This window comes from Lygodium microphyllum, chromosome 23, assembly GCF_053477565.2.
Source record: "Lygodium microphyllum isolate KBCC chromosome 23, Lygodium_microphyllum_v1.1.10, whole genome shotgun sequence".
In the NCBI taxonomy this organism is placed as follows: Eukaryota; Viridiplantae; Streptophyta; class Polypodiopsida; order Schizaeales; family Lygodiaceae; genus Lygodium; species Lygodium microphyllum.
Genome location: NC_141157.1, coordinates 69,727,921 through 69,866,137, shown reverse-complemented (window position 1 = coordinate 69,866,137; position 138,217 = coordinate 69,727,921). Strand labels below are relative to the sequence as shown.

Below are 138,217 nucleotides of genomic sequence, written 5' to 3'. Positions count from 1 at the left end.
TCCTATGGTTTTGGACCAAGAGGAACAGTTAAAGGGACAGTATGCTTCTAAGTCGGAGGCGTTGACAGGTCAAGCCTCTCAGAAGAAGGGGAAGGACCAAAAGAAGAAGAAGGGGGATAACAAGTCCAAGAAGGATAAGGACAAGGATAAGGACAAAGACTCCACATGTCATATTTGTGGAAAGACTGGCCATTGGAAGAAGGATTGCCCTGACAAAGACACGAAGGACACCAAGAAGAAGGACACCAAGGATTCTGGAGCGGTGATTGCACCCTCATCAGTTGCATTTCTTCATCTAGCTGTCATTGAGGACGCATTCACCGAATGCTTCTGATGCTGCGATGACGGCTTCCCAAGCTCGAGAGTGGATTGTTGATAGTGGTGCCTCACGGCACATGACTCCTTCATCAGATGGTGTTCCCCAGCTGCGACCCTCGCGTGGGCAGATTCTCATTGGAGATAGCTCTTCAGTTTCTGTTGCAGGTCGGGGTAAGATGCAGTTGATTCCGGATGGACGAGGTGGTACCCATACCTCAGAGGTTTTGCATGTACCAGGATTAGGGTAACATCTCCTTTCAGTTCATAAGATTTGCTCCATTGGTCTTATGGTGGAGTTTGACAGTTCTACGGTGCGAGTCCTTGATCGTGGATCGAGGAAGGTTCTCTCATCCGGATATAAGGAGAAAGGCATTTACAAACTGAAGTCTTGCACCGCCCTCTCTACTCTTCTTCTTACCTCACAGTCACAGTCACAGTCAGAATTATGGCATGCTCGGTTTGGTCACCTGAACTATGACTATCTTCGGAGGGCGTCACGTGGACAGCTTGTTCGAGGGTTGCTGGATATAGTGGTGAGCCAGCAGCCATGTGTCTCCTGCATTCGGGGGAAGCCGCATAGGGATGCCATTCCCCACACAGCTTCGCGGCGGTCTACTTCACCGATGGAGCTAGTATCTACGGATCTATGTGGCCCTATGAGGAATGAGTCCCTGCGTGGGAGCTCGTACTTCATGCTGATCGTGGATGACTATAGCAGGATGACATGGGCCTACTTTTTGGCACTAAAGTCAGAAGCTTTCTTGCACTTCAAGGATTGGCTTCTCTTTGAGGAGAACATGATCAGGCCGGAAGTTGAAGACGTTGCGATCCGACAAGGGAGGTGAATTTGTGTCTAATGAGTTTGCTCGGTTTTGTGCAGATAGAGGAATTCACCAGGAGTTTGCCAATACCAATACTCCTCAAGAAAATGGTATTTTTGAACGGAAGAACCGCAGTGTGATCGAGATGGCGCACACCATGATGGAGCACCGACAGACCCCTCAGGTTCTGTGGGCCGAGGCTGTGGCTACTACAGTCCACATCCTTAATCGATCCCCTACTTCGGCCGTGGAAGGGATGACTCCCTTTGAGGCTTATTTTGGGACAAAGCCAGATGTTTCTTACTTTCGAGTCTTTGGGTGTGATGCCTATGTTCACATTTCCAAGGCTCACCGTGATAAATTTGAAGCGTCTTCTCGAAAAGAGGTATTTGTTGGCTACAGCTCCCAGTTCCAAGGCTACCGACTGTAAGATCCCGTCAAGCGGGATGTGTCCACTAGCCGTGATGTGCGGTTTGTGGAGGTTTCGGCTACTTTAACGGGTGAGGAGCATCCGGTTCTTGGAGATCCAGGGGAGAGTTGGGCTCCTTCTACAGTTCCACTGGAGCCCGTGCCTTTTGATTATGATTCTGTTTCTGACACAGAGTCTACTGTTCCACCGGACAGCTCTGAGGAGTTACCACCGGTGGATATTCCAGAGTCTTCTGCTGATGGAGAACAACGAGGGGAGGTTCGGTCTCCTCCTCGCTGGGCCCGTGACACACTCCGTGATTCAGGGATCGAGGGGGTTCGTGAGGAGTAGGGACCGCAGGATGGTCCGCGATGGTCACGGAGGCACCAAGCACATTCTACGGAGCTTGTTTGCTCCAACTATTGTTTGATGACCCGTGTTATGCAGGATCGAGAGCCCACCTCCGTGAATGAGGCTTTATAGTCCGCCGCATGAAAGAAAGCTATGGAAGCTGAGTTGGAGGCTATTGAGAGGAATGGCACTTGGTCACTCGTGGCCCGCCCCCCGAAGAAGAAGGTGATTGGAGTCAAGTGAGTCTTCAAGACCAAATATCTCAGTGATGGTACTTTGGATAAGCACAAGGCTCGCCTTGTTGCTAAAGGTTTTGCACAGCGCCCAGGGACTGAGTGTCATGACACTTTTGCCCCCACAGCTCGTATGGCGACCATTAGAGCTGTTCTTGCTTTGGCTGGCCATAGGAGATGGCCTGTTTATCAGTTGGATGTGAAGTCAGCCTTCCGGAACGGTGATTTGAAGTAGGAGATCTATGTTGAGCAGCCTCCTGGCTTTGGTTCTTCAGATGGGAAAGTCTACAGGTTGAAGAAGGCCTTGTATGGCCTCAAGCAAGCCCCGCGTGCATGGAACGAGAAGATCGATTCGTTCCTTCAGACTCAGTTGGGATATCGGCGTTCCAAGGCCGATCCGCAGCTGTATGTTCACACTTCCGAGGATGGTTGTGTGTTGTTTGTATTATATGATGATGATTTGATTGTCACAGGTGATGCTGCACAGCAGGTCCAGGAGACGAAGTCAGCTTTACATCGGACGTTCGAGATGACGGATTTAGGTCTACTCCATATCTTTTTTGGCCATGAGATTTATCAGTCTCAGAGGGGGATCTATATCTCTCAACAGAGATATGTACAGGAGCTCTTGGTGTCTTTTGAGATGGAGGATTGTCGGGCCCTCTCTACTCCTATGGATCCGAATTGGAAGGCCACTTCCCATTCAGCTTCTCCTTTGGCGGATGCGTCGCGCTATCGACAGTTGATTGCGTCCTTGATTTGGCTTCTCAACACCAGGGTTGATCTATGTTTTGTTGTTGGGCTCCGGTAGGGTTCATGAGTGAACCTAAGACGGTGCATTGGCAGGCTGCTCAGAGGATACTTCGGTATCTGAGGGGGACGTCTGATTTAGGGATTCATTACCCCGTGGGGACAGATGGGTCAGATCTTGTACTTGTAGGTTGGAGCGACTCGGATTGGGCCGGTGAGGTGGACCACAGGCGGTCTACTACAAGTTACTGTTTTACTTTGGGTGCAGGTGTTATTTCATGGAGTAGCAAGAAGCAGCCCACGGTAGCCCTTTCGTCTACCGAGGCAGAGTATCGGGCCGCGTCTTCCACCACATGCGAGGTTGTGTGGCTTCGGCGATTATTGGAGGAGCTTGGGTGTCCCCAAACTCGTCCTACATCGCTGCGATGTGACAATGAGAGTTGCATTGCCTTGGCAAGGAACCCTGTTTTTCATGCCCGGACGAAGCACATTGAGATCCAGTACCACTTCATCCGAGAAAAGCTTCTGGATGAGACCATCACTGTGGAGTATTGCAAGACGGAGGACAATCTTGCGGATTTGTTTACGAAGGCACTTCCTCAGTCTCTACTTCGGAGACATTCCAGATCCCTCAGGCTTCTGCCCTGCCCAGGCTCTGAGAGGGGGTGTTTGAGATCATAGCCAGGCAGGCAGGCAGTCTGCACAGTCGGACTGTGCAGTCGGACTGCCAAGAGGCAGTCCGACTGCCTGCAGCCCAGTTGGCTGCAATGCAGCCGACCTGTGCTGGTTGCGCCCTATTTCCTGGCGCGCTCTTTTTGCTGCGGTTGTCGGCTGTTTATACCCGACGTTCCCAGCAGTCTACACACTTCTCTGACGCAGATTACAGACCGGTGACGCGCAGTTTCTGTCTCTGTTCACAGATTTCAGTCAGCAGACAGTGCAGACTGCAACGGACTTCGAGGTGGACAGCAGGTTGCATCGTCGAGGTGGAGACATGCAATTCAGCGCACTGCGCCCGTGTATATCTTTGTATTCAGCATTCTTTATACAGCAGATCTTCATTGTCCACTGTCTCTTTCTCTCTTTTCTCTCTTTGCGTTCTCTCTCTCTCAGTCCTACGCTTCCGCACCGCTGCACTCTGACACTAGTCTCCTGAGATGTCTATGTGAACTGAGATGTCTTTGTGAACTGAGATGTCAGCTCTTTGGGTTTCAAGCAGTAGAGGTGGGTGAGGAATACCCTATTACTGGAGATCTCGGTGACAGTCAGCACCTGAGCCAGTGACTATGGAGCCTATGGTTGTCATCTTTACAATGGTTTTTTCTTCTTAGTTGAGAGGTTGGTATCCTCACCATTTGGTTGGGAGAACTGATATGCATCTCCTTCCTTGTGATTTTAGGTGAGTTGATAGTAGCTTATGATGAAGCAAGTAGAGAAATATGTAGAGTAGTACTTCCTTTGGATGTGTTCCTTAAACTTTGTCCCAGTCTTCCCCCTAGGTCTAATTTGGATGAAGAAGCAGCTCTGAAGCAGCATTGTCCTCCACATCAGGGAATAATGCTACCTCAGACCCTCTAGAGAGGGAGAAGCTATATGGGTGGGAAGTTCCAAGGATGAATGTGGCTGACACATAACATGTTAGTTTGTGTTCCTCATGCAAAACTAGCTCATAGTAGCATTAAAATGCATTTCATACCTGCACAAAATTTATGGAACTTTTCAAAATGTTCAGTCTTACAAAAGTCGGGTTTATCCGTCTTGAAAGGTCAGAGTATTAAAAAATATTAAGTTTGAGTCAGAACACTTCAATAATAGAATAGATGATAGCAGGTGGGAGCAGCAGGAGAGTTGGCCCTGGTGTTGGGCTAATGAGGGATGTAAGTGGCAAAAAACAACGATTCCCTTTAATAGAATTTTCTCAGATTTCCTTTAGAAACTCATATTTAATGAATCTTTTTGGGACCATTTTGGGAGCCAAAAAGAAGCAATAAAATTGTGGCAATTTCTATGTTGCTAAAAATGGTGGGCCTTAAGCTTGTAATATAAAAATCTGGGCAAGGATGCACTATCCTCATCTATAACCAATCTATCCAAATGCTCTAGCACATGGCTCTCAACCTGTCTGCTCAACTCATGCTTCAGAGTAGAAGCAACATAAACTTGGCCAATGTGTGGCCTGTGCGATTCTCCTATAATTTGCTCATAGATTGGTACTATGTCGGTGGTGGCCCAAGCAGCTGGAAACTCCTCACATGGGGCTCTATCATGCATGTGCTGGGAAGGGATCTGATAGATAGGCATGTGAAAAATGATCAACCACCAACCCATCACAGTCCTGAGCTTTGCCATTCGCAATCAGTGAATAGCTCCCCTCACCATGCCAGTGTGGAAAAGGTGTTACATCTGAGCATGATGTGACCAAGGCTGAGGGTGTGCTGAAACTGCAAAATATATTAGTCCTTTAGAGAATTGAGAGCTGAAGAAGCATGGACAGTAACTCAGAGGTAGACTAGGAGTAGCAGGAGATGCAGGACTATGAAAACAGAGTTGTTGGGGGATGTTGGATAAGTGTAGGCTGCAGCAGCAGGTCACTTGGGCCAAAAACACAGCAGCAGGTTGCCACAAACAGCAGAGAATGGGCATGGCCAGGTGGAGAGGGATGTTGCCAGCAGCCGGACAGGTTGTCAGGCTGGAATGATGTTACTCTAATGAGAAAGTTGGTGCTGTGCAGGCTGCAGCAAGGCAGATGATGATGGCAGCAATGAGAGTGACGATGGTTGATCAATACAGGAGTGGAGAAAGATGATGTGTGCAACAGGAAAGGAAACTATGATCTTGGACTTTCAAGCTAATACCCCTTATGGTGAACTAGTACAATGCCCCTTATGTTGAACGCAGGTGCTGTATATTTGGCTTAACTCCCCACACGTATTTCGATGAGGAACATCTAGTTTGGCCAACATATAGGGTTTTCAAAATCCCAGTTGTAGTTGTTGGTTGTTAATTGCCATGATTGTTTGTTGTGGTTGCAAATTTGCACGACTCTTTGTTTGTTTATCTACACCTGGGCTAGGTTATAGGGATTGCCTCAGTGGTGGTTGAATAAAAAATGGAGCATGGGGATATTTATATTTTGGGTTTGATATAGGTTGGATAATCTGAAAGCTTTTTTTTCCCAAAACTACTCAAAATGGAGTATCTGTTTTTAAATGGTGTTGCATGTCCCCTTCATCATGTTGGATGACGTGAAGTTAAGATGTGGAACATGTTAATTGTACCACCATGTGCAGTGGTCAAGGTGGGTTTATCTGCTTTGCAAAGTTCTTATTGTCACAAATACAAATGTGCGATCAATGCAAAATATTTGGAATTACATTTATATGTTGCCTAGGTCATCCTTGTAAAGGGGTTGCTAGGACTCTCTCTAGATTTCCGGGTAGCTGTAAAGCTGTAAAGCTGAATTATACTTGCATAAAAGTCGATTAACAGGAGAATTCTATTTACTGGAAAGGCCGGAACCTTCTTAAGCTAGATAAGAAACCTCATTTTACTGGTAGTTTGGTAATATAGATGCTCTTGAATTTTCTTCTTGTTCTGTTAGGGTGTTCTTTGTTTTGGGGGGTGTAGTGCAGAAAGAAGAAGACATTATTCACTAACTGGTTAGATAGAATGACTGATGCATTTAAAAATGTGGATTTCAGATTGTATAATGGAGAGGGCGCAGTGGGCCAAATTCATTCCTAGGTGCAATAATTATAAGTAGCATCTCTTTTAGATGCTTGAAATTGATGCAGAGCAGAGCAAAGATATTTAAGATATGTATGTTTTAGAAGCCTGAAGGTGTGGTATTCTTTGAATCTGTGTTCCTTTTCGTAACTTCAGGGATCGAATGGCATAGGTTTTTGTTGTTTCTATTTTAAAGAATTTAAGTACGTGGATGTTTTATAGCATGGTAATGTTTTAAAACACTGTTTTCGGTTTATTCCTAGTCTGTATTGTGATAAGAGTGGTATTACTGTCTTTCAGATTAAATGGAAGGGTCTCCAAAGGAGCTTGCCCGCAAGAAATTCATTTACAGCTTCACATTTAAGGTCATATCAGCAGGGTCCCTTGCAGGGGTCAAAATTGAGCATGTAACATTATCATTTTCTGACAGCAGTGGCTGGAAGCAATTGCAATACCTCCAGTAAGACCTTAGATGTATCTGCAGTCTTGTAAAGATCTTTACAATGCATGTAATGCGGTACTGTTTCATCACTGGTACTGGAAGGTAACCGTTGGTCTAGTGTTTGTCTTTCAACAAAATGTAAAATGCTAGCTGCACCTTGTAGAGTAGGATGACAGGCATGCCATCTACTCCTGACTCGAGATCGGCTTTGTGTTTTTGTAACAGATGGTGGTTTGCAGAGTAAGAATGTCCATACAGTCAATCAAAAGGCAATTTTCATTACGTGCTTAAAAGTCTGGCACATTTTACAAACAGTGCTTGCACTTGTATTCTAATTGAACTTGGACATTGAGTTTATCTTAATATGTCCTTGCTAGGGCTATAGCAAAGGCATTGCTATTATAGCAGAGTGGCAGGTGAGTTGGCTAGCATTCAAATGCCTTCTAGTTCTTTCTCAAGGGTGGAGGCATGTGCTGGACTGAGAGAACTGTGTCAGGATAAATATTCCTTCTGTTGTGTATGCTTTTGTATATCGGTCAAGAGGATCACTTTAATATAAGCAAATGTTCATCAAAATGTTCATCAGAACTCGAGGAACCCTGAAGGATTGAGATAACTGATGCACATTTTTTGATGCTCTATTGATGAAGATCCACATACCCCAAAGAACTTGGAGCACCTTTGAAACAAGTTGGGCCTAGTGCAGCTCTAGGAACCTGAGTATCTAACAAATCTTGTTATTGCTATCATCTTTGTTGAAAAACTTGTCAATGTATGGATCTTCTTAGTCCAATAGTGGTACTAAGAAGTGGTGCGTTTATTTTGTGAAGTGATGCTTCCTCAATAATAAGGCTCCAACATTGGTTCTGCCTTGGGCATGGGCAAAAAGTCTTTGGTTTTGACTTCATTTGTCATTCACTCCCTCATATTACACCCTTTAGTGTGCCATAGTAATGTACATGATTTCTATCTCTTTAGAGATTTTTTGTGCTAAGCACAACCCTTTCTCATAGGTGTCGCATTGGTGATGGCTTGGGCACGGCCAAAAATCTGTGGCCTTGATTTGCTCTTTCATTGACACCTCACTTTACATCCTTTAGTGCTTCATGACAATGTAAAAGGTTTTAAAGAGATTGCATTGAGCACAACACTTTCTAGTAGATGTCACATTGGTCTAGTGGTCATCATGGTAGAAAAGGCTTTGGCCTTGACTTCCTCTTTCATCAACTCCCTCATATAACATATTGCAATACTCCACAACAATGTGCATGGTATTAGAGGTTTTTCTTGCTAGAGCACAACACTCTGGTTGGTCACATTGGTGTCACCTTTGATTGGCCAAAAGGCTATGGTCTCGACCTACACATCTCATCTACTCTCTCATATTTCATCCCTACATCGTGCTAGAGATTTTTCGCACTAGCAGATGGCTCCTTCCAATAGATGTCACTTTGGCATTGCTGTTAATTTGGTCAAATGTGTTTGGTCTTAACTTCATTTTTCTTTGGTTCCCTCCTATTACATACATTAGGGCTCCATACCAATGTACATGGTTTTAGGGGTTTTACTTGTTAGAGCAACTATACTTGCGAGTAGATGTCTCATTAGTTTTCTTATCAATTCTTGATCAAGTGAGATCATTTTGTGTGAAACAAGTGTAGGACAGAGTTGAGTGACATTGGAATGATGGTGAGGTCTAATTAGTTCAATGCTTAAGTAGGAGTCTTTTTGATAATTTAGGGACATTGGGCTTTTATGTCGGACTATTTACATTAGTTGGTGCATTATTCAAGTTTACTCCATAATGACGAGGTTAGTATATGACAAGAAGATTGGTGAATTTTGTTGCATACATTGTTGCTTGGGTTAACATCTTAATCTAATGGCTTTTAATGGAACAAATATGTTTCATAATTTCAATGTAATTTATCCCAATTGGTTGGTTTTGTAAAAGCACCTTTTAATACAAGTCATACATCCCCATATATATTGATGGATTTTTCTCGGCATTTATTTGGATGTAATATACACACTAATATAATATAACTTTGGCCAAAGTATACTTGAGCTCTCCTTGGTTATTACATGGTTGACATATAGGCTTTCTTGAGTATCAAAGGTGTATAGGATAAAGAGAGACACATCAATATTACTTGCAATGCACTTTGGGGTGTCATTGACACATGAAAAAATCTAGTTTAGAGTGCCATGGGCACAATTAGGGAACCTACTGTAAGATCACTTTGGGTTGTGATTGGGGTAGAGATTCATTTTGGGGTGCCATTGGCATTCTAAAAGCAAGCACATACTATACTTTGATATTTCTAAATGCATCATCGTTCCTAAGTAACTTGGTGCTTAGGCTTTCTTTCAAATTTTATGACGGCTTTACAACCTTGATCTGAGATGCCCTTTCTTTGTCCTTTCTAGTTGTCTTAATCTTGTTGATTTTATTTGTGATCCACAATTGGGCTCCCTTAAAAATGGAACTCTTTTTCTTTCAAAATTGCCCTTATTTTGGTCTCTAGTTTGCATAACAGATATCCTTGGTGAGCATCATCTTGCTGTCTTTTTGAATGTCATCCATGAGGAGGGCCTCCCAAAAATGCACGGAATGCAATCTTCTTTAGCAATGTATGCAAAGATGGTGTCGGCCATAGCTTGCTTATTTGCCACCTCATAATTTTCTTTTGCATCTCTTGCACTTTGGTTTTCATTTCCTCAACCTCATCTTCAATCTTCTTGTAGTTGCAATCGACTTTGTTGCTAGCCTTAAGTCTAGTTTTGCCAAACATCTAAGCACTTTGGCCAATGAGCTTTTCAAAACCACATTTTGTGCTTTCAAGTTTCAAACTCTTGGGAGCAAGTATTTCTCCCATGGGTTTGATAATAATGCCAAAACAACTAAGAAAGTCTTTGGGTTCATTTTGTTGGTAATGTAGGAGCCCAAGTTTAACCCTCACTTTTGGGTGTTGTAATTGCATTGTAGGGGGAGGTGGTGAGGTAGATGAGAAAATACCCAAGCTTGTGTGCGAATAGACATTTATGTGAAAAAGGGAGGAGTGGGGAAATTAAAGTTGTTATAAGTATAGTTGAAGACACAGGATTTATTATGTTGTTGCTATCAAATTGTCATACAAGGAGAGAGTTTGCTAGTTGTCGTTGTAACCCATGAGATGAGAGAGGGTTGTGTGTAGGGGAGAGATAAAAAGGGAGGAGTGGGGAAATTAAAGTTGTTATAAGTATAGTTGAAGACACAGGATTTATTATGTTGTTGCTATCAAATTGTCATACAAGGAGAGAGTTTGCTAGTTGTCGTTGTAACCCATGAGATGAGAGAGGGTTGTGTGTAGGGGAGAGATTATGTGGTGGTTGAGAGGAGTTTTTGACTTGCTTAGAGAGGATATGAAGCCCACATACGCACATGCATGCGTGCGTATGTGGGCTTCATATCCTCTCTAAGCACACAGGTGGGGAAATTAAAGTAATTGCATTGTAGGGGGAGGTGGTGAGGTAGATGAGAAAATACCCAAGCTTGTGTGCAAATAGACATTTATGTGCAAATATATGAGAGAGGGTTGTGTGTAGGGGAGAGATTATGTGGTGGTTGAGAGGAGTTTTTGACTTGCTTAGAGAGGATATGAAGCCCACATACGCACATGCATGCGTGCGTATGTGGGCTTCATATCCTCTCTAAGCACACAGGTGGGGAAATTAAAGTAATTGCATTGTAGGGGGAGGTGGTGAGGTAGATGAGAAAATACCCAAGCTTGTGTGCGAATAGACATTTATGTGAAAAAGGGAGGAGTGGGGAAATTAAAGTTGTTGTTATAAGTATAGTTGAAGACACAGGATTTATTATGTTGTTGCTATCAAATTGTCATACAAGGAGAGAGTTTGCTAGTTGTCGTTGTAACCCATGAGATGAGAGAGGGTTGTGTGTAGGGGAGAGATGATGTGGTGGTTGAGAGGAGTTTTTGACTTGCTTAGAGAGGATATGAAGCCCACATACGCACATGCATGCGTGCGTGCGCTCGTGCGCGCATGCATGTTGGGTACGCGTCTATGGATGTGTTGTGACACCAAAGGTGAGGTGGAGGATGCATGCTAAGTTCAAGAAATGAAAGACTTCTAAAGATATCACTAGTTATGAACAATGGTGGAGCCAACATGAGTGCTTTTTAGGAGAAGATTTTGTTGCTAATTCTCAAAGTATGAAATCGCGTGTACATTACCTAATGGGGGTTTCTTGAGGAGTGCTCTCATCAATGATATATTGTAAATCTCATATAGGTGTTGCATTGGGGCAATAGAGAATGGTGATTTGCCAAGTCCTAATTCACAGTTTTGCACTCGATTTGAAATGATTTAGAGGTCCTAGGGTCCTTTCGTTTTCCTTGTCTTGTAGTTTAGAGCTTCTCTTGTTCATTTATTTGCTAGCACACACAATCCATGTGACAAAAATTGCCAAGACATAGTATTGAATCTAGTAGGAAGAGCCAAAACAAATTATTGTTCAATATTTGATGGTGTTGATGCAACATCTCTTTAGGTTGTTTAAGAGATTTGCAACAGTTGAGATAGTCCTATTAACTTAAAAACTAAATTTATATAAAGAATAAAATACACCCATTAGTGCTAATATGATGGTCCATTATGTTGACAATAATAATATAAAATAATAAATGAAATTGCTTGAGAAATATAATACATCCACCACTTGGAGTGAAAGGTTGAAGATTTTTGAGTTGAAGTGTAGTGAGATCACATTGATAACATTGCATAATAATGACTATATTGCAATTGCAATGATGCAATAATTGGGGTGGAGGGGTTTTGCATAGACATGGATTTTAAAATTCTTCAATGTCAGTTGTGTTGATTTTTATTGATGGTTTACTTATGTTGTAGAAATGAATGCCTTGGTAGGAGCATATTTTAACACATCCCATGTAATAGAATGCCTGATCGTCTCTTATGACATGTTGCCATTGTTGATGGCCTAAAACATCCATGTTTTGAAGTACAAACTTGATCTTTCTAGTGCTTGTCAACTTATTCAATTGAGATTATGCTTTGCATGTGTTTCCAAGCTATATAAGAGACATAATAAGTCCCTTAATTTTTATTGCACTGATGGTGGATGAAAGTTAGCTTGTCCATTTCCATGTTGTGCTACATTGTGGCTTTTAATCTAAAATTCTCATCATTTTGTGATTTATGGCAAAAAAAGTTTCTTTCCTTGGTTGGCAAACACAATACTTATTCTAAGTTGGTGGATTGATTCCTCATTTGCCCACCGTTTTGAAGCTCAACACACCTCTCATGTTTTGGCGTGCTAAGTTATTATAAGAACTATGCATCAATATCAAGAACCATGTGGCTAAAAGGGCAAACCTCATAAAAAACTCTACCTCCCATGATTTGCATGCTAATAGACAATAACTATGCATTTAATATTGCAGCTCCATCCAACTTAATGGCTTAGCATTGGAATATTGGGATAATAACTAAGGTCAAATGGAGGAGGCCCTTCCTTGGACTCATCCTTTATAAAGGAGAGGGTGCTTCAAAGGGAATGAAGTAATGGTTTCTCCATGTATCTTTTTGCTTCATTGTGATTGTGGAAGAAAGGACTAGAGGCTCTATTATTTGATTGCTTCTCCAACCAATCTATCGTGTGTATTTGCTTCAAAGTCACTTGGGCATTGTCGCTTGCAATTGATGTACTGACGAACCTACAAAGCTTTTACCAAAACATTCAAAAATGGTTTGAATGAGAAAGATATCCATAGTTGAGGGGGGAATTCCTTGAGGTGAGGTAAGTCTTGTTGGCCCTGTAAAGTTGACTAGGCCCTCTTTTTGAGGGCTATCCATTTCATCCTTAGTTTCGCTTCCATGGAGGCATGTGAGATGAAGCACTCAGTGCTTGTGACGTTTATGATAACATGCTAATTCAATCCTCAATTTGCCCCAACTAATTGAGTATAACACGTTGTAAAAGGTTGTGCTTTGAGATTCGCAACTCCAATTGATGAGTGATTTGTCCTAGCATATCAAATCCCATGATCTTTCCCTTTCTGAAGTTATCTTTATGAAATTTAGAGCTAATGAAAGGCTTGGTTGTGGTAGGTGAACTTGTTGGGTATGCATTTTCAAACCTTGGTGGCATCAAAGACCTACCATCATGTGGAATATATGACGAGTTGGAATGATGATAAGTTCGTGATGAAAATCCATATCATAAAAAGGTTGCCTTGGGTCCATGTTGGATTCTTGATCACTTTATATGAGTTTCAACATTGCAACATAGATGCAATTAGGGATTCTTAGTTTCCAGTTCTTGAAGCTCTCTCATACATTTACTTGGCACGATTAGTCTTGTTCAAAATTGATATCTATTTGTACAAAATTGGAGCTACAAAAAATGTTATGAGTATTGGGAATATTTTGAGATGCATTCTTGATAAGACGAATACAAAAGATTTCCTAAACCAACCATGTCAATAAAGAGACTATTTGGGTTTTACTCTATCAAGTAGAATGTTGCATGTTCGTAGCCTAATCATTTACATGCATGGATTTCATCTATTTAGAGCTGGAGGGCAATACTCTTTAATTTGGACAAGATCTATGCACATAGAGTAGATGATCTATGTTGGAGTGACATGGAGCTCAATGTAGGAGTTGCATATTGAGCTTTATGACATTAAATAGGCTAATCACTTGTATTTTAAAGAATTATAAATCATTAACTCCTCACACCTCATAGCCACCAAAGGTTGTAGATAAATGATCTAAGATGAGTTGGTGTAGATTAATGCAATCCCCACACCTCATACCCTATAAAGCCTTGGTGTGTACTAATGCAATGTCAATATTTTTACTAATCTATCATCTAATAGATTTTGTCATATAACATACTTCTTTCATACGATAGAATCTATGGTATGATATAATATATTGCATGATAGAATTCTATCATATTATAAATCTCATCGCTTGCAATTTGAGCCTCATTCTTTCATCATTGTCACATGATAAATCAAAACATCTTTCTAACATTCTAGTAGCCTTTTAGAACCTTTTGACACCCTTTTTCCAATATTCACCTATAGGATCATCCTTGTAATATTTTGTATGTACGAGATCCAAAACAAATATTCCAAAACTAAATATTGATCCATTTTTTTGAGTTCAACAATGTGGAAACATATGCATGGATTGATTGTAGAAGTTGCATGAAGAGAAGATAGAGAGAAAGAGAAAAAAGAATGTTGACATGATGGACACTAAAAAGGTGAATAAATCAAGGAAAAAATAGTATAGAAAGGATGTGCATGCATGCTAATAGTTGAAACCTCACACAGATTGTTTACAGAACTAACTGATTGTGACAATGATGTATGTGACTATTTCGTAGGTAGAAGTGTGGCCTAAAAACATGAGTAGATTTGCCTACCCAAAATGGGCCAAGTAGGCCGGCCATATTGCAAGTGGTGGTTTGAACTGTCTTGGTGGAACTTGCCCACCTACCTCACTATGCCGCAAATAGATCACTTGAAAGGTGAATACATCAAGGGAAAAACAATAGAGAAGGTTGTGCATGTGTTCTAATAGCTAAAACCTCATAGAGACTGCATACAAAACTAATTGATTGTGACCAAGATGTAGGCGCTTATAAATAGGCACAAGCGGGGCCTAAAATTGAGCAGGTGGGTCTACCTGAATGGGCTAATTGGGGCAAGTCAAATAGATTGCCACATGGTGGTGGTCGAACTTGCCCACCTACCTTGCTAATGCAACAACGATGCCTATCCACTTGCTCACACATGTTGCCCTGCCTACATGTTACTTTGTGCTACCTTGCATGGCCTAGGACTAGTTGAAATTTCTCATGCTTGCATTACCTTGCATGCTTGCTCTACTCATCTAGGAGGTAATGTTTGGCACCCCTATTAGATAATGGACGTGGTATATAACAAGGCTTAGGGATGTGAATGCTATTTAAGAATGGCTTGAGAAAGAGATTTGGTGAAGAGATTCACGAAGTGTCCATCATCTTGAAGTACTCCACCTGAATGGTACCATGGAATATATTCTCTTAGATATAATGGTACTTGATCTCGATGTGCTTTGTTTATGTTTGAAACACATGGTTCCCCTCACAAGAGCCATGCAACTCTTATTGTTGCATAGTAGAGTGAGAGCTTTTGGGTTTGAGGACAAGCAAGATCTCCCAACATTCTCTGAAGTCACACACTCTCACATTTGGTAGATGATGCCACTCGATACTCAACCTCTGCAAGAAATATGAAAATTGCCCATTGCTTCTTGGTGCTCCCACCTGCATCAAGTATAAAGCAAAAACTTGTCATTGATCGTTGAATATTAACATTGCTAGTCGAATTGGAATCCATCCATCCAAGAAACACTAGCTGATGTCTCTTGATTTGATAGGTCGAGAGGTCCCTTACTGAGGAAATAGAAAATCCTTAAGATTGCTTGCGAATGGGTTTTCTTAGGCTTACTCATAATCACTACAAGCAAAGTAATTAAAAAAAAAAAAAGATCCCAGTCTTAAGTAGCCAAATTAGGGGCCTAATCATCGACAATAGTTGGAAGCATTAAGAGCTATGAAGCTATATGGGTTGAAATCTCTATTTGCCGTATTTCATGACCTAAGAAGAAATGGAAAAACAACCTTGTTGGCCATCTTGAACTTGTCGTTAAGGGCATCCTTTGTCTGCTTGATTATTTAGGCATGGTCATGTTTTAGTGAAGGTCATCCACATATAGCACAGTCATTGTGTGTTGATAAATTAAAGTGTGGACATACAAATTTGGATTGGAGTCTCTCTTCTAATACCCTAACCTCTCCCTAAGGAAGGTGTCAATCTTCTTATTCCATGCACAAGGATCATGTTTAAGGCCATAAAGGGCCTTCTTCACCATGTACACCTTGCCATTTGAAAACAAGAGGCTAGGAGACTACTCAACATAGATCTCCTCCTTCAAGTCTTGATTCAAAAATGTTGACTTCACATCCAACTTGTAATACATATAATGCAACCCCTACTCATCTTTTTATCTCTTGCCCAGTTGCGAGACAAATTTAGGACTTTATTTCTTGAGTATGGATCTCTATGACACATTAGCGGGTGGAAACCCATTCATTCTTGGGTTTTGGGCAAGATGTCATCCATAACCACATTATTGCTGCATCATCCTTGTGTCTTTCATTTTACATGTTGGACTAGCCCTTTGCACATTTGGTGGACTCGTAATGCTTTCATTTTTTACTTCGCCTTAGGTATTTGTGGGGCCATGTGTTTGCTATTTGAAGAGGTGGCTTCACGATGTTTGGAAATCATTTGCACTAGCCCTAATATGCTCACTTCACGATCCCTTTCTATTGTCATGTAGCTTTGTATTTTGTTGCTTTTGGATTCATTGATATTTGCTACTTGTTTTTCTACATTTACTTGGCTTGCAATAAGATTTGTTGTAAATACTTCTCTTCATTAATTTAAACATCTTTATGAGAGAGAGAGAGAGAGAGATATATATATATATATATTTGTTGCTTTTGGATTCATCGATATTTGCTACTTGCTTTTGGATTCATCGATATTTGCTACTTGTTTTTCTACATTTACTTGGCTTGTGATAAGATTTGTTGTAAATACTTCTCTTCATTAATTTAAACATCTTTATGAGAGAGAGAGAGAGAGAGAGAGAGAGAGAGAGAGAGAGAGAGAGAGAGAGAGAGAGAGAGAGAGAGAGGGAGGACTTCCATGAAAATTATGTAGATATTTTGAAGAAGAATGCTTGACAACACTACTACCACAATGTCATAGCATTGGTACTTAGTTGTGCAAGTTCTCTTTTCCTATTGCGCCATGGCTTCTCTCTCCAACAAGAACCTATTTGGCTCCATTGTTCATTTGGTTTGTGAGGTATCCTATTTGCACATTAGAAAAATGCCAGCATGGCTCGTGCTTGCTCTCTTGTTTAGTATTTGGAGGAGAGGGCCCACACACCCCCATGCTCCCAGTGCAATCAATCTATAGGGGAGGTGCCCATACAAACCCATTTGCCCTGCCCTTGTGATCAAGCTCCACTAGTCATTTGGCTTGTGAGCTACAATATACCCCGCACCTCCTGAAAGACACGTCCCCCCACTTTGGGAGTTGCGATATGTGTATTTATCTCCAAAAAAAATTACTATAGGAGCTAATAAGATAGGCATAGATGATATATAAACATTTCTAACTAGATGGTATATAACAAAGCTCTACATTTTATAATACAAGATGATAACAAAATAGACATATATATCTAGAGTTTGTGGGGCCCGCTGAAGAGTTGGCCAGGTGGTGGCACTCCGTTAAAGAGTGATGACGAACGAAGAAAAGAAGCATGCAGATGGTGAGAAGTTTCTTCAAGCTTCCAAAGTTCGTCGTCGACGGGTGCCTGGCAAGGAGAATTTCTCAGGTAAGCTTCTTGTCTGATCCTGCCCTCCCCCGTCAACGTTCCTACAGAGACCTTACCCTAGACACAAGAAGAAGAAGAATAACCCTTCCCAGCTCTGTCAGACAGCGGCCATGAGCAGCTTGCCCCCAGACATGCAAGCTTTCCTCTCCATCATGTCAAGTGTGTACGGTGACCCCCCTGCAATACCCGGAAGCAACTGGAGGCCCCGGCCGCTCTCCCCCGTGCAGCCTCGCTACCTGTGGACTGATGCCTTCGGCGTGGTTAACTACATCACTCTCTTCAAGGAATCAGGCAACGACCCTGTGTTCCTTGACATGGCAGATGCGCTCATCCTCGATGTTCATAACACCCTGGGCCGGCACAGACATGGCGGTGGCAGATTGGGCACCTCTACTGATGTGGAACCTTTGAGAGGCGGCCTCAGGATTGGAAAAGTTGAAGAAGAAGGCGAAGAAGATGGGGACGGGCAGTATTTCCACTACTTGACCAAGTGGATGTTTGGTATGAAACATGTCTTTTTAGAAATTCGGCAGGATTTATGCCATGGAGAGCACAACGCAAGATGTCTCGTTTTAGAAATTCAGCTGCATCCATGCTGTGGAGTGTATTATGCAGGGTTATCTTAATTTTACTAGAAGCTTTGCCATTTGACTCGTGAGTTTCATGTGCAAATTTATTAGGCTAGTTGAAGGGGTTACAGATTAGCTTAATTGGTAGAGCAATGGACTGTTAATCCGTAGGCTGTAAGTTCAAATCTTGCATCCAGAGTTAAAAGGGGAATAAGCAAAATAGAGATGAGATTTAATCAATGAGAGCTAGTTTGTGCTTTACTTACTATGATCATGCATCGAAAACACGTTTTTGTCAGCATGAGTTGACAGTCACATAACTGCCACCTCCTACTATCTTCTAAAGTAGCTGTTAATACTTGAAAACTTCTATTATCTTTTAAAGAGGAAACAAAGCGCAAAGGACATCCTCAACATAGAGCAGATTAGGTTCAGTATAGGATTGTCAAGTACATCCAAGTCAGCATTTGTGAGTAGATTAGGTTCAGGGTATCGAAGCCAGCATCTTCGTCAAATGCTGACAACGCCACCTGAATCTATCATGCAGAGATCAAGGTTCTGAAATCAGGTTTCTGAACCTGAGGTCACTGCTTTTCTTTTCTTGGAACAATTTGCCAAAAGAAAGACCGATTTGATTGAGTTCCTACAACAATGGTTCTGATCATAAAGTATGTGAAAAATATGGGTGTGACGAATCATATCTGCAATACATAGTTGAAGACAAATGCATCATCACTTATAGCTGACATGCTTAGTCTCCAAGGAGGAAGCGAGGAAAACGACTCCTCAATGTACTTAGTGACTCCCAAGTAGCCTTCGCCTCCGGGCGGTTTTTCCACTTGACCAATTAGTTCAACGGGATCGTTCAATCCTAAGGTCAAGAACCAATTCGGGTTCGAGTGGAATATAACAAGTAGTATCCTCAAGCCGTGGGACTTTCTCAATTGAAACAATCAGTTTACCTTGCTCCAATTGTTCTTTCAAATGACTTGTATGGAACATAAGGTGAACTTGGATTTCTGAAGGCAACTTTAGCTCATAGGATACACTAATCTTCTTGGTAATTTGGAAAGGACCACAATACCTCAAAGACAGATCATAGCACTTGTTGGTAGTCATTGAATCGGAGTCCTTTGGGACTTTAAGGTAAAGCCATGTATCTTTTTGGAGCTCTCGAGGAGTATGATATTAGCATAAGACTTGGTACAATTCTAGACCGTTTAAATGCTTTCCCTAGTAATTATCAATATATTTTGCATATCATGCGGAAAGTCAACTACGGATTGCATTTTCACCCCCTTGAGCTCTGTAGCAATCAATGGTTTCAGCTCTTAATTATACATAAGCATAAAAATGCTATAACCAGTAGCCAAATGCTTAGCACTGTTATAAGCAAACTCATTTTGAAGAAGATAAGGCTTTCGATCATATTGTCTACAAGAGACATATGTACGTATCATATCCTCCATGGTTTTATTTGTTTGTTCGGTTTGTTTGTTAGTTTCAGGATGTTTTGAGGACGACAGGGACAGTTGAATTTTCAGTTTTTGGAAAATTGTTTGCCAAAAATGACCAGTAAACTTAGGGTCCCAATCACTGACTATTTTGTCGGGCAAACGTAAAGGTTTGCCACAACCTAGATTGCATTATGACCTTGATTTGTATGGCGCAATCATATTACAAAATCCCTAGAAATGCTACTCCATTTTCTATTGGGAGTTTGTATAGGATACAATATCTCTATCTGTCTGTGCCATTAAGCTTTATTTAGCCTCAACTATAGTCTTAATATACAACCAATAAAAATAGCAACCAACCAATACCAAAGTCTTGCATATGCTAGGATGTCCAGTGCTTGACACATTGTGATACTCGTAAATTTTTTTCTTGTGGATATCTTGATCATCGAGCATACACACTTTGCCTTGTTTAAAAAGTAATCCATTACAAATGGAATAAATTTCCTTCATTTTTCTCTCAGTAGCCAGCTTTTGGATATTCAGACTGCCAAAGTTTCTAAAGCTACTCGATTCCTCGAACTAGTCGCCAGATCTTACCAAAGTGAAGATCATTTTGGCAACGTCCTTTGAGAAACAGAAAGAAATCAGTTGAGATTTTGGAGAAGAATAAGGCATTAACTTCAGGAATTCAAGTAAGAGCACCAGTATAACCATATTAGTTGCTGCCTTTCTATAATGAATTTTGAGTTGAACTTTTGCATGAGTTGCATTTATCTTATCTTGTGGCCACAGAGATCGGGCTAATTACAAAGGTATTTTAATGAATGATAGTCTATTCAAATAATAAGCCAAGTGTTGTACAAATAATGGCGCCACAGTTTAAGTGTATGGATGACCGCCAATAATTCCTTCTCTTGGGTGGTATAACATGTTTGGGTGTTGCTAAGCTTACGGCTTTTAAATGTGATAGGTTGATCATCTTGATAAAGAACAAGATACAAAGGATAGTCGCTTGTATTTGTATGAATCTCAGAAGATTTATTCGGATTGATTATTTGCAAAATCGGTGCAGTGGTAATCAATGGTTTAAATATGCAAAAATATTGATCGAGCTCACGAGTCTAAATAATTGGTTGATTAACATGCTTCTTCTTGCTTCGGATATTGTTAAGCAAATGTATCAAGGGTTTAGCAATATGAGCATATCCTTTATGAACTTTTAAAAAAACCTAGTAAAATGTAAATTTTTTTTTTTGCTTGTCTTTCAATTTTTGGAATAGCCTAATCAAGCACTGCTCAAATCTTTTTGAGGTTGATCTGGATGCCATTAATCAAGATGACCTGACCAAGATATAAGAGCTTTGTACCAAAAAATTCACACTTGGATGGTTTAGTAAACAATTGCTTTGGTCTTAAGAGACATAGGCAATGTGCAAATGTTTTGCATGTTTCTCTTACGACTTACCATGAACAAGGATATCATTAAGGAAAACAATTATCCACTTTCCAAGATACGGACAAAATAAGTTGTGGGAGCATTAATCAATAAAAAATGTAGAACCAGAAATTGATAATGTTCATACTGCATTCGAAACACATTTTTCTGATGGGGTAACTAGACCTTAGATTGATTTTGGTGAAATATCGTGTAAAACAAAGCCGGCCTACAAGGTCATTCATTTGAGGTGACTAGACTAGAGACGAAGTCCAATGTAGACTTTGGGGAGAACATGTGTTTGGCAAATGGGACGTCTTTGGTAGATAGGTTTGACGCCTTGCAACACATGGCGCAATGGGACGGAGTTGGGATAGGTTGACTTCAGTCTTCTTGCCATGTGGATTGGGGAAGTCAATTCTAATACTAAATGTGGAAGGTAGGCTGTTTTAGAGTCAAACATGGTTATATTTTTTTCCGATACGTATAAGTTTCTTTCTTGATAAGAAACAAGAAACGAAGAACGTTATTAACCTTTCTTTTGAAAGGATTTTAAAACTTGTTGTGTCTCACCATCCGACCAGAGCTTCCCTTGCTTGTTCTACCCACCCAAAAAAAATGCTGAAAAGATTTGCATTAAATGCAAACTATTTGCAACGGTGCATTCTATTCTACCTTTTCTCTCTCTCTAATTTGATGAGCATATGTTCTTGCACATTGTCTTAATCTTCTTAGTTTCTCTCACTCTACAGATTCTCTCTTACCATCATGGCTTTCCATGGCGTATCTCCTTTCGATGTAGCCGTTCCCACTGAACCTTGACACATGGAGGGTACCTGTTCGGCTTCTCTTGAACCCAAGTATATGCATGGGTAGCATCTCGAAGCTTCTTCTTCTTTTAAATCCAATAAGAGAGTTGTCACTAATGGCGATTCTCCAAGCTCAAGTCAAAGAAATATAGCAACAGTTGGTTGAGTTGCACACTTCTCATTTTCCATTTATACACACAACCATGAGGATGTTGCCTCTTCAGTTCCAACCGGACCTTTTTAAAGGGAAAAAGAAAGAATGTGATGAGACAGATATTGATTAATGGCTGACCCCAAATGGACGGTGTATTTTGATTTGCATCGGTTTGATGATGCTCATGCATTGGACAGATACAAATCATGTTATAGGGGAAGATGTATGCTCGCTGGGCAAGGCTACGGCCCAAGCCGGTAACATGGGCTGATTTTTAGCCTGTTTTTTCGGAAATGATTGGTGATCAATGATCGGATTGAAATTTTTTGAAAATTATTTGCTCTTGATATGGGAAGAAAGAGCTTGGATGCAAATTCACATGACTTTAAAGATTTGTTGTATAAAAGGAAAGCCTTGGATGATCCTCAAGTGCTACTCTAAAACCAATGAAACGTACCTCATGGATCCAATCTATACAGGAGACATGACACAAGCTATATTCACAATGAAAGGGATTGGATATCAGAGTCATCTCCCAAACATTCAAGCTCACCCCTGAGCTTGGGAGCTAGTAGCACTCTGAATTATGACGACATCCCAAGAGTTGATGTCCCTATACTATCAACCTATAGTATCTCGGTATATAGATGTGTTGGCCACTAGGCAAAGAGTCCAAGAGTGGTGATCACACAATAAATGTGGACTATAGGTCCTTGAGTTCTATAAAAAGGACTTCGATGCCCTAACTCCGAAGTGCCCTCGGTGCATTGACACTAAGTCACTATGTAATTAGTGTAGAAAAAAGGGCCATGTTATTCATGAATGTAGAAAGAGGATTGCAAGTGAAAAACAAGAAGCAATCGGGCATGACTATTAGTGAAAATTCAGCAAGTACAAAGGATGCAACACATTTAGCAAGTCTAGACATTGGTTAGTCTTATGCTTTTGTTATGCGTTGTTTGTATGGTCTTTCTTGTGCACATGGCTTGTCAGTGGTTGAAAACAACAATATATGGTATTTTAACAATGGTGGCTCTAAGCATATAACATCCTTTCGTGACTTGTTTGTATCATATGCAAATGTATAAAAGGGGAGGATCGGCTATATGTATAAATAATGTTTTGTATGCAATCCAAGGCATTGGACAGATTCCCATTGTTGCAGTAGATGGGAAAACTATCATGCTTGAAAAAAATTTGAATGTGCCGGGCATAAAGAAAGAATTGCTTTCAGTTTTAGCCATTGCATGTGTTGGTCTTGCGGTTAAATTCCATATGGATTGTATAGTGTTTATGACTATAGTGATGGGGATGCCTTTGTTGTCATCAGCATATTGTACAATGGTCTATATTAGCTCGATTTATTTGAGACAAGAGCATCAAAGGGTGCTTTACAAGTTGGTGCTACCACTATGGATGAGACTGAGTTATGGCATGCTTGATTTGGTGATCTCAAGTATGGTAGTGTGGTAGTTTGCTTTGCTTGAGAAGCAAAAATGTGGTGCTTGATCTCTCTCCATTGAAAGCATCTACTCATAATGTATGTGAGAGTTGTGTACTTGGCAAAACACATCGTACTTCATTCCCCAAACGTGGATCTATGTATGCTAATTAGAAATTATAGCTTGTGCACAATGATGTTTGTGGACCCATGTGTGTCAAATCTATTGAAGGATACTTGTAATTTGTTATCTTGACATGACCTGCATCGGGCACATGCTTTGAGGCACAAATTTGAAGTGTTTGCATGCTTTAAAACCTTTTTAGCTTTATGTTAACTCCTTAGACGAACAAGAAGAAAAATCTAGAAAATCTAAAGCAGAAGACAAGGCCAAGGCAAAAGTGAAACGGAAGACGAAGTCGCACCAAGAAAAATATGGAAACACAGAAAAATCCTAAATCAAGGAGAAATGCGCATAAGAAAAAGCGCAAATCAATACTTTTGTAAAAGAGCGCAAGGCGCACCACGATTTATTTTAAGAGCATCGGGCTCTCACCCATGCAAATTGTAAAGATAGATATGCGGTAGGAAGGAAGCTAGGAAGATAGGAGGACAATGGGAAAAACGGCCTAGGCCACGGCCGCCCATGTAAAAAAGGGGATAAGGGGATGATCGCCCAAAAGGGATTTAGGGCATGTATATAAAGTTCAAAAAGTGAATGAGAGCTTATTCTTTTGGTGTGTGGCAAAGTGGACTCTTCTTCTTCTCTTCTTCTCTTCTCTTGCTTGCTTGCTTGCTTGTGCTTGATGGAGGGAGTGTGAGTGAGTGAGGGAGTGAGTGGGCCGTCCACCATTTCCTCTCTTTTTCTCGTCTTCTCTCGTCTTGCGTATGGCGATGGGGGATGGAGCTTGGAGGAAAAGGCTTGAGGATGCTTGAGCTTGCATCATGAATTGTGGAGCTATCGGAGTGCTTGAGAGAGGAAGCAACTCGATCAGGCATCAAGGTAAGTTCACTACACTCGTAGAGAGGGATAGTGCGCCGGCTATGTGAGAGGTAGCCATTAGTGCTCGCTTGAAACGCTTGAACAATAAGCGGTCCGTGGGTCTTGGCGGTTGAGCTTGAGCTTGCCTCTACATTAAGGTTCCGTTGCTGGGACCAACGGATTCAAGCTTAAGCACTTGTGCGATTCAAATTAAGCATTGAAGTAAGGGTTTCATCCCTGGACCGGAGCTTGAGATAGATAGGAGGTTTTGGGTTTTTAATCCGTGCTACAAGTAAGTATTTTTGGTTTTTGATGGTTAGTTGAGTAGGGAAAATCAGTTGAGTACTTTGCCTTCAATTCTTGTTGCATTTAGAGTAGGTTAAGGTCAAGAGATCGGTTGGAAAAGCGTAGGGTTTGCTGCTGTAAAACAGGCCAAATAGAGCACAAATCAGGGAAAAACGGGAAGGAGTGTTGAAGGGGGTTGAGGTTGACAAGTGAGGGGGTAGGAGTAACAAGAACCTTGCGGGGGAGGGGTTTAATAGCCAGGACACCAAGGGGGAGCTCATTTGAAACCCTGGTTGAGAGAGAGAGAGAGAGAGAGAGAGAGAGAGCTCCATTGCGTGGATCTACTTCATTCGCATCGCCAATTAGTTTGTTGCCTACTCTAGGTATACCCACATCTCCTTTATGCATAGGTAGGATCTGGAAGTAGTAGGTAAGTGTGAAGCTTGCACTTGGCTGGCCCGACGATTTTTTCGTTGTTTTGAAAAAAACGCCGCGTTCGGCCTATCCGAGTGACAACGATTTTGGACTGATTCCTAGAATCGGCTCGGCTCACTCAGGCAAGTTGACATTTAGCTTGGCCGAATTCACCATTTGGATACTCAGCACTTGGCCCACCCAAACTCGGCCTGTCCGAGTCATTCACTCGGTGAGATTAGATACTCGGCCTTTGGCCGCTCGTCCGAATTTTGTATTCGGCCTTGGCCCACTCAAGTCTCGTGCTACTCGCCCGACCCAATTCGGCCTAGTTTCACTTGGCCACTCGGCCCTTCAAGTCAGTCACTCCGCCCCTGCAATTCAGACTTGTTGGGCTGAGTTTGATTTTTTCAAAATTTTTAAAAGTTTGGATTAGATCCACCTAGATATCTTTTGTACGAACACCCGAAGGCCATACAAAAGCTTGAGATGTCTTTCTGGCACAAGGAATAAAGGAGTTGGCGAGACGCAGATGTAGAGGTGACACTAGTCGACCATCCAAGAGTCCGGTCCTCTAGTGACAACAAGCAGAGTCGTAGAGCCCAAACGAATCTTGATTGAGCGGAGGGCATAGTAGAGAACCCTATGAACTAGTGAGGACGGCTAGAAACTGAGCATACAAGCCTATCAGGCTAAACCTATGACGAGAGTGCTAGAGTTGCCTAGACATTTTATTTTCTTACTCACTTTGATTTCCAGTCCTCTAAACACAGTTGAGAAGAGCAAAAAGCCTGATTTCACACAACACAAAGAAAAGAACACATATGCATACACACGCATAGAGTGAGGGTAAGTTAAGGATTGGTTGTAATTAACAAGGAACTCACCTAGATATAATAATTGAGGGAACCCACCAGTAAGAGAAGACCCCAAGACATAGAAGGGTGATCGAATCCCCAAAAGTAAGACATAGAAGGGTGATTGAGAGAGCGCTAGAAGAGACATCACGCTGAGCGAGCTTCTGACGAAGCGGCTGCTAGATAACACCATAGCAAAATAGAGCGCTATAGCATCGGCAACATCGCTATTGACAGGGTTGGGAGTCAACCAAGGCTCTAAGAGCCAATACAAAATCCCCGTGGTAGCAAAGCAGCTGGACAAATACCAAGCAACCGACGACCCATACAACTTTGTGGAGCAATTTGAGCAGGTCTGCGAGGCCAACGGCCTCACTGATCCCACTCAACGCTCCTAGGCTTTCGGACTGTGCTTAGGCGACAAGGGCCGGCGGACCTGGTACACAAGACTAGATGCTACGGAGCGAGCCAATTTGAATGGCCTGAAAAATCTCTTCATTAAGAGATTTTCCGAACTTGGGTACTTTGATAACTTGCTATTACGACTCATGAACGTCAAGCAGAGAGAGAGAGAGAGGACATTCGGGATTACGTGACCCATGTGAGGAGCCTCTTCAAGAGAATCCCTATGGGCGAGAGACCAACTGAAAGAGTGGTGTCCATGGTATTTATTAACGGAATACGAAGTGAAGAGCCCTACAAAGCCTTGGCCGGTAACTCGAGCTTGCAGCGAGATGCACTGGTGAGGGTCTTTGAAGAAGCTATTTGAGTGGACGACTAGCTCAAAGAGAGAAGCTCCAGGAGCTTGAGTCGAGAAGAGTCCAACACCAGGGATTCCAAGAGGGCTTTAACGTCGAGTGAGAGATCAGGCCCAAGCGCTCAAGACAAAGGGAAGGGCACCGATTCAAGGCAAGAGCTAGCAAAGCTTACTGACATAGCCAAACTGCAGGAGATGATGAGACGACCAACGCGCCCACACGTTCAGGACCCTAGGTTATGACCTTGTGGTAATTGTGGTAGGTTTGGCCATGATGCCATGCATTGTCGATTACCTCGGAGACTCCCATACCCGCAGCCTTACGGTCAATCCTACCTTGCGAACAGGCCACCGAACTTCTTTGGAAGGGGAGCCCCATGGGCTCTCTCGGCATCTAATGACGCTAAGCCGTCCATCCCTAGAATGGAGATAAATCCTAAAAGTATTCGAGGCCACCTAGACCCTACGTGACTTATCCACCGAGTGATACTCTAGTCCACTATGTGGATGAGCCTAGCGGCGACGAGCCTTATATAAACCCATACGTATCATACGATGAGGAAGGCAACGCAGTCCTTATGGACTATCGGCTAGTGTCGATGATGGCGTTAGGTAGAGGGAGAGACAGAGGCCTAGAAGCACAGACCCAAAAGCCAATTGTGTGTTGGACTTGTGGTCACCCAGGACACATTTCTTCACGTTGCTCTGAGAGGGAGCAAGCAAATAGAGATAAGGTAGACCTGAGATGTGCTGAGTGTTGAATCACTCATCTCTTTGTCGATTGCCCTAGACGGAGGCTATCCTTTAGTTCAACAAATGAGTCATCGGTTTCATTTGACCTGCACGTAGACAAAGTAGGCCGGCATATCATTACCAGGGCCTAGCAACCTTGACGCAACCTCAGTTGGAAAGAAGAGTCGGAGACGGAGGAAGAAAAGGCCAGATGCTAAGGTCACCCTTAAAAGTGAAAGTGCCACAACACTGCCTGTTGGGAGAAAAGTCATTGACGTAGAAGAAGAAACGTCGGCTCCATGGACGGCCAAAAAGGGAAGTGGCTATCACCCAACTGTTTGGTGATAGCCACTCTCAAAGAGGGCACTTTCCACTCAAGTGAAAATACCATAGACTAACTGGAAAGGTGTTTGTCCTATTGTGACCTTATGGGAGATTTTATACGCCCAAATGACTTCTGTAAGTCGATTGTCCCAATCACGACGATGTGGGCCTTGTCAGGATCAAACAAAGGATGTGATTGATGACTTTGACTTGGCCATGGGCTTTGGGATAGTAGGGTATGGACTTACGATGGCATATCTTGTAGATCTCTATTAGCTCTTTCATGATCTTGTTTAGAAAGTGAGTCCCTTTGTCATCATGCTAACAAGCTCTAACGGACTGCCAAAGCAGGTGACACATCAAGAAGGTGAAAGAGTGGGTGGAGGAGGCCCAGGAGCACCTAAAAGACGCTGAACCCATACTACAAGACGAGATCGATGATCTCTTAAGTATAACCATACCAGTCTCTCTCCCATGACCAAAATCAAGGGAGGCAATGGCACCACAAGTAGGGCCACCTAGACAAAGTCTAAATGCTCCGGGCCAACAAACCAATCAGGGCCATTGGCCAAGAACCGCAGAGTTGGGAGAAATGCAAGTGGCTAGCAACCTTCTTAGTACACTGTGATCACCCCTGTGACTCTAAGCTTAGGCGACCTGCTTAGGCAGCATCCAACGCTATGGTAGGAACTGAAACAGTGGGTCGAGGAATCAAATGAGCGAGTTTCCATAGACTTGCTTGAGTACGACGCAGAAACACAAATACGGAGTCTGACGTTGCACTCCCTGCCTAAATCCTTGCATGTCAATGCTTTTTGGGAAGGCACGAAAATGCATGCAGTTCTGTCAGTCTTAGGTCTAGGGGATGTCCCAAGAAAGGGGATTGTAGATACAGGGGCAGGAGTGACTGTGCTAAGCCATGCAATACTCCAAATTTGGGATAACCCACTGGTCGAGACTGCTAGGTTCAACGTCACACTGGCTAACAGAATGAAGGTGAGACCATTCAGAGTGTTGAAAAATTGGCCATTGAAGATCGCAGGAATCCAATTCTTTGTCGACTTTATAGTCATGAAGGGAGTGGACTATGACATCCTGCTAGGTCGACCTTGGAGACGCAACGCGAGAGTCGTAGAAGATTGGGGCAATGGTCTCATCTTCGTAGGTGATCGAATGGAGGCTATAAGAGTAGAGATGGACACTTGGAAGACTACATCGGTTAACCTAGATGCCGTCTCCACCATGTTGAAGGGTGATGGACAGATTAGGAGATCCTATGGGGCCCTTACCAAGTATATCTCGTGCTCGGATGACGAGTGAGACTGGATGCATGTTCTTGCTACCATTGACCTGTCTTTCTCGGACAATGAGGAGTACAAGTGAGCCATCAAGCCAATTGGCAAGCCCAAGGACACACACTTAGTACCAATTTGCATGATGGTTGGAAGCCGACTTGGAAAAACTAACCTCTTCACATTCCGGGTCTCGAACAATAGAGAGAGCTCTTGGAGATCCTAGGATATCTGACAGACAAGTTGAATGGCAATCCAACAATGAATCTCAAGCCTCTCCAAGATCTCTTAGACAAGTCTAAATGGCGATAGTCCAAGGTGCACGATTTAAACTTGAGGTATAATTGGGCTCTAATTCTCGATCAACAAGAGGAGATATATCAGAACTTGGAGAATGATGAGTAATCGGACAAATATAGTTTTGACGACGAATACGAGGACTGCTGTTCCTTCAGTGATAAGAGCGAAAGGGAAATCGATACTATAGAATACGACACTAGGGGGCGTATAATCGAACAAATACGAGTAGACTTGAGAAAGGAGTCAGACATAAGGACTCTGACCAAACTTGGTTGGAGCACACAGGCGCAATCAACTATGAGTAGGCAGGTCTAACCCAACCGAGTGATGCATCATTGCTGCGAACAGACTCACCTTCTGAGCTACGACCACCAAGAGAGAGTTTCTCTTCTACTGAAGACAGAGAGTTCGATTTTGAGTCGGAAGTCAGCTCAGATAGTGATTGTGAGATACATTGACCTCCCAAGACTAGACGCACTAAGGGGGACCTACTCGTCCACCTAAGACGCCGACAGTTAAGGGAGGAACGATGGAAGTTGCCTAAAGAAACGCAAACAGAAGAGCAATGAAAACTGCAAGACCTACCAAAGCGATTCACAAAGTTCAAAAAGGGAGATAGGGTGGTGATCTTGCTGGAAACCAATTGAGGGACCCGCCAAGGTTAAAGAGGTCAATTTAGCTAGGAAAGGGGACACACCACGACCTTCTTTATAGCTGATGACTTGATTGAGCAAGATGAGGCAAATCTTGTTACTCTCTTGTAAGAATATATAGACGTCTTTGCTTGGTCCCTAGAAGAGCTCAAAGGGGTAGACTTGAGTGTGGGAACTTACAACATACCCATGACACCTGACGCAACACCGATCAAGCAGCAGCGACTGTATTCCATGAATCTAAAGCACACCCATGTCATCAAGAAAGAAATTGATAAGCTAATGAGAGCGGGATTCATCTACGAAATTGAACACACGGATTGGGTTTTGCCCAGAGTCATCGTATTAAAGAAGAATGGAAAGATTAGAGTGTGTGTCAATTACAAGAAGGTAAACTCGGCAACAAAGAGAAATAACTATTCATTGTTGTACACCGAGCACATGCTCGAGAGAGTAGCTGGCAAAGAGGCCTACAGTTTCCTGGATGGCTTCTTTGGATACAATTAGGTGCAAGTGCATTCTAATGATAGGCATAAGACCGCATTCGCCACTGAACGGGGCATCTTTGCCTACATAGTCATGCCCTTTGCGTTGACTAACGCACCGGCTATCTTCCAACGATTGATGTGCACTATATTCAAGGACATGCTTAGGAAGGAGCTAGAGGTCTTCGTGGATGATTTGTGTGTTTACTCTACTTGGAGAGAACATTTAGACAGAATCCGAGCGGTCTTTGAACGGTGTCGATTGTATCGTCTCTCGTTGAATTCCTTGAAGTGCCAGTTTTGGGTGAAGCATTGATGCACCCTAGGATACGTGGTATTGAAGAACGGCATTGCTACAAATTTCTCGAAGATCAAGGTCATCGTCGACCTTCCACTCCTAATTGATTACAAGGGCGTTCAGTGCTTCTTGGGACATATAGGGTATTACCAACAGTTCGTGTTGAACTATGCATTGATTGCTAGACCTCTATACAAGTTGTTGATCATATTTGAATGGACCGAGGAATGCCAACACATGTATGAGGAACTGAAAAAGGCTCTGACCGCGGCAGCGATTCTACGACACTCATATTCCATGTGCACATTGATGCTTTGAAATTCGCTGTAGGAGCTATGTTGTGCCAACCTGGTGAACACAACCTAGACTATCCAATGAGCTTTGCTAGCAGACAACTCACTGAGACTGAAATAAATTACTCATAACGGAGAGAGAGGGGTTGGCTATGGTATTTGCTGTAAAGAAATTTCAACATTATCTTTTGGCTACACCATTTACCTTCTTTGTTGACCATCAAGCCCTGTTATATCTTGTTAATAAACCTTGTGCTACAGGACGCATCACTGATGGCTACTTTTGCTTTTAGAATTTGACTTCTCCGTTGTAGTACGTAAAGGGAAGTAGTATTACATGGTTGACCATCTATCTCGTATCCCCACGGGAGAAGCTGCTGAACAAGGCATTGTGGATGAGTTGCTAGACACGCATCTATTCCACTTATCCAATGAAAAGGATTTGTTTAGAGCTGACATGCCGCTATATTGGGCAGACGACATAGTTCAAGTGCTTGAGCACGGACTGTCGGAACGACCGATAGAAAAGGCCTCGACTCAGGTGGCTCATCTGAAGATCCAACCCTATCAATTGATAGCATGCCAACTTTATAGGTCGGGGCAAGACGGATTACTGTGCAGATGCGTGTGTGAGCATGAGATGCATGATGTGCTGATAGAGGTACATGGCGGAATTGCAGGAGGATATTTCAGCGGAGATGCGATAGCTCACAAAGTGTTGTAATCCTGACTGTGGTGGCCTACTCTCTTTCGAGGTGCAGTACAATTTGTGAAGCATTGTCACGAGTGTCAACGAACTAAAGTCTCTATTTGTAAAGATCACATGGAGCTAAACCCAGTTATTGCATGACAACCCTTCGAAAAATGGGGGATTGACTTCATCGGACCCATTAGTCCCGCGACATAGTATTCACAAGTTAAATACATCATTGTGGCCACCGACTATCTAAAAAATGGGTAGAAGGATGAGCTATGAGAAAAAATGATGCTAGGACCATTGCCAAGTTTCTATGGGAGCAGGTGATCTCATAGTTCGGTTGCCCCATCGAACTAGTCATCGACCAAGGCACTCACTTCATCAACAAAGTGATAGCTCACCTCCTGTCCTCCTTCGTAATCATCCATCAGAAATCTGCGCTCTATTACCCTTAGGCAAACGGTCAAGCTAAATCCAGAAATAAAATCTTAGTAAACGTCCTGACCAAGGTCATCTTTGCTTCGTGCAGTGATTGGGATAACAAGTTGATGGCGGCCTTGTGCGTCTACTGCACGGCTTACAAGATGGCTGTAGGACAGACCCCCTTTAGGTTGACCTATGGTACGGAGGCAATTTTACCCTTGGAGTTCTTTGTACCTAGTCTTAGGATAGCCCTTCAAGAGAGATGGGATGGGAAAGAGGCATGGATGGAACGCTTAATTGAGCTCGAACGCTTGTCGGAAACTCGGCTTCTAGCCACCCATGCGCTAATATGTGAGAAGGCAAGACGCAAACGTTGGTTTGACAAGCATGTCGAGCAGCGCAACTTTGAACAGGGTGACTTAGTGCTGCTATACTCAGTCAAAGGACATAAGAAGAAGCTGAAGTTTCGAGGGCTAAGCCCCTTTAGGGTTCGAACCATCAGCCAAACTAGCAACGTAGAACTCGAAACCCTAGAAGGTGAGGGCATAGGCTTCTTCAATGGCAGCCGTATAAAGAAGTACTTCCCTCCCACGCACCCATTGTATGAGCCTCCAATGCGAGCACCCCTTTTCCATGTACGAATAGCTACTATAACTGAGATGGATGATGAGGATGAGGAAGCTGTAGAACTAGCTTACCTAAGCATAACGGTCATTGCCAAGCACATATGCACTATCAATGCATTGATCAATGAGGGAGCTGATTTTAATGTCTTAACCCATGACCATTGGACCTAAATTGGCAAACCGCAGTTGCAACCCACTAATGCTAAGCTAAATCCTTATGGAGGCCGACCCTATACACTTTTGGGAAAGTGCCAGGTTGCAGTTTCTATGGAGTCTGAAAGCATGCCGATGATCTTGTATGTGTTGCCTAATACTAAAGATGCAGGCACATAATCGCTGTTAGGACGAACCTTTAAGAAGCGAGCTTGTTGTACTGTCGATTACGAGTTGCAACATATCCACCTAGCCATAGGCAACGTTCGAATAGTTACATCTTTTAGCAAGGGTGGCATGACTCCTTCCAAGTCCGCAAAGCCACTAGTAGAGAACTCCACCGTCAAGTCTAAGGAGGGGGGTCGTGACTTGTCACAACCCGCCAAACCTCAATGCCAGCAAACCCTTGAACCCAACGCTGAAGCCCATGAACCCTAGCTCAAATGGGTACCTAAACATCAAGGACCGCCACCTAGAATCAAAAACCCACGGCCGTGCAAGGATGATGACCCACACGCGAAGCTTGGGAGGCCAAGATAAAACTATAAAAAACGACGCATAGTCAAGCTGCAATGGGTCCCAAGGCCTTATTGCAAGCACAAGGCTACTATGAGGGTAACACGTGGATTTTCCTACCTAAAGCTAACACAATCAAAAGTCCTACTCAAATGCCACCCTCAAACTTGACCTCACGAAACATTAAGCCAGAGACACTTGGGCCACAAGAAGAGAAGGGGCCCACTACATCCATAGAATCTACAAAACCTAGATTAGCAGGGTCCAAACCAATCTATCGCTCAAAACCGTAGACTGCTGCTAACAAATTGCTTGAATCTAGCACCGATGGTACCCCTTAGATCCCAGAAACATCTAGTAGCATGTCAACCGTGGCTACACCCAAACCCATTGAACATGAGGCCAAGCTACACCCTCAGAAGAAAACCAAACAACACTCAGGAGTTGTTGAACTCTCTATTACCGTCAAACCTCAACTACCTGCTGGCCTTAAACCCTCTTATAAGTGGCGCTCAATTCTAACCTTGGCCAGGACCTAGCTGAAAATACGGGGGGTAACTTAGTTGTTTGCCTAAGACACTTGGACGCTACCTTCATGACATTGGCTAAAAGCTACGATTGACTAGACCTAGGTCTCTTGGAAGAGCCTATAGCAACGGAAGTATGCACACTCCCTTGCTCTTGGGAAGAGTTGGAATTCGTATTTATAAAGGCTTCTGAAGTAGCTGAGGAGTTAATTGCAATTGAGATATCCAAAGAACAGGCAACCACACGACGTCTCATTACGTCGTATAACAAAACGACAGTCATGGCCACAAACAAGGAAATCGCGCGGTTGCAACAGCTTGCCGATAACAATTTCTCCTTGCGAAAATTGTACACTCTTCAATTGCAATGGAAAATAGAAGGATGCTAAATCAGGACCAACGCTGAGCAATGATGCGCAACCAAGTCATCAGAATATGACCCAACATATGTAGCTCCAACGTGGACTCTTCTTTTTCTCTTCTTCTCCTCTTGCTTGCTTGCTTGCTAGTGAGTGCTTGAGGGAGGGAGTGTGAGTGAGTGAGGGAGTGAGTGTGTGAAGCCCTCTACGATCTCCTCTCTTCTTCTTCTCTTCTCTTCTCTCATCTCGCGCATGGCGATGGAGGATGGAGCTTGGAGGAAGAGGCTTGAGGATGCTTGAGCTTGCATCATGAATTGTGGAGCTATTGGAGTGCTTAAGAGAGGAAGCAACTCAATCGAGCGTCGAGGTAAGCTCACTACACTCGTAGAGAGGGACAGCACGTCGGTTATATGAGAGGTAGCCATTAGTGCTCGCTTGAAACGCTTGAATAATAAGTGGTCCGTGGGTCTTGGCAGTTGAGTTGCCTTTACACTTTAGCTGAAAGTGGTAGTGGATGCAAGTTGATTATATTTTGTTCTGATTGAAGGGGAGATGCATGTCACATGAGTTTAACTTTTTTTCGGCTGAAAGGGACACCATATCTTACTCATCTTAACAAATGGTCTGGTTGAGAGAAAAAATCAGACTTTGATGGAGATGGCATGTTGTATGCTTTCACACAATAAGTCGTCCCCAAAGTTTTGGCTAGATGCTTTTGTGTGTGTAGTATATGTGTTGAATCAAAGCCTCACTAAAGCATTGTCTAAATGTATGCCTTATGAGGCTTGGAATTGTTAAAATATTGAGGATGCATGCTAAGGAGGATCACTAATGAGCAAATAAACTCATGATGAGGCATAAGCATTGACAAAGAAGAACAACTGATATTATCCAAGCATAATGCAAGTATAACTGATGAGAATGACTGATGGAATGATCGTGGGGATGAGTGCCTTTTATAGGCTTACAATAGGTGGTATTGGTAGGTGGAAAAGGTGGAAAGGGACCATGGTAATCACCAACTGTGGTTTTAATAAACCATGCATACATGACCTAGTCTAAGGCTTTATTTGTAGTATGTTTCTTTGCCTTGTTTGTTCCTTACAAAGAGGCTATGGTGGATGTGATTGCACATTTCTCAACAACCCTCCTCAATCACAACCAAGAAAGACACTGAGTATACAGAGGCTGTCATGAGTAGAACCTTGCTAAGTGTAGACATGGAAAAAAAACCAACCATACAAAGCTAGAGGCTGTTACAAGGCCTCACTAAGTGTGTAGAGGTTGTAGTGTGCAGAGGTTACATGAGGAGTATAGAAGCTTATGGTGGGAACATTAGGCAAGTCCACATTTTAAACTTAAAAAAATCTATCAGAAAATGAGCTATAAAAGAGGGACTGGTGAGTCCTATCCTTTTGTTGTTGGGGTTCTTCATCTTCATCTTCTTCATTGTTGTCTTCATCTTCTTTGCCTGTAGCAATATATGCTCTTTGAGACATTTTCTTAGCATAGCAAAATTTCTCAATATGCCTAGTTTTCTTACAAAAGTCACAGACTATGCTCTTCTTCCCTTTCACATAGAGGAGTTGTTGGTCTCCTCTTGGGATGCTTGTTTCTCCCTTGTTCTTGATCTTCTTTTCCTCTTCCAGGAGAGAGGCTTTGATATCCATAAGCTTCGTCTTTGGCATGTTGATTAATGTGGTAGACACATTATCAAACTCAGGTGGAAGACTCTTGAGAAGCACTCCAATGCAAATGTCTTTATCCATCTTCAAGTTGATTCCTGCAAGTTGTGTCAACAAGCTTTTCATATGATTCAAATGAGTTGTAAGTGAGATACTACTTTGCATGTCAAGCCTAAAAAATTCAATCAGTAAGCCATATTTGGAGGATTTTGAATGAGCTTCAAACAGGGTTTCTAATCGATCCCATGTCGCGTGAGAGGTTTCACAATCATCAACATGATGAATGTAGCTGCCATCAAGTTCGAGCTTGATAATAGCTTGAGTCTTATCATCATTTTTATCCCATACAATTGAAAGTGCAGCTTCCCTTGGTTTCTTCTCTTGACTACTTGTGATTGACTACAAGCGTTTCTTCATTAGGATCAATTTGATCCAGTTTGCCATGTATGGAATCCGACACCGTTGAATCGAGTTGTTGGTGAGTCCTTGCCTATGTTGAGATTGCAAGATCAGCAGCAAATCAGCTCCGAAAAATTCAAATTTCAGTTGAGCACAAGTGCCAAGAAGCACTAGGTGATTAGTATCAAGAGATACTAGGTGATTAGGTGACTAATATGCCCTTTAAACTTGAGATCTTCAAGGTCTTGCAAGTTTGAGTCTTCCCCTCCTTGATTTGATGCTGGAGTAGCACAAAAAACTCAGATTTGATCAAAGGCAAAGCTGATTGTGTTAGATAACATAAGTGCCAAAAGCACTAGATGAGTCTCAATGGACACTGTGCTTGTATCTTCTTGAAATGCTTGCAAATCTTGTCAAGATCTCCCCTCCTTGCTGGTAAATCACTTGAATGCTTGCTAAAGATTGAGTGTTGGGGCAGATTAGAGAGTTAGTGACTTGATTTGAGCCAAAGGAGTGAGAGAAAGAAGTGAAGCATGAGCTTGAAGCTTGATAGCTATGGCTGCCCTCTTTAGGATTTTGACAAGTGATTGATATTTTGTTCACAGCTGATCGAGGAGTGAGCCATTTGACACAAAACTTGATGAGAAAGAAGCTCAAGTGTTAGGCTTCAAAAGCCCTATGTCATTCGTCAACATCGTTGTGCGTGCAGGCTGAACGGACTGTACGAACAGAGAAGGCGTAAAAAATGGCAGCGGGCTGATATAGGTGCAATGCTGAAGCATATGTTGGGCAATGTCACACTGTGAAGTGATAGGTAGGAGCGTCTGGAGCAAAGGAAGAGTTTTCCAAAAGAAATTACGAGTTGAAACAGCTTGGTTTGAGAGATTCAAGTTTTCCATTGAAGGTGGGTAGCTATGGAGGTAGGTGAGAGATTCATGGAAAAGTGCAGGGAGCCAAAATTTCAAACTGAAGTGATCCAATCGGTGGCCTAATGACTCATTACCTTGAAACTGGCTCTGATACCATGTTAAAATATTAAGGATGTATGCTAAGGAGGATCACTGATGAGAAAATAAACAATCATAATGAGGCATAAGGATTGACAAAGAAGAACAACTGATATCATCCAAGCATAATGCAAGTACAACTGATGAGAATGACTAATGGAATGATTGTGGCGATCAATGCCTTTTATAGGCTTGCAGTAGGTGGCATTGGTAGGTGGAAAAAGGTGGAAAGGGACCATTGTAATCACCAACCGTGGTTTTAATGAACCATGCATACATGACCTAGTCTGAGGCTTTATTTGCAGTATGTTTCTTTGCCTTGTTTGTTCCATACAAAGAGGCTATGGTGGATGTGATTGCACATTTCTCAACAGGAATGGTTGGAAGCCAATGGTGCCACACATTGGCATCTTTGGTTGTTTGGCATATTCTTTGGTGCCACAACCACAAAGACATAAGTTGTGAGACAAGGTTGTCAAATGCATTTTTCCTTGGTTGCAATGTAGAAAGTAGAGGGTACCACTTATACCAACCCTCTACAAATAGGTTTTCGTTTGTAGAGACGTGGTATTTGTGGAACATGCAGGTCAACCCTTCATGGATTGTAGAAATCGGCCCAATGTGGGGTCTATGGATATGTTTGACAGTTTGTTGCCATTGTTTCAGCAAAATGCACTCGATATTGGTCAATTTCAGCAGCTTATTGATGATTTACAATAGCAAAATCAACACAAACACATGCTAAACAGTAGCCTAATTTTTAGCCCATTCATTGGGGTATTGTTGATGATGAAGTGGCTGATGAGAGGGCTACTATTCGGGAAGCTAAAATAGTCTCTAGATGGTTGTGGGATGCAATACAGGACAACAAACAGGCTGTTTCACTTCCCAGTAGAACTAAAGCAGCCAATCACTGTATACTGAGTAACTTGATTGTGCAGGCACTTGCAGCTATTACATGCAACAAGGAACTTGTTTCTTTATAGGGTGCTTTAGAGGATGAGCATTGGATGATAACTATGCAATTAGAGATGGACTCTTATTGATAAGAATGGCATGTGGGAGTTATGTGACGTGCATGTTGACAAGTGTGCTTTAGGCAAAAAGTGGGTTTACAAATTAAAACACAGATTTGATGGTAGCATTGATTGCTACAAGGCACATATCATTGCAAAAGTATATACCCAATAGCATGGGATTGATTGTGATGAGATATTTGCACCCACTTTATGTATGATTATCACAATGTTATTGTGTCGGCTGCCCATTTTGATTGGCAAATGCATTTGTTGGATGTGAAGATTGCAATTGTGAATGGTGATCTTCATGAGGAGGTTTATGTCATACCACCTTCTAGCTTTGTTTAGAAAGGTTCGGAAAACAAAGTGTGCCGATTGCATAAGGCCCTCTAAAACAAGCACCTAGGGCATGGTACGAGAATATACATGCGTATTTGATTGCTCTTGGCTTTCACACACTAAGAGCATGCTTTATATCCCCAAAGATGGGGATAATTTCTTGATTCTCATTCTTTACGTGGATGATATGCTGTAGATCGGATTTCATGAGACATATATTGTAGCCTTGAAGGCTAAATTGCAGTATGCATTTTGATGTCACAAATCTTGGTCAGTTGCACTACTATCTAGGCATATAGTTTATTACAATTGAGGGGGGCATTGTTTTGTGACAGTTCAAGTACATTGGGAAGCTTCTTGAGCATTTTCAGATGCAAGACTATAAGCCTATCTTTACTTCAATTGAGATAGGCCACAGGTGTACATCCGAAAATGCAAGAGATCGGTTTGATGCTTCTTTCACCCTTAAGTGTGAGTCTAGCCTGGCAGTAGCTTCTTGCAACATCAAGATATCCTCTCTGCTGAGAGATGGTACTTCTGCAAGATGAGAAAATCAACTCTTGCTCTACTAATGCTCTATGTAAATCCTACCTCATGAGACTCCGGCCTTGTTTGAAGTGATGTCCTCCAAAGCCTTGTACATTCCATGAGAATACTCTCATGGAGTGCGTCTCAACCTCGTAGACCAGTGTGGCTCTATTGCCCATGCCTGTCTTTGTTGTCCCTTGGCATACACTGTGGTATTTGTCCTCTCTACTAGCTTTGCTGTAGGGTATAGTGGGGGAAAGTCCTTGGAGTATGTGTCCGAGTCCTTTACCTCCTGCTCACTTTCTTGTATCTCCTTGCCCTCTCCACCTTGTTGGGTGTTGAGTACCTGCGATGGGATTAGCTTTAGGATCTCCGCTTGGTTATTTGACGAGGAGTGCTTGGTTACGAGCAAATTCCATCCTAAATCTTGATTAGTTGGGCAATCATTTATAAAGCTGTTCAATAAAGGGGTAGTGGGCTTTGGGCCTAATTAATGGCATTGTCATTAAATAGGACATTCTAGCTCCATTGTTTGTGCATATTCAATTCGCAAGTCAATGTATTACTGCCATTGGTTCATGTTAAAGACTAGTTTCAATTGTTTTAGTACAAGGGCTATGCATTGGGAGATGACATTGTTGTCACATCCTTTCGTGTTTGACATATTGAGTGCAATGGTTGTTTTTTTCAAGCACCTTTCTTAAAAAACTTATTGGTGACAAAGTCCTTAACTTGAGAGAGAACTCGTCGCATGCTAATGTAGTTCTTTATTCCTTTCTATAGACAAGCATACTTTTTCTCCCAAAAGCCAGTTCTAGGCTATGAAACTCAAATTTCTTGCCAAAATTTGGAACCTTAAGGAGATCATTATGATTTTGGGGTGCTCAAAAGTGAGACTATTTGTAGCCAAAATTTCTCATGGACCTTTTTAAAAGCTTAGAAAGTGAAAATTTGCATGAAAGAAAAAAAATTGGCACAGAGTTTCCTCCTAATAGTCAAACATGATCATTGAATGCATTTATTGTCCACAACACATTATTGGGTTATAGTGAAACTAGCCTTCCTCTTCGGATAGGGTGGTAAAACCTGATCAAGCATTTAATTATAACAATTAATAACTGAGCATAAACTAAAATGCACACATTACCTTAACAATCTTGGACAATCGTCACTTGGTTGGCCCCAAAATTAGCACCCCTTTTGGTATTTCTTTACTTTGATTGCTAATGGACAATGTACAAGTTGAGATTCCGCAATCTCCTTTGCCAATCAAAAAGCTCCTTGTTGTACATACAATCAACAAGCAAATTGGGCCCATTGCCCTTTGATTTTCACCCAAGTCTTGCATAAACAGAACTACCAATTGGCTAAATGCTACCCAATTTACAATGGATGGGTTGGCATTTGAAATCCTTGTCGATTCCATGAATTTTAGGCGTTGATTTCAGTGTATAATGCCTTTTCCTATTGACAGGGGTCCAAAGGTGGTCGTAAAACCCTAATTTTTACAGAAATTTAGGGTTTACAATAGAAATCCTCTTACTGTCCACCTGCTGAGAAGCGTTGAGATCTTTTGACAAATTATTGGAGAAGGTGAGAGAGAGCCAAGATGAGAGAGAGATCTGATTTTCTTCATGAGAAGTCCCTAAAATCTACGTGTTGCCTGTTCCAGCTTGCATTTAATGCAGTCATCTAGTACTTCCAAGCACTCCAAAATGTTGTCACCTAATCAACAATGTTGTTGCCAGCCCCTAGAAGGTGTCTCCTTGCTGTCCCCTGCTTGTTGAGGCCCCTAAACGGCTGTCTTCTACAGCAATTTGTTGTTCTTTGATCAAAAAATGGACCAATAACTCCCCCTCTCTTTCTCCTAGGCTGTAAATTGACTAAATGGTTGAGCCCTAGTCTCCAAAAACGTTTTCCCAATTTGTATGGGTATTTTTGCCTAGTGGGAGTCTTGTAAATCTATCTTCCAACATTATCCAATAATTTAATTAATTTTCAAATTTAAATAATGTTAAAAATTAATTTCAGCCCTTTTGAGCTTGTCCAAAATTAAATGTGCCTATCCATAATTAAATTGGCTAGGCCATTTTCAACCTGGAGTAGTTTCCAATCTTTGTTGACCCTTAGACTGTATTAATTAATTAATTAATGCTAGTCCCTAGTGTCATCACTGACACTTATTTTTCTAAACAACTGTCCTAAGGTTAAAACTGACACCACTTGACTCTAAAAGTCCAACTAGCATAACTTATCGCTAGTTTTTCCTTTGATATTCATTGCACCCTCAGGGTCCTTGGCCTGTTACCATGAAATAACTACCATGTGCATCACATGTGCTAAACAACCTTGCACATTTGATTAATAACTTAATCAAATGTTATTGGCAAGCTTAAAGCATCTCAAAATTTCATGTCCTCGTGATAGACCTCCCCCTTGAAATCTTAGCAATTGTCATCGATTGCATTGCATTGCGCCAAAGGAAAAGCATATTGCATTGGAATTTCCATAAAGCATAACAATCATAACATTGGCCACTGTTCTCCAACCATGCCACATGCCCCAATCCTTGCAGAAAATTTCTAGCCAGCATAAACATCATATACAGTCGCAATGTAGGCCAGAACTATTGCTAGAAACCCATTGCATAACATTGGCCACTGTTCTCCAAACATGCCACATGCCCCAAACCTTGCAGAAAATTTCCAGCCAGCATAAACATAATATACAACTGCAATGTAGGCCAGAACTCTTGCTAGAAACCCATTGGATGCATCCATAACTCATGTTTCTTAACTGTTCTAACTTCACAACCATAGTAAAGCATAAACTTAGTATAAAACATGGTTGAAACTACCAATGGTATTGACTAACATGCTGCTATAATCTGATCATAAACTGATCATTTGCTAATCTGAGAACCGATCACAAATTGCTATAAATGTGATCCCAAACTGATCACAAACTCATTGCAAAAACTGATCAGCAATAGCTGATCCCAAAAGTGACCATAAATAGCTCTCAAATTGATCAAAAACTAAGCTGCAATTGATTGGAATTTGATCTCAAAACTGAGGCAGAAGCTCATGCCCATCTAATTATGAACTAATCCCAAATTGATGCAAAAGTATAGTCTCAGAGCTGTGGTAACAACCATACTCATTTGCATACATCTCATAGTGACTAGTATGCTGAGTAGGGGTCTCATGGCAGACATACTATCAGCACAGTACCTTGAATGCATGCAAAATATATCAGAGATCCACTATGTACAAGATTTGTCCACAACTGGAGGAGTGGAAGTGCTACCTCCTCCTTGAGCATCAGGTAATACTCCGTACATTGCTCTGTTTAACCTAACTGAGCCTGAATTGAAGTCGCGACTCTAATTGAAAGTCATCTAGGTAAAGCTACAACAACTAAGGATGCTTTGCGAGGTCATCCTCTTCCATCCATTTTGCATCCATTGGTGAATAATTATGAAACTTTACCAAATATCTCCTAGAAACTTTACCTCTACCTTAAGCTAAATTTCAGCAGACATATCCTCTAGCACATCACTAAGAAGAGGCCTCAACAAATTGACATGAAAGGCATTGTCTATTGGCTAATTTGGAGGTAATTTTAGATGATATGCCACATCACTGATCTTGTTCAACACTTGGTAGAGCCTTTAGTATCTCATGCTCAATCTCTCTCTTCCTTTCATCTTTTTCAGCCTTGCCTATTCAAAATGCAACAAAACATAATCGCCCTCTACAAATTGCAAAGCATGTATATGGCGATTAGTTGCCTTCTTTTGCTTTTCCTATGATCTCTAAAGTGCATGCATTATGTTTGCATAGGTTGCATCCAAGTTTTCCACATAACAATCAACCTCAAAGATAAGATCCAATACTGTGGAATTTGCTTCCTCAGACTGACCATTTGTCTGCAGATAGAAGGATGATGAGAATTTCAATGTGGTACCCATATTCTCAAACAATCCCTTCAAAAATTAACTAGTCATTTGAGGGTCTCGATCACTAACGATCGACTTTGGCATACCATGATACTCAAAGATGCATTGCAAAAACAATCGTGCCATATGATTAGCCTTTGTTTTCTTCCTCATCGGAATGAAATGGGCGTGTTTACTAAACTTGCAAATGATAGTCCATATCCTGCCATTCCCTATAGATGTTCTAGGAAGCTCAAAAATAAAATCTATCGCAATGCTCTGCCAAGGTCTATCTGGGATAAACAAGGATTGCAACAAGTTTGACATCTTTTGCCTATCATGCTTTACCTTCTGACATACAATGCATGTCTTGATAAATTGCTCTACATCATGCCTCAAAGCCATCCAATAAAAGAAATGCTCCATTGCCTTTTGACTGTGGCATCTGTTAGCAGTCATGTTTGTCATGCCTTGTCATCTCCTGCCTGTGAGCCTCAGTCTGAGTCAGACGAGGACATTAGGAGCTCTGACATGTCTGTCATGTGTTTTGATGGAGGAGGCTAGTCACTCTCGACTGGCTGTCAGTTTGCATTTCTATGCATTCCCTTTATTTGTCGGGGTCCAGTGTGCATTTTTAGGGCAGTTTCTGCATTTCCCAGGCTGTCCACACCTGCCAGGTATTGTCCCCTTGTTTCGGGATTTTCTGGTCCCAGATGTGCCACGTCAGCATTTTGCGACTGCATTTAATGCAGTCGGACTGCATTTAATGCAGTCGGCCCAATATTTAGGGCCCCTGGGGCAGGTCGGCCAGTTTTGGGCTCTTTTGGCTATATATAGCCAGCCCTCCACACTTGGCAGATCATATCTCTCAGTCTTCTTCCTCTTCAGCAGGTGCACACTCCGACATCCTTTTCCTCCGTGGTGGTGCTGCCATCGTCATCAGCCTGATCTGGTGCCCTCACTGATGCTCCGGGCTGCATGCAGGGACTGCTCTGTCCATTTCAGTGTATTCAGCATTCATCTCAGTCAGTGCAGACTTTCTTCCCTCATTCTTTGCTTTCTCTCTCCTCTCCTCTGTGTTCGTGTTCTTCTTCCGTTGCGCACTCTCACATGGTATCAGAGCCTGACTGAGAGCACGGAGGACCTAACCTTGTGGAGAGATACCTCACCCCTCTTCTGCTACTGCCGCCTCATCTCCAACTGCCCAAGCGGCCCCTCCAGGTGGCCATTCTTCTTGCATTTGCTGCAGACGACTACTCCCGAGGCTGCCACGTCATCAAACGATCCCTCCTGCTTGCGTTTCCCATCAGGTGGCCCCTCTTTCAGCTGGGCGACACATCATCAGGCTGCGTTTTCCTGATCTGGTGGTCGTTTCCACTCTTGGCGGCTCATCTCCTGTTGGCGACCCACTCCCAGGCTGCGTTTTGGTACTGGCAGCTTCTTTTCTGGTGATCTTCATCAGATATCCTTGCGTTTTGCAGCTCCATGTGTTTGTAGGCTATCACAGCCTGCGTTTTGGTTGTTGGTGACCAGACTGCTGGTCATTATTCGGCATCGGCAAAGTTTTCTTTGGTGTTTGGTGTTTTGCAGATTGGAAGATGTCTTCTCATCAGTTTACGGGCTTTGATGACTCAGATGACGAGCTTTTGTCTCAACACTCATCTGAACGGAGGCGTGATTTCTATCATGAGGATCGTCGTCCGGAGTCTATTCCTCTTTCCCGTCCCCCTTCTATTCATGTATCTCGGCGATCCCCTTCCAGTGGGCCGACGATGTAGCCTTTGGTACCCCCTGTACAGGTACCCGTACTTCCTCAGCTGCCCAAAGAGGACCGGTTGGATGGCTCCAACTTTTCTCTATGGTCCTGCAAGGTGGAGTGTATCTTGGACTCCTTTGATCTTTGGGAGCTTGTTTATGTTCCTATTCCCCGGCCTAAGGTGGATCCCGCAAATGGGACATCTATGGATTGTGCAGCATTATGGGATCGGCTCAATTCTAGAGCCAGGTCTTTCCTCTTTCTGAGTTTGCAGGATTCTGTCCTTGTTCATGTTCACAGATTGAAGACTGTAGCAGACGTGTGGAGAAAGCTCGTGTCTCTCTATCAACAGAAGACATTTGCCCACCGGATATCTCTCGAAAAGAAGTTGCGGATGCTCGCTATTGATGATAGTCCTTCCATGAAGGACCACATCAACAGATTACAGGATATGAGGGATGAGCTTGCATCCCTCGGTCGGACGATATCTTCTGAAGACATGGCTATGATTCTTTTGACTCAGCTGCCATCGCCTCGGTTTGATGTCTTCTACACCAGCCTTCTTACATCGAGGACCCGTGAGAAGCTTCTATGGGAGGAGCTATCCCCGCTTGTCTTGGAGCATGACGAGCGACTCAGAGAGGTTAGTGCTAGTGGATCCGACTCCACTAGAGCCTTTGTTGCAGATTCAGGAGGACAGAAGAAGAAGAATACGAAGTCAAAGGCTAAGAAGAAGGACAGTTCTTCAGGCTCTGACTCAGATTCAGAGCGACGGAAGTGCCCACACTGTGGGAAAGGGACACATCCTGAGGAGGAATGCTGGAAGAAGTACCCTCACCTTCGTCCGGGAGCGAAGGGTGGATCTACATCGGAGCCTTCTTCTACCTCTACACCCGCTGTTACCCATGAGTCAGTGTTCCTTCATATCCATGCTTTGGAGGAGGATCCTTCTTCTGTGGCTGCAGTGTCTTCTGCGCAGCCTTGGTTAGTGGACAGTGGTGCTTCGAGTCATATGACTCCCCGAGGTGATTTGTTACAGGATCTCCGTCCATCGGAGGGTTCAGTCACTGTTGGTGACATTTTATTGGTGCCTATTAGTGGTGTTGGCACATTGCCTTTGTTTACCGACCGACCTTCGAGCTCCTTTTCCCAGGCCCTACATGTTCCGGATTTGGGCCTTCCCCTCCTCTCAGTTTATGGCCTTACGAGGCTTGGCACACGAGTGATCTTCACCGAGCATGCCATTGTTATTGAGGATTCTCTTACAGGAGCTGTCTTATCTACAGGTTGGTAGGAGAGTGGGCTTTACAGGCTCCATTCCCCTTCTTTGATGCAGGGTCCTCCGAGGCAGTCTATTGCTACACCCGTTCCCGCTTGTGCACCTTCTATTCCACAGGTTTCTTCCCATCCCCCACCTTCTCCTCCGGTGGTTCCTTTGTACCTCCCATACCTTTCAGAGGGGGACAATCTCGGTGATGCGGCTGTGGATTCCCTGGCCCCTAGTGTTTTAGAGGGGGATTCCCAGGATCGTGAGGAGCTTCTTCAGTGGCAGTCTACATCGACGGACTTCATCGACATTGGCATTCCTCTTGCCACCCCAGGATCCGTTTCTCCCTTGGCCTTCAGCCACATCCAGGATCTGAGAGGGGGTGTTAGCAATCATGTTTGTCATGCCTTGTCATCTCCTGCTTGTGAGCCTCAGTCTGAGTCAGACGAGGACATTAGGAGCTCTGACATGTCTGTCATGTGTTTTGATGGAGGAGGCTAGTCACTCTCGACTGGCTGTCAGTTTGCATTTCTATGCATTCCCTTTATTTGTCGGGGTCCAGTGTGCATTTTTAGGGCAGTTTTCGCATTTCCCAGGCTGTCCACACCTGCCAGGTATTGTCCCCCTGTTTCGGGATTTTCTTGTCCCAGATGTGCCACGTCAGCATTTTGCGACTGCATTTAATGCAGTCGGACTGCATTAAATGCAGTCGGCCCAGTATTTAGGGCCCTGGGGCAGGTCGGCCAGTTTTGGGCTCTTTTGGCTATATATAGCCAGCCCCCCACACTTGGTAGATCATATCTCTCAGTCTTCTTCCTCTTCAGCAGGTGCACACTCTGACATCCTTTTCCTCCGTGGTGGTGCTGCCATCGTCATCAGCCTGATCTGGTGCCCTCACTGACGCTCCGGGCTGCGTGCAGGGACTGCTCTGTCCATTTCAGTGTATTCAGCATTCATCTCAGTCAGTGTAGACTTTCTTCCTTCATTCTTTGCTTTCTCTCTCCTCTCCTCTATGTTCGTGTTCTTCTTCCGTTGCGCACTCTCACAGCATCAACACCTCTTTGCTACATACGGAGGAGTATGACTTTTAGTGATAACTTTAGGCCTTAGCTACTTTGTGACACACAGGCTGTCCATGCATCATAAAAAATCCATCTCTAAGCACAAAGTGCTCATGCCTTTGGCCATTGCAAAGCTGATCATAATCATTAGCAAAGTCCAACACAGATGGAGAAATAAGTTAGTGACCATCCCTGTAACCAGCCTTTCTTTCGTGGATGGGTGGTAAATCCTTGATTACAACTTAGTTATAGTAGGATTGACACAGATGGAGAAATAAGTTAGTGACCATCCCTGTAACCAGCCTTTCTTTCGTGGATGGGTGGTAAATCCTTGATTACAATGAGTGCAAATCTGAAAAAACAAATTTACCTACTGATCTTGGATAATGCACACTCGAATGGCCCCAAAATTGGCGCCCCTTTGAGTATTTCTTCAGCTTTATTAAAGAAAAAGTTGATTTACAGTGGAATTCTCCCGGTCACCTTCGCAATCCAAAATCCCCTTGCTGTCCAAACTGACTAGCAAGTTTTCAATCTGATTTTGCACGTTGATTTGGGCACTTAATTGGCCTTCACCCACTTCATAGACGATGGAAATTCCCCAAATTCAATGATTGGCTAGTTCTCCACCTGAATTTAGCTGAAATTCACCTTCAGCCTTGAAAAATCCAAGACTTGGAGCTTCCAATTTTAGGCACGCTTCTCGAGGCTGTTGCTAAACCCTAAATTTTGCTGTAAATTAGGATTTATAACAGAGAAATTTGCAATTTCTCAGCCTCCAAGGGTCCAAATGTTGAGAACTTTGGAGCAAGGCTGTGAAATGGCTGGGAGATGAGAGAGAAAGCTGTAGAGAGAGAAAATGCAGAGTTTTGTCGCGAAGAATGACTGAAAATCAGTCAAATGTAGCTGCTGCCCTACCAAAACAGCTTGTAGATGCAAATAACTAAAGAAAATCAGTCATTTATTGCTGCTGCCTTGTCTCAACAGCTTGTAGATGTTGTCACTTGCTATTGACTGGTCTTCTGTTGCCCTTGGCTACCTCAGAAGGTGTCAGAGTGCAGCGGTGCGGAAGCGTAGGACTGAGAGAGAGCGAACGCAGAGAGAGAAGAGAGAGAGAGAGACAGTGGACGATGAAGATCTGCTGTATAAAGAATGCTGAATACAAAGATATACACGGGCGCAGTGCGCTGGACTGCGTGTCTCCACCTCGACGATGCAACCTGCTGTCCACCTCGAAGTCTGCTGCAGTCTGAAATCTGTGAACAGAGACAGAATCTGCGCGTCACCGGTCTGTAATCTGCGTCAGAGAAGTGTGTGTAGACTGCTGGGAACGTCGGGTATAAATAGCCGACAACTGGGGCAAAAAGAGGGCGCCAAAAATAGGGCGCAACCAGAACAGGTCGGCTGCATTAAATGCTGCAGCCGACTGGGCTGCAGGCAGTCGGACTGCCACGTGGCAGTCTGACTGTGTAGACTGCCACCAAACCTGCCCTGCTGATAGATGATGGAGAGTCAGAAAACACAAAACGATGAAAAGCACGAGTCCTCCTCCTCCCAACCACGCCTAGATCAGTGCTGGCCCCCTAAGCTGATCCCTTTGCCAGCCGTCAACTTCCCTGGAGTCCTACTATTCCTGGAGTCTCTTACTCTCTAGGCTCCCCTTAACCCCGTTCGGGCGCCCAAGAGCCCGGACGGTCATTCTCGTGCATGTTCCCCTAGATTTACCTTAATGTGACATTAAATATCACTTTTAATGTCACCTTCCATATTTATGACCTTAATGTGACATTAAATATCACTTTTAATGTCACATTAATGTCAAATTTCCTTCCCCTTAAGAATCGGTTTCGTCCTCGAAAACGATGCTTGGAAGGTCTAACTGTAAATCGGGAAACCTTTTCTTTAAAGTACTTACTCGCTCCCATGTTGAGCTTTCTTCTGAACAATCTTTCCACTTAACCAAACATTCTTGATAAATAGTATTCCTCGTTCGTCTATTACGAACATTTAATATTTTTTCTGGTTCATGTGGATTAGATTGGTCATAGAATAACTCCTCAATATCATCATTTAAGATTAGATTATCCAAATCACCCAGCTTCTTCCTTAATTTGCTTACATGAAAAACTGGATGTATTTTACTATCAGCAGGTAGTTGGAGCTTGTAAGCCAATTCTCCCACCCTTTTAAGTATTATGAAAGGACCACAATACCTTGGTGAAAGCTTTGGACAATGTCCCTTTTTCATAGTTTTTGTTTGTTTAGGCACCTTAAGATAGACCAATTCTCCTTCTTCAAAGGAGATGTCTCTTCGGTGAGGATCTGCATATGCTCTAGCTCGATTTTGAGCTTTTTTAATATTTTCTTGAGCAAATTTTAACATACTATTCATATCCTCCAAAAAATCTTTAGCTGCCTGAACCTTTTCCTTATGCAGTCCTACTACAAAAGGAGCTCTGGGCTGAAACCCATACATTAACATAAATGGACTATATCCAGTGGAAGAGTGCTTGGCACTGTTATATGCAAACTCTGCTATCGGTAAATACTCTTCCCAATTAGTTTGCCTTTTACTTACATATGCCCTAAGCATATCTGCAAGAATTTGGTTAACCCTTTCAGTTTGCCCATCTGTTTGCGGGTGATCCGCCGTACTCATGCTAAGTTTAGTATGCAATTTTCTAAATACCGCACGCCAAAAATGGCTATCAAATTTTCTATCCTGATCAGAAACTATATTTGCCGGAAGGCCATACAATCGGTATATGTTCTCTACGAACAATCTAGCCAATTCTGGTGTTTTAACATCAGTTGAAGTTGGAATAAACCTAGCCATTTTGGTTAACCTATCCACAATCACCCACACAGAGTCGTGCCCCCTCTGTGTTCTAGATAGAGCAACAATAAAGTCCATGGAGATACTCTCCCATTTTCCCGAAGAAGTCCTGTCATTTTTATTTTTTCAGCTTTATTAACCTGGCATTTATTACATTTGACCACATAGTCAAGGACGTCCTTATTCATTCCAGGCCAATAGAACTGCCTTTTAATAAGACTATAAGTCTTATTAACTCCTGGATGTCCCGCACTAGGGGTATCATGACACTCAAAGAGTATCTGGCGCCTTATTTCTATATCTTTCGGGACACATACCCTACCCTTGTAGAGTAAATAACCATTATCAATGGTAAAATTCTTCCACTTGAATCCAGGTTGAGAAACCCTTGATGCTCCATTTCCTTGTTGAACATCCTCATATATTCCTTCCTCAGTAGAAGCACTTTCATTTGGATCCCCATTTTTTATTGCTTCCCATATGTTGGAATATGCCGGATCAACCTGGCATTTCCCTTTTAAAGATTCAAGCAAATTGGAAGTGAACTGAGTAAAACTCAATTCATTAATGATGGGCATTCTGCTGAGTGCATCAACTACTATATTATACTTTCCTTTTCTATATCTTATCTCATAGTCGAACTCTTGGAGGAGTTCGGCCCATCTGGCTTTACGCCCGTGTAAATCTGGTTGATCATTAAGCCACTTAATGCTTTCATGATCCGATAAAATCAGAAGTTTGGCACCATACAAATAGTGTCTCCATTTCTTTATTGCATGTACTATTGCATACAGCTCCCTCTCATAAACAGAATAATTCTGTTTTGCACGATCTAATTTCTTGCTTTCAAAAGCAACTGGTCGACCTTCTTGTAATAAGACCGCGCCTATTGCCTTATCACTGGCATCAGCTTCAACCACAAATGGTTTATTGGGATCCACTATTAATAATACTGGAGCTGTAGCAATAGCTACCTTAAGTTTTTGAAAACTTTCATTTTGGTCTGTTCCCCAATTAAAACTTTTCCCTTTCCCTTTAAGTTGGTCTATCATTAGAATACCTATTTTGGTATAATCTCGAATGAATCTACGATAAAATCCAGATAAACCTAGGAAGATCTGCAGCTCTTCCAGGTTCCTTGGAGGTGGCCATTCAATAATTGCCCTTACTTTTTCTGAATCCATGTTGATTCCCTCTTTCGAGATTATATGCCCTAAATATTTGACCTCTTGTGCAAAGAATTCACATTTAGTTTTCTTCGCATAAAGGGAATGTGTTCTTAACAGTTGGAATACTAATTGTAAGTGTTCCAAATGTTCTTCTCTTGATTTACTAAAGATCAAGATATCATCCAAGAAGACTACTACAAAATGTCCTAGATAGGGCCGTAAAACACTATTCATCAGCTTCATAAAGGTAGCTGGTGCATTAGTGAGGCCAAAAGGCATCACCAAAAAATCATAATGCTCGTATCTAGTACGAAATGCCGTCTTGGAAACATCTTGTGCCTTAATTCTTATTTGGTGATAGCCTGATCTTAAATCTATCTTTGTGAAGAATTTTGCCCCTTGCAATTGATCAAAAAGATCTTCCATTCTGGGCATAGGAAATTTATTCTTCACCGTTATTTTATTAAGTGCTCTATAGTCAACACAAAGTCGCATAGAACCATCTTTTTTCTTTACCAATAAAATTGGTGAAGCCCAAGGTGAATTACTGGGTTGAATAAACCCTTTATCCAGGTAATCCTTAATTTGTCTTTCAACTTCTTGATGCTGTGTTTCACTTAACCTATACGGTGGTTTTGAAATTGGGTGTGTATCCTTATTTATATCAATTGGGTGATTTATATCACCCCTATCTGGTGGAAGGCCACTTGGTAAATCAGAAGGAAATACATCTTTAAAATCATCTAACAAACTGTTCAATTCATTATTAACATTCAACTCACAAACATAAGAAAATTGTTGCTTAATATTACAGAAAGTAAAAGTATTCTGTACAGGAAGAGACCATAGCATATATACCTCACAAATTTCCTTCTTTATCAGCTTCTGAACTTCAGTAGAACACAGCAAAGGATTATCAGATACTTCATGTTCACCTTGAATGACAAAAGTCTTACCATCCCTTTCAAATTCCAGTGTATTATGGTGATAGCTACGTTTTAAGGATGGTTCCAATCCCCATAGCCACTCCCTCCCTAGAGCAATATCAGCTCTTTCCATGTTCATTATTTGGAAATCAAGCTTATCTTTATATCCTTGAATCTCGATTTCCAAATTGGATACCATTGTATCCCATATTTTATTGTCTTGGCCTTGCATCATACGAACAACATATTGATGCTCACTGTTTTGTTGGGGAAGTTTCAATTTTTTGACAAGTGCATAATTTATAAAATTATGTGTGGCAGAGTCATCAATCATGACTCTAACCCGTTTTCCAGCTATCAATCCATGTACTCTAAGTAAATCATGTGGCCCAAAAGTAGGCTGCCACATAGAAGTTGACATACAACACTTATGTTGTACATCCATGTGCAAAACCTCTAAAGATTTATACTTTTCATGGCCCTTTAATTCTAAGGTCTGCACTACATGGATTTGTTTTTCTTTTCCCTTGCCCTTGTCCTTTCCTTTGTCTTCCCCCTTTTTCTTTTGAGGGCAATTCCAAGCAGCATGGTTAGGGGATAGGCAATTAAAACACAATTTTTCTTTTTTGGCCTTATCAAAGTCATCAGGACTTAACTTTGGCCTCATATATGGTTTCTTTTCAAAAGGTTGTTTTTTACCCTTGAAAAATGGCATTTTTCTTTTAAATTTGCCCACAAATTTTGAGGTTTCCAATTCCTTAGACTTGGGCTCCGTATCAGTGAGACTAGTGAGTGTACCTGGACGCGTACTATCTTCATAGATTAATGCAAATTTAATTGCCTCTTCCAGCGTCTTAGGTAAACTCCGTTTTACTTCCTTTTTACATGCTTTATCCAGTCCCCTAATGAATCCTCTTGTTTTCTGGAATTCATCAATTCCTTCCAGTTTGAGGATTATCTCACGATATTCCTCCAAGTATGTCAGTAGGGGTCGTCCCTTTTGTCTGACATAATCCCAATCTTCCCAATTTCTTTCCATTTCATTTTCAGGAAGAAATTCTTTTAAAAAGACGGATTTAAATTGAGCCCAAGTTTCAGGTATTTTATTTGCCTCCTCTAAGGTTCGCCACCACTTATATGCTTTGGGTCCCAAAGTTAAGACTAGCCTCCAGTGCTTGGAGATGTGGTGGGGTATTTTTCAATTTATGTAAATCTTCCCATTTTTGGAGGAAATTAAAGATTGTATCTTTATTCCTATCTTTTTCCTCCCCGTAAAATTGAGGTGGTTTCATATCCTTTAAAACTGGATTATCCCTCAATTTATGATAAGTTTGGGGTTCCTTAGGATCTCGCATAGTCACATCTAAATCTTTCGATGAAGATGGGACATCCGAGGTTTCTATCTTATTTTTATCTCTTTTCAACAATAAAGTTAGTTGAGATTTTATTTCAGTAAGTGTTTGGGTTAAAAATTCCATTTGAACCCCCTGAGTTTGCACACGAGCAGTAAGATCATCGAATTGCTCTCGCGTGGCAAAAAATTGTTCCCATTGTTCTTCTTGTATATCTGGTTCATGGGGATCTACCATAGGTTGATCCCCGGAACTAGAACTTTCCATTACCCTTTCTTTCCCTTTTTCTGCCATTAATACATTGGAAAGCAAAAATAAGAAATTTGCATACAAGTAAAATACTTCCCTGATTTTTAATGGCAGGCTGTGGCTTCAGTCGTGTATGATATTTTTCTGTCTATCTCACAGCAATTGTCTCACGCACAGCAATCGTGACACATTTTGCCTCCGTTGAGCACTATCAGATCACTTTTGCCTCACGGCTGATGCCTCTCGACTGATGCAGCTGACGCCTCTTCTTTTATTGACCAGAAACGGAATCGTGTTATCTCGCGCTGGTTCTGGTTCGTTGTGCAGGCGTTGACCAGAAACGAAATCCCCTTTTTGCCTTTCGCTAGTCGACGGACCGGAAACGGGTCGCCGTTTCTTTTCTTTTTTCTGCCCGTAACGTTAGATGCCGGAAACGTTAGATGTCACATTAATGTGACGTGGCGTTACTCCTCTCTTTTGTTTTCCTTCACGGCCCGTTCCGACGGCCCATCGCGTTTTCACGGCGCCTGGTTCCAGACACTCACGCGATGTGACGTGGCACTTCTTCCGTCCGTTTTTCTTCATGGCCCGTCGTCTGGTGCTCACGCGACGTTACAAAGACTGACGGCCTGACTGGCGACTGACAACCTGACGAATTTCTGACAGTTTGACGAACGATTATCGATCTGAGACATAGAACCATAGGCTCTGATACCAATGATAGATGATGGAGAGTCAGAAAACACAAAACGATGAAAAGCACGAGTCCTTCTCCTCCCAACCACGCCTAGATCAGTGCTGGCCCCCTAAGCTGATCCCTTTGCCAGCCGTCAACTTCCCTGGAGTCCTACTATTTCTGGACTCTCTTACTCTCTAGGCTCCCCTTAAACCCGTTCGGGCGCCCAAGAGCCCAGACGGTCATTCTCGTGCATGTTCCCCTAGATTTACCTTAATGTGACGTTAAATATCACTTTTAATGTCACATTCCATATTTATGACCTTAATGTGACATTAAATATCACTTTTAATGTCACATTAATGTCACACCTGCTGCCCCTGATCCCCTGATCAGGCTATGATCTCTAACACCCCCTCTCAGAGCCTGGACAGGGCAGAAGCCTGAGGGATCTGGAATGTCTCCGAAGTAGAGCCTGAGGAAGTGCCTTCGTAAACAAATCCGCAAGATTGTCCTCCGTCTTGCAATACTTCACAGTGATGGTCTCATCCAGAAGCTTTTCTCGGATGAAGTGGTATTGGATCTCAATGTGCTTCGTCCGGGCATGAAAAACAGGGTTCCTTGCCAAGGCAATGCAACTCTCATTGTCACATCGCAGCAATGTAGGACGAGTCTAGGGGCACCCAAGCTCCTCCAATAATCTCCGAAGCCACACAACCTCGCATGTGGTGGAAGACGCGGCCCAATACTCCGCCTCAGTAGACGAAAGGACTACCGTGGGCTGCTTCTTGCTACTCCATGAAATAACACCTGCACCCAAAGTAAAACAGTAACCTGTAGTAGACCGCCTGTGGTCCACGTCACCGGCCCAATCCGAGTCGCTCCAACCTGCAAGTACAAGATCTGACCCATCTGTCCCTGCGGGGTAATGAATCCCTAAATCAGACGTCCCCCTCAGATACCGAAGTATCCTCTGAGCAGCCTGCCAATACACCGTCTTAGGTTCACTCATGAACCCTGCCAAGAGCCCAACAACAAAACATAGATCAACCTTGGTGTTGAGAAGCCAAATCAAGGACCCAATCAATTGTCGATAGCGGGACGCATCCGCCAAAGGAGAAGCTGAATGAGAAGTGGCCTTCCAGTTCGGATCCATAGGAGTAGAGAGGGCCCGACAATCCTCCATCTCAAAAGACACCAAGAGCTCCTGTACATATCTCTGTTGAGAGATAAAAATCCCCCTCTGAGACTGATAAATCTCATGGCCCAAAAAGAAATGGAGTAGACCCAAATCCGTCATCTCGAACGTCCGATGTAAAGCTGACTTCGTCTCCTGGACCTGCTGTGCATCATCACCTGTGACAATCAAATCATCAACATATAATACAAACAGCACACAACCATCCGCGGAAGTGTGAACATACAGCTGTGGATCGGCCGTGGACCGCCGATATCCCAACTAAGACTGGAGGAATGAATCAATCTTCTCGTTCCATGCACGCGGAGCCTGCTTGAGGCCATACAAGGCCTTCTTCAACCTGTAGACTTTCCCATCTGAAGAACCAAAGCCAGGAGGCTGCTCAACATAGATCTCCCCCTTCAAATCACCATTCAGGAAGGCCGACTTCACATCCAACTGATAAACAGGCCATCTCCTATGGCCAGCCAAAGCAAGAACAGCTCTAATGGTCGCCATACGAGCTGTGGGGGCAAAAGTGTCATGACAGTCAATCCCTGGGCGCTATGCAAAACCTTTAGCAACAAGGCGAGCCTTGTGCTTATCCAAAGTACCATCACTGAGGTATTTGGTCTTGAAGACCCACTTGACTCCAATCACCTTCTTCTTCGGGGGGCGTGGCACGAGTGACCAAGTGCCATTCCTCTCAATAGCCTCCAACTCAGCTTCCATAGCTTGCTTCCATGGGGCGGACTGTAAAGCCTCCTTCACGGAGGTGGGCTCTCGATCCTGCCTAACACGGGTCATCAAACAATAGTTGGAGCAAACAAGCTCCGTAGAATGTGCCTGGTGCCTCCGTGACTGCCGCGGACCATCCTGCGGTCCCCACTCCTCAGGAACCCCCTCCATCCTTGAATCACGGAGTGTGTCACGGGCCGAACCTCCCCTAGTCGTTCTCCATCAGCAGAAGACTCTGGAATATCCACCGGTGGTAACTCCTCAGAGGTGTCCGGTGGAACAGTAGACTCTGTGTCAGAAACAGAATCATAATCAAAAGGCACGGGCTCCAGTGGAACTGTAGAAGGAGCCCAACTCTCCCCTGGATCTCCAAGAACGGGATGCTCCTCACCCGTTGAAGTAGCCGGAACCTCCACAAACCGCACATCACGGCTTGTGTACACATCCCGCTTGACGGGATCATACAGTCGGTAGCCTTGGGACTGGGAGCTGTAGCCAACAAATACCTGTTTTCGGGAAGCTGCTTAAAATTTATCACGGTGAGCCTTGGGAATGTGAACATAGGCATCACACCCAAAGACCCGAAAGTAAGAAACATCTGGCTTCGTCCCAAAATAAGCCTCAAATGGAGTCATCCCTTCCACGGCCGAAGTAGGGGATCGATTAAGGATGTGGACTGCAATAGCCACAGCCTTGGCCCACAGAACCTGAGGGGTTTGTCGGTGCTCCATCATGGTGCGCGCCATCTCGATCACACTGCGGTTCTTCCGTTCAAGAATACCATTTTCTTGAGGAGTATTGGTATTGGCAAACTCCTGGTGAATTCCTCTATCTGCACAAAACCGAGCAAACTCATTAGATACAAATTCACCTCCCTTGTCGGATCGCAAGGTCTTCAACTTCCGGCCTGATCATGTTCTCCTCAAAGAGAAGCCAATCCTTGAAGTGCGAGAAAGCTTCCGACTTTAGTGCCAAAAAGTAGGCCCATGTCATCTTGCTATAGTCATCCATGATCAGCATGAAGTACGAGCTCCCACGCAGGGACTCATTCCTCATAGGGCCACATAGATCCGTAGATACTAGCTCCATCGGTGAAGTAGACCGCCGCGAAGCTGTGTGGGGAATGGCATCCCTATGCTGCTTCCCTCGAATGCAGGAGACACATGGCTGCTGGCTCACCACTATATCCGGCAACCCTCGAACAAGCTGTCCACGTGACGCCCTCCGAAGATAGTCATAGTTCAGGTGACCAAACCGAGCATGCCATAATTCTGACTGTGACTGTGAGGTAAGAAGAAGAGTAGAGAGGGCGGTGGAAGACTTCAGTTTGTAAATGCCGTTCTCCTCATATCCGGATGAGAGAACCTTCCTCGATCCACGATCAAGGACGCGTACCGTAGAACTGTCAAACTCCACCAAAAGATGAAGGGAGCAAATCTTATGAACTGAAAGGAGATGGTACCCTAATCCTGGTACATGCAAAACCTCTGAGGTATGGGTACCACCTCGTCCATCCGGAATAAGCTGCATCTTACCCCGACCTGCAACAGAAACTGAAGAGCTGTCTCCAATGAGAATCTGCCCACGCAAGGGTTGCAGCTGGGCAACACCATCTGATGAAGGAGTCATGTGCCGTGAGGCACCACTATCAACAATCCACTCTCGAGCTTGGGGAGCCGTCATCGCAGCATCAGAAGCATTCGGTGAAGCGTCCTCAATGATAGCTAGATGAAGAAATGCAGCTGATGAGGGTGCAGCCACCGCTCCAGAATCCTTGGTGTCCTTCTTCTTGGTGTCCTTCGTGTCTTTGTCAGGGCAATCCTTCTTCCAATGGCCAGTCTTTCCACAAGTATGGCATGTGGAGTCTTTGTCGTTGTCCTTCTCCAATCCTTCTTCCAATGGCCAGTCTTTCCACAAGTATGGCATGTGGAATCTTTGTCCTTGTCCTTCTCCTTGTCCTTCTTGGACTTTTTATCCCCCTTCTTCTTCTTTTGGTCCTTCCCCTTCTTCTGAGAGGCTTGACCTATCAACGCCTCCGACTTGAAAGCATTCTGTCCCTTTAACTGTTCCTCTTGGTCCAAAACCATAGGAACCAACTCTTCCCACCGAAGAGTAGACTCTCGCCCCGAAGCAATAAGGGCAGAGTAAAATGTACCGAATCGTGGCGGTAACTGGGACAATAGTGTGATCGCCATGTCTTCGGAGGAAATCGGCTTCCCCGCATTCTGAACCTGCATCTGTAGCTGCCTTAGCTTGTTAATGTGCTCCCGTAGCGAAGAAGTCTTATTTACGGACAAGGTCCGCATCTATACCTCCAAAGAAACCCGCTTCATGAGGGTCATCCGATTGTACATCTGATCAAGCTCCAGCCATATCTCCCGAGCCACCGTCAAGTGCTCGATGTGAGCGATCACGGCTGTAGTGCATGAGAGAAAGAGAAAGGATCGAATCCTGGCATTCAATTTGTCCCAATGAGATTGGGCCTTGGGCAACTCCGCACGAGCATCGGAAGAGAGTTTGGACTCATCTCTTACCGAGGGCCGGTCAATCTCCTCCTGTATCAACTCTGCCAAATCATAGGACTCAAGGATGCCCAACATCATGATGCGCCAAATGCGGTAGTTGTCGCCGTCGAGCTTTTGATCTGTAGGAAGAGCCGGTAAGACAGGCACCTTCTGGTCCATAATCGCCTGGAACTCCAAGTCCATCTCTGTAGACATTTTCACCTGCAATGCCTTGAGAAACGCAAAAGCAGCCCCCTCTGATTGGGAAAACTCAGCCTGCTAAGGCTCTTCCGCGTCCTGAAGCTTCTTCACCCGCCGGAGGCGATGAAAAAGCAAAACCTGCACTTGTAGGCTGAAAACTCAAACTTCCTCCGCGTCAAACAGCAGTAAACAGCAGCAAATCCACCACCTGTACTCCTTTCCTGTGTGCCCACACTCGTTTCAGCCTTGTTCCAAGGCGCAGCTCTCCTGTCTGCCCTTAAACGCAAAAAAACGCAAATTTGTGTCGCGATGGAAACTCCTCTTCAGGTTGATTTTGCACTCAGTCAGCCCTCAAACACTGCTCTGATACCATGTCAGAGTGCAGCGGTGCGGAAGCGTAGGACTGAGAGAGAGAGAACGCAGAGAGAGAAGAGAGAGAAAGAGACAGTGGACGATGAAGATCTGCTGTATAAAGAATGCTGAATACAAAGATATACACGGGCGCAGTGCGCTGGACTGCGTGTCTCCACCTCGACGATGCAACCTGCTGTCCACCTCGAAGTCTGCTGCAGTATGCACTGTCTGCTGTCTGAAATCTGTGAACAGAGACAGAATCTGCGCGTCACCGGTCTATAATCTGCGTCAGAGAAGTGTGTGTAGACTGCTGGGAACGTCGGGTATAAATAGCCGACAACCGGGGCAAAAAGAGGGTGCCAAAAATAGGGCGCAACCAGAACAGGTTTTAATGCAGCCGATTGGGCTGCATTAAATGCAGCCGACTGGGCTGCAGGCAGTCGGACTGCCACGTGGCAGTCCGACTGCACAGTCCGACTGTGCAGACTGCCACCAAACCTGCCCTGCTGCCCCTGATCCCCTGATGAGGCTATGATCTCTAACAGAAGGTCCTCCAATGGCTGCAAATCAGACGAGTAGCATCTGCTCCCTCTCTCTTGTAGGCTGAATACACTAAAAATGCCTCTCTCCAGCCCCTAAAGACGTTTTTTAGACTTGCATGGGCATTTTTGACAAGTGCTAGCCTTCCCAAATGGTTTTTTCAGCATTATCCATAATTAAATATTAATTTTCAGTTTTTAAATACTAAAAATTAATCTAATAATTATTTCGGTGTCTTGAAAAATAATTTGATTGGTCAATATTTAAATTGGCTATGCAACTTCCGTTCCCGAGTGGCTCTGTGCCATCTTTGACCATCAGATTGGTGTTAGGTACCATTAAATGCCACTTCTCTATTGTCACCAACTGACACTTATGGCCAAATGAATGACCTAGGCCAACAACTGGCACCAGATACCACCAAGTACTTGTGTGGCATAACTTATAGCAACTTTTGCCTTTGACATCCCATGATTTCCTCGGGTCTCAGGCTTGTAAATTTACTTTAACCCGAGTTGAATCTCACATGTGCAACATTTACTTAATCATGTGATTAAAAATTAATCCACATGTTAAGTGAGGTTTCAAAAATACATGTCCTCATGACAATCCCCAACATTGATATAAGGTTTAACAGTCAAGGTCAAATCGATAAGTTCGAGGAATAAATATCTTTTTCATAGTATGGAAAATTTTATCCCTTAAGAAGATGTTGCATCGATTTCCTACTTGGCAAATTGCAAGAAATAGCTCTCAAAATCGTTACAATTGTACTTGCACACACTTCCTGGAATGAGCAATATAATCCTTTTGTGATTCCAATGGTAACTAATTTTTTAATCAATAATCATTTACCCCTAATTTGTCGTTGCTTCAATTCGTCCCTTTCGCCTATCTATACATAAAGAATTTATCTTGCGATTGTGTACAATCCATATTTCTTCCATGATCAACTCTAGGGATACAAATCTATGGGTAGTCCAATAGACTTTTTGGAGTGCTATTTGGCTCGATTTCTTTTAACTTTGTTTTCTATGGATTTGTAAACACTTTATTGTAAATGCAATAATTATTGTTCTAATACCACATGTAAAGTACCCGTTACTGAATTTCGGAAGGTAACACTTGGTAGTATCCCAGCTGCCGCCATCTACACTCCACGGGAATGATCACTTTGGTCTAATTGGGTGGCCCTGAGTCTATCTTGCAGCAGTGAATCACTTAGCTTCGACTCAGGAGGATCAACATGATGGTTCCTAGAAGGCCTAATAGTCTCTAATAGCATTCTAGTGCTTAGTTAGGGCAATTACATTGTAATCCTTCGAGACTGAGAGCAAGTTAATCACCACACTTGGTCCACAGTGAGTGAGAGATGAGGGGGAGCTAAACTCTAGTCCTCTTTCCGTAAGTGATCCATCATTCGATTGAAAGTGGTAGGAGCATTCGTAAGCCCAAAAGGCATGATAAGAAACTCATATAACCAAAAGATGTCTTGAAAGCTATCTTAGGCACATTCTTTGACAGTCTAATGCATGTATGATGATACCCACTTTTCAAATCTATACGGCTGAATATGGTTGCCTCTTGCAATTTATCCATAATATCATCAATCCTCGAAAATTGATTCTTCATCATGATGTTGTTCAAAGCTCGATAATCAATGCATACACGCCATGAACCTTTTTTTTTTGCACCAAAAGCATTGGAGAACAAAAAGGAGATGAGGTGGGTTGAATTAGCTCATTAATAACTCGTTCACTTGACTCATAATCTCCTCCTGTTAGGTTGCACGGACTCTGTAGGGTGGCTTATTAGAACTGCTATTTCCAGGGATAATATCTATGCCATGATCTTCAGGCTGTTTAGGTGGTAGTTCCTCTAGAAGTGACTGAGAGAAGCAATCAACATACATTTTTAGAAATGACATGCAATCCTTCTCTAACTTAGACATGTTCCCAACATTCTTACTATCATCTTTATTCTTCGTGAAAACCAAGTATGTTGAAAGATGATTTTTCATTACTTTAGAAACGGCAGGTAGATACAATAGGGACAGATTCTCCTTTCAACTTTACATCAAGTGTGAGTATCTTTTTCTTATGCTGAATAGTGATCTCTTTTTCACAAGAATCAATCACTGCATGCACATGGTGACACCATGGCATACCAAGCAACACATCACAACCCTCGAGTGGAGCAATGAAGAACTCTTCACTGTCCACATATTCCTATATATGTAATTGAAGCTTTCCAATGAGTGGTGCGACAGGCTCTGCATGGCCTTTACATGCCATTTAAACTTTCCCATGTGTCCCATCTCATTTTTTCTAATGCCTAGTCGAGCTGCCATGTTAACAGAGGTAAAGTTGGCTCATTCACCATTATCAAAGAAAATCAATGCATGCTTATTTCTAATTTTGCCCTGCCCTATGCTTTGCACAACTCAGTAGCATTATCATTGGGCCGATCATTAACAACATCGTGCATCATTTCCATTGATATTTTGGGCTTCTTTTCCTTGGGATCTTCCTCATTTTTTGATTTTTTAGCTTGTTGCCTATTGGGACAGTCCCTTGCAATGTGACCCTCTTGTTCACTAATAGCATTTCTTTGCAGCCATCAATTCTCTACATTGTGCTAATATTTTCGAGCCCCTTCTTTGCTGTTTTGGCCTCTTTTTAGGCTGATTTTCAGATCTGCCCCTTTTCTTAGTCTTTAACAAAATTTTTTTTGGCTTTTCCCCAAAATTGCATTTCCTTCTTTCCCATGTGATTGTCCATACTAAGAGGTATCATCACTGCTGTAATTTCTCAGCTAAGAGCAAAAATCAGTAATAGCACAAAGCTTTGGCTTGCAATTAGGTACCTGCCTTGGGTTGACCAAATCAAAGGATTGAGTGGTATCCTAGCAATGGAACCATGAAACCAGACTTCCTCTTCGGATAGGGTAAAAAAACCTAATCAAGCACTTAGCTACAACAATTAATAATTGAGCATAAACTGAAATGCACACGTTACCTTAACAATCTTGGACAATAGACACCTAGTTGGCCCCAAAATTAGTGTCCCTTTTGGTATTTCTTTAACTTTGATTGATAATGGACAGTATATAAGTTGAGATTCCATAATCTCCTTTGTTGATGCAAAAGCCCCTTATTGTATATACAATCAGCAAGAAATTTGGGCCAAGTGCCCTTTAATTTTCACCCAGGACTTGCACAAAAACGGAACCGCCAATTGGCCAAATGTTACCCCAATTTACAATGGATGGGTTGGCATTTGAAATCCGTGTCAATTCCACGAGTTTCACGTGTTGATTATCTTTGTCCTATTGGCATGGGTCCCAAGGTGACTGTCAAACCCAGATTTTTGTAGAAATTTAGGGTTTATAGCAAAAATCCTCTTGGTGTCCACCAAATTTGTTTGAGATCTGTTGCTGAGAATGGCTGAGAAGTGTTGAGATCTTTTGAGAAATTATAGGAGAAGACGAGAGAGAGCCAAGATCAGAGAGAGATTTGATTTTCTTCGTTAGAAGACCCTAAAATCTGCCTATTGCCTACTCGAGTTTGCATTTATTGCAGTCATCTATTACTAGGCACCTTCAAAATGCTATCACCTGATTAACAATGTTGTTGCCAACCCTTGGAAGGTGTGTCCTTGGTGTTCCCTGCTTGTTGAGGCCCCTAAATGGCTGTCTTTTGCAGCAAATTGCAGTTCTCTGATTAGAAAATGGACCACTGGCTCCTCCCCTCTCTCTTTCTCTCTCTCTCCTCCCCTCCAAGGTTGTAAACTGATTGAATGGTTGATGCTCAGCCCCCAAAAACGTTTTCTTAGTTTGCATGGGCATTTTTGCCTAGTGGTAGCCTTCTAAACCTATTTTTCAGCATTATCTAGCCATTTAATTAATTTTCAAAATTAAATAATTCTAAAAATTAATTCCAACCCTTCTGACCTTGCCCAAAATTAAATGTGCCCATCCATAATTAAATTGGCTAGGCCATTTGGAACATGGAGTGATCCCCAATCTTTGTTGACCCCTAGACTGGCATTAATTAAGTAATTAATGCTAGTTCTAGTGTCAACATTGACACTTGTTGGTCAAGTAACTATCCTGGGGACAAAATTGACACCAACTGACCCCCAAAGCCCAACTGGCATAACTTATTACAACTTTTGCCTTTGATATCCATTGCACCCTCGAGGTCCTTGGTGTGTTACCATGATATAATTGCTATGTGTGTCACATGCGCTAAACAACCTTGCACATTTGATTAATAACTTAATGAAATGTTATTGGCAAGATTAAATCATCTCAAAATTTCATGTCTGTGTGACATAGTCTTTTGATATGGATACATGAAAACACCACAGCTATGGAGACATTGGGAAAAAAGGACATATGGTACGAATTACCATACTTGAACATAACTTTCTCAAAGAAAAGTGTTTATTTGACTAGACATTGAGGTTTTCCATCTTGTTTGTCTTCAGCTTGGGCCTAGTAATTTTTTCTAAAACCTAGAAGGTGCACAGATGGTTAGTTGAGGTGGTGGCATATGGAACTATTTAAACTAAGGCTCATGGGGAGTGGTGAGCTGGTTTACCACTGGCAGCTTACAAGAACAATATTTGTGAGATTGGGAGTGGCTCATATTGAAGATGCATTCGTCATAACCACATTTGGAACGTGAAGGCTTATAATATTAAAGCACTCCTGTTATTAGAGAGGGCCACATGACGACCATCAACATATGAGCCGTTTTCAATTGCATATGCATATAGGTATGGAGAAAGTATGGCTGATAAATAAACATTGAAAGACATTCATGGTTCATTAGTACTAATAGAGGTATTTGGATTTGTATACTTTTTTAAAACCTTAGCAATTATTACAATTGAGGGTTTTCCAATCAAGATTTCTTTCTTTTGTTTTTTTTTTTGTTTGTTTTCTTATTTGGAACTTTTTTTTTCCCACTTGGAGAGAGAAGGTTTTTTTTTGGGGGTGTGTGTGTGTGTGTGCTGGGGGGTGGTGGTGTGGTTGGGTGGGGGTGTGTGTGGGGGGAAGAGGTTGGCTATGATATGTGCCAAGGGATGCATCCAATTTGACTTGTGCAACATGATTGTGAATGCACCCATATGCCTTTGTTGGCATGCTTTAGTAATTTCTTCATGATATCATTATGGTGAAGCACAACACTTGATTGTCTCCATGTGTGATACTTTATGTAGATGCTTTGACAACAATGCTATATTGATGTTTGCCATCCTATATTGAGATACTCCTTGGGTATTTCCCTCCCATTAGGATAGCCAAGAGCAAGGGATTCTCCCATGTTGAATGCAATATGAATATTGCTGCCTTCTTGAATATCTCTATGGTATGCACACTTGAACTATGCTTATATGATTTAGATACATTTCAGTTGGTTTATGATTCATAAGGTCATGTTGTTGGGACGCATTGGTCCTAGCGGTCATGAAGACTTTGGTAGTTAAGGTTTAATAGTGCATAATCACCTTTGGACATTGCTTAGGTTTGACATTGGGACCAATTGTCCCTTGTGAGTGCAACATTGCACATGTAGCTCTCACAAAGTTCTTACATTACGTGTATGTGCATAAGTAGAGGATGTTCCTGTTATATGCTTATTCCCTTGTGTCGACACTCTCTGAACTCTGTCGGCTCTCCTTTACGAAGCACGAGAGATCCCTTCAACTCTCCACCCAGCCACACCTAGGAAGTTGCTGGCCAGCATGAAATCATGACTCCCCTACCAGCCATCAACTTTAGGTGAGTTATACTATTTTTAAACTCACTTCCTAGGCTCCCCTTGACCCCATTCGGGCGCCCAAGGCCCCCAGACGGCCATTCCTCGCGCTTGTTTCCCAACAAGTTACACAATAAATGTAACATTTCCTCCCCCTTAAGAATCGGTTTCGTCCTCGAAAACGATACTTGGAAGGTCCAACTGTAAATTGGGAAACCTTTAAAGTACTTACTCGCTCCCATGTTGAGCTTTCTTCTGAACAATCTTTCCATTTGACCAGATATTCTTGATAAATAGTATTCCTTGTTCGTCCATTACGAACATTTAAAATTCTTTTTGGTTAATGTGGAATTGATTGGTCATCTAATAGCTCCTCAATGTTATCATTTAAGATTAGATTATCCATATCATCTAGCTTTTTTCTTAGCTTACTTACATGAAAAACTGGATGTGTTTTACTACCAACAGGTAGTTGGAGCTTGTAAGCCTGTTTCCCCACCCTCTTAAGTATTGTGAAAGGACCAAAATACCTAGGTGAAAGCTTTGGACATCGTCCAGTTTTCATGGTTTTAGTTTGTTCAGGCACCTTAAGAAAGACCAATTCCCCTTCCTCAAAGGAGATGTCTCTTCGGTGAGGATCGGCATAAGCTCTAGCTCGATTTTGAGCTTTCTTAAATTTTTCTTGAGCAAATTTTAACATACTATTCATATCCTCCAAAAAATCCTTTGTTACGTGAATCTTTTCCTTGTGTAGTCCTACTGCATGAGGAGCTCTGGATTGAAACCCATACATTAGCATAAATGGACCATACCCAATGGAAGAGTGCTTGGCATTATTATATGCAAACTCTGCTATCGGTAAATACTCTTCCCAATTGGTTTGTCTTTTACTTACATATGCTCTCAACATATTTTCAAGGATTTGGTTAACCCTTTCAGTTTGCCCATCTGTTTGTGGGTGCTCCGCCATGCTCATGCTAAGTTTAGTATCCAATTTTCTAAATACAACACACCAAAATTGACTATTAAATTTTCTATCCCGATCAGAAACTATATTCGCTGGAAGGCTATACAATCGGTATATGTTCTCTATGAACAATCTAGCCAATTCTGGTGTTTTAACATCAGTTGAAGTTGGAATAAACCTAGCCATTTTGGTTAACCTATCCACAATTACCCACACAAAGTCGTGCCCTCTTTGTGTTCTGGGTAATGTGACAATAAAGTCCATGGAGATACTCTCCCATTTTCCCGAAGGAATCTCTAATGGGTGGAGAAGTCCTCCCATTTTCAATCTTTCAGCTTTATTAACCTGGCATTTATTACATTTGACCTCATAGTCAAGGACGTCCTTATTCATTCTAGGCCAATAGAACTGCATTTTAATAAGACTATAAGTCTTATTAACTTGTGGATGTCCCGCACTAGAGGTATCATGACACTCAAAGAGTATATGGCACCTTATTTCTTCATCTTTCGGGACACATACCCTACTCTTGTAGAGTAAATAACCATTATCAATGGTAAAATTCTTCTACTTGAATCCCATTTGAGCAACCCCTGATGCTCCATTTCCTTGTTGAACTTCCTGAGATGTTCCTTCCTCAGTGGAGGCTCTTCCATTTGGATCTCCATTTTCTATTGCTTCCCATATGTTGGAATATGCTGGATCAACCTAGCATTTCCCTTTTAAGGATTCAAGCAAATCGGAAGTGAACTGAGTGAAACTCAATTCATTTATGATGGGCATTCTGCTGAGCGTATCAGCCATTGTATTATACTTTCCTTTTCTATACCTTATCTCATAGTCGAACTCTTGGAGGAGTTCGGCCCATTTGGCTTTACGCCCTTGTAGATCTGGTTGGTCATTAAGCCACTTAATGCTTTCACGATCCAACAAGATCAAAAGTTTGGCACTGTACAGATAGTGCCTCCATTTCTTCATTGCATGTACTATTGCATACAACTCCCTCTCGTAAACAGAATAATTCTGTTTTGCACGGTCTAATTTCTTGCTTTCAAAAGCAACCGGTCGACCCTCTTGTAATAAGACTGCGCCTACTGCCCTGTCATTGGCATCAGCTTCAACCACAAATGGTTTATTGGGATCCACAATTAATAGTACTGGAGCTGTAGCAATAGCTATCTTAAGTTTTTGAAAACTTTCATTTTGGTCTGTTCCCCAATTAAAACTCTTCCCTTTCCCTTTAAGTTGGTCCGTCATTGGAACAACTATCTTGGCATAATCTCAAATGAATCTACGATAAAATCAAGATAAAACTAGGAAGATCTGCAGCTCTTCCAGGTTCCTTGGAGGTGGCCATTCAATAATTGCCTTTACCTTTTTTGGATCCATCTTGATTCTCTCTTTCGAGATAATATGCCCCAAATAGTTGACCTCTTGTGTGAAGAATTCACATTTAGTTTTCTTCGCATAAAGGGAATGGATTCTTAACAATTGGAATACTAACCGTAAGTGTTTCAAATGTTCTTCTCTTGATTTACTAAAGATTAAGATATCATCCAAGAAGACTACTACAAAGTGTCCTAGATAGGGCCGTAACACACTATTCATCAGCTTCATAAAAGGAGCTGGTGCATTAGTGAGGCCAAAAGGCATCACCAAAAAATCATAATGCCCATATCTAGTATGAAATGCTGTCTTAGAAACATCCTGTGCCTTAATTCTTACTTGGTGATAGCCTAATCTTAAGTCAATCTTTGTGAAGAATTTTGCCCCTTGTAATTGATAAAAAAGATCTTCCATTCTGGGCATAGGAAACTTATTCTTCACCGTTATCTTATTAAGTGCTCTATAATCAACACAAAATCGCATAGAACCATCTTTTTTCTTTACCAATAAAATTGGCAAAGCCCAAGGTCAATTGTTAGGTTGTATAAACCCTTTATTAAGGTAATCCTTAATTTGTATTTCGACTTCTTAGTGCTGTGTTTCACTTAGCTTATAAGGTGGTTTAGAAACAGGGTGTGTACCCCTATCTATGTCAATTGGGTGATTTACATCACCCCTATTTGGTGGAAGGCCACTTGGTAAATCAGAAGGAAACACATCTTTAAATTCATCTAACAAACTACTTAATTCATTATTTACATTCAACTCACAAACATAAGAAAATTGTTGCTTTATATTACAAAAAGCTAAAGTGTCCTGTACAGGAAGCGACCATAACATATATACCTCACAAGCTGTCAGAGTGCAGCGATGTGGAAGCGTGGGACCAAGACTGAGAGAGAGAGAACGCATAGAGAAGAGAGAGAAAGAGACAGTGGAAGATGAAGATCTGCTGTATAAGTGTGCTGTATACAAAGATATGCAGATATGTACACGGGCGCAGTGCACGGGACTGCGTGTCTCCACCTCGACGATGCAACCTGCTGTTCACCTCGAAGTCCAATGCAGTTTGCATGATCTCCAACCTGAAATCTGCATACAGAGACATAATCTGCACGAATCTCCAGCAAGAAACCTGCGATTAGAAGTGGGAGAAGACTGCTGGATATCGGCTATAAATAGCCACAGAATAGGCGTCAGAAATAGGCAAGTCGGCTGCATTAAATGCAGCCGACTGGTGCAGTAGCAGGTCGGACTGCCACGTGGCAGTCCGACTGGCCAGACCAGAATCTGACATCGCTAACACCCCCTCTCAGAGCCTGGGCGGAGCAGAAGCCTGAGGGATCTGGCATGTTTCCGAAGTAGAGCCTGGGGAAGCGCCTTCGTAAACAAATCTGCAAGATTGTTCTCCGTCTTGCAGTACTCCACAGCTATGGTCTCATCCAGAAGCTTCTCTCTGATGAAGTGGTACTGGATCTCTATGTGCTTCGTCCGGGCATGGAAAACAGGATTCCGTGCTAAGGCAATGCAACTCTCATTGTCACATTGCAGCAAAGTAGGACGAGTCTGGGGGCAACCAAGCTCCTCCAACAATCTTCGAAGCCACACAGCCTCACATGTGGTGGAAGACGCGGCCCGATACTCCGCCTCAGTAGACGAAAGGGCTACCGTGGGCTGCTTCTTACTACTCCATGAGATAACACCTGCACCCAAGGTAAAATAGTAACATGTGGTAGACCGCCTGTGGTCACATCACCAGCCCAATCCGAGTCACTCCAACTTGCAAGTACAAGATCTGAACCACCTGTGCCTGCTGGATAATGAATCCCTAAGTCAGATGTCCCCCTCAAATACCGAAGTATCCTTTGGGCAGCCTGCCAATGCACCGTCTGAGGTTCACTCATGAACCCCGCCAAGAGACCAACAGCAAAACAAAGATCAACACGAGTGTTGAGGAGCCAAATCAATGATCCAATCAACTGAGATAGCGGGAAGCATCCGCCATGGGAGAAGCTGAGTGTGAAGTGGCCTTCCAGTTCGGATCCATAGGAGTAGAAATGGGCCGACAATCCTCCATCGCAAAAGAAACTAAGAGCTCCTGTACATATCTCTGCTGAGAGATGAAAATCCCCCTCTGAGACTGATAAATCTCATGGCCCAAGAAGAAATGGAGTAGACCCAAATCCGTCATCTCGAAGGTCTGATGTAAAGCTGACTTCGTCTCATTGACCTTCTGTGCATAATCACCTGTGACAATCAAATCATCAACATACAACACAAAAAGCACACAACCAGCCTCCGAAGTGTGGACATAAAGCTGCGGATCGGCCTTGGAACGCCGATATCCCAACTGTGACTGAAGGAACGAATCAATCTTCTCGTTCCATGCACACGGAGCCTGCTTGAGGCCATACAAGGCCTTCTTCAACCTGTAGACTTTCCCATCCGAAGATCCAAAGCCAGGAGGTTGCTCGACATAGATCTCCTCCTTCAAATCCCAAGTAGCTTGTACAACCAAGCTTCCTCACATATGTTGCAATTGCAGCATCTCTATACTCTGCCTTTGTACTAGACAAGGCAACTATCGACTGTTTATTGCTACTCTAAGTAATATCACCAATTGCCAAAGGAGAACATAAAACCACTAGTACATCTCATGTTTGAAATATTACTAGCCCAATTTGCATTTGTGTAACCATGCCTATTGAGGAAGGCCGACTTCACATCCAAATGGTAGACAGGCCATCTCCTATGGCCAGCCAAGGCAAGAACAACTCGAATAGTCGCCATACGAGCAGTGGGGGCAAAAGTATCATGACAATCAATCCCTGGGCACTGTGCAAAACCTTTAGCAATAAGGCGAGCCTTGTGCTTGTCCAAAGAACCATCGCTAAGGTACTTGGTCTTGAAGACCCATTTGACGCCAATCACCTTCTTATTCGGGGGGCGAGGCACGAGATACCAAGTGCCATTCCTCTCAATAGCCTCCAACTCGGCTTCCATAGCCTTCTTCCATGGTGTGGACTGTAAAGCCTCTTTCACGGAGGTGGGCTCGCGATCCTGCATAACATGGGTCATCAAACAATAGTTAGAGCAAACAAGCTTCGTAGAATGTGCCTGGTGCCTCCGTGACCGCCGCGGACCATCCTGCGGTCCCCACTCCTCAGGGATTCCCTCGATCCCTGAATCACGGAGTGTGTCATGGGCCCAACGAGGAGGCCGGACCTCTCCTCATCTCTCTCCATCAGCTGAAGACTCTGGGATATCCACCGGTGGTAACTCCTCGGGGGTGACTGGTGGAACAGTAGACTCTGTATCGGAAACAGAATCGGAATCAAAAGGCGCATGCTCCAAAGGAACTGTCTCGGGAGCCCAACTCTCCCCTGGATCTCCAAGAACGGGATGCTCCTCACTTGCTGCTATGGACGGAAGCTCCACAAACCGCACATCTCGACTGGTGTACACATCTCGCTTGACGGGATCATACAAACGATAGCCTTGGGACTGAGAGCTGTAGCCAACAAACACCTGTCTTCGGGAAGCTGCTTCAAATTTATCACAACGAGTCTTGGGAATGTGAACATAGGCATCACACCCAAAAACCCTAAAATAAGAAACATCGGGCTTAGTCCCAAAGTAAGCCTCAAAAGGTGCCATCCCATCAACGGCCGAAGTGGGGGATCGGTTAAGGATGTGGATTGCAATAGCCACAGCCTCAGCCCACAGAAACTGAAGTGTCTATTGGTGCTCCATCATGGTGCGCGCCATCTCGATCACACTTCGGTTCTTCCGTTCAAGAATGCCATTTTCTTGAGGAGTATTGGTATTAGCAAACTCTTGGTGAATACCTTTATCTGCACAAAAACGAGCAAACTCATTAGAAACAAATTCACCACCCTTGTCGGATCGCAAGGTCTTCAATCGCTGGCCTGATCGGTTTTTCTCAAAGAGAAGCCAATCCTTCAAGTGGGAGAAAGCTTCTGACTTCAACGCCAAGAAGTAGGCCCATGTCATCCTGCTGTAGTCATCTACGATCAACATGAAGTACGAGCTCCCTCTCAAGGACTCGTTCCTCATAGGGCCACAAAGATCCGTAGATATAAGCTCCATTGGTGAAGTAGACCGCCGCGAAGCTTTGTTGGGAATGGCATCCCTATGCTGCTTCCCACGAATGCAGGAGACACATGGCTGCTGGCTCACCACTATGTCCGGCAACCCTCGAACAAGCTGTCCACGTGACGCCCTCTGAAGATAATCATAGTTGAGGTGACCAAACTGAGCATGCCATAGCTCTGACTGTGTGTGAGAGGTAAGAAGAAGAGTAGGGAGGGCGGTAGAAGACGTCAATTTGTAGATGCCGTTCTCCTCATATCCCGATGAGAGAACCTTCCTTGACGCACGATCAAGGACTCGCACCGAATCACTGTCAAACTCCACCAAAAGTCCAAGGGAACAAATCTTATGACTTGAAAGTAGATGATACCCTAAACCTGGCACATGCAAGACCTCGGAGGTATGGGTACCACCACGCCCATTTGGAATAAGCTACATCTCACCCCGTCCTGCAATAGACACCGAAGAGCTATCTCCAATGAGAATCTGCCCACGCGAAGGTCGCAACTGGGCAACACCAACTGATGAAGGAGTCATGTGCCAGGAGGCACCACTGTCAACGATCCACTCTCGAGCCTAGGGAGCTGTCATCGCAGCATTAGAAGCATTTGGTGTAGAGTCCTCAATGACAGCCAGATGAAGAAACGCAGCTGATGAGGGTGCAACCACCGCTCCAGAATCCTTTGTGTCCTTCTTGTTGATGTCCTTCTTGTCTTTGTCAGGACAATCCTTCTTCCAATGGCCAGTCTTTCCACGAATATGGCATGTGGATTCTTTGTCCTTTTCCTTCTCTTCTTCTTTTGGTCCTTCCCCTTCTTCTGAGAGGCTTGACCTGTCAAGGCTTCCGACTTGGAAGCATGCTGTCCCTTCAGTTGTTCCTCTTGGTCCAAGACCATAGGAACTAGCTCTTCCCACCGAAGAGTAGACTCACATCCCGAAGCACTAAGGGCGGAGTAGAAAGCACCGAATCGTAGCGGCAAGTGGGACAAAAGTGTGATCGCCATGTCTTCGGAGTAAATCGGCTTCCCCGCATTCTGAACTTGCATCTGAAGCTATCTAAGCTTGTTGATGTGCTCCCGCAACAAAGAAGACTTGTTCACGGACAAGGTCCGCATCTGCACCTCTAAAGAAACCCACTTCATAAGGGTCATCCGGTTATACATCTGATCAAGCTCCAGCCATATCTCTCGAGCCATCGTCAAGTGCTCGATGTGGGCTATCACGGCTGTAGTACAAGACAGAAAAAGGAAAGAACGAATCCGGGCATTCAGTTTGTCCCAGTGAGACTGTGCCTTGGCCAACTCCGCACGAGCATCGGAAGAGAGTTTGGACTCATCTCTCACCGAGGGCCGGTCGATCTCCTCCTGGACAAGCTCCGCCAAATCGTAGGACTCAAGGATGGCCAACATCATCACGTGCCAAATGCGGTAATTGTCGCCATCGAGCTTTTGATCTGCGGAAAGAGCCGGTAAGACAGGCACCTTTCGGTCCATGATCGTCTGGAACTCCAAGTCAATCTCTATAGACATCTTCACCTGTAATGCCTTCACAAACGCAAAAGCAGCCCCCTCTGACTGTGAAAACGCAGCTTGCTAGGGCTCTTTCTTCCGCGTCCCGAACCTTCTTCATGCGCCGGAGGCGATGAAAAAGTAAAATGTGCACTTGAAGACTGAAAACTCAGCCTTCCTCCTCTTCAAACAGCAGCAAACACCAGCAAATCCACCAACTGGACTCCTTTCCCGCGTGCCCACGCTTGCTTCAGCCTTGTTCCGAGGCGCAGCTCTCCCGCTTGCCCTCAAACGTTGGAAACGCAGCCTTGTGTCGCGATGGAAACTCCTCTTCAGGTTGGTTCTTCACTCAGCCAACCCTTCTACACTGCTCTGATACCATGTCAGAGTGCAGCGATGCGGAAGCATGGGACCAAGACTGAGAGAGAGAGAACGCAGAGAGAAGAGAGAGAAAGAGACAGTGGAAGATGAAGATCTGCTGTATAAGTGTGCTGTATACAAAGATACGCAGATATGTACATGGGCGCAGTGCGTAGGACTGTGTGTCTCCACCTCGACGATGCAAGCTGTTCACCTCGAAGTCCGCTGCAGTCTGCACGATCTCCAACCTGAAATATGCAAACAGAGACGTAATCTGCACGAATCTCTAGCCAGAAACCTGCTCAGAAGTGGGAGAAGACTGCTGGATATTGGCTATAAATAGCCACAGAATAGGTGCCAGAAATAGGCAGGTCGGCTGCATTAAATGCAGTAACAGGTCGGACTGCCATGTGGCAGTCCGATTGGCCAGACCAGAATCTGACATCACTAACACAAGCTTCCTTCTTTATCAGCTTCTGAACTTCAAGGGAACACATCAAAGGGTTATCAGATACTTCATATTCACCTTGAATCACAAAAGTCTTGCCATCCCTTTCAAATTCTAGTGTATTATGATGATAACTACGCTTTAAGGATAGTTCCAATCCCCATAGCCACTCCCTCCCTAAAGCAATATCGGCTCTTTCTATATTCATAATTTGGAAATCAAGCTTATCTTTATATCCTTGGATCTCGATTTCCAAATTGGATACCATTGTATCCCATATTTTATTATCCTGACCTTGCATCATACGAACAACATATTGATGCTCACTCTTTTGTTGAGGAAGTTTCAATTTTTTGACAAGTGCATAATTTATGAAGTTGTGGCTGGCAGAGTCATCAATCATGACTCTAACCCTCCTTCCAGCTATCAATCCATGCACTCTAACTAAATCATGTGGCCCGAAAGTAGGCTGCCACATAGAAGTTGACATACAACACCTGTGTTGTACATCCTTGTGCAAGACCTCTAAAGATTTATACTTTTCATGCCCCTTTAATTCCAAGGTGTGCACTACATGGATTTGTTTCTCTTTTCCCTTGCCCTTGTCCTTATCCTTTCCTTTATCTTCCCTCTTCTTTCTTTGAGGGCAATTTCAAGCAGCATGGTTAGGGGATAAGCAATTGAAACATAGCCTTTCTTTTTTGGCCTTATCAAAGTCATCTTGACTTAACTTCGGCCTTACATATTGTTTCTTTTCAAGGGTTGTTTCTTACCCTTAAGGAATGACATTTTCCTTTTAGATTTGCCTATAAATTTTGAGGCTTCAAATTCCTTAGTCTTGGGCTCCGTATTAGTGAGACTAGTGAGTGCACCTAGACGCGCATTATCTTCATTGATTAATGCAAATTTAATTGCCTCTTCAAGCGTCTTTAGGTGAACTCCTTTTCACTTCCTTTTTACAGGCTTTATCTAGTCCCCTTATGAATCCTCGTCTTTTGAAATTCATCTTTTCCTTCCAATTTGAGGATTATCTCACGATACGCCTCGAGATATGTCAGCAAAGATCTTCCCTTTTGTTTGACAAAATCCCAATCTTTCCAATTTCTTTCCATTTCATTTTCAAGAAGGAATTCTTTCAAAAAGACCGATTCAAATTGAGTCCAAGTTTCAGGTATTTTATTTGCATCCTTTAAAGTTCTCCACCATTTATATGCCTTTGGCCCCAAGGTTAAAGTAGCCTCCAGTGCTTGAAGATGTGGTGGAGTATTCTTTAATTTGTGTAAATCTTCCCATTTTTGGAGGAAATTAAAGATAGTGTCTTTATTTCTGTCTTTTTTCTTCCCATGAAACTGAGGGGATTTCATATCTTTTAACACTAGGTTATCCCTCAGCTTTTGGTAGGGTTCCCTAGGGTCTTGCATAGTCACATCTAGATCTTTCGATGAAGATGGAATATCTGAGGTCTGTACCTTACCTTTATCTCTTTCTAGTAATAAGGGTAATTGGGATTTTACTTTGGTGAGTGCTTGAGTTAGCAGCTCCATTTGAACCCTCTGTGGTTGCACATGAGCAGTTAGATCATCAAATTGTTCTCGTGTAGCAAAAAATTCTTCCCAATGTTCTTCTTGCACTTCAGTTTTATGGGGATCCACCATAGGGTGGTCCCCGGAACTAGAGTCTTCCATTGCCTCCTCTCTTCCTTTTTCCCCCATCAATACATTGGAATCGGAAGGAAAATATAAGAAATTTGCAGACAAAGGTGGGTACTTCCCTGACTACAAAGGTAGGATAGATGTCGATGGCCTTTATAGTTCAGTGGTAGAAAGAACGTAAGGAACAGTGCGGCTTTCCTCCAATCTGTAGTGGTTGAGTGCAGGTTACGTAAGAACAAAGCATGTCGGTCAATGTGACCAACCCAGTCGTGTTTTCTGCCAAGAGAAAAAAAAAACGCATCTGGCCACATTTTACAAGGTCGCCTGAAGAGGATATGGGCAAAAAATAAAAAACGCTACTGGCCACATGTCACTGGTCGCCTGAAGTCGGACGACGGCCGAGACGTATTACAGGTTGCTTGAAGTCGAGCGACGACCCAGACAAATTGCGGGTCATTTAGAGTCGGGCGCCGGCTCAATCAGATTACGGGGTCGCTTGGCCCCTAAACACCAACCATGTCGCCCGTCTTCGATCACAGAAGTTGTGATTTAAAGCTTACCGTTTTTTAGTGCAGTGGGACGGGACGTGGCCGAAGTGGTAGTTAGCGTGGCTCGGCTTCAGATCGCGTGTCTCTAGTACCAGTGCTATATGCTTATTCCCTTGTGTCGACACTCTCTGAACTCTGTCGGCTCTCCTTTACGAAGCATGAGAGATCCCTTCGACTCTCCACCCAGCCACACCTAGGAAGTTGCTAGCCAGCACGAAATCGTGACTCCCCCACTAGCCATAAACTTCAGGTGAGTTATACTATTTTTAAGCTCACTTACTTCCTAGGCTCCCCTTGACCCCATTCGGGCGCCCAAGGCCCCCGGACGGTCATCCCTCGCGCTTGTTTCCCAACAAGTTACACAATAAATGTAACCGTTCCTTTAACGGGCAAGCAATGCACCAGGTGTGGCATCACCTTCACTCTAGAATGCAATATTTGCATGTCCTATGTGACACTAGGCACATGTTCCACACACATGTGTCTAGGTAGTTGACAGCCAGCAAAGGCTATGTTCATGTTTTGTGAGTGGCATCATATGAAAAGTATTGAACTCTAGATAGCTAGTAGACCTAGCTAGTGTAGCCATGTGGGTGCTGAACCACTCTAGGGATGTGAGTGAGTACTCTAGGTTTGTAGAGTTGCCTATTCTCACTTCAAACTTCATTGCCAAATCACATAGTGCTGTATGGAAGGAATGTTCCAAAATCCTTATGCTTTAAGAGAGTACCCTATATTACCAGCTTTAAGCGAATAAGAAGGAACCATAAGCTATTGCTAACTACAAGCTATGGAATCCCAACCTTTTAAAAAAAACATAATGGATAAAGATTGTAATTTCATTCTTTGATTCGATGTGTTGCCTTAATGCTCTGAGAGAGGAATACCTTAAGTGTGAAATTCTAAAAGCATAGTTTATTTTTCAAACCAGAGATGCAGATCATAGAGTCTAGAGACGGATAATACCTACATGAAGCTACAAGAAGAATTTTCTTTTGAAACAAATTCAAGTATCAAACAGGTACAGTAAGACATTGAAGCCTAGATCATGGCCATGGACATTTACCTTGGCATTGTAGGTACAATGACCACGAACCAATCCACAATTGCTGGTCTTTGCATCACTGGTAAAGCCAAAGTTGGGGTCTTGTCCTTGTTTTGAAATTTGGACTACCGCATGGGAGCTTAGCCCATCTTGATATCCCTCATTTTATGCACTCATTAGAATAGCATGAAAGCTGATTTCTTTGGGTGTTGCTTATTGTGCTGATCCAGATGATATGTGATTCTAAATTTTTGTTGCCACATTTTGTTGCTTAACATGTATTAAGTAACAATAGTAATGGGGAAAGAGAAAGGAAAGGGGGGTTGGGGGTGTGAATGGGTTTTTATGTTTAAATAGTGTATGCACTGTTCTTTTTCTTTTCTAAGGAAAAGAGATTTCTACTAATAATACCTCAGAGAGAATCCTCCTGAGGTGAGATACAAAGTACAAAGTACCTTGTGGAGAGTAACTAAGTACATCATAAATACAAAGGTTGTGTGAGTAACCAATTTGTTGGCCTATAATGCCATATCATCTAAGGAGTTGTGTGAAAAAAGGTACTGGAATCCTTGATGTCGATGTGCAAGGATCAAGACAGAGTGCGAATCAGTTTGAGTGCAGAGTTGAGAGTAGGGAGAGTGAGGCTTGAGTAGAAAGAGTGAGAGCACGACACAAATGTTTGGTACAATGACAAGATGTACCACTTTAGGTTTTGATAATATATATAAAGTATAAGTGTAAGGGTGCGTGCACACTTGAGCATCGTAAAAGGCACGGAAATCCTTTATTCCCAACAACCTTCCACCTAAAGGCAACGTGCCTGAAGGTAGAGAAAGAATCGGCTAAGTCTATGTGTATACAAAACTGAAATATACATAAATGATCCAACCCCCATCGTTTGGTGGCAATGAGCAAACCGCTATACTAGAAGACCCTTCGTAAGAAGGTTTGTAGGGTTATTATTTGTATGTACCTTGACAAGCTCAATGCTTTCGTTGTTAAGTACATCCTTGATAAAATGATGCTTCACTTGTATGTGCTTTGTCTTTACGTGAAAGATAGGATTTCGTGCTAGTATGATAGCGCTCTGATTGTCACAATGGAGGATAGAAACCTCTGTAATACCAAGTTCTCTCACCAGACGTGAAAGCCATAAAGCCTCTTTGCATGCCTTAGCGGTGGCCACATACTTTGCCTTTGTAGTAGACAATGCACCACACTTTTGCAGCCTGGATATCCAAGAGACTGCTTCCCTTGTGAACGTGAACATATATCTTAGGAGTAGACTTCCTGCAGTTAGAATCATCAGCATAGTTTGCATCCGTGAAGTCAACAATAGATGACTTATGCTTACCAAAGCATATACACAAATCCTTTGTGCCGTGTATCTCATGATGCCCTTCACTTCTTGCCAATGCTTTTTGCCAGGATATGCCATGTATCTGCTAACCACTCCCACCGCAAATGCAATGTCAGGACGTGTAGCAATCATAGTGTACATCAAGCTACCAACAACTGAAGTATAAGGAATCTTGGCCATCTCAACCTTTTTATCATCAGATGTAGGGTTGTCATCTACATTAAGTTTCACATATGGAGGCAATGGTACACCAACGGCTTTTCTCCCCTCCATATTGAAACACTACAAAACCTTAGTAATATACTCTTGCTATGATAGAAAGAGAAGACCCTTCAATCTGTTCTTGAGTATACGCATGCCAAGAATGTGATTGGCCTCGCCAAGATCCTTCATATCAAAGCTATAATGTAAGTTTTGCTTTAAGGAGTCGAAGGCATGAACATCCGTGCCTACAATTAGCATGCCATCCACATACAAAACCAAGAGAATAAGATTGCCATTTGCGGCCTTCTTGGTGTATAAGGAATGATCAACTTGAGAGCCATGGAATCCTTGAGATTACATAAATGTATCAAATTTATGATATCATTTGCGGGGTGCCTGATTCAGCCCATACAAACTCTTGTTGAGTTTACATACCTTGTGCTCTTTTCCCTTTGTAACAAAACCCTCAGGCTGTTGCATATAGATCTCCTCATACAGATTGCCATGTGAGAAGGCTGTCTTGACATCCATCTGTATGAGTTCCATATCTTCAGATTCAACCAAGCCCAAGATGGTTCGCAAAGTAGTCATTTTGACTATAGGAGAAAAGATTTCATCAAAATCAATTCCATGTTCTTGCTTGTATCCTTTAGCAACCAGTCGTGCCTTGCACTTTGGCAAAGAACCAGTAAGTGACTTTCATTTTGTAAACCCATTTGCATGGTAGTGCTTTTTGCCCTTCAGGCAAATGCACCAAATCCCAAGTGCAAATTTTCATGAGAGATTTCATCTTTGACAGCTAGATTATGCCATTTCTTGCTGTTTTTCTATCCATTGCTTTTTGGAAGCATGTCAACTCACCACAATATATCAATATGGCATAATCAGCCACATAATTGACACCAGGAACAAACTTGTTTGGCTGTCTTTGCACTCTGGTTAACCTACGGACCCAATGGTCAAGATTTGCTGGCTCTTCAACTTGCAAATCTGCATTAACAACTTCCTGTTTTGCAGGTTCAGCATGCTGTATTGCTGGTTCTGGTTATTCCAAAGGTATTTGTTCTTGTTGAAATTGTGATACATCATGGGTAATATCTTGTTGATCATTTTCAGCATTATTCCTTGAATTTTCAAGGACATTTACTTCAGGTATTTGCTGCTGTCTAGCAGGCATCCTTTGCTATCCAATTGGTACATCCCCCCGGAATACAACCCTTCTGATCTCCTCTATTTTTTAAGGCTATTTGTGCATGCGATCTTCCTGGAAGATAACATCATTGTGCTGCGTACTACTCTTCTTTCTTGAAATTCCATAATTGATACTCCATTTTAATTTTTACCTTAATCACCATATCCTAGGAAAATACATTTACAAGACTTTAGTTGAAGTTTGTTGCGTTCTTCCTTGCGAATGTGCACGAATTCTTCACAGCCAAACACTCTCAAGTGAGCATATGAATATGGCTTGCCAGACCATGCTTCTTGAGGGAGTCCCCCCCTAAAAAAAGTCTTGTTTGGTGATCGATTAATCAAGTATATGGTTGTCATAATAGCCTTTGTCCAAAATCCATGAGGTAAAGCAGCATGTGACAACATTGTATGGACCTTGTCTTGAATGGTCTTGTTCATATGCTCTGCAACACCATTTTGGGGTGGATTGTAAGGGGTGGTGAGCTTCTTTTTAATCCCTTTGCTACCACAAAATTCCTAAAATGCTTTGGATACACATTCCCCACCATTGTCAGAGCGAAGACACTTTAATGTCTTGCTGGTCTGACTTTCAACAAGTACAAAGAAAAATTTCAATTTCTCGAAGGCCTCGTCTTTATGGTGGAGTGGATAAACCCATACTTTGCGTGTGGCATCATCATCAAAGGTAATGAAATACTTCTTTCCCCCTAGAGATAACCTTGGCATTTGACATACATTTGAATGTACCAACTTTAAGGGTGAAGACTTTAGAGAGAGAAAATTGTTATGTGACGTTTGAGCATACTTACCATAAATACAATGATCACACTGTTCAAATCAGCATACCTCAAAGATGGCAAATAACCCAAGCGAGAAAGCACTTTCATTCTAGTTTGACTCATGTGTCCCAACTGGCTATGCCACAAAGAAACACTTGGCTGCTCGGTTATGGCGACTTCATGGTCACGCCTGCTAGATACATGCAAAGGATACAAAGTATCACTTTTGGAGCTCTTGGCAACAATGCAAGAGCCCTTACAAATTTTCCATTTTCTATCCCCAAAGGTGATGTGATAGCCTTCATCATCTAGTTGCCTTGTGTTTATCAAGCTCTTCTTGAGCTAAGGTACATGCCTCACATTATGCAAAACAAACACGGAGCCATGCTGAAATTCCAATTTCACATTGCATGCTTGCAATTTTACATGCATAATTATCCCCCAAGTGGACATTGGAAAACCACTCATGAATTGGTGTAACATAAAAAGACGCACTTGAATCAAGTATCCAAGTGTGTATGTCACCCTCAGAATTTGCAATCAATGCATGTGCACTCAAAGAAGAAGTAAGAAGTACATCATCGTCACTATCATTCTCATGAGTGACTAGGTTTACCTCTTCTATCTTCACACTGCTTTTCTTTGCAGGTTGACTGTCCTTTTTCTCAGCCTTGTTATCTTTAGTGTTTTTGTTTTTGCCTGTCTCTTTCTTCAATCGAAAACAGTCTCGTTTGTAGTGCCCTTTCTTTCCACAATGATTACACTCCGCATTTTTTCCATGAGACTTGCTGCGTGCTCTATTTTTAGAACTTCCCTTTTGCGAAGAACTCTTTACATCAGAATATAATAGCTGAGCATTTGAGTCACTCAAGGCTGTTCTAAAAGTATCCCAACTTTCAGGAAAAGTGCATAGTAGGAAAGTAGCTTTGAACTCATTATCAATATGGAAATCCAAAGTAATCAGCTGACTGAAAATGGAATTGAACTCGTTCAAATGTACAGACATGGCTGTACCTTCTTGTGAGAGTGCAGCGATGTGGAAGCGTAGGACAAAGACTGAGAGAGAGTGAACATAGAGAGAAGAGAGAGAGAGAAAGGGAGAGAGTGTAAACACAGAAAATCTGCGGTGTAGTATGATGTATAAGAGTGCAGAAATACACAAGGGGGCAGAGGCAATATCTGCGTATGTCTCCAACTTGATGACCTCGATCTCCGTCAGCCTGAGCACAGTCTGTCTCAGCCAACAGATCTTCAAGATCAGAATCTGAAATCACTGAAGAATGAATAATCAAGTGTGCCACAAGAACCGGCTATAAATAGCCAAGAAATAATAAATAATCGGATCAGTTCGGCTGCATTACATACAGCCGACAGCAAAAAACTGGCCAACTGTGCAGTCCGACTGCACCGCTGACGTGGCACCTCCTTTGCCATACTGTGCTGGCGTGGCACTGACTATCCAGGAAATGACTGGCTAACACCCCCTCTCAGATCTTGGACGGGTGAAAAGACGGAGGAATCTAGAATGCTACCGAAGAAGAGCGTGGGGAAGCGCCTTCGTAAACAAATCTGCAAGATTATCCTCCGTCTTGCAATACTCCACATCAATGGTCCCATCCAGAAGCTTCTTCCGGATGAAGTGATATTGGATCTCAATGTGCTTCGTCCGGGCATGGAATAGTGGATTCCGTACCAAGGCAATGCAACTCTCATTGTCACACTGCAGAAGAGTAGGACGAGTCTGGGGGCAGCCAAGCTCCTCCAACAATCTCCAAAGCCACACTACCTCACATGTGGTGGAAGACGCAGCCTGATACTCCGCCTCAGTAGAAGAAAGGGCTACCGTGGGCTGCTTCTTGCTACTCCAAGAGATAACACCTGTACCCAAGATAAAACAGTAGCCTGTAGTAGACCGTCGGTGGTCCATATCGCCAGCCCAACCCGAGTCACTCCAACCTGCAAGAACCAGATCTGAACCATCTGTACCTGCGCGATAAGAAATCCCTAAGTTAGAGGTTCCCCTCAAATACCTAAGAATCCTTAGGGCAGCCTGCCAATGCATCTGTTTGGGTTCCATCATGAACCCTACCAAAAGACCCACAGCAAAACAAAGATCAACACGAGTGTTGAGAAGCCAAATCAAGGATCCAATCAACTGACGGTAGCGTGAAGCATCCATCACGAGAGAGTTTGAGTGTGAAGTGGCCTTCCAATTTGGATCCATAGGAGTAGTAACGGGCCGACAAGTCTCCATCTCAAAAGTCACCAAGAGCTCCTGAATGTACCTCTGCTGAGAGATGAAAATCCCCCTCTGAGACTGATAAATCTCGTGACCCAAGAAGAAATGAAGAAGCCCTAAATCCATCATCTCGAATGCCTGATATAAAGCTGTCTTGGTCTCTCGGACCTTCTGTGCATGATCCCTAGTCAAAATCAAATCATCAACATACAACACAAACAACACAGGACCAACCTCGGAAGTGTGCACATAAAGTTGTGGATCGGCCTTGGAGTGCCGATATCCCAACTTCGATTGAAGAAACGAGTCAATCTTCTCGTTCCATGGACACGGAGCCTGCTTGAGGCCATACAAGGCCTTCAACTTGTAAACTTTCCCATCTGAGGATCCAAAGTCAGGAGGCTGCTCAACATAGATCTCCTCTTGCAAGTCACCATTCAGAAAGGCCGACTTCACATCCAATTGATAAACATGCCATTTCCTATGGCTAGCCAAGGCAAGAACAGCTTGAATAGTTGCCATACGAGAAGTGGGGGCAAAAGTATCATGGAAATCAATGCCTGGGCGTTGAGCAAAACCTTTAGCAATAAGGCGAGCCTTGTGCTTGTCCAAAGAACCATCGCTAAGGTACTTGGTCTTGAAGACCCACTTGACACTAATCACCTTCTTGTGAGAGGGACGAGGCACAAGAGACCAAGTGCCATTCCTCTCAATAGCCTTCAACTCGGCTTCCATGGCCTTCCACCAATGATCAGACTGTAAAGCCTCCTTCACTGAAGTGTGCTCTTAATCCTGCATAACACGGGTCAGGAAACAATAGTTGGAGCAAACAAGCTCCGAAGAATATGCCCAGTTCCTCCGTGACCTCCGCGGTCCATCGTGCGGTTTCCAGTCCTCAGGGACCCCCTCGATCCCTGAATCTCGGAGGGTGTCACGGGCCCAACGAGGAGAACGAACCTCACCCCGTCACTCTCCATCTGCTGAAGACTCGGGAACATCCGCCGGCGGAAGCTCCTTGGGGGTGGCTGGTGGAAGAGAAGACTCAGAATCCGAAGAAGAATCTTCATCAATAGGCTTTGGCTCCAAAGAAATTGTCTTGGGAGCCCAACTCTCCTCTGGATCTCCAAGGACGGGGTGCTCCTCACCCCCCTCTGTGGTCGGTACTTTCACGAACCGCACATTTCGGCTCGTGTAGACATCCCGCTTAACGGGATCAAACAAACGATAACCTTGGGATTGGAAGCTATAGCCAACAAAAACCTGTCGTCGGGAAGCCGCCTCGAACTTATCACGCTGCGTCTTTGGAATGTGCACATAAGTGTCACACCCAAAGATCCTGAAATAAGAGACATCAGGCTTAGTCTCAAAGTAAGCCTCAGAAGGTATCATCCTATCAACGGCCGAAGTGGGAGATCGATTAAGGATGTAAATTGCAGTAGCCATTGTCTTGGCCCACAGAAACTGAGATGTCTGTCGGTGCTCCATCATGGTGCGTGCCATCTTGATCACACTTCGGTTCTTCCGCTTCAAAATGCCATTCTCTTAGGAAGTGTCGGTGTTAGCAAATTCCTAGTGAATGCCCCTATTTGCACAAAAACGAGCAAACTCATTAGACATAAATTCACCTCCCTTGTCTGAACGCAAGGTCTTCAGTTGTCGGCCAAAATGATTGCCCTAAAAAAGAAGCCAATTCTTGAAATGAGAGAAAATCTCCGACTTCAAAGTCAAGAAATAGGCCCAAGTCATCCTGCTGTAGTCATCTACGATCAACATGAAGTACAAGCTCCCCTTCAGGGACTCCGTCCTCGTCGGGCCACAAAGATCCGTAGATATAAGCTCCATGGATGAAGTAGACTGCCTAGAAGCTTTGTTGGGAATCACATCCCAATGCAGTTTCCCACGAATGCAGGAGATACATGGCTGATGGCTCACCCCTATGTCCGGCAAGCCGTGGACAAACGATCCTCGCGATGCCTTTCGAAGGTACTCGCAGTTCAGGTGGCCAAACCGAGCATGCCATAGCTTGGACTATGTCTGAGAAATAAGAAGAAGGGAAGTAAGAGCTGAAAAAGACTTCAATTTGTAGACTCCATTCTCCTCATACCCTGCAGAGAGAACCTTCCTTGATCCACGATCAAGGACTCCAACAGTATCACTGTCAAACTCCACCAAGAGGCCAAGAGCACAAATCTTATGAACCGAAAGTAAATGATACCCCAATCCTGGCATATGCAACACCTCAGAGGTGTGGGTATCACCACGTCCATCTGGAATAAGCTGCATCTCACCCCGCGCAGCAATAGACACAGAAGAGCTGTCTCCAATGAGAATCTGCCCACATGAAGGTCGCAAATGGGCAACACCAATAGAAGGAGTCGTGCCATGAGGCACCACTGTCCACAATCCACTCTTGAGCCTAGGGAGCTGTCATCAGCATCAGAAGTTGTCGGAGTAGAGTTGTCAATGACTGCTAAGTGTAGAAAAGCAGCTGATGAGGGTGCAGCCACCGCTCCAGAGTCCTTCGTGTCCTTATTCTTGGTATCCTTCTTGTCTTTGTCGGGGCAATCCTTCTTCCAATGACTGGTCTTTCCACAAATATGGCAAGTTGATTCCTTCTCCTTATCCTTCTTGGATTTGTTGTCCTCCTCCTTTTTCTTTTGGTCCTTCCCCTTCTTCTGAGCGGCTTGACCAATCAATGCCTTTGATTTGGAAGCATTCTGTCCCTTCAATTGTTCCTCCTAGTCCAAGACCATAGGAACCAACTCTTCCCACTGAAGAGTCGACTCCCGCCCTGAAGCAATAAGAGCGGAATAAAAAGTACCGAATCTTGGCGGCAACTGGAATAGTAAAGTGATCGCCATGTCTTCAGAGAAAATAGGCTTTCCCGCATTTTGAACCTGCATCTGAATCCGCCGAAGCTTGTTGATGTGTTCCCGAAGCGAAGAAGACTTATTCACAGACAAAGTCCGCATTTGCACCTCCAAAGAAACCCTCTTCATTAGGGTCATCTGGTTGTATATCTGGTCGAGCTCTAGCTATATCTCACGAGCCACCGTCAAGTACTCGATGTGAGCTATCACAGATGTGGTGCAAGACAGAAACAAAAAAGATCGAATCCTGGCATTCAGTTTGTCCCAATGAGACTGGGCCTTGGTCAACTCCGCAGGAGGATTGGAAGAGAGTTTGGACTCATCCCTCACCGAGGGCCTGTTAATCTCCTTCATCACCAGTTCCGCCAAATCATAAGACTCTAAAATGGCCATCATCATCACCCGCTAGATGCAATAATTGTCACCATTAAGCTTTTGATCCGTTGGGAGAGCCGGTAGGATAGGCACATTCTTGTCCATGATCGCTTGGAACTCCAAATAAGTCTCTATAGACATATTAACCTGCAATACCTGCACAAACGCAAAAGCAGCCCCCTTTGACTGTGAAAACACAGCCTTCTAGGACTGATTCCTCCGCTGCCCAAACCTTCTTCACCTGTCGGAGACGGTGAAAAAGTAAAATCTGCAATGGAGGGCCTCAAACGCAGCCTTCCTCCCCTTCGAACAGCAATAACTTGCAGCAAATTCACCGATTAGACTCCTTTCCCACACGCCCATGCTCGCTTCAGCCTTGATCCGATGCGCAGCCCTCCCGCTTGCCCTCGAAACCTGGAAACACAACCTTGTGTCGCGTTGAAATCTCCTCTTTAGATAGGTTCAGCCCTCAGTCAGTCCATCTTCACCGCTCTGATACCATGCTAGAGTGCAGCGATGCGGAAGCGTAGGACAAAGACTGAGAGAGAGTGAACACAGAGAGAAGAGAGAGAGAGAGAAAAGGAGACGGTGTAAATGCAGAAAATCTGCGGTGTAGTATGCTGTATAAGATTGCAGAAATACGCAAGGGGGCAGAGGAAATATCTGTGTATATCTCCGACTTGATGACCTCGATCTCCGTCAGCCTGTCTCAGCCAACAGATCTTCAAGATCAGAATCTGAAATCACTGAAGAATGAATAATCAAGTGTGCCACAAGAACCGGCTATAAATAGCCAAGAAATAATAAATAACAGCATCAGGTCGGCTGCATTAAATGCAGCTGACAGCAGAAAACTGGCCTTTTGTGCAGTCCGACTGCACTGCTGACGTGGCACCGATGATGTGGCACCTCCTCTGCCGTACTGTGCTGATGTGGCATTAATTGTCTGGGAAATGACTGGCTAACACTTCCTTCTTGTGAAAGTCCATTAACTTTTTCAGCCAATAAACCTTGATGGCTGCACTTTTTTGAGTATACAATTCTTCAAGTCTTTGCCACATTCCATATGCTGAATTCAGCTTCTCAATGTTAAAGAGCAAGTTGTCTGACATTGAGAACTCAATGGTAGAGCGTGCAAGCTCATCCAAATCATCCCACTCTTGTTGTTCCATACCTGTTGGTCTTACTCCCTTTGCTTTGATGGGCTTCACCTGTTTCTTTTGCACCAAGGCATTATAGCACTGTTTTTGCCATATTGCAAAATTATGTGCACCCTCAAGCTTCTTAATGTGCAAAAGATTGCTGCCGTCATTGTTTCCGGCCCTAATTTGCAGCACTAAATTGACTCAAAAAGTCACCAAATGTAAGCCCAAATGTCACACAAGTGACCATGGTACATTGCAAGTACCAACCAGCAGTGAAAATAAAAAATTGCAGAAATTTCAGATCTGCAAATAGACTTTTAGAATTAGAGAGTGTCTGCAACTGCACTCCACAAGCAATTACAGCCACATTCAGAGGCCAAGGCACCAATTACATGTGAACTTCCCAAAATTTGTTTGCAATTTCTGTTCCAAACGCATTCACAAGCAAAATTTGACAATTTTGGTTAAGAGCCCCAAATTTCAAAAGGAAATCCATCCAGATTACATCAATACATGTACCCAAGTGCATATACCAAGCAATTGTTGCACAAATTGAAGAAATTTTGCAAAAGCCCCAATTTTCTTGGGTCCGGTGTGCACAATTTTAGTGAAATTAAAGAAATTTCACTAAAATGTGAAAAAGTCCCAAAATGTCCTGGGCAGATGTGCACTGATTTTACAATTTTTGGGTCAAATTGTCCTTCTTTGCATCACAGTCCCCAAATCCGAGAAAAGGCCCAAATTTTTAGGCCAAGATTGCACATTGTGCTTGTGCATGTGAACACACGGTAGTGGGAGAAGAAATAAAAACGATTGCAGGAAATTTAAAAATACGGAAAAAATCAGGCTATCAAAACGTTGACTAGGTGTGATCTCCGCCTGGGCCAAATCGTGGCCCCGTCACCCGCTGAACCTGTCTCTCGCTGGACCTCCACGCCTGCACACATGCCATGTTTGGTCGCCACTTGTCTGATTTGTCATTTGCTGCTGACTACCACTGCTTGGACACGTTGACCTGCCCGACCTGCTCATGCTCGTTCACTGTCTTGAGACACATGCACTCTTGAGCTACCTCTTGTCCGCTCTAATACCAGATTGAAGTTGATGTGCAAGGATCAAGACAGAGTGCAGATTAGATTGAGTGCAGAGTTCACAGTAGGGAGAGTGAGTAGAAACAGTGAGAGCACGACACACAAAGTGTTTGGTACAATGACAAGATGTACCACTTTAGGTTTTGATAATATATATGAGGTACAAGCGTAAGGGTGTGTACACACCCAAACACCGTAAAAGGCACGGAAAGCCTTTTTTCCCAACAATCCCTTGTCCACAGGAAGGCATCTCTCCTCTTCATCCTCTTAGAGCCAGCTTGCAGCATCTCCCATCTCCCATAGAGAGTATGGATGATCTTTGTCCAAATTCTCCAAAGAGTCTTTGTAGTGGAGACATCTTGGAGGTCTATAGCATGATGCACCATGAGATCCAAATGTACACAGCAATAATACTAGCAATCAGCTCCCATCTATGTTAGTGTCCTTCAGTGCACTGTTCTTGCAAGTAATTGGAGTGGGGATCCCCCTTGGATGCTGATCAACGATGAGAAAGGAGTGGCCCTTCTGAAAATCATCATGTCACATGCTGGGCCTATCTTTGTGACCCAAGCTACAACCCCTTAAGTTGCAACCATGGTCTCATTTGTGCCACGGAAGACCATCACAAGGGCTCTCCTCTGTATCCCTTGGGCATTAGGATAGTCCCCTAGGTAGTGTCTTTGCGTCTCCTTTGGCTCACCAGATCTCCCACATGCCATTGGGTGCCTGCCATACGACATGTACCAACTGCAAAGCTTCTGTGAGATGGTAGCCATAGTAAGAGAAATCTTCCTAGCCCTAAAGCAGTGATGATGTCCATTGGGATGGTGTGATACCAAAGCTACCTTCACTATTAGGGATTGATGTACACCTAGAAGTGCTTCAGGCGTTGATAGGATGACCTACTTTGTGGAAGCTCACTCCCACAATCTCGGATTTTCTCCAGTTGCTCTCATACGGTGATGGGTCACTTCCAATCGGTGTTTGCTTATTATGGAGGTTGCTCAATTACTTCTGTTTTGTCCTACAACTAACATACTGAGTGTGCTCATATGATGCTGCCAGAACCCACACTCTTCTCTGTGTCTTCTCCATCTTTCTCATATACTTGCCCAGCAAAGATCCATCATGAAGCCCATAGGAGGTTGCCAGTTCAGTTGGGTGAGAAAAGATACCAAAAAGCAGAGGACTTATGCCAATTAATGAGACGAGGACTAAATGGGAAAAGATACCAAAAAGTAGAGCACTTATGCCAATTACAAGCAGAGGACTAAATGGCAGCATGGAAGCACTGAGCTCATACATACTACCCTGTCAGTAGATGACTGTCATCTCCTCTAGTGTGGTGACAGGATGGTGCAGACTCTGAATGCCTGTTTGCTGTGCCATGAGATATTGGCTCATAGCTTCCACCATAGATAAAACTTCAAGGAGTCAATGGGTTCCTCTTTATAAGATAGATGATGTACAGGCCTAATGAGTTCTTTGCTCTGAGCCAAAAAATTGCAGCAGCTGCATTCTCCAAGGAAAATGACCATCCTCAACTAGCTCCATAGTCCTGAGAGGCTATTTTAGGGGGAAGGAGGGAATGGGAGTGTGTAGTATACTGCATCATTCTCATGGCATTACAATGCTGAAACCAGATGATAATATTTGGTGGAGAGTCCTCACAGGAACAAACATAGTTATGGTTGTCTATGCCGAAAGTAGTCTACATTTGACTACTTAGTAGACTTGTTCCACTCCTATTAGTGCAGCTGAAGAGTTCCCTGTGATAAAGTCCTTTGTGATATGGATGGGTGAAGCTATGCAAAGGGTCTTTCAACCAATCTGCCTTTGCAGGTTGTCTATGAGTAGGATGTATGAGAGGCAATCAGTTTCCAAAAAGAATTGCAAATAGAGACAAGCTTTAAGGTTCTGATAGAGTGGGTGAAAATCTGCCCTTTAACCTGGATGAGTCCAAAGCATATGTAGAATCTAGTGAGCTTTTGTGGTGTTCTCTAGGTTGATGACTCTGTACACTTAAATGTTGAAAAGGGGGAACCAATAAAGTTGGCATTGATAGATTTTGTATGTAAAAAAGAGATTGTGAATACTGGCTAACTGCACATTTTAGGATGGTTGCAACAGCAAAGTAAAGGGGACAAGACTTTCCTTTCTTTTTTCTTTTTGGTTTTTATTTCCTTTAGAGAATGAAGAAGAAAGCTGCAGTTGGATTGGCTTCTTTTGTTTTCAAATGTATGCTCATAAAGATCAACTGTGCTCTGTGGAACAGCTTTGAATCGTATGAGTATTGCTCGTGGTGATGAGCATTACAATGACCTCGCAATTCAGCTTGCAAAGTCAGTACATCCTCGATTTGTGCATAGTGTACATAAGGAGAGGCCTCGTATGTTTTGGAAAATGAGTATTGACCTGTCAAAACCTTGGGTCTTATCTGAAGGGTAAGCTTAGTCCTCCATTTGGAAGGGAAGACTCTGTTTGTGTTGTCTTCCTCGTGCATGACAAGCTTTGGTGCATGATCAACGGTTGTTAATTCTACTGCAGCAATTTGGACCCATATGATGGCTACATGACATACCGCATCTTAGCACACCATTGTACCAGATCTAAGGATATATTGAGCACTGAAGTAGCTCAAATGAAAAAGATTGTGTTGAATAAGTACAAGCATTACAGAAGCCAGGATCCCTTGGATTTAGGTGAAGCACTATGGATCTGCCATTGGTTCTTAGATGGAGGTGGTATTGATAATTTAGGCACGGAGGATTGGGCAAGACAAGTCACAACTACATCATTGCAAGCACTTGGTAAGTAAACGATTTCTTTCCCTCGAGTTTTCAAGTCCTCAATTTCCCATCTCATAAATGCATATGATATTTTGGCAGAGATGCTTTATTCAGCAGGCTTGTTTACGAAGTATCCTAGTGCATATCGCTTAGCATTTCGAGAGTTTGGCACTACTATCGGTGTCGAAGTTAATCCACTTGCAGATAAGAATACATGGATGAAAAGAGTGAAAGATATACATGAATACTGGAAAGACAAGATATTTGTTAGAGATAGTGATATTACTCCAGTTATGTATTGTACCAGCTTGAATCCTGGTGCTTTTAGATCATCATACTTGTGAGGGAGCAGATGTTGTAGAGAAGTTTAGGAACTGTGTTGCATTTGTACAGGATGGACTTTTGAGTAACGAAATGCTGTAATGCTGTAATGAGTAATTAATAGTCTTAGTGGAGACAGTTCATATGGGATGTATAAGCAAGAAATGTAAAGAGTATTTTCGTTGGCCAACTGTTCAAACCCTCAGAGTAATGGTTTTTAAGGACTTGCATGAAACACACAAAGTGTTGTCAATGCAAAGTTTTCCCACCATTTCCATGTAGCTGGCTTGGTGCCCTTTCTTTAATAGTAGGAATCTTTGCGTGAGGTACATTTGATGCATTTTGGGTGCATGCTTGGAGTTTGACATCAAGGGTAGACATTGAGACGTTTTGAAAAATGTTCAAAAAAATATTACATTGTGATCGACGTAAAGTTGGATATTTACATCTTCCATATTGGAAAGTTCAAAGTTTGTTAAAAGGCCTTGGGAGGCTATCTTGTAAAGGTGCCTTCCTTACCTACTAAAACTCTGGAAGACTTTTACATTTGCCAACTAAGGTGCTTTCCTTGCCTATTAAAACTCAGAAGGCTTTGACATTTGCCAAATAATTTTCATAAGCATGCCCAATGCAATCCTTGCCATTTCTGGATCCACTCTGAATTCTGATCAGCCATATCCTCTTCATTACAGCCCCTCTAACCATTGCCCATATCTTCCAAGCCTTATCACTCCAATTTCTTGGGAGTGCTAATAGTATTTGCTTACATCTAAGGGGGTGTGTTATTGAAACCTGCATCAAATATTAGCTTCTCTAACTTGAAAGGTGAGCACTCCCAAAACAAGTGGGATGTCTTGTTTTCACACTTTGGGCAAGAAACAAAGTAATGCGATTATTATACTTGAAAATATTTTAATTTTACCTTTGTTGGGAATGCTTTCATTAGTACCCTCCATATTGGATTATTGATGAGGTACACCTGAGATGTTAGGTACATGAGGTATGGACAAGATGGGTAAAGTTATGTCACCTTTAGCATTGTAAGGTCTTAATATAGTCTTGCTCTTACCATTGTATGTACAATGGATGAAATAAACATTACTTGGTGTTTGTATGTAGCCAAATGGACACTATTTTCTTTGTTAAACAATGCAAGAACTTTTGACTTTACATCCATGTTTTATGAGACGAGAAATGGATTGTTTTAATGTTAGAGATGATGGCAATGTTCTCTCATTGCATGTGGGTGCAACAAAAACATTACTTCTAGATATACCATTATTTAAATTCTTTGTATTGCAAGGTTCCTTTGTGTCTGATTTGGGTGCAAGCTTATCAAGGGAAGTAAGAAGGATAATAGAAGGATTACTTATTATACTATCCTTTTTACTTTGTATTTGAGTGCAAGCTCATCAAGGTTGTACAGAACTTGAGAGAACTAGGTTTGAAAGTCCTAGTAATGTCGATGAAGTGTTCAAAATCTCAAAGCTCAAATATTTGGCATTGAACATGCAGACCTTACTTCCCTATCTTCTTTGTGGTGATTTTTATATTTGAGTGGTTACTTAAAAGAGTACATTATATGCCCGAGCTTCTTTAGATGGGGAGTACAATAAAATTGAGTGGGCAGTTTCAAAATCACAAGTTGAAGGAAGGTTATAGTAGTACATTCTCTTGGGTTGACCATCCATGTTTAGTGTCTTTTTGCCTCCTTTGCAGCTAGAGCTTGGGGATTGTGATCTTTACAAGGAGGAATTGCTAATTTTGTGAGTGCCACCAATGTGAATAGAGTATTTATGATTTTAATATGAATGCATTGATTACACCCTTATGCTTATCACTATTGAAAGTATGTGTTTTTGCAATTGCAATTACTCTTCAATTTACCCTTATGTATGATGTGTTATGATTTTGGATGCCCACACTCATTCTCCATTCATTTTCTAAAAAAGTTATAATTGCATGTTATTGCTTTCACTCTCAAACTCTACTAATGGCAAGAGTAGTGTGTGTGGATCCACACACATTTTGAAGTAGCCTCATCTCATCAAATAATGTAATGAAATATTAGACTTCAATATTCCAAATGAGAGAGCATTGCATCACGTGTAAGTCTACCTTAAGATATTTGGAATGATGGATGTAAGATCAATCAATTATTGCAACGATTGTGTAAAGGAATAGTAGGTGAGATAGAGGAGCAAAATATCGTGCACATCATTGGTTTCTTGTGTGTAGATCAATAGCATGGAAAGTCCAAGGTTGTAAGACTTAGATACTTATTTCAATGTTTCCTTTGCCATTTTACAATCAGCATGTGATAACCCATACTCTTAGTTTTTGAAGCATTTTGGTTTCAAATATTTGTACATCTAAACAATTGGATCCTAACTTGTAGTATTGGTTGATGCATGTAACATTGGTACAAGTGAATCCTAAGATCAGTTTAGAAAATGATTAATTTTATTAATGTTAGTTCTCTCTAAAGTATTCCACCAAAATATTTAGTGTTTTTAATGCAAAGAAAAAATACACATATTTTTGTTTGGATCTTTGAGATGCCATCTCCAAATAAGAAGTATCCATCTATCCATTCAAAAATCACACTTGGAGATGACAATTTTCGGAATCATGGAAAGATAACCTTGTGTGAAATTGCTCTAAAGGAGCCAATAGGGTAATGGGTAGGTGTTGTAAGAGTGACAATCTATCCTCTAGATGAAGTGAAACATTTTTGCATAAGCGAATGGTTGTGAATTTCAAATCTCATAAATGGATGGTTTTAGTTGATCATTCCTTCTATGAAATAGTGATCCTGTCCTTCAATGTTACCTAAACTTTGACAACATTGAGCACTAATTTTCTTTCATATTTTTTTGTCTTTTTTGTTGTGCTTCCTCTCTACTTGAGTAGGAGGTTGGAGGTTGGAGCTTGGTCCACATGAATTCCTAGTGTGCATATGAAGAATGAAGTGCAACATTTGTAGTACTACTATTTTGGGTCCTTCACCCTCATGGCCAAAATATGAGAGAGAGAGAGAGAGAGAGAGAGAGAGAGAGAGAGAGAGAGAGAGAGAGAGAGAGAGAGAGAGAGAGAGTGTGTGTGTGTGTGTGTGTAATGTTTGTAAAAGGCCAAAGTGGCCTATGAGACTTGAGCATATAGTACAATTGCAATGAAATCTCATCAAAGAGTCTAATAAAAAACAAGTGAATCTAGAAGTAAAATATGATATTGAAAGAAATAAAACCAAATGTAATAATTAAAGCTAGATAAACATGCAAACTAAAGATGATCTACTCTCTACTCATTCCAAGATCCCCCTCATAGGGTGTTGTAGCACAATTGCTTTAGCATAAGGGGACTCGATGCAAATTTAAGCAACCATGTCTTGAGAATATATGCATGCATCTTGCTACTATGATGCAAGTTCTTTTGATTCCACAAATCTTTATCACTCCAAAAGCATACTAGATTTGTGGTGTGCATATGCAAAACTCTCTATCTTTCACTCTCAATGGGTTTTTTCTTCTAAGTATCATTGCATAGGGCCAAAGTATATGAGAAGAAAGTGGGAGGTGTAGCTTGAGTGGCCATGGCCTCATGGATTGTAATGATATTACCTCAATAATCTCATTGGAAGAGCCATGGTTGAGTAGAACCTCGTGATTTATCTTCTCCAAGTACTTATTCAGTGCATCATGCCAATGATTCATTATCTTGGTCCATCCATGGCCTTGCTTCTATCAAAAGCTTCACAATTGACCATGAAGCTCTATCTCAGCACCGAAAAAGAAGAAAATGTAAAAGAAATAATCTTATCTTTTCTTTATATATATATATATATATATATATATATATATATATATATATATATATATATATATATATATATATATATATATATATAGAGAGAGAGAGAGAGAGAGAGAGAGAGAGAGAGAGAGAGAGAGAGAGAGAGAGGGAGGGAGGGAGGGTTTTGTGTGTGTGTGTGTGTGTGGAGAGAGAGAGAGAGAGAGAGAGAGAGAGAGAGAGAGAGAGAGAGAGAGAGAGAGAGAGAGAGAGAGAGAGAGAGAGAGAGAGAGAGAGAGAGAGAGAGAGAGAGAGAGAGAGAGAGAGAGAGAGAGAGAGAGAGATGGTTTTGTGTAATTGATGGGTCACTAATGGACCACTTTTTTTAATTTTTAGAAACAAAAGAACATTCTTATATAAGAAGAGGATCCTATGGCTTCTTTATTAGACCTAGGGTTCTTTAGGAGGATCATCTTTAATATCTTTGAGGTTGAAGTGAACATTATCTATGCTGCCTTCGAGAGCACTTAGATGAAGACTTTGTCTTTGTTTTCTAAGACAAGTTTTCCATACTCCAACACCTAGGCTTCCTAGGCTTGGTTGTGCATATATAATGTTTGATACATACTCAAAGCTTCAAGGCCATGGGTGGATGGTATTTGGCTTTGCAAAGTTGTTTACTTCATTCGATATTTCATGAAAGAGATCCTTTTTTGTGGATACGTTTACCAAATATTGTCACAAAAACTAACATTATCTCGAGTTAGTCTTAAACATAATAACAATGTACTCTAATGTGTGAGCATGAAAGACAAAATTTGCACAATTGTTAGAGCATTGCAATTATAGGTGCAATGAGTGTTAAAAGGTGAAATTGATGATCAACACCTAAACTAGTAATTAGTTATTTGATCTAAACATGCTCAACCAATTATCTAAGATGGACTCTAAAGTATAGCGATGAAGGCTATCTTGCACTCAACTTTGTCAAGATATCAAGCTTAATGCATTGCAAACATTGATGATGAACCACGTAGTGAGATGGGTTAGATGGGTTCGCACGTCTACATAGCATGTCAGTGGTCATTATGATCCTCACATGGCCATTGAATTAATTACTTAGTATATTAGTTTGTTGCACCTACCTACAATTGGCATAATTATAGCACCAATCGATTAGTATAGTCAGTTATGCACTGTTTGACTTAGTAGGCCACTTATCTTTATGTTATATCTTATCTATACTTTGTGTACATTGTATTGTGTGAAAAAAGAAGAAGAAGAAACCAACAACAAAAAATTTTGGCTTCCATCTCTCCTCTTGTGTTCTTGAGTGAGCTTCCAAGTGAGCTTCCACGTGTGTATGGTGTGTATTTGGCACATTAGCTCAAGTAAGTCCCTTCACTGCAATTCGTGACATGGTATTAGAGTAGCGCCACACAGAGAGAGGTTAGTTTTAAAGGTTGAAGTGAAGGAGAAGAAGGAATGATTTGAGTAAGTAATGGGTAAAAAGCTCTCATTACGTAGCTTTTTTGGCCATCTGAATCTGATTCGAGCCTCATTTTAGACTCACAAGGTATATACAACATTTTTAGGATATACTGCAAGTTCAATTGTATCGATTGAAAGAGGGTGCACAGGTTTACATATTTCATATCTATAAGCTTTGAGATATCTACCTGGAAGCAAACATAAGTTTTGTCAGCTAACATGTTAGAGATTATATGTATTGTTGAACAATAAGAGAAAAAGACTGCTTTGTGTGTTGTTGTATGCTTATTGTGAAAGGTTGTAGATGACTTGCTTACTGTTTATATTAATTTGTGATAATGGTAGAGAATAATGAAAATCCCATCATTGAGAAGCTAGACAAGAATAACTATCTATCATGAAATTTTTGTGTGATAAGCTTTCTTATTGGAAAAGGCCTTTATGAGTTTGTTTTAGGTTAAGAAAAGGAGCCAAAGCTAAGTAATTCTATGAGTGCAAAAGAATTAAAGGCTAGAAATAATAGAATGCAAAAGATAAACAGGTAATGTATTTGTTGTCTAGAATCATTGACAACACTGTTGGGGCATATAAAAATTATAGAAACTTCACATACAACTTGGACAATCTTTGAGAATATGTTTTTAGTAAACACAAAGGTATAAAAGATTCAACTCAAGCAATAGTTGAATACTTTGAAGAAATGCAAGATATCTACAAACGAGTATGTTTTAAAAGTGAGAGACATTGCAGATACCTTAGAAGCTAGTGATGTAATGCTTGATGACGATGATTTGGTTTCATCTACTTTGGGTGGCCTTAATAATAAGAAGGCTTAGAAATCTTTTGTGATTCTGTGTATGTACGGAAGCCGTTTCTAGTTTTTGATGAGTTGGTCTTTCTCATGATCACTAAAGAGATCAAAATGTAGGGTGAATCATTTGAAAGAAGTAATGAATAGGTCCAAGTATTTTACTCAAGTTCAAGAAGGAGATGTGGCAGGTTCTCTTTAAGAGGCCGTGGTATGGCACATACTAGTGATAACGAGCAAAATAGGTCAAATCAACAGTTTGATGAAATGCAAGTTTCAAGAGTCCATGGAAACTTTAGAGACATGGACAACTCTAGAGGAAGAGATGGATGGAAAAACAAAGGTTCTAGTAATTCAAGTATTGTTTGTCATTATTATGGCAAAATAGGTCATATTGCAATCCATTGTTATGCTAAGACGAATGATATCTGATGAAGATAAACATGAGCGTTTGTTTGTTATGCAGCATATGATGAATACTATTACAAGAAAGGGAACATACGATGATGTAAGATATGTAGATTTGGGTGCATCTAATCATATGATGAGTCATGCTAAATGATTTGGAGAGATGCATGATTTACAAAATCCAGGTTATGTATAGACAGGTGGAGATTCATGCCATCCAAATTCACATATTGAAAAAGTTTCTTTGTCCTTGCATAATGGTTGAGGAATAAAGAGTCTGTCAGATGTATTACATGTGCCATCCACAAAAAAAAGGGTTTATTGGTCAAATGATAGAGCAAGGGTTCAAAGTTCGATTTAATGCAAAAGGTTGCTTTGTGAAAGATTTTAATGATAAGTATAGGTTGGTCGCAAAAAGAAGTAGAGTTAGTGACATGTTCAATTTAGATGCTAGAATTCTTGCTATGACTATTGTTATATATGCTAAAGGAAAAGTGAGTTGTTGCAAACATTAAAATATGACACAAACGTATTGGATATGCAAATGTACAAAGGTTGAAATTAATGCAATCCAAAGGGTTGGTTACATGGTTGCTTGCTTTTAGAGTTTCAAAATTTCATAAAGTATGTGAAGCATGCCAGTTTGGTAAGCTTACAAGACAACCTTTTAGAGTTTCAAAATCTCATAAAGTGTATGAAGCATATCAGTTTGGTAAGCTGATAAGACAACCTTTTTTGCATGATAGAGATGTGGGCAACAATATACTCGATGTTGTACATATAGATATTTGAGGGCCTACACAAAGTATATATCTTTGTAGCATTAAATATTTTGTCATGTTTATTAATGATTGTTCAAGAAAGCTATAGAGGTATATTTCATGAAGGAATAGAGTGATGCATTTGAGTACTTTAAAACTTTTAAGACTGCTGTTGAAATAGAAACAAGCTTGAAAGTTAAATGCTTGAGGTCAGATAGAGGGGGAGAGTAGCTCTTTAATGGGTTCAGTGACTTCTTAAGGTCTTGTAGGATAAAGATATAGTTTACTTGCAAGCATATCCCATAGCAAAATGGAGTTGCAAAAAGGAATAATAAGCATATTGTAGAAAGCTACATAGGCATTGATGGGCTGAAAAGAAAATGTCAAAATATTTTTGGCATGAAGCTATTCATATTGTTGTCTATATTATGAATAGAACTCCCATAATTGCAGTTCATGGGATGATCCCCAAAGAATGCTTTACAGGTAAAAAGCGTGATGTGTCATACTTGAAAGAATTTGGTTGTATTGCATATGTTTATGTGCCAAATGAGTTGCAAAAGAAGCTTGATCCAAAGGATGAAAAATATATTTTATTGGATCCTTTTTAGAGTAGAAAGGCTATCGTTGTAATAACCCTATCATAGGTGAGTTCAGATGTTATTCTTGATGAGATGAGCAGTTGTGGTATGCAGCTTGTGGTGATGCATTGGATGATAATGATGATAATGATAGTTATATGTAGAAAAAACAACAAGAATTACGAAGCCTTAGTGGATGAGAATTATCATTTGGTACTATATCTATAGCTAGGCCTTGGTTTGGGAGACAAGAATAGTCTCACATCTTCAAGTGTATCTACTAGTATTGCAAGTAAAGACAAAGAGAAGAAGAATATATCAGATGGTAATGATGCATCTACTAGTCATTTGAGATTTGATGGAGATTCTAGTGGTTCAGAGAGTTTGAATGATGAACTTGGTATTCCTTTAGTCAAGACACTAGGTGAATAGAGAGCACATTGTAATGTAAAGGATTCACTAAGTAATCCAGTGGTATGCAAGTCTAATAGGGTTAGATACCCTATTAAAAGATTTGGTTTTGAAGGTTATGTGACTTATAATTATGTTTATATGGTAAAGGTGGTTGAGGATGTTGAGCCTACTTGTTTTGAGGATATTGTTGATTATGCTTATTGGGATGCACAATGGATGAGTAGATGGATGAATTAGAAGTCAATAAGACTTGGAATCTAGTACCATTTCCGAAGGGCAAGAAAGCTATTGGCTATAAGTAGTTGTATAAAATTAAGGATAATGCAAAAGATTTTATTAGCAAGACTAGGATGGTTGCAAAAGGCTATGTTCAAATATATGATATAGATTATGAAGAGGCATTTAGTCTAGTTGCTAGGATAGCAACTATTAGATGTGTGATTGCTTTGGTAGTAGCCAAAGGTTGGAGTTTGTAGCAAATGGATGTAAAGAATGCCTTCTTGCATGTTGAATTGTAAGAAGAGGTGTATATGGAGCAGCCAATATGTTTTGAGGATTTAAAGCATCTTGTATATGTGCGCATGTTAAAGAAAGCACTCTATGGGGGCTGAAGCAAGCACCTAGAGTATGGTCTACTAAGAAGATAGGAGAGTATATTGCCAACATTGGCTTTTATGTTTTTGATGTTGATCACTCACTTTATGTGAGAAAAAGAGATGTAGGTTGATTATCATAGTCATCTATGTCGATGACTTGATTATTACAAGTGACATCGATAGTAGGATCGCTGAAGTTAATAACTATTTAAAGAAGTTTGAGATGAAAGATTTGGAGGAGGAAATGTACTTTCTTGGTATTGAGGTGATTAAATGTGATGATGGTATATGGCTATCCCAAAGGCAGTATGGCTTGGATATGTTGTCCAAGTATGTTATGACATGTAAGCCTCTTTCAGTGCCATTGGAGCAAAATATGAAGTTAAGTGCTGGTATTGGGGATGAGATAGAAGACCCTATTATGTTTAGGAGGATAGTAGGGAGTCTGATTTATATGACTATCAGAAGACCAGGCTTGAGTTATACTATCGGCCTTATCAATTGGTTTATTCATATTCCTAGAAAGCATCATTTGCATGCATTGAGGTATGCAAAGTCTGCTTTGCGTTATGGAATTTTTGATGAGACAAGTAAGGATATACATGTGTTTAGATACACATATGCAGATTGGGTTGGTAGCATGTTTGATAGAAGATCTACTAGTGGATTCATGTTTTCCCTTGGTAGTGTAGCAGTTATGTGGAGAAGCAAAAAGCAACCTATAGTTCCTTTATTAAGTACGAATGTTGAGTATATAGGTACTATGATGGCATCATGTGAGATGGTATGGATACAAAAGTTATTAGTTGATTTAGATGTACAGGGAGATGGTCCAGTTGTTATTCATTGTGACAACATGAGCAATATACAACTAGCTAGGAACCCAATGTTCCATTCTAGGATAAAACACATTGAGGTGCATTACCACTTTATGAGAAAGAATGTACTTGCAAGTGAGATTGACTTGGTATATGTTAGCACATAGGATCAGATAGTTGACATTTTGACGACAGCATTGGGTGTAGAGAAGGTTCAAAAATTTCGAAGCTTACTTGGAGTTTCAGAGATACAATTGATATCGAGGAAGAGTGTTGAGATGACAAGCTCAACACGTGCGGACATTGATGATGGATCATCTAGTTAGATGGGTCCGCATGTCTACACTTAGTATGTTGTTAGTCATTATGATCCTCACATGGTAACTGACTTATCACTTATTATATTTGGTTTGTTGCACCTATCTACAGTTGGCATAGTTATAGCACTAGTTCATTAGTATAGTTAGTTATATACTGTTTCACTTAGTAGGTCACTTTCCTTTATATTGTATCTTATCTATACTTTGTGTACATTGTATTATGTGAAAAGAAGAAGAAGAAGAATAAACTAGTAAGAAGACGTTTTGGCCCTCCATATCTCCTCTTATGTTCTTGAGTGAGCTTCCTCTTGTGTGTATAGTGTGTGTTTGGCACAATAGCTCAAGCAAGTTTCCCCACCACGCGATACATGACAAACTTCACAACTTGAATGGAAAAAATAGGAATCTTTTTGCTCAACCAAGATATGCTTAAAGCCTAGGCATTGTGCAAGTGCATGCATATATGATTTTTGGTTCTTGGTTATCCTAATAATACATTCCCAATCCTTTGCAATTTTAATCTCTCTTTCATTCTATGGTTTCCAATGATTCCTCGCAAGTAGGTTTGGTGCTTCACAACTTATCAATGCTTTGAATGTAGGTTATGCACAAAGCTACTTACTCATGATATTGCAAAATTTCATATCTAGCCCAATGCAATAGATGTAAAAGACACATCCAACAACTTGTCAATTAGGAATTCTTCCACTAGATAACCTAGGTCATAACGATCAATATGTAAACCATATTGTATAGAAGTAGCCATAGACTACATGCATAGACAACAAGTCTCTTTAGAAATTCCTTATATACTTAGTTTGTTATATTAAATGCTACTTGTTTGTTGTATAAACAAAATAATGGAAAAATACTCAAGTAATAGTGTAGGATATTTCAAAAGTACAAGGCAAAGAGCTTTGAATGTTGAAACTTACCATTTATTATAGAACTTGTAATGTTTGATTATGTAGAATCCATCTATATTTTTATCAAATCCAACCACACATTAATGCTAGTCATATGTGAAGTAGATCCAACTTGTCAAAATGAATTTCATTCTATTGAGAATAATCCTTCATAATTATTAAGTATCTATGCATGTGATTAAACATGTTTCTTTAGATGACTATGCATGTTCCAGTTTCAAATGTGGTGTTCATACTGGTGTCCTCTTGAGAGATTATACTCCCAAAAACTCATCTACATGTCAACTTTGTCGCATAGTGGGCATATGTGTTTCTCTGTCTGCATGCCCTCCCATTTTCTTGCCTCAATCCTCAGGTGGTGGGATGAGGTGTGGATTTGACCAATAATTGTGTGCAATCCATGAGGTAGATGTGATAGAAGCAACCTTTGCCTGTAAATTCAGGCACATGCCATGAGCAATCCCATAATACCGTGGGTATAAGAAATCAATGCCATATTGCTGACAAGAGATCCATAAGCTGGGAGAGATAGCATGACTCTCATAATCCATCTACAAGCATCTAGGCCTGCTACCAACAGAATCCATAAACCTGTCAAGCATAGTAACAATATCCTCAATCCTTACTAAGGGGTAAGCCCAAACACGGTGGGTAGCATGATCCATGAAGGTCACAAAATACGACTCTCCACCAAGTGATTGGGAAGGCATAGGTCCATATACTGCAACATGGACTAGATCTAGAGGAGCATGCCTCACACGATCACCATAAGCCAAAGAGGCTTTACATGGACCATGAGTACAATGAGGAAAAGTTGCATGGGGAAGAGTATGTAATAAGCCCATATCACATAAAGCATCCATCTCAGCGTGTCGTACATGGCCTAGGCGACAGTGCCATAACAATGCATGTGGTATCTGCGTAAATGCAACCATAGAATCTTCCATATGAGAGACGTGCACTACATAATCATTGCCATATCTAGCACCTCTGGCCAATACCAAGCAACCAAGACGGATTTTCCATGAAGTATCCCCAAGAGAGACATAATATCTTGCACCATGCAACTGATTGATAGACATTAGGCTCTTATTGAGCATAGGTATATGCAAGACATCACGGAGCATAAGAGAAGACCCATTTGGCAAAGCCAAGTGTATATCCCATATACCAATAACACGACAATCCTACTCAAGGCCCAAATAAATACATATGCCAACCTCCCTATAAGAAGAGAACCAAGTTCTATGCGGAGTAACATGACAAGATGCCATATTGTTTAAAAGCGAATCAAAGGTATAGATCGTATCACTGAGCAAGTAATCTACAAGGTAACACGATGCCAGGAGTCTAGGCTCAGTTGCATCATCATAGGTAACTACATGCACCATACCAATATCAACAGTGGTCTCACCTACTGTATTACTGACTCTGCTCTCATGTCTAGCGCGGCGCAACCTTTTCTGCTCTCTAATCCACTTGAAGCATTTACGCTTCACATGCCCTATCTTTCCAAAATGAAAGCAAATAGAACTTGTAAAACTTGTAGAAGAGGACAACTGTTCTATAATAGCATGAGTAGGGCTGTCTAATACATCCAAGGAGCTCAAAAAATCAGGGGAACTCTCATAAGAGAGGATAGGCTCATCAAGAGAATTGTATGCATGACTAGAAGAGCTAGAAGTCGCCATAGTATACTACAAAGGGGACTCATCCAAACCAAAAGGGGCATAGCTAGGTTGCCTTATGGCTTTTGGACTGAGGCCCTTATGATGGCAGTCTACTTGGTTAACAGGACGTTGTGCTTGACTTTGGACGGTATTACACTGCATGAGGCATGGAGTGGTATGAGAGCCTCCTATGATCACTTGAGGATATTTGGCTACTAGGCCATTGTCAGTATGCCACATGAGCCTATGTCACGCAGATGTCTTCTCCTTGGTTATGGAGATGGTGACTTTACGGCTTACAAGTTTTGGGATTTGGATGCCCAGCAGGTTCTACGCAGCCGTAATCCAGCCATCATATTGTCTTTTAAGAGACGCAGACACCTCTTAGGCCTCTTGATGCGCGTTCAGTGCGCTTTATGGCTGATTCTAAAGCCGTATGTTAGTCGCTGAGGCCGCATACTGTCTTGAGACCCTATCTCTGACTTATGTCCGGGATGCTAGCCCTCTTTTAGTGATTGACTCTAGAGAGTTTGGATGCTCTCCGATGTCTTGTATGTGCCACGCTGATGTTGTACGCTACTTTGATGATGATGATGCACGCAACTCAATGCAATGTGCCTCGAGTTGCTACCAGCTTAACCACTCCGTCTAACCCAAAGATTAGACCCACAACAGTCACCTTTTTGCCATCCGGTCACATAGACCTCATCTGATATACAAGTCAGGACTCAACCAATGTCCGGGCTCACATTTGGCTTCTCCTCATAATGGGGGCCTTACAACTTTGAGCACCATGGATCATTGGTAGCACCTAATGAGGGTGGGGCATTGATCATATCTAACATGGATGCCACTTGGTTTGCCCATGCTTGACAATTACTTGGAGCTTCATCTTCAGATGTATTTGAGCATTTTGGACCTATTGGGAATTACATTTGGTTGTCAATTACATGCTCTTTGAATGCTTTCAGGCTCATGCTTTACGGGTCTGAGATAGCTTGGGATTTATGCTCCGGATGTACCCTACTGGGATTTGGAATGGTTGATCCTATGTACTCGATGTATTTGAGCATTGCTTGCTCTGTTTGCATCTCACTTTACTTCTAGTCGGAGCCTCTTGGTATATTCGGATGTACACAGAGTCTTACTTATACTTGAGCTTGAGCTTGTGGGACAGTTACATGCATTTGCCCTCTTGAGAGCTTTATGTCTGCAATTAGTTTGTAGTGGGCTGATTTGATACGCCTATTAGGGCATGTACTTATCTCTGTCACAGGTTTGTCAGTTTTGTATGCATCTTGGATGATTATGCATTGAGCTTCTTGCTCTATCAGTTGTGCTTGTGCTCGGTCTGTTCTCTTACCCGAGACCCATTACATGCATGACTTTTAGACCTATGAGATGTCTCTTGCCTGACAGGTTATTGATTTGACAATTCTTTGTACCTTCTTGCCCCTTGACACTCACTGTTGGATGTATCTTGCTACTTGGCAGTTGCAGTGACATATGTATCAGTGATTGCTTCACTTTGGGATAGTTTTACATATTGATGTAATTTATTCCAACAAGCTGAAATCTGTAGATTTCGAGCACTTGTATGAGGGTAATGCTTACTGTTTGACGTTCTCTTTGTCATATTTGGTGGATAGGTGATTCTCTTGGTGATATCCACTCTTTCAACCAGTTTTAGCAGTGGTTTTAGTGCATTTTCTACTAATTACAACAACCTGCAATTTTACATTTTTGCTTTGATTTGGGACAGTATGGCTGGTCATTTGAAAGATACAACACTTTTTAACATTGCCAAGTTGGATGGTACCAACTATGGGTATTCGAAGTCCAAGATATGGTAGGTTTTGGTGTAGAAGTTGCATATTAAACCATTTGCATTTCAAGGATGCTAAACTCGAGGATATGGATGCTGATGTTTGGATGGAAGTTGATGAGCTATGCAAGTCTACCATTATCTTGTCACTCTCAAAATAGGTCCATCATAATATTGTTGAAGATGAGAATTAGAATGCATGGAACTTATTGGAGAAGATTTAGGAGCTTTATGCCTAGTAGAGTCCTGCATCATAGATGTATTGACTGAAGCAGTTAATGGACCTTCGCATGAAGGAGGGGACATCCCTATCATCTTATTTCAGCCAATTTCATGCTATCATGAAGAATCTGTTATCGCAAGATATTGAGTTCAAAGACAACTTACACCCGTTGTTTCTGCTTGGCACCTTGCCTTAATCATGGGATGTCTTCCGTACTGCCATATGCATGAACAAGCTTGATGGGCTGAAAATCAAAGATGTTGAGAGTGCTTTATTGATTGAGAATCAATAGGAAAAATAATGATGCTTTCTGCTCTTCACATGCATTGACCGTTAGAAGTGACAGACATGGCAGGCATGATAATGATCATAAGGTCAAGGACTCTCAGAAGTCCAGGTCAAAGTCACGTGGCTGTAGTAAGTCCCGTGGGGAGGGAAGGTCATAGTGCCATAAGATGCACGATGATAAGCGTAAGGAAAAGGGAAAAGAGAAAGTGTAGGACAAGTCTTCTGAGTGCAGTATTTACCTGCAAAGTCCAGTGTGAAGATAGAAGAGGTTAATGTCACGCAGACCACTGATTTGGATGAAGATTACATGCTTGCAGCTTCTTCATGCGATGCCTTACAGGCTTTTGAGATACATTCTATGTACGCGCAGTGCTAGCTTTTGGATTCGGGTACGTCATTTCATGTGACACCCTATAGAGATTGGTTTCTTACCTATCGTACATCTCTGGTTCTGTGCATCTTGGTGATGACAGGTCTCTTGACATTGTGGGCATTGGAGATGTTAGGCTGCAGTTTCCTTTTGGCATTTCTTTTGTTTTGCATGATGTACGCCATGTATCTGCATTGACTCGCAGCCTTATGTCAACTGGACAGCTTGATGATGCAGGATATTTTGTGTCTTTTGGAGACTCTGCATGGAAGATTACTCGTGGCAAGCTTGTGCTTACAAGAGGTGCCAAGTCTGACAGCCTCTATCCCTTACTTGTATCTGGAGCTACCTTGAATCATGTTTTGTCTGTGGGTTCTATCCCCCATGTATCCCTCTGGCATGCTCGTTGGGGCATATGTCCCTTGAAGGAATGAAAATGCTCCGTGCTTTACAGTATCTTTTGGCTTTTGACTCTTCGCATTTTTATTCTTGTGATCATTGTTTGTATGGCAGGCATACTAGGAATATGCATAAAAAGTCTAGTAAGACACGCATGGGTGAGCCCTTGGCTCTTGTGCACTCAGATGTATGTGGGCCCATGCCCTGTCAGTCACTAGGTGGAGCAAATTATTTTGTTACTTTAATAGATAATTACTCACATAAGGTTTGGGCTTATCCCATAAATAGAAAATCCGATGTTTCAGACACATTTCAACATTGGCTTGTATTAGCAATTGCATTAGCAAAGGACCAATCTAGGAATAGGCTGAAATGCCTAAGGTCAGATAATGAGGGTGAGTACGTCTCACATGATTTTGAGCAGTTTTGTGATGAGCGAGGTATTAAGTGTCAGTTGATCGCCCCTTACACCCCACCCCAGAATGGTATGGCTGAGCACATGAATAGGACCATTCAGGAAAGGGTCCATAGTATGCTTAGCCAGGCTAGCTTACCGCAGCACTTTTGGGCTGAGGCACTTACTATTACAATGTATCACATTAACAGGTCACCTAGCAGTGGCATTGACTTTCAGGTTGGAGAGGAGGTATGGGTAGCCAAGCCCCCCTCTTATGGTCATTTGCATGTCTTTGGATATGAGGCATTCTGCCATGTACCCAAGGACAAACGCAATAAGCTTGATCCTAAAAGTGTCAAATGCATTTTCATTGGCTATGGAGATGCAGGAGAGATGGGTTACTGTCTATGGGATCCACATGCGCGAAAAGTGATCGGCAGCCATGATGTCATCTTTCATGAGGACAAAATGCATATGCAAGTTGAGAAAGTAGTTGAGGTACGTAGAGTTATCTTTCAGGAGGAGCCACATGCTCCCATTCAGCCAGCTAGACAGCATGAGCATCACCTGATGCTCATGGCCCAGATGTTGGACATATTGATGTTAGATAGGATGTCGGTCAGGTAGTAGAGCCTGGGTTGAAGCGTTCTACTAGAGATAGACGACCTCCTGACCGTTTTGCACCCTCTATGAATTATATACTAGTTACAGATGCAGGAGAGCCTGTCACTTATGATGAGGCTATGCATAGGGGTGATTTCACTCTTGGGAGAGGGCTATGTAGTTTGAGCTTGATTCATTGCATAAGAATCAAACTTGGGATTTGGTTTTCTTACCTCAGGGTAAGAAGACTTTGCCATGCAAGTGGTTGTATAAGCTAAAAAGTACCCTTGGACACCCCAAGCCAACATACAAGGCTCGATTGGTTGCTAAGGGTTTTAAGTAGGAGCATGGTGTTGACTTTGATGAAGTCTTTTCTCATGTGGTCAAGATGATCACCCTATGCTTAGTCTTGGCCTTGGTTGCACAGCTTGACCTGGACTTGTACCGGATGGATGTCAAGACGGCCTTTTTACATGGGGACTTGCATGATGAGATATACATGGAGCAGCCTAAGGGCTTTGCAGACCTTGGCACGAAACACCTAGTGTGCAAGCTAAAAAAGAGTCTATATGGCTTGAAGCAGGCACCTAGGGAATGGTACCATAAGTTTGATGCATTCATGCAGTCACAGGGCTACAACCATAGTGACTCGGCCTTTGGAGCGGAGAGAGCCATGCATTTCTACACCTTGGACATCCATGAAACAAGACCTCCAGCAAAAGTGAACACATAGCTAGAAGTGGACTTCCTACTGTTGTCTGCATGTCCTACATAGTCAGAGTCAGTGTACCCCACGATTCCATATCCTAGTTGCCACCATAACAAATACACATATTACAATGCCCTTCAAGTACCTCATGATACCTTTCATAGCATCCCAATGCCTCTTGCCAGGTGTAGCCATATAATGTGCCACAACACCAATTGCAAAAGCAATATCTGAATGGGTGGCTATCATGCATACATAAGATTTCCCATTGTGGATGCATAGGAAATCTTAGTCATCTTGACCTTCTGCCTATCTATTTGAGAACAATCGGCATGTAATACCTTCACATGAGAAGGCAATGGACAACCAATAGGCTTCACATCGTACATATGGAAGCGCTCAAGGACTTTATGGATATACTCCTTCTAGACAAATAGAGTAGTCCTCCATGAGACTTGTCATGCATAATGTGCATACCAAGTATATGAGAGGACTGTTTGATATCTTTCATCTCAAAGATCTTTTTGAGCTAAGCCTTAAGAGCATCTAGCTCATCTTTATGAGCTTTCCTTGCCAAAAGCATGTCATTCACATAGAGTGCCAAAATCAATAATGAACCATCACATACTTTCTTCGCGTACAAGCATGGATCCATAGCACTATGACTATAGCCCTGTGATTGCATGAAGCATTGAACTTGTGGTACCACTCCCTAGGTGCCTGCTTTAGACCATAAAGACCCTTCCTTAATCTACACACTAGGTGTTTCTTATTAGGCTCTGCAAAACCCTTAGGCTGCTCCATGTATATCTCATCATGCAAGTCCCCATGTAAGAAAGATATCTTGACATTCAAATGATAAAGATTCGAGTCAAGTTGGGCAACCAAGGCCAAGACTAAGCATAGGGTAGTAATCTTGACCACAAAAGAAAAGACTTCATCAAAGTCAATACCATGTTCATGCTTAAAACCCTTAGCAACCAATCTAGCCTTGTATGTTGGCTTGGGGTGGCCACGGGTACTTTTCAACTTGTACACCCACTAGGCAAGGAAACCAGGTCCCATGTATGATTCTTATCCAATGATTCAATCTTAAATTGCATAGCCCTCTCCTAGGAGTTACAATTACCCCTGTGCATAGCCTCATCATAGGTGATTGCATTTGTAACCAAGACATAATCCATGGAGGGCATATAATGGTTAGGAGACCGTCTACCTCTAGTAAAAAACCTCAAGATAGGTTGTGCTGCTTGTCCAACATCCTATCTAACATCTTAGCCATGAGCATCAGTTTTGCTGGTGGGAAGTCAATACCACTACAAGTGACCTGTTAATGAGATGCACGACAGTAGAGATTGCCTCAGTCCAAAAATATTGTGGTAAGCCTACTTGGCCACAAGCATACTACAAACCCTCTCTTGGATAGTCCTATTCATGTTCTTAGCCATACCATTCTGGGGAGGGGTGTAAGGGGCAGTATTAACCTCAATTCGAGATGGCAGAAACATGAGGCAAATAGCAGAAAAAGGATAGAAAAAGAGCAAAGGCGCATAGGTGGACCCTAAAGCTAAGCTGAGGCAAAAAGCGCAATTCAAAATGGAAGGTGCCTCAAAAAACTCAAAAAACTCTTGTAAAAGAGTGCCATGCTCCCTCTGTGCCATTTGTAAAAGAATAGACGGGTGTAGGCTTAAGGCATGAGGCAAGAGGAGAGAAATATGAATAAATACATTGCCACAACGGTCGGTCATATAAAAAGGGATGGGTGCCCATGGGATTTTAGGGCTTGTATATAAAGTTCAAAAAGTGAATGGAAGCTCATTCTTTGGTGTGTGGCTAACAAGAGTCATCTCTTCTTCTCTTATTCTCTTCATCTTGTTGTGTGTGCTCTTGAGAGAGGGAGTGAGTGTGTGAGGGTGAGGGATCAAGAGGGTGAAGCTCTTCACCATCTCCTCTTCTCTTATTCTCTTCTCTTCTCTCGCGCGTGCACGACTATGGTAGATGGAGCTTAAGGGAGGAGGCTTGAAGATGCTTGAGCTAGCATCTAGAATCATGGAGCTATTAGTGTATGCAAGGGAGGAGGCAACTCATCTCGGCATCGAGGTAAGCTCACTACACTCGTAGGTTCGAAGGTACGTTGGCTAGGTGAGAGATAGCCATTAGAGCTTGCTTGAACCACTTGAAGCAATAAGAAGTCCGTGGATCTTGGCGGTTAAGCGTGAGCTCGCTCTACATTTTGGTTCCATTGTCGAGACCACGGATTCAAGCTTGAGCACTTCAGCGTCTCATATTGAGCATCAAAGTAAGGAATTCATCCCCAAAACAGAGCTTGAGATAGGTAGGAGGTTTAGGTTTTTTGATCTTCAATATAAGTAAGTATTTTGATTATTTTAGTTGTTTGATGATTGGAAAAGAAGGGGAAATCATTTTAGTTGTTTGCTTTGTTGCATTTAGTGTAGGTTAGGATTAAGAAATCAGATTGGAAAAGCGTTGGGTTTACTGTTGTAAACAGGGCAAAACAGGGCACAAATCATGGTAAATGGGAAAAAAGAGTGGTTGAAATGATTAATGTCAGCAAGTGAGTGATTGGGGATAGCAAGACCTTGCTCAAGAAGGGGTTAAAGGGCCAAGAGACCATAGAAGAGCTCATTTTTCACCCGAGTGTTGAGAGAGAGAGAGAGAGAGAGAGAGAGAGAGAGAGAGAGAGAGAGAGAGAGAGAGAGAGAGAGAGAGAGAGAGAGAGAGAGAGAGAGAGAGAGAGAGAGAGAGAGAGAGAGAGAGAGAGAGAGAGAGAGAGATTCCATTGGTGATTCGATTCGATATTGCCGTCGGGGAGTTCTTTGCACGTGTTAAGTATATCAAAATCCTTGCTGTGATCTGGAAGTTTGTGTGCTTGGTGATTGCTTAGATCACTAAATTCAACGAAATCATCCTCAGTGCTGCCGTCGTCGCGCGCGACTCGGCTTGTCCGAGTGGCTTGGTTCTGGGCCGAGTCCCAAAATTGGCCCTTGCCCCTCTTGCATTTGGACAATTCGGCCCATCCGAATGGACAACTTGGCCTACACCTTTAAATTCGGCCCTCGGCCTGTTCGAACATACCATTCAGCCCTCGGCCAACTTGATTCGGCCATTACCACTCGGCCCATCCAAACCCCCCACTCGGCCCATGTGATTTGGACAATCATCACTCGGCCCGCATCTGAGTCAACCATTCGGACCAATATAATATTCGGTGCCCTCAACCGCATCCATTTAACCGTCCGAGCCACAAATTTGGCCACTGTTCCCATTCAACCCTCAGTCCGTTTGAGTCTACCACTCGGCCCTTGCAATCTGGACGAGTTGGGCTGAGTCATATTTTTGTAAATTTTTTGGAAAAATTGCACTAGACCAGCTAGATCTCAACCGCACAAACCTTGATGAGCCATCCCGATGCCTAGAACAACTTAGTTCTGGTATAAGGAATAGGCGAATTCATGAGACACAACCACTTAGTAGCTTGAGTAGGATGTTGAGAGAGTTAGCACCTTAACGACAGCCAGTGGAGTCATAGACCCCGAAACAAACCTAAAACGAGTGAGATGACACAACAAGGAACCCTAAAACCTATCAAGATAGCCATAAATCGATTGGACAAGCCTATCAGGCGTAAGACGAGATGAGAGTGTGTAAGTCACTTAGACATTTATTCTTCACACTCACCTTGACTTCTAACACTTGAAGTACACCTAAGAACAACCGAAAGCCTGATTGAGCACACGTGCACAGAAAAGAACACACACATGAACACGCTGAGTGGAGTAATTTGAGGATTGTATGCAACAATTAAGGAACTCACTCGTGTAAAAGAACTTGAAGTAACCCATCAATAGGAGAAGATCCCAAGACATAGACGGGCAATCAAAGCCTAACGTAGCGATAGAGATGTGGATCTACGTGACCTACTTAACCTTATCAATAACTTGGTGGAGCAACTATAGGCAGAATGAGGAAGTCGACTTAGGAGTTTTTCTAGAAGTGATCCAGCAATTGGTGAACAACTATAATTCTCACACTCGATATGAAGAGCGCTGTAGAACGACAGATGCTATCATAGTCGACCTAGAGGAGGAAAGGAAGCCAGCCCACAAAGCACTAGAATTCATAGTCGAATACAACTGAGACCAGCAGACTAGGAGCCTGAGGTAGAACACAGAGATGCGAGAGATCCAACGAGTGCTGAACCTAGCAGGTAGGAATCAGACTGACCATGAGAGAGCACTAGAAGGAGACTTGACACTGAGTGAGCTTCTCATGAAGCAATTGCTAGAAAACACAGCAGAGCAGAACAGAGCGCCGCAACGTTAGCAACGTCACTATAGCAATGTTAGGGGTAAACCAAGGTTCCAAGAGCTAACCTAAGATACCAGTTGTAACCAAGCATCTCGATAAGTACCAGTCCCATGTCAATCCATACAGCTTCATAGAGCAGTTCGAGCAGGTTTGCAAGGCCAACGGTCTCACCGACTTGACTTAGCACTCTCAAGCATTCGGGCTTTGCTTAGGTGACAAGGGTCGGGACTTTGTACACGAGTTTAGATACCGAAGAGTGAGCAAAGTTCAATGGCCACAAAAACCTCTTCATTAAGAGATTTGCCGAGCCAGATGCTCTAACAACCTACTAGTACGACTTATGAATGTCAAACAGAAAGAAAAAGAGGATATCCGCGACTATGTGACCCACATGAGGAGTCTCTTTAAGAGAATCTCGATGGTTGACTGAAAGGGCAGTATCGATTGTATTCATCAGTGGAATACGAAATGAGGAGCTTTATAAAGCCTTGGCAGGCAACTCAAGCTTGCAGTAGGATGCGCTAGCTAGAATGTTCAAAGAAGCCATTCGAGTAGACGACCAGCTGAAGGAGAGGAGCTCTAGGAACTCGATCCAAGAAGAGATCCACTCTAGAAGTTTGGAGAGAGCTTCAGCATCCGGCGAGTGATCAAGCATAAGCACCCAAGATAAGGGAAAGGTCACAGACACCGACCAGGAATTAGCTAACATGAAAACAGAAATAGCCAAGATGTAGGAGATGCTAAGACAACCAACGTGCCCACACATTCAATGTCTGTATTGTGGAGAAAACCATTTACCAGCCAAGTGTTAGGACCCTAGGTCACGACATTGTGCTAATTGCAGTAGGTTTGGTCCTCACGATGCCTAGAAGACTTCCGTACTCACAACCATATGGTCAATCTTACCTAGCGAATAGGCTGCAACAATTTTTCAAAAGGGGAGCCCCATTGGCCCTTCCCACGCCAAACGACGTTAAACTGGATGTTTCTAGAATGGACATAAATACTACTAGAATACCTAGACCCCTTGGTCCCTATGTGACCCATCCACTGGAGTGATGCTCCAATCCACTACGTGGAAGAGCCAATCAAGGAAGAAACTTATGTATGCCCCTACGTTTCACATGATGATGAGGGCAACTTAGTCCTTATGGACTATCGACCAGTATCGGTGATGGCGTTAGGTAGGGGACAAGGTAGAGGCCTAAGAGGGCAGACCCAAGAACCAATAATGTGTTGGACTTGCGGTCACCCACGACATGTCTCATCACGTTGTTTTGAAAGGGAGCAACAAAATAGAGACAAGACTGACTTAAGGTGCATTATGTGCTTTTTCTTTCATGCGAGGAAGACCAAGATGTATTTAAACAAATTTTCATCCTTATAACCTATGCAATATGCAATTGGAATTGTCATTTTGGAAATGCAAGCAAAGAGCAACATGTAACTAAAACTCGTAAGACGAATGAGTAATTTGTATTCATAATTTCCTCATGAAATTTAAACGTGCCCAATGCATTCCGTTTATGCGAAATTAAACTTCTAAGAACCTGGGTATGAGGACTTGCAGTGATGTCCACGTGTAAACTTGGGTTCGAGGCTCCCGCGTGTGCACCTTGCGTCTTTGGCTTTGGAGCCATCATAATGTAGTGGACTTGGACTCCGCGATTTGTCCTCGCCCTTATGCGATCTTCGAACTCCCTCTAAGCTTTGGCAACTCAGCCTCAAAAAAACCTGCCTACTTTCCCCTCGCGTAGGAATTCCCTTTTACAGGGTGTGGGTTTTAAGAAACCGGGGAAAAGGCCGTGTGCACAAGGCTTATGGAAGCTTTGTCCTTAGAAGCTTCTAAGGAAGCTTCTGCTTCTTAGCAGAATGACATGGAGGGGGGGGGGGGGGGGGGGGGGGTAATGATTGGAGGAGGGGAGATTGACGACGAGCAGGAGGTCGATGATGATGAGGGTGAAGAGAAGGTGGCGTGGCAGCAGCGGCGCTTCCACGGCAGCAGGGCGGCATTCTTGGCGATGGCGGATGGTACGGGCACATCACGACAGTCTCAGGATTGTCTTCTCTCCTCCCTCCCAAGCTCAAGGGGAAGGGGGGTTCATATAGGATAGGGAGAGGGGGGGGGGGGGGTGAGATAGCCACACATGTGGCTTGCATACATGCCTTCCCCCTCATGCTTCCCCACACCACAAGGAGTTCTCACACTCCCTCTCACATTCCTCTCCCCTGCCATGCATCGGCTGAGGGGAGGGGGTAAATAATAAAAAAATTTGCCTTAATCTAACCATTATCCATTTGCCCCTTTTTCCAATAAGGGTGTTCTTGTACGGCTTGCGGGTTTTAGCCTCAGCCTGATTTACACAACATGGTTGGGGTTAATTAACGCGCGCGTGGGGTAGGGACTTTGCCACTAGCATTATTCCATTGCGGGAGATGACTTAGCACACCTTTTGTGCGGGGCATGTAGTGATAAAAGTTCTTTAATATTTCGTGTGGAAATATTACAACAAGTCAATACTTTTGTAAAAGAGCGCAAGTGCATCATGATTTAATTGAAGGAGCGTCTGGATCTCACCCGTGCAATTTGTAAATGTAGATGGGTGGTGGAAAGGAAGCTAGGAAGATAGAAGGACAATGGGGAAAAGGGCCTAGGCCACAGCTGGCCATGTAAAAAAGGGGATAAGGGGATGACCGCCCAAAATGGATTTAGGGTTTTATATATAAAGTTAAAAAGTGAATGAGAAGCTCATTCTTGAGTGTGACCAAAAGTGGCTCTCCTCTTATTATTATTATTATTATTCTTTTCTTGGGCCTAGGCATGGATGAGGCGGATGGTTGTGGTTCAGGAGAGCACTGCGGCTTGTGGTTTTGAGGGTTGATGGAACGCAGTTTGATCAAGCTTGAGGGCGGTGTATGAATGGTGCCCTTGGCAGTGTGGGCCTTAGGGATCCACAGCCAGGTATTTCCCTCGTAGTAGCCTTGCGCATGTAAGAGGGCTTTTGGGACCCATCTTTGCTTGATCATGCGGCGCTTTCTGTGACTGCGTCTTGGCCCCTTAGGTTTAGAGTTTTTGGTTGTATGAGGATAGGGGTGTCGACTCCTAGGCGGTGGTTGCGGTTGCTTAGGCTTCCATTGAAATCTAGGCTATTGAGCTTTATGTTTTGCTACTGTGGGCTGTGAGTCCCGAATTCTAGGAGGTGGCAGCCGCGCACTACCCCCTCCTTAGATTTGGTTATGGAGAATTCTATTAGGGGCTTTGCGGATGGTGATGAAGTCGTGTGGCCCTTGCTGAAAGCTGTGACAATGCGAATGTTGCCTATTGCAAGGTGGATGCGCTGCGACTCATAATCAACATTGCAGTGAGTCTGCTTTTGAAAGTGCACCCTAGCAGCGACTCTGTTCTTGCGTCTTTAGCATTTGGTAACACGTAAAAAATCACTGCGATTCATAATCAACATTGCAGTGAGTCTGCTTTTTGAAAGTGCGCCCTAGCAGCGACTCTGTGCCTGCGTCTTTAGCATTTGGTAACACGTAAAAAATCATTGCGACAGTCTCAGACTCGATAGAAACAACTACTTTGCACTTGCCGAGGAGTGCGTAGGAATGGGCCCCATAGGGACTTAATTTAGCATTCGTGGGCTGAAGTGGTGGTCTGCCAAGTTTGGTCCAATGATTGTGAGTTAGGACATTGAAGTCTACTCCCTCATCGATCTGAGCATTGAAAGCGCAGGTTTGTTTTGTAGTGACCGTTATATGGAGATATGCGAGCTCTACGGCTTCCTCATCCTCGTCATCAATCTCAGTGATTGTGGCTACTCGTACTTTGACAGGCAGTTCTAACATTGGGGGCTCGTGCAAAGGATGGGTGGGAGGGTAGTACTTCTTGACACGACTGCCATTGAAGAAGCCTATTCCCTCACCATCTAAGGTTTCGAGTTCGACATTGCCTGTGCGGCTGATCGCACGAACTTTGAAGGGTCGAAGGCCTTGAAATTTCATTTTCTGTTTATGTCCCTTAACGGAGTAGAGGAGCACTAAGTCACCCTGTTCAAAGTTGCGCTGCTTGACATGCTTGTCAAACAAACACTTGCGATGGGCCTTCTCACATATAAGTGCATGGGTGGCTAGAAGACGGGTATCTGATAGGCGTTCAAGCTTGACCAGGCATTGCATCCATGCCTCCTTCCCTTCCCATCGTTCTTGAAGGGCTATTCTCAGGCTAGGAACAAAGAATTCTAAGGGTAGGATTGCTTCTGTTCCATAGGTCAACTTGAACGTGATTTGACCGATAGTTGTTTTATAAACTGTACGGTAAGCCCACAAAGCTGCCATAAGTTTGTTGTCCCAGCCGCTACGTGAAGCTGAGACTACTTTGGTCAAGACATTGACGAGAATCTTATTCGTGGATTCTGCCTGACCGTTCGCCTGAGGGTAGTATGGCGATGATTTACGATGGATAATGAGAAAGGTGGACAGGAGATGCGCTATCACTTTGTTGATGAAGTGCGTGCCTTGGTCACTGACCAATTTGATGGGGCAGCCGAATCACGAGATCACTTGCTCCCATAAGAACTTGGCAGTCGTCCTAGCGTCGTTTTTACGTGTGGCTCTTGCCTCTGCCCATTTCGTGAGGTAATCCGTGGCCACAATGATGTACTTGGCTTGTGAGTACTGCGCCACAAGACTGATGGGTCCTATGAAGTCAATTCCCCATTTTTCAAAGGGTTGCCGAGCAACAGTTGGGGTCAACTCCATCTGATCCTTGCGACTTGGGACTTTTGTCTGCTGGCACTCGTCACAATGCTTGATGAATCGCGTGGCATCGCGGAAAAGCGTGGGCCACCATAGTTGAGACTGCAGCACCTTCTGTGTTGTCATGTCTCCGCTAAAGTGTCCTCCCGCAATGCCGCTGTGTGCCTCCGAGAGCACATCGTGCATCTCATGCTCACATACGCATCTATGTAGCAATCCTTCTTGCCCCAGCCTATAGAGTTGGCCTGCAATCAGCTGCTGCTGATAGGGCTGGATCTTAAGGATCAAGCACCTAAGTTGGGCTTTTTCTATTGGTCGCTCAGGTAGTTCGTACTCAAGCACTTGGACTATGTCATCCGCCCAATATGGCGTTAGATCAGCCTTAAATAAATCTCTCTCGCTAGACAGGTGGAATAGATGGGCGTCGGGTAATTCATCAACGATGCCTTGTCCAGTGGCTTCTCCCATGGGAATGTGTGACACATGGTCAGCCATGTAGTACTGTTTTCCTTTCCGCACAACCATAGAGAAATCAAATTCCAAGAGCAAAAGGAGCCATCGAGCTATGCGTCCTGTAGCACAAGGTTTGTTTACTAGATAGAGCAGGGCTTGATGGTCCATGAAAAAGATGAAGGGTGTGGCCAATAGATAATGCCGGAATTTCTTCATAGCGAACACCATGGCTAATCCCTCTCTTTCTGTTGTTGAGTAGTTCATTTCCGTCTCAGTGAGTTGTCTGCTAGCAAAGCTCACTGGATAATCTAAGTTGTGCTCACCAGGTTGGCACAACACTGCCCCCACGGCAAACTTAGAAGCATCGATGTGCACGTGGAAGATAATGGTTCGATCCGGGGCTCGTAGAATTGGTGCTGTGGTTAGAGCCTTTTTCAATTCTTTGTATGCTCGTTGGCATGCCTCGGTCCACTCGAAGATAATCAGTAGCTTGTACAATGGTCTGGCGATCAACGTGTAGTTCAGTACAAACCGCCAATAGTACCCCGTATGGCCTAAGAAGCATTGAACTCCCTTGTAATTAATTGGGGGTGGAAGGCCAACAATAACCCTGACTTTCAAGAAGTCAGTGGCAATGCCGTTCTTCGACACTACGTGCCCTAAGATACATCCGTGCTTTACCCAAAATTGGCACTTTAAGGGGTTCAAGGAGAGACGATATAAGCGACACCGTTCAAAGACTGCACGGAGTTTGTCTAAGTGTTCGATCCAGGTCGAATGGACACACAGGTCATCGACAAAGACTTCTAACTCGTTACGAAGCATGTCCTTAAAGATGGTGCACATGAGGCATTGGAAAGTGGCAGGGGCGTTAGTCAACCCGAAGGGCATGACTATGTAAGCAAAGACGCCCCACTTAGTGGCTAAGGCGGTCTTGTGCCCATGTCTGCAGGATGCACTTGCACCTGGTTGTACCCTGAGAAGCCGTCCAGAAAACTATAGGCTTCCTTGCCTGCCACCCTCTCAAGAATGTGCTCGGTGTTCGACAATGGATAGTTATCCCTCTTCGTAGCAGCATTCACCTTCTTGTAATTGACACACACTCAGATTTTTCCATTCTTTTTCATCATGATAACTATGGGTGATGCCCAGTCTGTGTGCTCAATTTCGTAAATGAATCCAGCTCTCATCAGCTTGTCAATTTCCTCTTTGACAACATGAGCGTGTTTTGGATTCATAGGGTACGGTCGCTGCTTGACCGGCGTTGCGTCTGGCGTCATGGGTATGTTGTGAGTCACGACACTCGGATCTACCCCCTTAAGCTCTTCCAAGGACCAGGCAAATACATCTATGTACTCTCGCAAGAGAGTGACAAGACTAATTTCTTCTTTCTTAGTCAAGTCATCGGCAATGAAGACTGGTCGGGGTGTTTCCCCTTCCTGGGCCAGATTCACCTTCTTGACCTTGGCTGGTTCCTCGATTGGTTCATTGGTTTGTCCTTGACGTTTGGCACCTAACAAAACTACTACCATATCCCCTTTTTTGAATTTCGTGAAGCACTTAGGGAGGTCCTGCGGTTTTCGTTGTTCTTCCATTCGCGTATCCCTGGGTTATTTTACCTTTTCATGCCTTAACCTTCTGCACCTCAGGTGGAGGGGTAGGTCCCCCTTCGTGCGTCTAGTCGTGGGTGGCCTAGGGATTTCTACATCACTGTCTGAACTAACCTCTGACTCAGAGTCGAACTCCCCGTCCTCGCTAGAAGAGGTCTCCCCTGGTGGACGCAGTTCAGATGGTGATTCTGTCCTAAGGACTAGTGTCGTCCCTGGCTGGGCTAAGCTTGCTTGTTCAAGGTCTATTGCTCCTACGTGTTCCAACCAGGCACGGTCATATTCCCTGCGTATGACCCCTCACTCCATCCTAAAGATATTTCTTTTTTGCGGCTTGGAGTCTGCTAGTATTTGCTCTATTTCTTGTCCTTCAGTGTCGTATTCTACGGTATCTACTTCACCCTCAGTTCCATCACTGAAGGATTGGCAGTCTTCGTATTCGTTGTTAGAATCCCCTTCATCAGACTGCTCGTCCTCTCTTGGGGCTTGGTACACCTAAGTCGTTGGTCAAGGAGTAGGGCCCAGTTATACATGAGGTTTAAGTCTTGCACTTTGGTCCATTGCCACTTAGATTCACCTAAGAGATCCTATAGTGGTTTGAAGTTTGCAGCTGAATTGCCAGCTAGATTATTTGTCAAGTTATCCAGCATCTCCTGGAGTTCCCTTTTGTTAGTTGGGACTTGGAAGTTGACAAGCTTAGGCTTTCCCTGAAGGGTTCCTGCCATCATGCAGACGGGTACGGAGAGAGTGTTGCTAGGCTTGCCGATCATTTTCATGGTTTGCTCATACGCCTCATGGTCTGAGAATGGCAGGTCGATTGTAGCAAGAACATGCATCCAATCCCGCTCATCCTCTGGGCATGGGATATACTTGGTCAAGGGCCCATAGGACTCCTTGACCTTAGTGTTACCCTTGAGCATAGTAGAGATGGTGTCTAGGTCGACCCGTGAGGCCTTCCAAGTATCCATCTCTATCCTTACGGCATCCGTTCTGTTGCCAAGGAAGATCAAGCCGTTACCCCAATCTTCGATGACTCTAGCGTTGCGCATCCAGGGTCAGCCTAATAGGATATCGTAGTTCACTCCCTTCATAACTATAAAGTCAACAGAGAACTTGACACCTGCAATCTTTACTGGCCAGTTCTTAAGTACCCTGAATGGCTTTACTCTCATACCGTTTGCTAGTGTGACATTAAACCTAGCAGTTTCGATAGGTGGGTTCCCCCAAGTCTGAAGCACTGCGTGGCTAAGCACACTAACCCCAGCCCCCGTGTCTATGATTCCCTTTCTTGTTGTGTCGCCTAGGGCTAGGACTGGTAAGACTGCGTGCATCTCAGAACCTTCCCAGAAGGCATTGACGTGCAAGGATTTAGGCACAGAGTGCAGCGTCAAACTCAGTATTTGCGTTTCTGCGTTATGGTCTTGAGGGTCTGCCGTGACCTGCTCTCATGACCCTTCAACCCACTTCTTAAGATCTTGCCATAGGGTAGGATGCTGCCTAAGCAAATCTCCCAGGCTAAGTGTTACAGGGGTAGTCACTAGCATGGTCATGAGATCATTGGATTCTCGTCTCTCCCTTAACCTGGATTGTCCTGGCCAATGGCCTGACTGATCTGCGGCTCTGTAGCATCAAGGCTTGGTCTTAGCGGCACTGCTTGTGGTGCGGTTGCTTCTGCCGACTTAGGTTGAGGCGGTGATATTGGCATGCTTACACTGGAGAGATCATCAATCTCGTCCTCCATGATGGGCTCAGCGTCCTTGAGATGCTCTTGAGCCTCCTTCACCCATTCCTTCACCTTTTCCATGGCCTCTAATTGTCGCTTCGGATGTGGGTATTCCTCTACCTTGGCGCTTCCCTTTTCGGCCATCTTAGGGGCTGAAGTCTCTACCTCTGCATCTGAAACCTTCTTTCCAACAGGCAGAGTCGTAGCACTCTCGATTTTTAGCACGACTTTAGCTTCTGATCTCTTCTTTTTCCGCCTGCGGCTTTTCTTCCCTGTCGAGGCTGCATCAAGATTGCTAGGTCCTAGCAAAGAGATGCCAGCCTACTTCGTTTGGGCTCGGGTCATGCCCACAATGGGATAGGTGTGGCCTCCCCATCGAGGTTTTCGACACCAAACAGCCTCAATGGGACAGATGGTACGTTGGCTGAGCTAGAAGATGGCTTTCGCTTTGCGCAATCTACGAAGAGATGGGTGATTCTGCACTCTACGCACCTTTGATCAGCCTTGTCTCTGTTTTGCTGCTCTCTTTGAGGGCATCGTGATGAGACATGACCGGGGTGACCATAGGTCCAACAGATGATTGGATCCTGTGTCTGCCCTCCTAGGCCTCTACCTCGTCCCCTTCCTAACACCATACCGGCACGGGTCGATAGTCCATGAGGATAGCGTTGCCCTCGTCGTCATGCGAGAGGTAAGGGCATATGTAGGTTTCTTTCTCACTTGACTCTTCCACATAGTGGATTGGAGCCTTGCTCGGTGGATGGGTCACTAAGGACCAGGCGGTCTAGGAATGCCCGTAGGATTTATTTCCATCCTAGGAACAGCTGGCTTAATATCATTAGGCGCGGGAAGGGCCAATGGGGCTCCCCTTCCAAAGAATGGTTGCGGCCTATTCGCTAGGTAAGGCTGGCCGTAGGGTTGCGAGTACGAAAGTCTTCTTGGTAATCTACAATGCGTGACGTCATGGCCAAACCTACCACAGTTAGCACAAGGTCTTGACCTAGGGTCTTGACACTCGACCGGTAAGTGGTTTCCGCCACAGTACACGCATTGGATGTACGGGCGCGTTGGTAATCTCAACATGTCTTGCAACTTGGCTAATTCCATCTTGACATTAGCCAAGCCTTGGTCTGTCTCGGTGGCCTTTCCCTTATCTTGGGATGATGGGATTGATCGCTCACTAGAGGCTGACGATCTCTCTAAACATTGCGAGTTGGTCTCCTCTACGTTCGAGCTCTTGGAGCTCTGCTCTTTTAGCTGATCATCGACTCTGATGGCTTCCTCAAACACTCTAGCTACCCGTCTTGCTGCAAGCTTGAATTGCCTGCCAAAGCCTTATATAACTCCTCGTCTTGAATTTCGCTGATGAATACAGTCGAAACTACTCTTTTAGTCGGCACTCTCTCGGTCACTCGCCCAAAGGGATTCTTTTGAAGAGACTCCTCACATGGGTTACGTAGTCACGGATATCCTCCTTCTCTTTCTCCTTGACGTTCATCAAGTGTACTAGTATGTTATCAGAGTATCCGGGCTTGGCGAATCTCTTGATGAAGAGATCCTTGAGGCTATTGAAGTTGGCTTGCTCTACAGCATCCAGGCTCGTATACCACGTCCTACCCTTGCCGCCTAGGCAAAGCCCAAATGCTTGCGAGCGTTGAGTTAGGTTGTTGAGGCCGTTGGCTTCGCAGACTTGCTCAAACTGCTCAACAAAGCTGTATGAGTCGCCATGGGGTCGGTACTTGTCGAGTTGCTTGGCAACGATCGGTATTATGAACTGGCTCTTTGAGCCTTGGTTCGCCCCTAGTCTTGTGAGCAACGATGTCGCTAGTGCCGTGGCACTTTGTTCTGCAGCCGTGTTATCTAGCATCGCTTCATGAGAAGCTCGCTCAATGTCAAGTCCCCCTTTAGGGCTCTCTCGTGATCTGTTCGGTTCCTACCTGCTAAGTTCAACACTCGCTGCACCTCGCGCAACTCCGTACTTTGCCTTTGGCTTCTAGCCTGTTGATCCCTATTGTATTCGGCTATGCCTTGCAATGCTTTGCGGGCTAGCTTTCTCTCCTCTTCTAGATCTGTGATGATAGCATCTGCTATCTTACTGGGGTGCTCATACCGGGCGTGTGCATCGTAACTGCTTACCAGTTGTTGCTGAATAGCATCTGGGAAGACGTTCAAATTGAGTTCCTCATTAGACCAGCGGTCTGAGCTTTCCTCTGCCATTGTTGAGTTGTCTTCTCTACCAAGTTGTTGATTAGGTTCAGTAGACTCGTTAAATCCACGTCGTCGGCACCCCTTGCTTGGTCCTAATCTGCACTTTGATGGTTTTGTCTATGTCTTGGGTCCTCTCCTATTGGTGGGTTCCTTGAGTGGTTTATATGAGTGAGTTCCTTTAGTTATTGAATACAAACCTCAATTTATGATTACTCAGTGCGTGTGTCATTTCTCGTGCACTTGTGCTCAATCAGGCTTTCAGCTTTCTTAAGTGTACTTCAAGTGCGGAAATTCAATGTGAGTGCAACAAGCAATTCCTCGGCGTCTTACGCACTCTCGCTTATTTCGGGCCTGATAGGCTTGTAGATCGATTATCTGGCCATTTTGTCAGGGTTTAGGGTTTTTCTCATATGTCACCTTGTTCGTTTTTGGTCAGTTAGGTTTTGCAGCTCAGCGGTTCGCATCTAAGTCCTTGGGTCTCGCAACTGCCTACTTCTAGCGGCCAAGCGACTGCGCGCTACGATTTTTTTCCTATTACATATGCTAGAATCAAGTTCTGAGCGCCTGAAGGGTCTCGATAGTTTGCGCTACTGCGTATTAGCCGGGTCTGATCAAATTTCTGAAAATTTTGATAAAAAGTTGCACTCGGACCAACCGGTTCGAATTGCAGGGTCTGAGTGGGTCACTCGGACGGGCCGAGGGCAGAATTTCAGGGTTTGACTCGGACAATTTTGATTCGGACGGCCGAATGGTAAATTCAGACAAGGTGATTCGGACCGGTCGAGGCACTTGGGCCGAGGGCCGAATGTGGAAAGTGGCAGCGGTCCGAATTTGAGGCTCGGACGGGTCGTTCGGACGGGGCCGAATGTGCCACGTGGCTGAAAGTTTGACTTGGATGGGCCGAATGGGTGGACTCGGACGGGGTCCGAGGATTGACTAGGGTTTGGGCTGAGTGGGCCGAGTGACAGGGGCCGAGGGCCGATTCAGGGACTTGGCCTAGAAAAGGCCACTCGGACGGGCCGAGTGTGGCACGCATAAACAGCGCAAACACAAATCTAATCAATTCACAAGATGTAAGCAAGCACAATGGCCATGCACTTCCAAATCCTATCTAGGGGGGTAGAGGGAGAGATTCATATACCTGAACGGGCCGGTAAGCGCGTCGGTGATGCGATCGAATCGATGCGGGCTGGAACTCTCTATCTCTCTCTCTCTCTCTCTCTCACTGAAATGGCACAAATGAGCTCTCCCTTGGCCTCTTGGCTCTTATACCCCTTCCCAAGTGTGGTGTTGATGCCCCCAATCACTTACTTGCCGATCTTAGGCATCACTAGTGAGCGTTTTACCCATTTTTGCACGATTTTTGTCCTGTTTTGCCCTGTTTTGAAACAGTAAACCCTACCCTTCTCCGGTTCGATTTCCTAATTCTAACCTACGTAAATGCAACAAAAATCAAAGGTAAAAAACTGAAATAAATTCTCCATGTTTTCCAATCATCAAGCAACCAAAATATCCCAAAATACTTACTTGTTTTGAAGATAAAAAACACCCAACTTCTTACCTATCTCGAGCTCCGTTTCAGGGATGAATCCCCTACTTCAATGCTCAATATGAGGCGCGGAAGTGCTCAAGCTTGAATCCGTTGGTCTTGGCAACGAAACCAAAATGTAGTGGGAGATCACGCTCAACCGCCAAGACCCACGGACCGCTTCTTGCTTCAAGCGTTTCAAGCGAGCTCTAATGGCTATCTCTCACCTAGCCAACGTGCCGTCGATCCCACGAGTGTAGTGAGCTTACCTTGATTCCAATGTGAGTAGCCTCCTCCCTCGCACACCTCGGTAGCTCCACGATTCTTGATGCTAGCTCAAGCATCCTCAAGCCTCCTCCATCTCCAAGCTTCATCCTCCATAGCCGCGCGCGCGAGAGACGAGAAGAGAAGAGAAGAGAAGAAGAGAAGAGGAGATGGTGAAGAGCTTCACCCTCTTGATCCCTCACTCCCTCACACTGTCACACTCCCTCTCTCAAGAGCACACACAAGCAAGAAGAAGAGAAGAAGAGAAGAAGAAGAGAGCTTTTGTTAGCCACACACCAAAAGAATGAGCTTCCATTCACTTTTTGAACTTTATATATAAACCCTAAAATCCCATGGGCACCCATCCCCTTTTTTACATGATCGGCCATTGTGGCAAGGTCTTTTTTCCATTTCCCTCTTCTAGCCTTATGCCCCTAGCCGTCTAATATTTTACAATTGGCACAGGAGGGAGCCTGGAGCTCTTTTACAAGAGTTTTCCAAGTTTTTTGAGGCGCCTTTCATTTAAAATTGTGCCGGCATGTCTTTGCTCTTCTTCCATGCTTTTTCCACTTTTTTCTTCATTTTCTGCCATTTTTCGCCATTTTCCGCCATCTCGACTTGGGGTTAACAGGGGGGATGATGTCTGTGGATGAATGAAGAGTAATTACTTCTATGGTCATGCATTCCCATGCCTCCAATCCTACAAACCTTCAGGAAGCCTTTGATAAAAGTTAACCTTGCTTTAGGACCTCTTATCTTAACCTTAAGGTCAAGGTAGAAGATCAAATTTATTTGGGGTAAGTTGTTTGAGACACCAACTAGTATCAATGTGTTGGTAATAAATGACACAAGTAACCACCAAAGACTCCTTCTCATCCATACTATTGCTAATTTATTATCTTTGTCCTTTAGGGACTTGATGTCCTACCCACCGTGATTCTTTGGAGAAGTCACTTAATCCCTAGGTATTGCACACCAAAATCTCCTTACCCCCAAAAATTCATAAGATATTTTGAAAGAGTTTCTCAAAGTTAGCCTAAGCACCCTTACCAAAGATACAAATGTGAACATTGGAGTTACAAGAAGCTTGACCACCAAATATCATGTGAAATTGAGAGGAAGGCTTCCAAACCTTGAAAGCTTCAATGATACATTTCCTTGAAACCATTTTAGCCTCATCTTCACATTTAATCCCAAAACTATATGATATCCAACATATCGAAATACCATTGGTGGGCTAATTTATTGAAAGTTCAAATATTGCAAGCATGGTACTTTACCATAGTTTACTTCGTTTTCTCATGACTCCTAGCTAATCAAGAGAGTAAAGTAAACAAGAATAACAAGGCATTCTATTCCTCTAATTGTGTTGAGTTTAAGTTATTGCAGTCATACATTTGAGTAATGAATGATTTACGGTTCTCTAAAGGCAAGCCCTTAATGCATCCTTTTTTAACCAAGATGTTTATATGTTCTTTGGATGGGACTTGATTACTATGATAGATAGCAAGGGGGCCAAAGGGCATTCCTTCCACATATATCTCCTCAACTCAGTACCTTGAGTTATAGTACCATTCATGGATAGTTTTGCTTAGGAATTATTGAATAATGTGTTATGCATTCTTTAAAGAAATCCTAATGATTTAACCACTTTCTTAATGAATACCCAATTCACCATATCATAATCATTTTAAAAAACCATGTGGATTAGGGAAATTTTGTGTCCACAAACCAAGGCCAACCCATAACTATAGAAAGATTAAGAAATAGAAAGATTAGGGATTGCATCATGGAGTTTCATCCCATGTATGAAGTCATATTGTTGCCCCTTTGATAATTTAGGAATAGATATCTTTGGTCAAAAAGCTAATGCCTTGGCCAACACCTTATATCTCACATTCAACACTGTGAGTGATCTCCATTGGCTTGCTTTCCTTCCATCTATGAGCATATAAGAATTGCTTGATTAAGCCTTCATTTTCAAGTGATATAGTGCCTCTAGCCTTGAATGGTTTCAACACAAGTCCTTCCCATGGTTTTCCCAAAGCTACTTGAAAATAATCAACACGAATCTTAGCAATGATTGAGTTTTTTCCCTTTGATCTTACATGCCACATGTTTTAGTTCCTCAAGTGAATTGCCATCTCTAGCAAAAGGGAAACATCTCCAATAACTCAAGTAGGTGTACAAGCAATAACTCCTTGATCTTGAAGAGATAGCTTCCATATTTGCATTTTATTCTCTCCAACAAGACTTGGTAGGTGAGATATCAACACAACGACTATGCCAAACCCATCAATGTGAATTATATAATTTGAATTCTAAATAGAGGTGATGGTTTCTCTTTTGTGTTTGTCTTCCAGAGACTCAAAGAATAAACTAGATGATAGGCCACCTAAAAGTCCTTCATTTACGTGAGCTTTTAGTCCACCATAGTGCTTGTTGTGATAATGCTCTCCCACTTAAAAAATGGATTATTACAATAGGGAGAAGGTCTTCAAAGCTTCAAGTACATCCTAAAAAAAACTGACTTCCTTCCAAGAGGAATTATCATTACAAGGGGGGCATTATGAGACCTAGCATAAAGAATCATTGTGAAGGGAAAAGATAAAGGGAGAATGATCTAGGTCCATTACCTTCACAAAGAATGTTTAAATTTTTACTAGGAGTAATCCACAATTCCCCATCATTGATATAAAATCAATATAATCTAGTAGCCCTCCAAGTCCCACGTATATGATAGTTGTGCTATATATAAAAACAACATTTCACTTCAACAATTCCTAGAGACAAGTCAACCTCTAAAATTTAAGGCTATTGCATCCTACCTCAATCTTTCATCATAGATAGTACACCCTTTGCCATAATACACATCACATTTGGCTTACATCATATTCCAATCAACAAAGATTGGAACCTCCCATGCTTAAGCCCTTTTATAGACTTGTTAAGAGCATACACAATCCACTTGGAACCCATTTGAATCTCTTAAGAATGTAACACATGTATCATGCACTCATACACTATAGGCAAGATATGATGGAAGAGAGCTTCTTGAGCTTTGCTCTCTTTTATTATTTCTTAGTGTATTTTCACTCTATTTGCTGAAAATTACTAAGTATGCCCTATATATAGGCACCACGACACATTACAATTGATCATGAAAGTAGCATGGTGTTTGTGTCTCGCTTGTTTACCATATACATTACTCCACCTTATCATGTAGAAGTTAGTGGTATAGCTTGGCATCGTGTGTGCCATGTATGTCAACACTCCCCCTCAAGCTTAAGCCAGTGAGGAGGATGAGTGCTTGGGATTGCATCACTCAAACAATGTATTCTCATAGCTTATTAAAAGTACTCTAGCTTCTCTTGGGGCAATGATTTAGTGAAAATATCTACAACCTACTATTTAGTAGACACATGTTGTAGGTCTACATCCCTATTGAGCGCCTCCTCATGAATGAAGTGATAATGGACATCTATGTGGTTCATGCAAGCATGAAACACTCGATTATTAGCTAGTGTGATACTACTAATGTTATCACAATAAAGAGGTACATGATTCATTATATCATAGTCAAGTTGCTCTAGGAAGTTGCATAATCATATGGCCTCACATATTGCGATTGTTGCCCCTCTATACCAAACCTCCATAGAAGATAGAGCAATGGTAGGTTGCTTATTCTTTAACATCTATGAAATTGCTACACTAGATAGATTAAATACATATCATGATGTTGATCTTTGATCATTTTCACTACTTGCCCAATTTGCATCTATGTATGCATAAAGTGTGGCCCTATGTTTGCCTTGTAGTGCAATCCATAACTTGTTGTAGGCTTCCATAAGTGCTTGATCTTGCACATTGCATCTAGATGTGTTTTCTTGGGTGATTGCATAAATTGAGTCATAACTCCAACTACATAGTTGAGTTCAAGTCATGTAATGGTAAGGTAAATGAGACTTTATCCACAGACATGTACATATTTGGATCCTCTACCTCATCACCTTCATGCGTTGATAAGTTTACAACCAAATCAAGTAGTATACTCATGGGTTTAGATGCTATCATGCCATACTTTATTAGCATATCTAATGCATGTTGTATTTGTAACATCCATGTATCATCTCCTTCTTTCAATGCCTCATTACCAAGAAAGTATTTGAGCACTCGAAGATCCTTCATCTCGAATTCTTAAAGAGTTTTAACCTTAACCAAAGTAATGAGGTGTTAACACTACCATATGAAGTACTTGTAGCCCCTAATTGTGCATGTCCTTGCACTTGATTGCCATCCATATCGGTGGATCTATCATGAGTAGTCATGATGTCTCCTACATATCTAACAAAAACACACTTCTTTGCCTTAGGATCTAGCTTCTTTCTCTTCTCATTAGGATTGTGAGCATAGAAAATTCATCCAAAAACTATAAAATGAGTCATATCTGGCTTGTACCTTCTGTACACTTCTTCTAGTATCTTGTTATGTATTATCATTGTGGGCATCTTGTTCATAATATAAACTACACATTGTATTGCCTATATCCAAAAATGTATAGGCATGTGTGTTTCATTTAGTAATTCTCTAGTAGCCTTAGCAATACTCCTCTTCTAATCTGCTGCCACACCATTTTGTTATAATGTATATGCATGTGAAACTTATCTTTGTATGCCATGAGAATCTAAGTAATAAGTAAATTTCTTAGACATTTTCCCCTTCCTCCATCCAAATGGATGGTAATAATGTACTTTTCAGTCTCATGTTGAACCATGCTATGAAATAGCTTAGACTTCTCAAACACTTCAAGATTTTTCCACAAAAAATACACCTAGGTCTTCTTAGAAAAATCATCCAGAAAGGAGACATAATATTTCATCTCAATCGTGCTTACCTGGTACCAATTCTTGAACTCTTCATACCCTCTTTCCCTCCTTGGAAAATGGCTTACACGCTTGCTTGGCAAATTGGCAAGGACTACGCATTCGTGAAGTGCTTGTAGCCTTGAACAATGGTACACCTGTACAACTCCTAACTTTGGAAAACCAACCAATTGCTAAATTTTCATGTGGCCTATCCACTTATGCCACATATCAATGTTTGAAATTCTAGCACTAAGCATGGCTAAATTATCATTCTTCTCTTTGGGTATACTTGCACTTAGCTAGAACATGTGGCAACCTTCTTTTTATGGGCAACCACATGTATATGGTTCATCATATTCAAGATTAGACAATTGTGTTTATTGAATCACACTTCCAGATCCCTCTCTTTCCTATGACTACCAAAATTGACAATAGATTCTTTGTGATGCTAGGTATGTACATAACCTCACCAAGAGTTTGCTTAGCACCATCTTTAAATAGGCACATTTTTTATATGCACAATCACATGCTTTGTCTCATCCCTTGTGCTGACATAAAATATGCGTACTACTAGCTTCATGGTATCAAAGCACTCAACATGCAAAGTGATGTGGTTGGACACACCAAAGTCCATGTACCACTCCTCATTGAAAGGTAGAGCTCGAGTGGAAGCACATAAGCAGAAGCAAGATCCAAGCAAGAGCCATGGCTGATGGAGCAAGAGACCAAGATTGATAAACATACTATGTGGGAACTCCAATAGTCATAATGTGTGATTGGCCTTCCCTTATTCAAAAGTCTTTGAAAGTATGAAGAAAAAAGTGACCATGATGGGTGCCCGCCACCTGTAGTGTACATGTGTATGGTCACGGTGTGTGAAGTAAATATAGGGCCATGTAGGCACATGTGCCATTACCCCCAACAACCTCCCACTCAAAGGTGAATGTACCACTGGTGAGGAGAGAACAAGAAAAAAGTGATAAATTATAAATGTACATAAAGTATAATAGGATGCGAAATAGATATAATCTCATCCTACTCCCATCATCTTCTTAAGGAAGGAAAAACATTCTGCTGAGAGAACTTTAGTGAGTAGATTTGTAGGATTCTTGTCAATCGAGATCTTGATAAGCTCAATAGACTTATCCTCTACCACCTCTCGGATTAGGTGATAGTGCACCTCAATGTGCTTTCTCTTTGCATGGAAGACCTAATTCTTGGTAAACTGAATAGCACTCATAGATTTTGAATGCAATGTAGTAGTAATAGTAATCCAAGATTTGCCACTAGAGATCTGGCCTAACCATAGGGCCTCCTTGCAAGCCTCAATGACTACAACATACTTTATCTTTGTAGTAGATAAGGCAGTGCATTTCTATATCATGGATATCCAAGAAACATCACCTCTAGAAAAATCGAAGATATATCCAAAGAGGTGGACTTCCTTTTATCTACATGTCTCACATAGTCGGAGTTAGTGTAACCCACAACTACAGTATCTTGACCACCATAGAAAATGCTCACATTTGTAGTGCCTTTCAGGTACCTCATGATACCCTCATGGTCTCCCAACATTGTTGGCTAAGTATAGCCATATAGTGTGCCACAACTCCCACTGCAAATGCTACATGAGGGTGAGTGGCTATCATGACACGCATCAAACTATCCATTGTAGATGCATAAGGGATCTTAGCCATCTTGGCCTTTTGCTCATTTGATTGCGGACAATCTATCTAATAGACATTCACATGGAAAGGTAAAGGACAGTCAATAGGCTTAACATCCTTCCTATGGAAGTGCTCAAGGACCTCCTATATGTACTTCTTCTATGACAAGTAAAGGAGCTCTTATCAACGATTGCACATGATGCACATCTGAATGTGTGAGACCTATCCCATGTTCTTCATCTTAAAGCTCTTCTTGAGTTGAGTTTTCAAGGTATCCTTCTCATCATGAGCTCTCCCAAAACAATCAACATATAATCCATATAAAGTACCAAGATAATAGGGTTGCCATGACAAGCCTCCTTTGTATAGAGACATACATCCATATCACTATGGGAGTAACAATACGATCACATAAATGAATCACGATACCATTCCCTAGGTGTTTGGCTAAGACCATACATGCTCTTTCGCAACTTGCATATTAAGTGTTTCCTGCCCTTTTCCTAAGATCCCTTAAGCTACTGCATATAAATCTTATCATGCAAGTCTCCGTGTAAGAAAGCTATCTTAAAATTCATATGATAGAGATCTATATCTAACTGAGAAACCAAGGCCAATACTAAGCTTAGGGTACTCATCTTGACTATAGGAGAAAATACCTCTTTAAAGTCAACACTATGCTCTTGGTTAAAACCCTTAGCAACTAATCTAGCCTTATATGTTGGCTTGGGGCATCCTAGGGTACTCTTTAACTTGTACACCCACTTGCATGGCAATGCATATTTCCCATTGGGCATGGGAACCAAATCTCATGTATGGTTTTTCTATAATGAGTCGTACGATGATTGCATGGCTCTCTTTCAAGAGTGACTATCACCACTACACATGACCTTCTTATAAGTAAGGGGCTTACCAAAATGTATCACCATAACATAGTCTATGGAGGGCTCAAATAGATCAGGTTGATATCTATCTCTTGTAGATCGAGTTGTGGGGCTTGTACATCCTATCCAACATCATGATCATGGGCCTCACTGGAACATCAATCGCAGGTTGTCTATGTAATTGTATGATAACAAGAGGCTCCTTCTACAATATCGCTTGTGTACTTTAACTACCTGCTCAGGTTGCTTATGCATCTTCTTCTCATGGAAAACAACCTCATGGCTACGGATGACCTTCCTAGCTTGTAGATCCCATAGGCAATAGACCATCTCACTTGCATCCCAATAACAAAGAAAGATACATTTCAATGATTTAGGATCCAACTCATTGCATTTGTCCTTAGGAACATGGAAAAAAGCCTCATATCCAAAGATACACAAATGAGCATATAATAGAGGTTTTCTAGACCATACCTCCTCTACAACCTAACAACTAATAGCAGTGCATGGGGATTTTTTTATCAAGTGTATGATAGAGTAACTTCCTTAGCCCAAAAATACTGCAGTAAGCCTATCTACTAAGCATACTACTAACCCTTGTCTGAACTGTCATGTTCATGCACTTTGCAACACCATTCTAGGGTGGGGTGTAAGGGGCGATCAATTGATGTTTAATATTCCATTCATCACAAAACTACTCAAATGCTTTGCAGACATATTCACCCCCATTATCATTTGGCACACACATGAATAGCCTTTTCCATTCCTTTTCAACCATTTTATATAAAAAATTAAGGTTAGGGTTTTCCTTGTGCCCTTGGGTATCCTACCCATCTTTTGGGCTAAAGACCGGTCTTTTCCCTTTGTTTGCACTTAAATCCACATTCCTACGTTGAGTGCTATCAATTTTGATTACAACTTGCATAAGAGGATCTCAACTCTCACTTACAACAATGATTTCTTTTCTCCGGACATAATAATTTCCAAAAATTTAAGGCTTTCATGTTCTTTTCATTCTTTAGGTCTTCATATCTTCAAATTGGTTAATCAAGACTTTATCCCAACAAGTAGCAATACTGGGAGGTTGCAAAACATTAATGCCCTCATATAAATTACCATTAAGAAGGGCAGTCTTAATGTTCAACTAATGCACATTCCATCCATAATGTGTAACTTACACAATATGAGATCAAATCATACATGAAGTAGGTGCAAATGTCTCATGGTAACAAATCCCTTTTTGTTGATCATAACCCTTTACAACAAGGCAAGCCTTGTACTCATTAATGCTATCATTTGTTTTTTTTGTATTAAATCATTCTCATCCTACACATGCACATATCTTGCTAGGAAAAGAGGTAGCCAGTTACTATGTCTTATAGTTTTTAAAGCCTATTTGGTGACTATTTTGACTCATCAATGGCTATTCAAGTACTACCTCATCTAAACCCATTCTACTAAATAATTGATTAGTGGAAAATAATTTTAGTTGCACATGAGATTATGCAAATAATAAAGAGCCATTATTAGTGTGGTTTTGATACCAAACCAAGGAAGGAGATTATAAAATAAACCTTTTCTAATGGAAAAAAGGGTTGAACTGCATTTTCCACAAAGATCACATCCATTCTAATCACTTTCTTTATAGCAAGTTTATAAAGTCTATATATTCTACTCTTTATTATACCCCACCAAAATGCATTTCATGAGCTTGATATTCGACCTTGTATGTTGTGTTTTTGGCATAAGATCATGAGACAAGCATCCAAAAATATGCAAATGTGAAACAAAAGATGGTTACCATTCTAACCCTCATAAGGCATTGCTATCTACAAAACCTTGGTTGGAAACTTGTTAAATAATGTCTATAGCACCCAAATAGCTTCCAAAAAAAATTTATGGGGTAAAGTTAGTGACTTTACTTTGCATTGCTCCATCTCCATAAGAGTCATATTTTTCCTCTCAATCACTTCATTTTGTTTAAGGCACTCTATATGCTTCATGCCCTTTTCAACCTGAATGCACAAAACTCTTTAGACATATACTCGCCCCATGATTTGTATGTAATGTACCAAGAGCACAATTTGTCTCCATGTCAATCATAGATAAAAACCATTTAGGGGTAGATCTGTATGAATCCACTACAATGATCAATGAATATGGTAAAATATAAATCGCCACCAACCAAAGGTGTTTGAAGGACCACAATCATCATTGCGCACCAGATGTAGCTTCTTAGTTGTGCTAAAGTAAAACTATCGTAAGAAATCTAGTATGTTACAAATTTTCCAAGCATACAACTATCACATACACATTTTGCAAGATCTTGCAAGTGAAGAACACATTCATCATGTGCACATATCTTATAGCATCCATCCTATAAAGCCCATAGTAAAAAGGCCTTGTTGCAATGTATGACCATCTTATAGACATCCACCCTATAAAGGCCACAATAAAAAGTTCTCAATGCAACCTATGACCATCATTACAATCATGAGCTATACATTTCTCATCTTCAAATATAACTTTAAGAATAGATTTTGTGATTGCAAAAACCAATAAATGTGCTTTTCTTTGCAAGCAATAAGGAGATAGTAAGATTGCTTCAGTAAAATACATTTTACAAATGCCTTTAAACATGGTATGAGGTATTCTTGGCACATCAATTAGAGAATATTTAAAAAGGTATTTCAAATAGCAAAAAATCTCTTGGGAGGACACTACACTTCTTGTTATCCATTTCTCCTATGCTTGCTTTCTTGAGAGTGAAATGAGGGAGAGCGTGAGTGAGAGTGCATGGGACTTGTGAGGTGAAGCTATTATTCATTTCCTATTTTCTCATTCTCCATCCCTTCATGTAAAGAGGTAGAGTTGAAAGACTCTATGAGGATTGAGTTGAGAGAGAGTGAGGGAGTTGTGAGTTGAAGTTTTCTCTTTCTTATTCTTCTCCTTTTTCTCCTCTATCATCTTCTTTGTATGTTAGTTTTCAAAATGCAAATGAGGAGTTGGGTATGGCTTTTGGAACAATGAGTGGATCATGAGTTTTGGATTACAATGTTGGTGGTAAAACAGTAAGCTCACTATGTCTCAATATTAGGCTTGCATTATTTTTCTTTTGGGGTTGGAAGAATGGATAGATGATTAGTTTTAAGTGGAGTGCAAGGGGCTAGGTGAGAGGTGGCTGATTAATATGGTTGAAACTCTTGAAATAATAAGAGTCTTTCTGATGTCCCAATTGTTGTGTGGATACTCCAACACATCTAGAATATGACCTTTTAGACTACAACATGGTGAAGGTAAGTAGGTTAGTCTACTACACCTCTTGAATAGTTTGATATTCTTGTTTACATAAGAGGATAAGAAGATGGCTTGGAGCTAGATTATGAGCCAACTAGGTGAGAGATAGTTGAGTTGAGACAAAAACTTAAAAACAATAAAAGTTTCCATCCAATGTTATATCATTGAGCTCTTGTTTAGGCCAACAGTTTTGCTATCTAGCTTACTAAATTATGAAATTGCTCATTTGGAACCAGTCACAATTGTCCCTTAAAGGATGGAAGTTCTAGGAGTAAAGATAGATGTCTACTCATGCATGTTAAAGTGTTTCACAACTAGCACATTATGTCATCTAGGAGAAAAGCTTATGACCTTTGGAAAATACAAAGAAAATTGGAAAGTACCTATCCTAAAACACTAGGGGGTATTATCATGTATCACTTTGTATGATTGTACTATAAGGAGAAATAAGCTATGGATTGTACATTTTCTTGTGGGATGTCAAAAGAAAATGTTTTGGTTTCAATGTAATGTTTAAGATATACTTGTTTCTTGGAAAAGGGATGGTTTCCTAGTTGGGACAGGTTGATTGCCTTGTTTGTGGATTCTAAAAAGAGATATTGTACCCACATGGGTAGATTCTTGGATATGCCCTAGATCTCCCTGAAGACTAGTGGTAGAGCCTTTCACCAAGGGGCTAGAGTTGTCCACAATGGGTATTAGGATCATCCCCAAGTGCAAGATGTCTCTTTGTAGGGAGGATGTTAGGCTAGGAGGCGATGAGGGTGCTAGGGGGAGCTTTGGTTTCAAATTCCTTGAGCATCAAAGACAAACCTAACCCTCTAAGATTGAGATGGTCTTCTGGAAGGCCCTAATGCTAGATAAGGGAAAATTGGTAGATTGTGCCCATGCATGGGTATCCGGTACTTTGGATATTGATTCTGATTTAAGAGACAGAATGCTAGTATGGCATTATGCCTTGGAGAAGGT

At 42.5% G+C, this 138,217-nt stretch overlaps 2 protein-coding genes across 5 annotated transcripts in view; both read left to right on the top strand.

Annotated features, from left to right (window-relative positions):
• Nucleotides 1–7,858, top strand: part of LOC148016310 (uncharacterized) — a 55,025-nt gene extending 47,167 nt beyond the window's left edge. For 2 of the 3 annotated variants that reach the window (XM_087663753.1, XM_087663752.1), the window contains exons 19-20: nucleotides 6,909–7,152; nucleotides 7,276–7,856. The gene's annotated coding sequence lies outside the window, so the exon portion shown is untranslated. Of the gene's footprint in view, nucleotides 1–6,583; nucleotides 6,723–6,908; nucleotides 7,153–7,275 lie in introns of all 3 variants that reach the window. The other variant, XM_087663754.1, reaches the window with a different exon arrangement.
• A 9,571-nt stretch (nucleotides 7,859–17,429) lies between these two features.
• Nucleotides 17,430–92,601, top strand: LOC148016309 (uncharacterized). Of its 2 annotated transcripts, none has more exons than XM_087664117.1 (5): nucleotides 17,430–17,547; nucleotides 17,649–18,048; nucleotides 91,438–91,606; nucleotides 91,710–91,972; nucleotides 92,051–92,601. In XM_087664117.1, the coding sequence occupies exons 1-5, from the start codon at nucleotides 17,473–17,475 to the stop codon at nucleotides 92,293–92,295; spliced, it is 1,152 nt and encodes a 383-aa protein (XP_087520243.1). In that variant the 5' UTR covers nucleotides 17,430–17,472; the 3' UTR covers nucleotides 92,296–92,601. The 2 variants fall into 2 exon arrangements, with proteins under 2 accessions (XP_087520243.1, XP_087520244.1); XM_087664118.1 differs by having other exon boundaries at nucleotides 17,486–17,547; nucleotides 17,653–18,048.
• The last annotated feature ends 45,616 nt before the right edge of the window (nucleotides 92,602–138,217 follow it).

Coding starts and splice junctions, on each gene's coding strand:
- LOC148016309 (XM_087664117.1), top strand. CDS start 17,473: ATGCAGATGGTGAGAAGTTTCTTCAAGCTTCCAAAGTTCGTCGTCGAC. Junction 17,548..17,648: donor TGGCAAGGAGAATTTCTCAG/GTAAGCTTCTTG, acceptor CAGCTCTGTCAG/ACAGCGGCCATGAGCAGCTT. Junction 91,973..92,050: donor TACATCATTGCAAGCACTTG/GTAAGTAAACGA, acceptor ATATTTTGGCAG/AGATGCTTTATTCAGCAGGC.